We start from the raw sequence: 144179 nt of genomic DNA, 5'->3' as shown, positions 1-144179 counted from the left end.
CTGGCGCCAATCCACTGATCATTTTTTTTTCATCAAAGAGGCTAGGCTCTGGTGGCGTCCCTGGTCAAAGTTTTCGTGCACAGTATGCCGTAAGTATTCCGCCGTGAATATTTCCGAGTGTAATGGTCTCAGGAGCGGCTGGTCAATCGGTGACGAGCCGGAGCCATGTTCGAAGAGTCCTTTCTTCGAAGACCGGCGCTTTAGAATGTCTACCAGCTTCTATTGAATACGCTGAATTATTTATTAACGGTAAATACATTGACATAGACGTGCACTCGGACTATCCACCATGAGCTCGAGTCTATTTAAGTCCATCATCACAGCACCAAGCCGAGCGCGTGTTAAAGCAAGGTGTCACTGGCTACAAATACAAACACACACACGCACGCACGCATACATGCATTCACGCGCGCACGCACGCTCCTCGCGTAACAGACCATAGCGCCAGACCACGCACGCACGCACGCACGCACACACGCACACGTTCGCGCATTCATACACAGCTCGCATCATTCCGTGGTCAGGGCGGACGTCGAAGTAGTATGTGGCGCTTCGGCGCACAGCCAGACCTCGCGCGGGGGAGTCGTGCCACGTCTCGGGAAGGCAGTGATACTGGGTGGCAGTTCGGCAGCACAGCCGTCTACTTCCCATATCAGTGCGACATAGGGACCAACAAATCTTCATTCTGCCGTGCATGACGATCTCGTGTTTGTGTTACTTTCCGGAACTCATGGGCCAGTGCTTCTGGCTGACCAGACCATAGCGCCTTGTTATGAAGGGCCAACGTGCGGTATTTGACGAGGCCGCCCGCACAGAGACAGCCGATTTTCTGCAGTAGATCCGAAGCGTGATCGAACTTTTTGCACGCAAAGATTGCTTTTGCTGCAAAATTGATAGCTTTTTGGATTTATTAGTGTCATTTTGGATTTATAGTTTATTAGTTGGATTTATTAGTGACATATTTTTAGTGTCATTCCCATAAATCAAAAAGCAGTATCGGTCCTCCGAGAGGACTAAGGCACTCACCGGCATAGAGACGGCACTTGGGCGCAAGCAGTTCCTCAGATGTCATAGACCAGAGAGGGTATGAAAGCGGTCGGTGCCGAAAGAAGCGTGGGAATTACAGCTGAGAGACGGATCACACGCTAGTCCTAGATTTTTCACCTCCGGGCAGGGGGCTAGCTTGTGTTCACGAAAGTTTGCAGTGAAGTCCGGAGGTCGTGCAGATTTTGTGGGCTTTCAAACAGCACTAACTGGATCTTCCTAACATTAATTTTACGACCGTTCGCGCGAAGCCAAGCATCGGGAGAGGCCAGGACGTGTTCCTGACGACCTTTTGGAAATTACGTTGTTTTGCCGTTCACTAGAATTTGGATGTTGTCCGCATACAGCGCAACGACTGCACGCTCCTCGAAGAGGCTAGGTCATTTGCAAAGATGCAGTAGAGCAGGGGGTCTAGTGCCCGCCCCTTAAAGACTTCCATGCTGTAAGGCAGCTTAGCAGGGAGTTTGCTGTTCCCGAAATGTTCAGATATTCTCGCGCTCTGAGTGTGGTTTGTGAAGTAAGCTGAAAACCAAGAAGTATCGATGTTGTGCAAGCAAGGTTTTATCAGTAATTTTGAGTGGTCTTTTACATCGAGGCATTTGCTTAAATCAAGCAAGCAGAGCGGTGACACGCCTCCGCGGTCGTTGGCAGTATGTGGTCGGATATACAAGCCAGCGTGGTTTCCGTGGAATGGCGTGGTCTGAAATCGTGGTGGTTTGAAAAATTCGTTTTTGGCCAATTGGTTTTGCACGGGCGGCCCGAAAATGTGCCTGATGACAAAGGCGACGGGTAGGCCCTCGAAACCGTGACCACATCTCGGCAAACAGGGATCGAGGAAATAGGAATTTGACACGCTTAGACAACTGGACGGGACATTGCGTAGTCCGTGTGCGGTCGCGCGTGTCAAGTGCATAGAAGCGGTCCAGATGGATTTGACATGTTTTATGATTTTCACGTTTTATGCTGCATGTCAGTTGCCAAAGCAGGTGGAGGCGCAATTCGAAGTGCAAAGTGTCGACCAATATACCGTCGTCAATTTATGCGTTCAACACGAGTTTATGCGACGCGCGGTTGTGCCAGCATTCGTTGGGGAAGACGGGAATGTCGGCATTTTGAAAAAACGGCACTGAATGCATCACGCTGTCGTGGAAACTGTAGCCAGAGTGGTGGCTTCATCACCGCGAGCACCGAACCATTGCCTGTATTTACCGTCCATTAATTTGTGACCGTGTGCACTGTCCCGTCCATGGATCACACTTACATGACTGGTCACGGCGCCACATTTTCGCGTCCTCAAAATGCCACCGGTTGATCGCCCAGTCGCTGGCGGTCAGTATTTAAGTAAAAAGACGAAACGCACACGCGCCGTATGTGGCCGGCGTCCAGCATCCGTCATTCGTTCTTTCGTTGTGGCGAATAAGACGAGCCATAATGATGATCAAATGCACAACCCAGACTCCTTGCGTTGAGAAATACCAGAGAAACCATTCACATCCATTGCGGAATAATACATAACGGGTACGATAAGAGAACCCGAGAAATGAAGTAAATTTTTAGCGGAGCTGAATGCTACGGCCAAAAGCAGTCCCATCGGTTTCCTGGGGTGTGTTTTGTAGTCACTAGTCTGACAACACAGAAACATTACAGCAGCATTGACGGGTGGCAGTGGCGAAATTGGGGAGATCTGACCCTGCAGTGGTTGCGAGTGTTTGTTTTGCAAGTCTTGGACTGAATAATGCATAATGCCGCTCCAACCACAGTGGACATCTGAAGGGCAAGATTTGAATGTACCTGGTAGTCGGCACACCACGCTCGGTTTCCGTCGGGCACCCCGGCAGCCAGCGTTCGGTTCGGCCAGAGCCATGCATTGTGTTGGATCATTCCGAAATAACGCAAACACAAGTTGTCCATAGACGCTCTGTCGCTTTGCGAAAAGAGCCCGCAAGCACTTGGAATTTTGAAGCAAGCACACGCAAACACCCAGTAAAATTTCACAGCACACATTATTACCACGTCGGCGCCATAGTACATTTGGATGCAGGCTGTTAAGGAATTCAGTGCACATTGCACACGAAGTGTATCTATAATCTTATACTGCAAGGTACCTACTGAACTACGTTACGCTCGTCTTCTTTTACCCTGAATTGGAGTCCCATGTCACGTCCGTTACAGAAAGCCACGACACCGTTTTTCAAAATTTATTTGGATTCCAACCTTGACGAGGACACACGAACAGGACAGCATCGGGGGGGGGGGGGGGGGGGCTCCCGGTCCCGACGAAAACCAGGCCTGCACGGCAGCGGCGGGGTGGGCGCGGGGGTGCTGCTTAGGATCGGGGACCAATCCAGCCAGCAGCTGATGGGGACAAGGGTGGTCATGGTGAGACGCCCCAGAGCGTGCAGCGGCCGACCCACACCGCGTCGCCGCAGGGCCGCACGCACCGGTCGGCTCCCCAGGGGGCCGCCGCAGGGCTCCTGGATCAGCACGCCCGCCCCGGCCCGGCCGCCGGCACATGACCGCGGCACGCCCACAAACGGAGACGGCGAGAGAAACGGCGACACCAGCAGTTACGAGGCAGAGTAAAACGCTGCCGGCCCGCCGACACCAGACGACAGCAGTCGTCAGGGAAATTACGGCACTTCATGATATGTAGTCGTTTCTGTCGGCGCTTGGCCACAGCCCGCAGTCAACAGCCCACAGGTGCCCATGGGTGCCACGGCACGTGCGCGTCACCAGCTGTGCCGGAGGAGGGTATCTGGGAACTTACAGCAAGAGGACCACCGAGGAATGAATGGAATGTTGCCATTGATTGTTGGAAATAGAACACACCAACGGAGCCTTAGTGTGACACGCACTGGCACGGCTTGGCATTGCTCCAGATTTTCTGTCCGTAACGCGACTTCAAAGCAGCAGCGCACATCGACTTATAACTCCCTATATACTTAAGACCAAAGCGAGCACGACTAAAAGCACTTTCCCATCCACAGACCACAGCTCGTCACTAGCTTGTCATGCAGACAAACGCTGCGCTACGGTGTTTCACAAGTGGACATAAAATGGCGACAACGGCCCTCGAACGGTTTTCTTTACAGAAAGGTAACTTAACATGGCCTGACTTAAAATAACCTGACACTTTGTACGCAACAGCTATTGCACGTAGATAAATGCCGTCACCTTCTCGAGTTCCGCGACCCCTCAGCACATCACACAAGTCACACTAAGTATTATGCCAACGGCACGCACCATGCTCCAGCCGCTGGTGACAAAAACACATATACCTGGGGAACCTAGACAAACTTCAGGGTGTTGCCCCTTTCAGGCCGGGTGGAAGTGCATACCTACGCCATCTGACGTCAATAACCTCCGCAGCCATAAAAGGTGGGGAGAGTGCAACGCTATCACATACACCACAACGCATATCAGCTGTTTTACAGCTCTGTTGACGAGGCAGCTACAGTGTCGCCATCAACCACACGTTCCAGCCAGCCAACGCGCTCGCCATTTGCCAAGTGTCTCCCGTCCAAAATCTCCCGCAAGGGATCACCGTAGCGGACACGCTAGCGGCACCACCTATACCAGCCGGCAGCGCCATCTACGCCGCCGCCGGGTGACACTGCGCTGCGCGCCGTTCGGGCCTACTTCAGATGCTGGCAGCGGTGCTGGAAGAGCAGGTCGATGACCGAAGAGTCGGCCATGGTGCTGACATCCCCCAGGTCGCGGTCGTTCTGCGCGATCTTGCGCAGCACGCGGCGCATGATCTTGCCGGAGCGTGTCTTGGGCAGGCCGGGCGCATACTGCAGGTAGTCGGGCGCGGCGAACGGCGCGATACGCTCCCGCACTGCGGGCACCCGGGCGCACGCAACGTCAGCGCAGGCGCCGCCCCGTCCAAGAACGGCACTGGCGGACGGTGGCGACGCACGCGGCGGTCGCGGCGCAGCGTTAGCATCATGCCGACTCCCCGCGATACGCACCTATGATGAGGATGATTTGGGCTTTAACGTTGGTCATATGGCGCCCATAATACGCACCTATATGAGTCCCTGGCATCAGGTCATGATCTGCACCCACGCACACCATCAACCTCCATCACCCAAGGTCATGGATGATGAGCGTTCCCAAGTAGCACTTGTTAGAATAAAGGCCGTCCAAAAACTACGTTACGCACTTTGACCACTCTTTTCCCCCCCATCGTTATGCACTAGTTAGGTTGGCAAAATTCCTCCCTCTGGTGACGTTGCATCGTGTTTAACGCAGCACCCCTAAAAGTAACGTCCGTTTGGCCCCTACTTCGGCTAGAGATGCGAAACAAGTAACGGGCATGTTGTTGGTCATGAGTGGAAGCGAGTAGTACCCGGCTTTACGAATGCAAACTATTTGTAATTTTCAACTTTTTAAGATTTCCGCGTGATTTGCAACGACACCCAAGCACAACGATACGCTGCCCCCACCCCTACGCACGACTTTGTCACGCTTCCGCTACCCTTAATCCCCCACCACGCTACAGGTAATTTACAGACGCTACCATATTTGGTATGCACAAAAGGTACAGGTAAGAAAACTGTCAATGCCACAGTCCGCTTTTGCCAACTAGGTGTAATGACAACACACATATTGAGCAGCCTTCCTCCACAACTGGGGACGCATCACCACCACACGCGCCGGCACGACCGACCTTTCAGTACGAGCTCCTTCTGCAGCTGCTCGGTCCACGGCCGGCCGTCCTTGGTGGTAACGAAGCAATAGACGCCCTCGCCTTTGACGCTGTGCGGCGCCGCCACGACGGCCGTCTCCGCCACGGCCGGGTGCTCGATCAGCGCCGACTCGATCTGGCGGCACGCAAGACACGTCACGTGCGCGAGCTGGCCGGCTGAGACAGACGCGAGCCGCCAACCAAGCGCAGACACGGCGCTGATAAGCCACGCGCCGGGAGATCAGCGCAGCCCGCCACGACCGGCGTTTCAGCTACACAAAGCGCGCTAGCGAGCACCAGCACATCTCCCAGCACCGTCCCCGCGTCGCTCCCAGTCACTCCACCCCGCAACGGCGCACGAGGGCGCGGCGGCGCGGTCACCTCACCTGCGCCGTCGAGATCAGGTGTCCGGACACGTTCAGCATGTCGTCTATCCGGCCCGTCACCCAGAGGTAGCCGTCGGCGTCGCGGCGCGCGCCGTCGCCCGTGCAGTAGAAGCCGTTGAACTTCTTGAAGTAGGTGGTCTCGAAGCGCTGGTGGTTGCCGTAGACGGTGCGCATGATGCCGGGCCAGGGCCGGCGGAACACCAGATAGCCCTCGCCCTCGCCGGCGATTTCGACGCCGTTCTCGTCCAGCAGCGCCGGCTGCACGCCGAAGAACGGCCGACACGCCGAGCCGGGCTTGGTGGGCGTGGCGCCCGGTAGCGGCGTCAGCACGTGACCGCCCGTCTCCGTCTGCCAGAAGGTATCGACGACGGCGCAGCGGCCGCCGCCCACCACGCGGTGGTACCACAGCCACGCCTCCGGGTTGATCGGTTCGCCGACCGAGCCAAGCACCTTCAGACTCTGGCGGCTGTGGCTGCGGGCGGCGGCAGCGCCGTGAGAGGCGGGCCTCGTGCTCAGCCGGGGGGTGGGGCAGGGCGAGGGGCAGACAGCGGATGGCCGGGCTCAGCGACGCTTGGTCCACTGGTTCGGGCTTCGTTACGAGCATGAATCGTGTATTGGGGACTTCAAAGTCCCTCGACCAGCCCTTGTAATGATGCAAAATTAGGTTTTTTTACCTCAATAATCTTGCTCACCAAAACAAAACTAACTGAAACAAAACAAAACAAAATCCCAGCCGCATAACTAGAGCGCAAAAACAAAAATTACTCAACGTCCAATATGCCATCTGAAACCGAGCTCACATAGGAAACCATACCGATAACCACGCTCATATAAACCATTCTGATATGCGACCAAGACAGCATATCAAACCCAACTCATGCTAGCACTCAAGTCTTAACGCTTTGATCTCTGTTCATGTTGTGATAATTGGCCAGGAGTCAAAATATCAGCAGCTCGCGCTAGTGCACAGCGAGTCCTTCACTTCAACTATTACCTGACAGCACAATCGAACACGGAACTGACCAAAGCCATGTCACAGCATATCGACGCGCAGCGGACCCCCGCGCGCAGCACGCGGGGGGAGGGGGAGGGGGAGGGGGAGCGGGTTCTCACCGCAGCACCAGGTCGTCGCCCAGTCGCATCAGGGCCCGGATGGCGGTCGGCGCCGTGTAGAACTTGGTGACGGCGTACTTGTCAATGATCTGCCACATGCGGTCGCCCGTCGGGTAGAAGGGCGTGCCCTCGAACTGGCGGCGCGGGCGGCGGCGGTCAGGGTCCGGTGACGGCGCGGCCCCGCCGCCAAGTCACGGCACGGTACAGCAGCGGCACACGCGGAGAGGGCGCGTCGCCAGGTGAGCAGGGCTGGACATTGTATGGTTGGAAGTCGAAACAGAATCAACGCATCACTCACTAGGTGGGAGGTGACAACAATTATCAGAAGATAACTAAAGATTGCAATATACATGCATCACATCGACTTGGGGTTATATCATTCATTACAGCGCGAAATTAAAGACATGCCAGCTTAACCGAGCGCGGGCCTTAGCCCAGTGGAAGCCACCGACAACATTCCAACAGAGCTTCGCACGGGCATAGCGACCCCGGCGGGAAATGACATCTGACCCACCCGACGCCGCGCACCGGCTTAACTGACCGCGACTGAGGAGCGTCTGGCACCGCAACCGGTGCTCTCACCATCACGGAGGTGGCTCCGTTCAGCATGGGGCCGTAGGTGACGTAGGAGTGTCCCGTGATCCAGCCGATGTCGGCCGTGCACCAGTACACGTCATCTGGGTGGTAGTCGAACGTGTACTTGAAGGTGGTGGCCACGTACAGCATGTAGCCGGCAGTCGTGTGTAGCACGCCCTTCGGCTTGCCCGTGGAGCCGCTGGTGGCCGCCAGGTGTCAAGTCAGGTCAGGTCAGGGCAGGGCAGGGCAGGGCAGGGCAGAGGAGCTGCCATCAGTTGAAGAACACACAGTCGAGATGAGCTCGTGTTAACGACCTCACTGTGCAGGGGGAAAGAAATTAAGTCAAATTCGTTTTGGCCTCGGTGTTGATGCGTAGGAAACAACAAGCCAACATTCTCGCCAGATATCCAAAGACTCGGTCATCTCATATCAACTCAGTGTGGTGTCGGTTGAGTCATCTCAGACACGTACATATAATATTTTAAGCAAATGACGTGCGGTCCGTGACCTACAAATTTTGGCTAGGGAAAAGATTGGTACACAGAAACGTTACACTTGGGTTCATCTACCATTCCTCCCTTACACGCCACCTGGCCGCAACCACCTCCGCTCAGTCTCTCGGAAGCGTGCACCCAGGCGCGCGGCAGCACGCCGCGTGCAGAGCCAGGTCGGTACAGCCGGGCCGTCTACCAGCGATCGCGAGCGGCGGCGCCGACCACCGGCACACGCAGGAGCACGGGTGTCCGGCGCCGTCCGGGTCTGCTCACCTGGTGTAGAGCACGGACAGCGGATGCTCGGTGTCCGGCGCCGTCCGGGTCTGCTCACCTGGTGTAGAGCACGGACAGCGGATGCTCGGTGTCCGTCGCCGTCCGGGTCTGTTCACCTGGTGTAGAGCATGGAGAGCGAGTGCTCGGTGTCCGGCGCCGTCCGGGTCTGCTCACCTGGTGTAGAGCATGAAGAGTGGGTGCTCGGCGTCCACCCACTGGACGTCGCAGCGCTCTGGCGCGTCGCTGACGGCGTCCTCCCACCAGACGTCTCGGTCGGCGTCCCAGCCGGCCTGCCGGACGCCACAAGCAGCGACCGTCGACATCCGGCTACGCAGCGCCGCTCGCGCCGCTCCCACCGCGCGTCACGACCGGACGGCAGGCTGCGCCCGCCGCCAGCGGGCCGACGTACTGACCTCACGTGATCACGTGCAGGCCGCGCACAGGCTCGCAGCGAGCCAGCCCTGGTCTTGTCGTTGCCGCTCTGCATCCCGACCTCCACCCATAGAACAGTGGGGTACACGTCCCGTATCCGACACTCTCAGCAGCGAGAAACTGGTCTATCACATCAAAGGACGGCGCGTAACCGGTGTATGCCACTGCAGTGGACCACTATGTGCATAGAGGCAGATGCAATGCATGTAGGTACAACAGACCACAAAGGCCCACACTCAGCTTGAAATCGAGTGACTAGGCACGACAAGAAGACGCGGCAGGGCCCCGGCACAGCAGGGCCTCAAGACGCGGCGGCGCGTGCGGGCCCACCTGGGGGTCGTACTGGGGCGTGGTCTGGGCGCTGTTCTGATCACCCACGGCAGTGCTGGGCGTCTGGTGATGGAGCCGCGGCAGGTGGCGCACCACCACCACCCGCTCCACGCGGTGTCCTCGCTCGGTACACAGCTCCAGTGCTGCAGAACAGCGGCCGAGGGTCAGGGGGACACGGCTCAAGTGCTGCAGAACAGCGGCCGAGGGTCAGGGGGACACGGCTCCAGCGCTGCAGGACAGCGGCCAAGGGTCAGGGGGACACGGCTCAAGTGCTGCAGAACAGCGGCCGAGGGTTAGGGGGACACGGCTCAAGTGCTGCAGAACAGCGGCCGAGGGTCAGGGGGACACGGCTCCAGCGCTGCAGGACAGCGGCCGAGGGTCAGGGGGACACGGCTCAAGTGCTGCAGAACAGCGGCCGAGGGTTAGGGGGACACGGCTCAAGCGCAGCAGAACAGCGGCCGAGGGTCAGGGGGACACGGCCCCAGCGCTGCAGGACAGCAGCCAAGGGTCAGGGGGACACGGCTCAAGTGCTGCAGAACAGCGGCCAAGGGTCAGGGGGACACGGCTCAAGTGCTGCAGGACAGCGGCCGAGGGTCAGGGGGACACGGCTCAAGCGCTGCAGGACAGCGGCCGAGGGTCAGGACACGGCCTCGGTGCAGTAAGATGAAATCTACAAGGACGGAGAGTCGATGTCATGATGCTCCTGCATTCAATTATTCGACAGCAACTGCATAGCATCAGTGTCGCACATCAACTGGCAGTGGCATTTCATAAACAAACTGCGACTTTACCGCACTATTATATCAAGATGCCCCTCGACATACTCCAAGTCAGTAGTGACAAAACTACCGACACACACCATTGGTCGAACCACAACTCTGCGTCCTTCACACAGGTGCCAGCCCGGCGGCACCCCAGCGCCGCCGGGCCCTGGCGCGTCCGGCCGCGGCGGCGGGCCGTACCGCGGTCGGTGATCTCCTTCAGCCTGATCAGCTTGTTACCACGCCAGACGCCGTCGGCGGTGAGCGCGATCCGACAGCGGGCGTCCAGGATCCGGTCGGCGAGCGCGTCGGCCGAGTAGCCGGCGAACTGGCGACACAGGGGGCCGGCCGACGGCATTAAAGGCTGACCAGACCACGGCCGGTCACCGCGCGCGCACGCACCACGCACACAGACGAGCGCCGCATGGTCGACTATTGCACACAGCGGACCGCTGCACACAGCTGACTGCTGCACACGGCTGACCGCTGCACACGGCCGACCGCTGCACACAGCTGACCGCTGCACACGGCTGACCGCTGCACACGGCTGACCGCTGCACACAGCGGACCGCTGCACACGGCCGACCGCTGCACTCAGCTGACCGCTGCACTCAGCTGACCGCCACACACGGCCGACCGCTGCACACAGCTGACCGCTACACTCAGCTGACCGCTACACACGGCTGACCGCTGCACACAGCTGACCGCCACACACGGCCGACCGCTGCACACAGCTGACCGCTACACTCAGCTGACCGCTACACACGGCTGACCGCTGCACACAGCTGACCGCTACACTCAGCTGACCGCTACACACGGCTGACCGCTGCACACAGCTGACCGCTGCACACGGCCGACCGCTGCACACAGCTGACCGCTGCACACAGCTGACCGCTACACACCGCTGACCGCTGCACTCAGCTGACCGCTACACACGGCTGACCGCTGCACACAGCGGACCGCTGCACACGGCCGACCGCTGCACACAGCTGACCGCTGCACTCAGCTGACCGCTGCACACGGCTGACCGCTGCACACGGCTGACCGCTGCACACAGCTGACCGCTGCACACGGCCGACCGCTGCACACGGCCGACCGCTGCACACAGCTGACCGCTGCACTCAGCTGACCGCTACACACGGCTGACCGCTGCACACAGCTGACTGCTGCACACGGCTGACCGCTACACACGGCTGACCGCTGCACACAGCTGACCGCTGCACACGGCTGACCGCTACACACGGCTGACCGCTGCACACGGCTGACCGCTGCACACAGCTGACCGCTGCACACGGCCGACCGCTGCACACGGCCGACCGCTGCACACAGCTGACCGCTGCACTCAGCTGACCGCTACACACGGCTGACCGCTGCACACAGCTGACTGCTGCACACGGCTGACCGCTACACACGGCTGACCGCTGCACACAGCTGACCGCTGCACACAGCTGACCACTGCACTCAGCTGACCGCTGCACACAAATGGCCAGAGTCGGCGACGCTACATGAGTGGGGAATGCCCCAAAGCTCAAACTATTTCCTTCAAAGATATTTTTGCCGGCGGCCCATTTCCTTTCAAATTAAAAACGTTCTCATGATATTTGCACTATAACATTTCCCTCGAGACGTTTCATTTAAACATGTCCAATAAAACTCACCTTATTAGCATGCCCGACACATCACACCTTCGCTGCTGCATTCTCTACTGCAACATCACTAACAACGCATGCACATCAAACTTCCAACTAAAATTGGACGGCACCACCGTACTTTTACTGGCGAGCAGCCTAGTCGCGGTCGCCGGGACGACCGGATGTTTAGCAACGTGACGGGTGATACGCGGCCACGCTACCGAGGCGCCGTGTGTGCGCCAGCTTTTACGGCGATAGCGGCAGATCCCGTGCCGCAACCACAAACACCGGAGCGTGTTACAGGCTGAGCGACCTGATGGGCGGCGTGGTGTGTCCAAATCAGACGTTCGCGACGGGTCAGTATTACTAACGAGCTGGAGTGGACGGTGAGCTGGACGGAAAAGCGGAGTCAAGTAAATTGCGGTGATCTGCTTTCGGCCGTAGGTCTTTAGGTAGGTCGTTACAAGACAAAACATAAACGTGCCGGCGTTAGTGGCGTGCGTGCACATTTCTGGGCATGACAGGCGGCTGGAGCAACGCCACCCAAGAGGTGGAGGTAGGGAGCGAGTCATCACGCACGAGACCAGGGCATGGCATCGGTCGCCAAGCCACACGCTCCTTTTTTCTGACGCCGAGTCTGAGGGCAGTGTTAACCTCTTCTGTCGTTCGGCGCAAATTCTGCCTGTCAGCGGCCACGCTTTTTACATGTAGAAACATAAACCACTCCCCAGGCAACACGATAAGGCGATTGATTTCCACTCGTCTTTTTCAGCGAAGGAGCACGCAAAGCGCCTGGCATCCAGCCGAGGACCGGGCGTGACCGGGCGGCCCGGTGCGAGGAGGGGAGAGGTCGGTCCCGACCGGACGGCGCCGCACTCCCGCCGGCGCCAAGGTCGGGCCGCTCAAACACGTCTGTTTGAACGGACCCGGCCGGCCGCCGCACAGCGTCGGGCCCGCTCCCGCAGGCCGGCGTCCGGTCTCAGCGGCGGGCATCCAGCGCGGCAGAGCGCGCGCTGGTGCCTGCGCCTGCCCCTCCTCCCGTGGCGACGGGCGACCGCAAACCGACCCCCCTCCTGAAGGAGGGGGGGGGGGGGGGGTTAGGGCGCATCGACTGCTGTAGGTCATCCAGCACCCACCTCCAGGCCGCAGCAGGGCGGACACAGCCGTACGTACGGCGGCCGGTCCGCGCGATACACCGTCGCGCGCTGCACCGCCCGCCCGCGGCCACACTCCCAGCTGAGGGACATGGCGCCACGCCCGACCCCGGCACCCCGGAGCACACGGCGGCTGTGGCGCCGCCCGCGCCACCGGCCGCTGACATGGCGGCCGTGACCGGCGGCCGGGCCACGCAGGCAACGGCGGGGGTGGACCGAGGTCATGACGCGGCCGCGACACCGCCCGCCGAGCCCGACTCGGGGCAAGGTGCACCCCGTGAGGGGACTTTGCTCCGCCGTTCAGCAGACAGCATGCGAGCTAGGCAAACAAGCTTACGTGACTCATCCGCAGTGATGGTATTCGTGAAGGGGGTCAGAGGGCCGTCCACCCGGCCCCTGACCTCGCCGCGGCCCACAGTCGCCCCACAGCCCGCACAGCTTCCCACCAGGGCGGACCTCCAGCCCAGCACGACAGCTGGGCAGCCAGCCACCCCGAGCAGCTAACGGTATCGAATGCAGGGCCGCTCACCACGATCGAGTGCACGGCGCCGATGCGCGCGCAGGCCAGCATCGCCACCAGCAGCTCCGGAATCATGGGCATGTAGATGGCGACACGATCGCCGCTGCGCACGCCGAGCCGATGCAACACGCCGCCGAATCGCTGCACGCGCGTCAGCAGCTGACTGTAGGTGAGGCGCGCCGTGTCGGCCGGCTCGTTGCCTTCCCTGGGGATGACGCGCCGGGTTAGAAACTTCGGCAGCGGGTCACGGCGAAACGGGGGCAACAGACGGGTCAGAGGCGTCGGCAGCGGGTCACGGTGAAACGGGGGCAGCAGACGGGTCAGAGGCGTCGGCAGCGAGTCACGGCGAAACGGGGGACAAGACGGGTCAGAGGCGTCGGCAGCGAGTCACGGCGAAACGGGGGCAACGGGTCATAGGCGTCGACAGCGGGTGACGGCGAAACGTGGGACACAGACGGGTCAGAGGCGTAGACAGCGGGTGACGGCGAAACGGGGGCAACAGACGGGTCAGAGGCGTAGACAGCGGGTGACGGCGAAACGGGGGCAACAGACGGGTCAGAGGCGTCGACAGCGGGTCACGGCGAGACGGGGGCAACAGACGGGCGGAAGGGGCAGACGGGCGGGTGGGGAGCGTCGCCAGTTCACTATCGTGCAGCTGCTGCAGGTTAGCGCTGATGGACATCGGTGCAGTGGCCTTTGATGAGTCACATCAGGTGTACCGGAAATCGATACACCTGTTGATCTTCGGAGCTGTATTTGCTGGGGTGGTGAAGAAGTCGGCACCACGGAGCTCTGGGCACGTTGGATCACATGTGAGGGCGAATATAGATGCATGTGTAGCGACACACCAGCGTGTCTGGTCTGTGCCACGTGAAATCGTCGCCCGGGTCGAGCCCAATGTGACCAGACCACCCATCCCATAATCCCAAAGCTTGGCATGGTATGACAAACAACACTGATAAGCGCCTGTAAAACTGATTAAATATCGAGTAGCATGCTGAACAAGCTGAGCTTTTACGAACCAGAGCGGGCGACAGAGCGGAGAGTTCGCAAGGTGACGTACAGTACAGAGGTACCGCTGACAGCATAAAACATGGGGAAGCACTTCGACGAAAACAATATAAGACAAGGCACACGATAGATTGTGTTAATATGATTTGATAAGACCAATGAACGGTCGTCCAGCATACTGATCGGCAGTGACGGCCGCGTCAACCTTGACCCGAGATTGGTGGGCGAAATAATCGTCACCCGGCCTGCTACTGATCAGTCACCGTCACACGACCTGCTACTGATCAGTCACCATCACACGGTCCGCTACCGATCAGCCACCGTCACACGGCCTGCTACTGATCCGCCACCGTCACACGGCCTGCTACTGATCAGCCACCGGCACACGGTCTGCTACCGATCAGCCACCGTCACCCGGTCCGCTACCGATCAGCCACCGTCACACGGCCCGCTACTGATCAGCCACCGTCACACGGCCTGCTACTGATCAGCCACCGTCACATGGTCCGCTACCGATCAGCCACCCCCACACAGTCCACGACTGATCAGCCACCGTTACACGGCCCGCTACTGATCAGTCATCGCCACACGGTCCATTACCGATCAGCCACCGTCACACGGTCCACTACTGATCAGCCACCGTCACACGGCCTGCTACTGATCAGCCACCGTCACATGGTCCGCTACCGATCAGCCACCCCCACACAGTCCACGACTGATCAGCCACCGTTACACGGCCCGCTACTGATCAGCCACCGTCACACGGCCTGCTACTGATCAGCCACCGTCACACGGCCTGCTACTGACCAGCTACCGCCACCCGGTCCGCTACCGATCAGCCACCGTCACACGGTCCACTACTGATCAGCCGCCGTCACACGGCCTGCTACCGATCAGCCACCGTCACATGGTCCGCTACCGATCAGCCACCCCCACACAGTCCACTACTGATCAGCCACCGTTACATGGCCTGCTACTGATCAGTCATCGTCACACGGTCCACTACTGATCAGCCACCGTCACACGGCCCGCTACTGATCAGCCACCGTCACACGGCCTGCTACTGCTCCGCCACCGTCACACGGCCTGCTACTGACCAGCTACCGCCACCCGGTCCGCTACCGATCAGCCACCGTCACACGACCCGCTACCAATCAGCCACCGCCACACAGCCCACTACTGATCGGCTGCGATCAATGGCACGCCGGCTCCGACGCTCTGTCAGTGCTGCGGATATACAGACAGGCACCGCGAGCCACGGCCGCCACATTACACCGCCGCCTCTCGCATCGCACCCGGTCATCGGCCATCAAACGGCCATCAAAGTAGGCACCGGATACACAGCTGACAGACGGCGCGTCGGCGTGTGGATTGTGCGTATCAGGCACTCAATCGCGGCCGCACCAGTCGATCCAGGACTGATGCCATTAGGTCCGAAACCCAGGTCGGATGCGGTTAGGTGATGGACGGCCTGGATAAGAGGGACAGCAGTGTGATCGGCCCGGTCAAGTGCGAGTAAATCGGGCAATCAGGTAAACAGTTATGTGACAGTTAGATGACCAACAGTTGGGTGACCGGGCGTCAGTTGTGGTTGAATGGGGGGCCCGCATCTGGCGTCAGTTGTGGTTATATGAGGGGCATATCAGGCATCACTTGTGCTTGGGTGAGGGACCGTATCAGGGGTCAGTTGTGATTAGGTGAGGGCCCACATCAGGCGCCAGTTGTGGTTAGATGTGGGACCCATATCTGGCGTCAGCTGTGGTTATAGGGCGGGCCATGGCGTCAGTTATGGTTAGATGTGGGACCCATATCTGGCGTCAGCTGTGGTTATAGGGCGGGCCATGGCGTCAGTTATGGTTAGATGTGGGACCCATATCTGGCGTCAGCTGTGGTTATGGGGCGGGCCATGGCGTCAGTTACGGTTAGGTGTTGGCCCATATAAATGTGGTCAGGTCAGGGGCCATGTCAACCGTCAGTTGTGCTTACATGAGGGGCCATACCAGGTGTCATTTGTGGGTAGGTTAAGGGCCACATCAGACGTCAGTTGTGTTTAGGTGAGGGGCGTCATCAAGCGCCGGCTGCAGTTATGAGAGGCAACATGTGGTGTCAGTTGTGGCCACACGAGAGACCCATATCCGGCGACAGCTGTGGTTATCTGAGAGGTTGAGACCAGGCGCCAGGTGCCGCTGCGTGACAGCCCCAGCCAGGTGTCCGACGTCATCAGATGACAGGCTCCAGTGAGGGATCAGGTGCCGTTAAGCAAGAGCTCCCCATCAGGCAGCAGGCGCGGCTAGATAACAGTTCAGCTGGGCTGCTCGCTTTACGCCCATTCGATTCCATTAACATTCATCGACAGCACCATGACTGCTGTTTTTTTCTGGCTGGGTTATCTTGTGACCTTATATTCCCTTCCTACCAAAACAAGCGAGCGTGTCCATCCATGCTCTAATGACCTGATCAATTTGATAGCACACAACAGACCAAGAGCGTGGTTGTCCGTTGGACCACGGCATTCCACGCCCTTTGGAGGGCGAGAGCAGCATTGCTCGTATCTTTTTTGCGGCCCACTGCGACGAGAGAATGTTACCTCCGTATGTTAGATTAACACAACGGAGTCACACGCGGGTGAAGTATTGCCGGCACGATGTAGAATTACGATCCAAATGTTATATTCACACACAAACATTCCTCAGAGCCCCATAATGGGTTGACATTTAGATGACTCGCATGCGCCAAACATACGCGTTGGCCCTGAATGCATCGGTCCTCTGCTCCCTGTTCTCCACGAGGTCAGACCATGAACGTGGTCTGACCTTCACAATGTGGTATTTTTTCAGCGCACTGTCGTCATGGCCCCGTGTCCATTACTTCACCACACCCCCAAACTATATGCGGTGTCAGCTGCTGTTGACGTCATGATATCGTACGATCGCCGCCGGCCGACGGCGTAACAGACGGCCACGGGACCGGGCCATGTGGCCAGGACGCCCTCTGGCGATATGCACGGGCGACGGAAATAGTCTGACGGCTTGCTTGCCTTTATCTAAGCAATGACTAAGCTCAGAAATGTGAGGGCTGCATTTGGTCTTCGCTCCGCCCACGGAGTGCTTCAATTTGCAGCGACCGCTCATTGTGATGGCATCAGGCGCAACAGACGCAAAGCCGCCTGTCGTACCTGATCGCAATCGGTAACCGCTCCGGAAAGAAAAGGCGTGAACGAGCCAGAAGAGCTCCCTGGTAAGCCCGGGAACACGTGGGTCGACCGCTCGCTGGTCCGAGGCTGCCGGCGCACGTGGGCCGCGCCCATCTGTCGTCCTCGCTGTCCGGCCGGGACCTTCTGCTTCCCATCAGGGCCGGGCGCTGGATGACGCGCCGTCACCATGGCGACGAGACGGCCCGAGACGACTGGCAACAGTTCTAGACCCATAGTGATAGCGTCCGATTGGGCGGCCTGCGATAAACCAGCGGCGCGACGTTCCTCGTCAGCACGCGCCGTATGACGAGGCCCGGTAGCCGACGACTGTTCGCACGCGCGGGGTCGGCGAAAATACAGACGCTTGGACGACGGAGAAACGTCATGCATAGTGATGGACCAAATCTCGAGGCCAGCGTGGCGGTAATGGCTGGCTGCCGGCGCCAGGTCCTCTTTGTACGCATGGAGCTCTGGTGGCAGAGACTAAGGAGTAACAGGGGAAGCTCGTCCCCACCCCCTATGTGAGGGCCTTTTTACGCGGCTAGACGTCGCTTCAAGAAGGTGCGTTTTGAGCCTACATTTACGTTTATGGTGGGTACTAAATCCGTTGAGTACCGTGGCAACTTAGCTGCCGAGGAAGCATATTTTTAGCATTTGTTTCAGTATTCATCCGATGACTTCGGTTACCGGCACCTCCACCCAAAACGCGGCGGAAGTAGAAAACCGAATACCAGAAGTTCCAAAACGCACGAACTTTATGTCACACCAGCGTCCAACCAACCGCGCTGGCCCGCTGCAATGTAGTAAGATGCAGTGCAAACTATTTCAATGGACGGACTTCAGGGATTAGCGTCCACACTAAGCAGTGCGAGTTGTACCAATCCTGACTCCACCATCCGGTCATGGGACTTCGGGTCAACGGCAACACTTTTTGGTGACACTCGACTGTGCCGTAATGTTGGGCACAGTCCCTCCTGCCCTCTAATGTCATCTGACATTTGGCACCGTCACTGCCACCGGCCATCACAATCTGGACAAATAGCGAGCGTTTTTAAGTGAGTTGAACCCACCAGCGCTTCCAACGACTCGAACCCATTCGCAACGGGTGGGCGAATCCGAATACAGGCGTTCTTACCGGCTGAGCCAGGTGTCGGGTCAAAGTAGTCAGACCAGATGACGTCCTACTCAAGGTTGGTCGTTACATGTCGTCCCTACCTCTTCCCTGTTCGGGACTGAGCGTCTGTCGTACAATATTCGAAAAAGTCACGATCTTTTCTAGGTTAGCCGTTTCCCGACATTACGAAATTAAACAGCGAGGCTTCGGCACGTTCTTTGGCGGCGCCTGACGTGCGCATGGCGAGAGCACCTACGATCTCGCCCAACATTAGGGACCACGGGACTGACAGGGGTAATACAGGGGTGGCACCATTTACACTCCCCCTCCAACGATTTTTACATTCTTACACTTGCTGTATGATAAAACAAGTAAGTGTTAAGTGCATGAGTATCGTCATTTGAAGGTCATGAGGGTTTTAATATGATGTGCCTGGCAGGGCTAGTGGTGTGTAAGGATTGATTACATGTTAAGAGATACAAGATTAGGCTATAAAACCAACCACACAGATGCGCTTAAAAACGGTGGATACAGGTCAGCTTTTGCACTTTTTAATTAGGTCCAGAGTGCTGGAAAAAGCATTGTCAAACTGACTGCTCATAAGCAGCCCCCCCCCCCCGCCCCCTTAATTACACTGCAAAACCAAGGGTAACTCTTCTGCACATCTGCACTAGCATGTTGCTCATTAGCAAACATCTCACCAATAGAAGGCGACCTGGTCCCCTCGTCCATTCTCGACGTGGCGGTCCAGACAGTTGTAGCACATGTTGGTCTTGGCACCCTTCATCCACTCGATAAAGATGCGGCCGCGAGACGCGTCAAAATTGAAGTCACAAAATGGGCCTGCTGGCTGCTCCTGCCAATAGAACTGCTCAGCAATCCTGCTCCAGAATGCCTCAGGCTCCTCAATGGACTGCTGGTAGAGCTTGTCATACTGCTGCATGGAGGAGCAGTGGGCCTCCTCTGCCACATGGGGTGGAGGCAGGTACACCTCATCGGTCAGCCCCTCCACATGGGTCGCCATCGCAGCCAACTGTGGGCAAAGCATTGCTAAGACAGTGACTCAGGTTACATACCACAAATATTTGCATGGATCAAATTGGGCTTTCAACATCTGCTAAGGAGGCTTGCCTGTGCTCTGAGGCCACCAATCACATAATGCCACTCCAGTTCAGCTGATAATTTTCATAACTTCTTGATACAAAGAATTGTAATAGGACAAATATAACAAACCTCAACATGCCATGCCTGCCCTGTGCTAGGCAGAGCCTCACTGGCTAATGGCCCATAAACATCTGTGTTTGCTTGGGCCAAACAGGGTGACCTCATGACTTACACCTTATACATACATGCATATGTATATACAATATATATATATATATATATATATATATATATATATATATATATATATATATATGATACATCTAACACATCTTAAAAAGGGCAAAACTTTGCATAAGCTATTAAATGCATTTGCAAGGAGCATTATGTACACACATAAGACAGGACTAATAGCCTTATTCTTCAGAGAAAAAGGAGAATGGAGATATAGAGCCAAACATTAATTAACACAGCACAACTTTTCAGTACAGAAAAATGAGAGTGGAAAGAGGTTGCTGCAATAGGAAAGGCAAGAAAGAGGCTGCCAATGCAATGTAATGAGAAAAGAGGCACCACAATGTGCCTACTTGGTAAACAAAACTAGCGCTTCTATACCTCACATATAGGCCAGGTGGGCAGCACTTGGCATTAAGTGATCCTCTAAAACCAGAAAGACACTAATTCCAACTGTTTTGGTAGCAAAGAAAGCAATACCACATGTGGATAGTGATGCAGTTACCTGCTGAGGCAAACAAGCCAAAATGATCAGATCAGAGAGTCATTCAGATGATTAAAGCACCCAGAATGATCAGTTCAGATGAGTCGTTTGAATGCATACTGGCATGGCTACCATGCCAGGTACCACAACTATACTACAACACAGATATGATGGTTTTTAGAATTATTTCATCATTAGCGCACCCTGTTCAGCCCGAACAAACAGTAATGTATTTCCAACCTCTCAGTCACTGAATAGCAGACCAAGCACAGACCATCCTTATCATAATTAATACAATTTGAGGTAAGATGATGAGATTTCCATGAAATGCTTCTATTTTATGATGATTTATGGTGTCTAATGTAAAAACATTGATTTAATAATTGACTATTACTGTAATGTACCAATGTATGCTATGACCTAAGCCTTATTTTACACCGTATTAAAGCCCTCTCACATATAAAACGGCTATTACCCAACCGTTACAACACCACTGGCACGCGCCCCACCTAAACAACTCACCGACCACTGCCTCCTTCCCGGCACCACTACCCCAGCTCACCGCAGCAGCATCAATGCTCGCGCAACTCGCGCATGACCCGCCCCTTCAGTCGAATGAACTATCCTTGCGCAGAGGTGAACAAGGCCATTCGTACCGATCAATAAGCCGTAGCTCTTTCCATAGTTGACCAATCATGCTGTCGAAAAAAACTTGAAGGAAACTCTTAGCCAATCAAAAATCGTCAATAATTTACGTCATCAACCAACTGACTGCTGTGAACACAGCGCAGGTCCTGATGTAAACAATGGTGCCATATGTGCCCGTTGTTCAAAGTTCCTTAATTATAGAGATTGAAAAAACTTCCAGATATGAATCGATTTGCATAGGAGTGGCATTCTGTGCAAATCCACTTCGTACTGGATTTAAGCAGAGGAGCTGTTCCGAGTAGATGCATTCATGAGTCGATTTACATCCGTCCCGCCATTCTGTTTAATTCCGCTCGCGACTGTATTTAAGTAGAGATGTTCTGTGCAGATGTACTCGTGATAGCAATAGATAGCAGATGATGACGTGATATACACAGGCGTCACTCTCTATAATCCCACTTGCGAGTGGGTCCAAACTGAGGGAATGTTTTGTGTAGATGTGCTCATGGCGTGATATGCACAGAACGCCATTCTGTGTGATTCCATTCGCGAGTCGATTTAACCAGCATGTTCTGTGCAGACGTACTTATGACGTGATATACACAGAACCGTCATTCTGTGTAATTCCACTTGCGTGTGGATTCACGCAGAGGACATGTTCTGTATGGATGCACTGGTGATGGGATACACACACGTGTGAATTACATCGTGATGTGATCCGCACGGGAGGCAGGGCCTGTTCAACGGAGCAAACTGGCAAACTGACCTATGACTTGCCGAAGTAAGGAAAAGATGTGATCTCAGCATCAAGCAAACGCACAAGCGCCTTGCGTTCGAGTGTGTGCATGTGTATGTGCCAGGAAAGGTAGATATTGAACTTGTCACATCGTTTGCAAAGCAAGCCATGCAACATCGCATGCTTATCCCACGGCGGTTTGCGGTGTGCTATTTTCGTCCAGTCTTGATAACGCGTGAAGAGTGCAAGGGGCTGGCAAAGGTCTCCTTGATGCCGAACCCCCCCCCCCCCCCTACACACCAATTCGCCAGCTTTGGCCAAATGGATTTTCACGGGCATTTTAAAGGCTTTTCTGGGCTCTGCAGAAATATTCATTACCCCGTGCACGCTGAGTGTACGTGGAAATAAGGTCAGCAATTTTTTACGTTGGCCAGCCCATGTGCGTCTGGTGATGTTCAGGGGAGCCATCAAAAAGTCCAGGATCGCAGCATCCAGTGTTCGTAACGTCCAGAAAACGTCCAATTCCGTGCCCATGGGGGGCGTTCGTAAGGTCCAGGGACGCAAAGTCCAGAGTCGCAAAGTCCAGAGTCGTTAAGTCCGGTGTTCAAAACGTCCAGTATCTATGGCAATCAGACTAGCTTGGATTCCTGCCGCTAAATGGCACCACAGAAGCATCTTTGAGTCCTGCCGCTAATCCCCTCTTTTGTCAACAGATGGCGCAGTCAACCTGGCATCCAACTGATGATTACGTGGTGCGTACAGTGGTGCTTGGAGGACCCCGTGCTGTTCCTGGGGCCCCATATAAGGTAACGCTCCGAGGCACTCGATGCTCAGGGACCCTCTTCATTCACCTACGGCTCTTTTCCTTTTTGAGCTGATTTTATGAGTACCATTCATTTGTCAGAGCTCTCTCTGTTAACCTGCCCGGGCACCCTTGGTCACACAGGGGCGTTCATTAATGAACACTGATCTTAGGCTAGTGCCCTTTGTTCAGGGTATCCTGTACTCCTGCCGAACCCTGTAAGTTAGCCTGCCGAGGTGCTCCCGATCGTTTAAGGGTCCCACCATATTGGTGTTGGGCTCTTCTCGCTTGCTACGAGGACCCTTCACTATTCATTGGAGCCTCTTTGTTGGCCTGCCACGGCAGTTTCGATTGTTCAGGTGCCGCCCTTATTGGTCTCGGGCTTTTCCATATTATAGGAGGGCCTGCACCATTGACGGGGACCTAAATGTTAGTTATTTTTATTGGGGCTTTACTTCTTATCGACTGGTGACTGAATTTGCGGCTATGGCGATTACGCCGATAAATTCGTTATTGTCACTGTCGAACATACTTTTACACGCTGCCGACGTCCTGCATTTTATTTCCATTGTTTCCTGAATTTGTGACGACTATTATACCTGTACGCTACGTTTTAATATATTTTTTAAGGATAGGACATTCTGTATTCCCTTGCAACAGACAAAGCAAAAACTCTGTATTAGTCCTCAGCCATCAGCCAATCCCATCAACTACGCGGCTAACCGTGTATACGCCAGGAATCAATCTCGTGCTTGATTTTGATGGTATTTAGCAGCCAATTTAAGTGCACGCTGCCATGTTTTCTTCGAAATCCTTAGCATTGAAATGACAGAATCTGCCATGATCCGACGAAGATGAACAAGCTCCATATATTTACACACAAAGCACGCCTAGTTTTCTAGGGCTGTGCGCAGTAAGCTAGGTTCCCGTAGACGAACTGCATACATACGAATATTAAAACTTATTAGCCGGAATACGACTATTTTTTGGTGGATACAGCCCTGAAGTTTAAAGAACTCACAAAGTAAGAGGACTTCTTTGGTTTTCTAGCATATTGAAAGCGTACGTGTGCAGAGATTTAGTTGCCGTGAAGTTTACTGCTTCCGATCACTCCGATATGGTGTCGTGCTAGTTCTGGCCGGTGCTTTTGACCGAATCGCACATAGCGTTTAATAATGATGTATATATATATATATATATATATATATATATATATATATATATATATATATATTTAGCATGTGTGTGTGTGTGTGTGTGTGTGTGTGTGTGTGTGTGTGTGTGTGTGTGTGTGTGTGCGTGTGTGTGTGTGTGTGTGTGTGTGTGTGTGTGTGTGTGTGTGTGTGTGTGTGTGTGTGTGTGTGTGTGTGTGTGTGTGTGTGTGTGTGTGTGCTTTTATGACGACAAAAACACGAAGCTCGCAGAACTTGCACGGTGTATGACTGGTGACCGACTCTTCTATATGTCTGGCTCTTCATTCCACTTCGGCACCCTAAACACTTTAAATCAGTACATAAAACACGAGCATGCAAACCAATAATAAACTTTTCACTGGACAGTACTAACTGCCGTTTTGACTTGGCAACAACAAACAATTCTTTAGCCGTGCAGAAGATATCATTAGCACCACACACTGTGAATAACACAAACAACACGGCAAAGTACAACACTGCATGCCAACCACCCAATTCCGCGCTATTAATCAGTGCCTTGTTCCTTGTCCAAGTGATTTACTTATAATGCTGCTCCAAAGAGATAGTTCAGTAGTTTGATTCATTTCTTTGTTTAGAAGTCGTTTGTGGTCATGACTGAATAATGCACTCAGAATGTTGAATTTTATTGCTGTGTGTAGATGATAAAATTGCAGTGTTTTGTGTAAGCCTTCGGCGCACTAGGAGAGGAGGAGAGTATTGTGGTCGGGCTGTACGTGATTCCTTGGAGCCCCCTCCGTGAGGTGATCTGTGAGACGGAAAAAATGTTGTAGTTACACCATTGTAGCATGCGGAGCCTTGTAGCAACACCTGGCAGCGGTCAACAGAAAGGTAAAAATGATCACATATCGAAATCGGTACGTTCCAACGCTTTATGAAGTCAATGGGTGTGCGTATAAACAGTGTCCCCTTGCCGGATGTTTCACTAGTGCAATTTTTAGATTGGTAGTCGTGACGGATTACGGCGACTCGCGATGGGAAGGCGCAATGACGTAATCTCTCTTGCTCGGAATGCTGCAACTGCTAAACCCGTTCAGAGATTCAACTGGTCAGCCAACTAAATTGCATTGGTAAGACGTTATGGTTAGCAGCTGAAGGCATTTCGCCCCATTCTGGTGTCCCCAGAGGCTTTAAGTCTAGTGATAACCCACAGGACCGGACGGAGACCCTCAGAAGGATGCATCACGACCGGTCCCCTCCTCGATGCGGCTGGCCCTCTAACTGAGACATCCAGCAGCGGATCGGCGCAGGGGCCTTCGCAGATGCAAACAGACTTTTTACTGGCACAGGAAGTCCAATAACTGGCATCGAGATACTAATTCGCCTCATCGGTCCGTGGTTGATATGGTGCAGAGGATCCCTCGTCCGGTTCTGGCGTCCCTGGCTGGCACAGGCCTTCCACTGTCTCATTGTACATGAGAATCCCCTTTTGTCATTTCTCATGAATCCTTTCATTGTCAGCAGGGTCCAGACCAGCACAACAGGTATGTGACATACTGGAGCCAATAATCGTCCCTATGCAGCAGATGTGCTCCCGGTTGGGGCCCATTGGCGACACATGGTCTCTAGGCTAGGAACTGTTGCTGTTAGTGGCTGTTGCTGTTGCTGTTGTTGCTGGTTAGTTGCTGGACACTGACCAGCAATATGGGTCCTTCATTGTTTCAGGTGCCCCGACGAATGTAGGATGCCTTCTAATTGGCATTTAGATATCTTGGCCTTGTCTCTGCTCAGAAAATAACCGCTACGCCCCAGAATAGCACGGAACGGGCTGTTTGATATGGCTGTTCTCAGTCAGTTGCTTCAAATAGAGACACAGTCGCACTGGTCTCCGATCAGTGCTAGAGCCAATCTTACATTTCAAGGTCCGGCCTTCAGGCTGTGGTTCCCCCATACGACCTCTGGCCTACCCTTCGGACCCTTTAATCGGGCTCTTGATTTTTGGCCCCAAGGGACCAAAAAAGGACCTTCGGAACCCATGGGGCCCTTGGAACCTAAGGGGAAGGTGGGGGGGGGGGGGGGGATCGTGCCTAATTCGGTTCCCCGCGAAAATAAAGCTTCGGGGGCCATTTTGAATGCCCCTGGAATCTCGCATCATCTTGAATGAATGTTTGGGCGGCTTGTGGTGTTCCAATTTAAACTGGGGGCTCATGAAAATGAATGTTATGATGCCCCGCAACCAAGGCTCTTGCTGCCTTTTCACCGAATGAGCCGAACCAGGATTTCAACAGTGTAAGGCAGGGCAATTGTAGTGCCGCTGTATTTCGGTGCCCGTTGAAAGGGAAGTTTTGGACTGCCTTTAATTGTTCTTGAGAGGCACGGGCATTGTGATGACGCGTCGTAAAGCCCCAATGACAACGGAGGCTGTTGGTGCCTGTTTCCTTGAACAGGGTGCCCCTTTCCTGAACGGTCCGATTCATAATCTTTCCAAAGTGAAAGACACGCCGATTGTAATGCCGCGGGATTTTGGTGCCCTTTTAAATTATGGTTCTGGCTTTGTAAATGGCCCGCTTTGATTTAGTACCCCTTGGTAATGAAGATGATGTCGCCTCGCAAGGACGGTTTTTGCGCTTCCTTGCCCATGGGTCCGATCCAGGATTTTATCAGGGCGGAAAGCTCAACATAGTTATGCCCCTGGAATTAACGGCTCTTTCAGAATAAAAGGCCCTTTCTGCTACTCTCTGGAACTGGGTGCTTCTTGAAAATAAAGGTTATGTTGCCCCGAAATGAAGGATTTGGTGCTCCCTCACCGTACGGGCCGACGCAGGATTTCGTCGAGACCACGGTACGAACGTCGTGGTGCCCCTGCAATTTGGTGTCTGATAAACATATAGCTTATGTGGCTCCAAAATGAGAGTATTGTTGCCCCTTTGCGATGAGATTTGGTGCCTCTTCGGGGCGCCCAAACCTCCTTGGGCCCAATGGGGAGAGGAATGACTCCATGACCCTTCCCCTCTGGACCCGCCCCTGCTTCATGGTGCCTCAGGAAGGGTGTGTCACTGGAAAATAAAAGCTAAGATACCCGGTAATGAAGTTTTTTGGTGCTCTCCCGTGGAACAGGCAGATCGAGAATTTTGCAAGGGTGAAAGGCATAGATATTTTGATGTCCACGTATTTTTAACGCTGGTTAGAACCAAAGCTTTGGGAAATTCGAATTGCCCATTTAGATAGAGGGCTCTTTAAAATAAAGCTTATGGTGACGCGAGATGAAAGTTATGGTGCTCCAAACTGACCATTTCAGTGCCAGCTAGCCCAGGGGGCGAATCCAGGATTTCGTCAGGGTAGGAGGCGCAACACTGCTGTATCCCTGAAATTTGGTGCCCTCATAAAATAAAGGGGTTTGGGTCGGTTATGGTGTACCCGAATTTCAGTGCCTATCGAACATAAATATTTGTGGTCATTTGTCGTGCCCGTGAAATTTTAGGGCCTTTTGAAAATAAAAGCTATGTGGATACGAAATGAAAATTTTGCTGCCCCTTCACCATGATATTTTGTTGCCCCTCACCCCAAGAGACAGGGGGCATAGCCCCATCCAACCCCCGCCTCCCTCCACTCTGGATCCGCCATTGGTCAAGGTCGGTTGACAAGACACACCTCATCGCCTCATCGCTTCAAAGCGTGGCCCGTTATGTCTTCCTAATTTGTCATTCGGCTCCTCGCGTAGGCCCCATTTATGTCACTTTGGTGTGGATCTGAATGTATACCGTGATGTGTTTATGACTGCAAAACCCGACTCTATGTTCCGGAAAGCGTTGTTCGTACATGCTATGTAGCTGGTTTCTCCTTCGCATGAACCATGTGTACTGGGCCATGCTGCCCCTAAACTCTCCCCACGCAGGCTCTAAGCGCATGTTTCCTTCAAGTCAACAGGTATCCACCAGCGGTTCAGGTACGCACGCAAACAGGCGCGCAGGCATTGTTGCTACATACGGCCCGCTGCTAGACGCCTATTGCATACTGCATCGCTCATCCCTTTCCAAGAGCAATAGGCACCGTCGAAAGTGCTCTCTGTTGCCCTTGCCCCGAGCACACAGCGTTCCTACCTCCATTACCAAGGATGTAGCAAAATAAAGAAACGACCGGTGCATATTGAAAACTATAGTTATCACATCCATAAAATATATAGATGCATATATATATATATATATATATATATATATATATATATATATATATATATATATATATATATATATATATATATATATATCCATATATACCGGTATCGTGGTTGTGTTTCTCTTGGCCCTATGCGAAGTCCGGTTCACTGACTGCCGACTTAAGCGGTTACGGCCATCGGTTGTTTTGGCCGATCAGCTGATCGTTCGCCCCATTTTCATTCGCGCCAGCCTGCCTGTTGTCAACCGCGTGAAGTTCGGCGCGTGGATGAAAGTGTTCTAATGGCATTGGTAATTCGTCGGACGGGGACGTTTCCCGCTTTAAGTTTCTCAAGCGCTGTAGTCGTCTAGCACCGGACCCCAGACAGATCGCGACTCGTCGCATGGGAGTTGGTTTTCGGGGGCGGGCTCAGTGTGAGATGAAACAAGGAGCAAGTGAATATGGAAGTAAGTAAGCGTTCTTGCCTCACATGGTTGCAATTGTCGACAAAATAAGGGTCATCTTTTCATGAAACATCATTGCCGATATCCAATGCAGCAATAATATAATGCGTAAGACAGCGAGAGTAGGTACTTCCACATGCATACGACATAACACATGCATAAGGGATATCACCATCAATGACATATTTCTAAGCATTACATGATAGGAGTTCACACATTCGCACTCTAATTCTGGTGACACATATCTCCCGTTACATAACGCAGTTCGCAACTAGGTAAGATATTACGGAGATTAGAATAATGTGAGAAGAAACACAAATGCACGGTATGCTGTCATCTTAGCCGGGACATGCATCAGAGAAAACCTGCCTCCGCCTGAAATGGCGGAAAAATTAAATTAAATGGCAGAACCTGCCGCTACCCTACCGCCTACTGGCCACGCATCCGCTAAATACCGACAATAACATGATGTTCTGGCATTTGTCTCAGTGTTCCTATATGCGATCGCCTGTTTGTCGCCTAACGCCTGCACTTTTGCATCTCCCGTTTCAAGAGCATTTATACCATGCATCCATACACTGGGATTGCCGTAAGCGCACTGTGTGCTCCTACATCCATTATCAAAGACTTAACAAAACGATGAAAAGAGCTGAACATAATGAAAGCTGTTATGATCATACTCAAATTGCGTACCCGTATCTTTGTCATATTTCCTTCGGTCTTATGCGTTCACTGCAGTTCGTCTTACGCGATAGCAGCGATCGGTTGCCTTGGTCGATCATCTTATCGTTCGCACCATTTTCATTCGTGCCAACTTGCCTGTCGCCAAGCGCGTGCGAACAGTCTGGCGCGTCAATAAAGATGTTCTCGTTATTCGGACGGGGAATGTTCCGCGAGCATCGGAACCTATCGGCGTCAGCCCAAGGACAGAGCACAACTCGTTGCGAGAGACTTGGTCTTTTGGGACGGGTTCAGCGTGAGGTCAAGCTAGGAGCAAGCAATTATGGAAGGAAGCAAACGTTTTTCCTGTTTTGCCTGCTATGGCTTCAGTTATTAGCAAAATGAGGAATATCGTTTCACGAAAAATCGTTGCCGATACCCAAGGCAGCAATAACATGACGTTTAATCATCGCCATGATAGGCGGTGATTGTGGTACGTGTTTTGACACCAAAACGTGCGCCTAGTTTTTCTGGTTTCGGAGCAGCGGCAGTTTGTGATGAGCACTCGACGACGATCTATGGCTGGCTCGGGCGGTGGGCGGCAAAATAATTGCACTACAGAATGTACTCAGAATTGTACAAGACACACGCCAATTTAAGGTTCGTGTCGCTGCAAGGCTTGTTCTCGTAAACATAAAATAAAGTTAAAAAGTGCTGCTTTCTGTAAAATTCGCCCTTTGACCGGTCAACAACATAAAGACCAGCACCAACCGTGAGATAATGTTCAGAACAATAAACTGGTGTTCTCGGCAAGCTCTATCTTTATAAGCTTGGAAACGCCGGATGAGGGTCGCATCAACCCCCTCTCCCCCTATCAGTCCGAGTTATGCAAAACGGCGGATCAGGGCGATGGTTAAGACATACAGCGAACATAGGTACTTAAATATACGCACAAAGCACATGCAGAATGGATATTACTATCAGATACATATTTCCTGACCATGCCATTATATGAATCCACACTTTTGCACTTTGATCTGTGGGTGCCAAAGCTCTCCCGTTACATCATTCTGGTCATAATTCGGCCAGATATCCCGGAGGCTAGACAATCTTCACAAGAAACAGAAAATTGCACGATATGCTGTCATTTTCACCAAAAGAGTCATCTAAATAATTTGTCACCGTCAATCACGAAAATATATATGATGCACGTGAGCATTTGGCGTGGTAGTATTCTTGAGACATAAGTATTTTTGACGGTGTATTCGCATTGCCCTGCCGTGCGACTGTCGTTAGTGAACGGAGACACGCACTGAAGCTAATTTTCGGTAACAAATCCGATCGACTTAACCAACATTGGCCGTTTGTATTGCCCGATTCTGGACCACTACCTGGCGCGAAATCTGATGCATGACTTACCCGCATATCCCGACTGAGCGGCCAGAGGGGGCCCACGAGTTTACCAGAGAGGGCTTCTTGGGCTGCTAGACGCTGCTGCGGTATTGTAAGAATTTTTATTTGGCGATATGTTTGCTCTTCTCATTCAGTATGGTCATTTTTGGGGCTTCGCGGTTCCGAAAAGAGCTCTTCCAAAGGGGTTCCTGGACCCCTCGACCTTCTCTCCCCCCCCCCTTCAAGTGCCAGACCCAACAGAGTTTTCAGCCAAGACTTGAGACCCCATCCAATCCTCGATTGGAGCTGAAGAACCTTTCCGTCCCCTTTCAGATTTCCAATCGGCTACTATTACTACACATTATACGTTGTTCCAAAAGGGTCCCAAGAGTAGCGGGTTTAATCAATAGCACAGGGATCCCAGCTCGACGCATCTGGGCACTAGGGAAAACGGGCAGAGGGGCCCCTGTCCGGTGCTGGTTCCTGACTGACACGAGGCTCTTCCATTAAGGCGCCTGTCAAGGAGGAGTGGGGGGGGGGGGGGGGCGGCTCAGGTCCAGCACGAGCGAGATCCCGAGATGTCCGACACGTCCGAATGTCCGGTCCGCCGGGGTGCGTACCGCGGCGAACCGAGTGAAACCGAGTCAGGGGCCTCGGGCTCTGACGCAAAGATGGCGGCGTGCCCGACTGAGCCGGCAGCGTTTCGACCGCGGACGGGCTGCCCCACGGACAGGCCTCGAGCGCGTGCGGCGGGGTTCGGTTCTTGGGCGAGGGACGGCGCGCGCGTGAATGCGTTCTTTTTTTGGCGGCCGGCCTGCCTCGTCCGCCGGCCCGCCGCGGGCGTGGCTGCCGGCCGGACCGTCGAGGTGGGCAGCCTCTGGGCGTGCCTGTGCGTCCGAGCTCCGCGTCCAACCGATTGCACGTTATTATTCCCAGTGATTATATACATATCATATGCAGTGATTGAGCGGAAGCATTGTCTGCAAATTTGGCGGGCGGCGGTTTGTTTGTCGGGACGGGCTGGTCTTACGTCTCAACGGCTGCTATGGCTATTGCGAGGCGGAACGCCTCTTTTACGCATTTATCAGACATTACGTATGTGAGATGCGATAGTGGTGGGGCCAGGACTCCATCCCAGGATATAAAAGTCCAGAGATGAGCCCCCTTAACCACTAACCACCATGCCACCATCACCCCTCTGCGGCGCGAACTGCACTGGTCTCGATAAACTCCAGACTGGTGTTGCTGTACCCCAAAGTCTATACTTAAGAGGTGCTGAAGCGTGAAAGGAAGAAAGCGTGTCAAGATTGATGAAGTGCATGGCGAATACAGGGTCACGATTCTCCCAATTCATTCAGCTTATCTATCGTAAACCAGCTGAGTGACATGCACTGGGCTCCGCCGTTCAGATGGTGAATCAGCAGCGCCTTTAAGCGCGGCACATGCGTAGTGTTTTGCGTAACGTTTGACAGGCGGCTGAATGCATTCGCAGTCAACGTTGGTTTGTACTTCCTATTTACTTGCAACCAGGAGTGTGTGACAGACTCCTGTGGCAGCGGTGTGGTGCCGTTCTCACTGTCCACCATGTCATTGTATCATGTCCGTGCCTCATCAAAGAACGATGACGTCACTTTGGTCCGCAGGCTCCGCCCCTGACGATTAGCGATGTGCTCGGGGGCAGTTCTTCCTTTCTTGATTCCAAACAACTCTTTTCGTTCTTAAAAATATTGATTTTCAAGTCACTGTCACACCATACCAATTAAGTAAAAGCACCGTTATGGAGGCCAAATGGCCATTGAAGTCGACGCGACCTAAAACACCAATGAATAACAACAAAAGCGACCAGGAGTGCGGTTTCCTATTAAGTTGCATGGGTTTCACCCCCCGCCGTAACTTGGCCTGCAGCCTGCAGATTTGTGAGAAAGTGGGTCAAATTCGGAGAGAAACCAATTCGTTAGCATGTCATTACGGTACTCTTCGTTGTATTTTCATCGCTCATGCAACCAGCTTATCTTGGCAAACCACGCCCGTTTAAAGCGTCCTTGATCGAAGAAACGAGTAGGCTGGGCCATTAAACTGATGAGACAGCCCCCACTCCCTCTATTTGAGAGTAAAGGTGTGTAGAATTCAGAACAAGTCCCGTTTGCAGGAGCATGTGAAAGAATTTGCAATTGGAGGAGGAAGGGGAATCAGTAAAAAAATCCCTAACAATGTAGGTTAGCGTGCCAGGAGCTGGAGATCTATATGCGCGCCTGGAGCAGACATCAAATCAGTCAGCCTTACACATCAGCCATCAATTCCTTCAAAAAATGAGAAACATCACCCACACATGCAGTAAATAAAGAAACCAAAAACCGCGGAGAATCTTATCCATAGCCCACAATACCAAACAGTGAGCAGCCTGACAAGTGCTTTCCACGACTACCGTGCAGCTACTACTGAATAACCAGCTATTTCCGATGCCACGAGCCAGGAATCAAAGTTTTGAATTATTTAATGCGCCTGCTGCCAAGGGCGTGCCGAGGCGGCAAATCTTGTGCGCTCAAACAAAACGTTGTCCATATCCATGCACAGTGGTTTAACTGGGCAGCACTGTACCGCATGACGTCACTCGTCGGCTGATGCGGGCGAAATCGGCTCCGGTAGCCCTCTATCGGGGCAGTATCCCAACCGTCAGGTGAAAGGTTGTGAGAAAGTGGGACAGCATCCCAAACCGTGGCTCTCACGCACGCTGGACTTTATGAACACTGGACTTTATGATTCTCCTCTGTCCAAGGATTTTGGTCGTTTTCTGGACCTTATCAACGCTGGGTGCCGCGATTCTGGAATTTTTGACCACTGGACTTCATGATCTCTGGACGTTTTAATACGCATCCGATGTTCAACGTTCTGTCAAAATATATTGGTCATGCAAGTTATGTAACAGTGTTAAGCATACGCACTGCAAGTCTTAGAAGCCTAATCCAGTGCGGTGATTCTATCCCCTCATGCAGTAATGCCTCCTCGCCCAGAGTTCCAATGCGACAAGTGTATCCCCGATCTTAGAGGTCAAGTTAGGTCACTTCCGACGGACCTAGGGTATTGTTATAAGCATGTGTAACAGTTTCAAACATTCAAAACGCATTAAGGAAGTCCGACCCTAGCCCCAGTATTTTCGAATGTGATTATTTGAAGCCATCTTTGGAAAACAGACTAGATTTAAGTAATTTTCACCCTGGGCTGGGAAAACGCACTGATGGAACGTTGAACAACGCCGTAGGTAAAATGGAGCAATGTCTGAAAGCCTTCGTTAGCTCTTCACAAAAAATTTGCAGCCGGAATCAGCAAACACAAATTTGGGTTGTACCTATGTTCATGCCTATGTAACCTACATTCTGAATACAATTTGGTCCCTTGATTGAAGTTAGTACTGTGACAATACTACCCAACTGATTCGCGCGCGGTACCAGTATGGGCGTGTTAGACATCCAGACCAGTCTTTCGTTGGTTGTGAATTTGAAATCGCTCAACTTGGGGCTAACTTATAACCAATAACTTCATTTTTGCGTAACGTGATGGGAAAACGCTTTTTAGGTTTAAGAAACTTGCAGACGTCTGTGCCGAAAGAACCTCACGGTTAAAGACAAAAATTGACAAGAAAAAACCGTAGTACAAAGCAATTGAAAATTTGCCCATACCTTTTTGAAATAACCTAGTTAAAGTACCCCTAATAATGAAATTCGGTAAATATGCTCTTCACTCTTCTATTTTCTTCCCTCGGCTCTTCACAAATATGTCCTTCGTGAAATCGCTAGCATTTTCGTACCCACATCAACTTTGCCTGTTCTGTCAACGATATGCGAACAAGCTTTGTGCATGCAGGTGTCGTCCAACCCCGGTACTCATGATCTTTTTGCGGCATTACAGTATACGTGCAGATCTTGTCACGCAGCTGAAAACGCCCTGGACGACGCCGGTGAGTGGGCTGTTCGTCCGACTGAGGTTGAGCACATCGTCTCCGTCACATCCATCGATTTCAGCCGTGTCTTTGATTGTGTCGACCATGGCGTCCTTCTGACGGAGCTGCAGTGGCGTTATGCTGATCCGCATAGGTTTGGGAGCTACCTTGCTCGACGCTAGGTGGTGAGAAGCGGAGTCTTTCTCTTCCGCCGATTTACGGTGTCCCTCAGGGATCCCTGGCTGGCCCTAGCCTGTTCAGCATTTTTGCGAATGAACCTCCATCTAGCCTCCTTCACGAATGTCCAGTATCCTGTGCCGACGATACCCAACTGCTAAACTCTGCCCATCAAGACCAACCATCCGTTTGAAATCCCGATGGGAGGAAACCATTCAAGTCATTCTTTCCTACTTGATCCCTTAAAATGAAGTCGACCAAAACAGCTCTTCTTTCTGGCACTCCACAATCCTGAAAGGAAACCTTACCTTTTCACCTGGACAGTGCGGGATGCAAATTAAGCCCTTCGCTGCCCGTGAAGATGCTGGGGGGAGGGGGAGGGGTCCTTTTGCAAGTACTTTTCCTTGAGAGATACTCATATCCTATGTGAAAAAACATCCCCCCCTCCCTCCATCCTTTTGCCGCTTGCATAGCATTCGTCACAATCTAACGCCAGGTTCGTAAATCTCTCATCCAGTCCCATGCTTTCCATCATCTTCTGTACTGCCTCTCGGTCTGGGGTGGGGCTGCGGCGCGTCACCTAAACAGAGTGCAAGGTGTGATAAACCGTGGGGCCAGGATCATCACCGATACTCTTCGGCGAGATCTAGTGGCGGCGACTGTTCAAGCGCTGGGCCAGCGCGGTGTTCGTGACCTAGTCATCCACCGTGGCAGCCTCGCCGTGTTCAGGGCCCTTAATGACTCTCGGGTTCCGTTGGAGATTCGGTCCCTGTTCACCCCACGTACCACTTCACGCCAGCGTGTCACCCGCGCGGCAGCGATGGTCGCCCTGCGTCTGCCAGCCCTTCACTTATCAGTGGCACGCAGGCATTTTTTTTTTGTATTTTGCGCGGCGTGATACTGCTGCTGCCGACCATCACCACCCCTTACACCCCCGCAATGTGCTTGGCACCAGTCTGGGTGACGTAGACTGTCCCGTTGTGTAATCATTGACTGTTTGCCGCTTCGTAGCATGTTTTGACAATTTACATTCTGGTTAATAATTTGTTTTTGGCCAAGTTGTGTGAGCGAAGGGATGGTTGATAACGTGCGAATCTGGTCGCATCGTCGTTAGGTTTTAATATTGCACCCATACTACTATTGTAATTATGCCGAGTCGAACAGCCCACCTGTTGGAATAATTTGTGATTTAAATAAACATGAACGTGACGCAGGCACGAATTTGCATTGAGAGATGTCACTTCAGCTGCCAGTGGTCGTACGCATACCGATGAAACTCGCAAGACATTTGCTGGGCTTCATTAGACCTATTTGTCGATGCGTGGGTTTTTCACGACGCGCAATAGTCATTACAGCAGAGTTGGTCAACTGAAAATGCATTTAAGTTTGGAAGTCAGTGACCTCTCTGGAACAATCACAGCCTTAGAAGGTGCATAACATACATCTCTGGGCAGACAGCCGCACGAGCTTATCACAGATGCATGTCACGAAAAGTAGCAACCATGTCACAATATCGCGGATCTTTTACCGCATTGGAGCGGTGCATTTGGTCAGACATGCCTCGCTATGTCAGGAAGACTTTCTCACACGCAACAAACCCCGCACACTTACAAAGGCACACCCTGAGTGCTGAGATGCCTGGAAATTTATCACTAGGCACAACCATCAATGTTTTTCTCGACTAGATTCAAGTCGTGCGAGCGCAACCGGTGTCAGAAAACAAACATGACAGTAACAACCGTGGCTGAAAAGAATGTTGACCGCGCTAAGCAAGTACACTACGGCGGCACGGCACATTGAACAGGTAGGCAAAGCAATGCTCTTAAGTTGGTATTTTTGAAAGCAAATTCGCCTTAGGGGTCACTGGTTAAACTAGCACCAAACACAATTGTACATACCTTTGTATGCGTCTTCTTCGCATGGGGCAAATATATAATCGCCGGCAGCCGTCTTCGAGGGGGCGCCGAAGGAGGAGGGGGAGGAGGCAAAGAGGGGTTCGAAGGGCTGCTCGGAACCAAAAATCAGGGTCCGATTGGAGGGCTGGAGCGCCCGATGGGCTAGCAGTAAGGCACATAAGACTTCCGCCCGTGGGACCCACGACTTCAAATGTCTGTCAGAGGGCATTGTTTTAATGACACCGATAGGGAACCGCTTGGAAAATGCGGGCCCCTATTTCGTGCAGAGACCACCAACACCGAACAGGCGGCTCCGTGTCGGTTTGATCACTGGGAACCGCACTTCTCAAGCAGGGACAAGGCGGGCCTGCGATTTGCCTTGGCCGGGGCCCCTGCAGCAATGAGGTGTCCCTGGTCGGCCAGAGGTCCATTGTGACCAACGCGGGGCCCTGAGTCAGCAACGGGTCCCGATTCGGCCAGGGGAGCACTTGCTGAACAGAGACAGGAACTGGACCCCGAATGCCAAAGAGCTTTTTGCGTTGGTCAGGGCCCTCTGACAATGAAAGGCAATATGGGGGCTTATTATGAGTGAATGGATGACAATGGAATGGACATAATGAGACAGTGGAAGGTTCCTGTGTCGGTAAGGATCTCCAGTAAGGAACGGGGAGCATGCCCCGTCCTCACGATCCTCACGGTAGATTCGTTCGGAGGTGATGTTCTGCTTTCTGTGTTCCTAGTCACCAGCGAGACGACGCGGATGATTAGCGCCATGCTACGGATCTTCAGGGAACAAAATAATCCCGCAGCTAACAGGACCAAAGTTGGTATTATTGAATTTATGTTTCGCATGCCTTGTGTCATATTAAATGCGATTGATTTATTTGTGCTTGAGCATAGTCTTGCAACGGTAGAGCAGAAAACTGAGCAGTTGTCATTTTGATAATCACTGAATTTTTAGGCAGTTGGCGTGGGCTGTAGCCTTGAGCCTCACCTTGTTCACATTGACCATGCCATAATTATGTTCATCGGCAAACTCTCCAAAGTTGGATGTAGATCCACGTTCAGCCAACAGATTCACGGCAGCTTCCAGGTCAGATTCGGTACTCTAGGCGGCTCTCAAAACGTTATTGAGATGATGGCGCCTAAGGGTTTTTCCGTATGAGTCCAGCAAGTGCTGCTGAATGCACCTCTTGTCGGCGCCACCGGCATGATGCTGGCGGGAAATACTTTTTGCGTCCTCAGTCAGGCGACGATTTTCTGGCCGCGGCGGAAAGCTTGCGTTCAAAACCGGGTGGAAATGCTCCAGTGAGATGTCCCTAATCTCTAAGCGCAATGACGTTTCCAGAACACCGAGATGCTCACGGAACAGCCGACTTTTTTGGTCCTCGTGTTATGGATACGATGATCACCAGCTTTGCTTTCGCACTGGCGCCCACCACGAGTACATGAAAACTTCACGCCACGGTACTTCTTCTGCTGCAGAAGCGCCCCCTTGTCATCACGGTCAGCGACCGACCTGCAGAAATTAAGTCAGCAGGTTTCGTCTGTAGAATTTACTAAGAGTGACAGAACTCGACTTAAAAACTTCACATTCGTCTCGGCCTTCAACTCACTGATACGAGAATTTAGCTCATCAAAGGAATCAAAACAGTCACCTTTCCTCAGCACAGCCATCTTCTATCTTCTCTTGAGATGCTATACGTCTGAAAGATAGTCAAGTATGTTAGTTAAGTGCGCTGCCCGGTGTTGTCCACAGACATTACTCACAAAGCAGAACCAGCTAGTTTACCAGCTGGCGTACCAAGTAGCATAGCAAGAAGGCAGGAATACCAGGTCAGACCACCAGGGATTCCAGGTCAGATTATCAGGGGTACCAGGTCAACCATCAGGGGTACGACATCAGATCTGGTCCGCATCTCCTGGTGGCCTGACATGCCAATTCTGACCCCAGTAGTCTGACCCAATGACCCTGCATACTGATGGTCTGATCATCACGATTACCAGGTCGACCATCATGTAGGGGCTCCTCTGCACCACATTATGATGCCTCCGCGAGTAACGAAAAGCTGTGGTCGTCCTAAAGGCAACGTCACCATAGTCATGGGATCAACAAAGAAGTAAGGTAAGTTTGCTTATTGGGAATCGATACAGCCTGTCAATGACATTGTCAGTGACAATTTTTTAGTGCAACCAGATCTCGAACGGTAGTGAGCTGGCAAATATGACAGGCTCATAGGCGGTACGTTTCCGGTCAGGACCAGCACTAATCGATCAATAACATATGGGACGGCGTAAAACTAATTCATAATGCTTCTGCCCATTTTGTACCATGTCTTGGTGTATGTTTCTATATTCACTCGTTGTTTTGTTTCTCAGAGTACTGAGCAGCAGTGGTGGATGGGTGAGCTCTGGATCACACCATCCACGCACTGGGCTTCAAACCCGCCATCATCATGCGCCGCGTGATCACGGCGTTCCGAGAACTGGACAGAACTTCGCGCACCGGAAATGCCTTGGTTTTTCCCAGGACACCTATGGAGCTCTTGGGCTTGTGCTATTGTAGAGAACATGCTCGATATTTTTATTCGTTTGCACGCCACGATGTGAATACCTAGTTTGCCGAGGCACATCTGCATGTAGGTATATGACTATTGCAAGCCTATCCGGAGACTCGAGGAGACTAAAAGCGTTTCCGACTAACTGTGATGATTGGTTCCAAACTGAATAAGCGTTGCGAAAATAGCACCGCTCACCAAGCAATGGCTGTTTACGTCCAACTTGTTGCGTCTCTAGATGTGCTTGCATTACCTCTGACTAGTCGAGAAAAACATTGAGCTAGCTTAGATCTGTTGTGTACCTGAACTAAGTAGCTAAACTGAACTAAGTACCCTCATCAAATGCCTTTGTGCGTTCATAGTCGATAGTTCTATATATGCGAGAACTGACTGGGTCACTTGCCGGTGCAGACCCCCTGTTGGTCACTATGGGCCCTTAACCGACAAGGGAGCCCTCATTGTTTCAGGGACCCCGGCCAGTGCGAATCGCGGGTCCCGGCCTTGTTCCTACTAGGGAAATGGGCCCCCAATGCTCAGATCGACACGGAGCCAACTGTTTTGTGTTGGTGGTCTCTGACCAAAAGAGAGGCCAGAGAGGCCGGCATTCTCTCAGGGAGGTGTGTTTTATAGGTATAGGAGGCATAGGATTTCAACTCGAAAATGAAATCGAGTTCAGCACGCCGTAGGTACACATAAGTTTTTATGTGTCGTTAAACAACATCGCATGTCCTCGATCGTTTTATATTTGGGTGTTTGCCTGAAATTTCTGCCGGGGCGTAGACGTGTGCAAATTAATACATGCTATAAATTTGGTGAGGGGGCTGGGGACGCTATGTGCGTACGCCCATTTCCAAAAAAAATAGAGAACGTGCCACTCAAGCGACGGGCGTCATTCGGTGTTCCTGGTATTCGCTCCAACGGAAAAGAAGGGAGAGCCCGACTGCCTGCACAGGATTAGAAGATGCACGCACCGCTCCCCGCATGCATTGTAAAACGACAGCATTTTGAGGAGTCGTAGCGGTGTGTCGGATTACAAAACAATATGATGGCACCTACACGTTTAAAGCACAGCTTATTAGTATACCTCCACCTGACAGTGTCACAACAAAGATGTCGAGCAATGAAATCGACACATGTCGTGAAGCATGTTCCAGAGTGAACAATATTGCTTTTTTCGAAGAAATCTGACGATGGGCATAGCCTCGACGCTCAAAAATTCGAACGTCAAACTTTCTCAACGTAAGTATTACTTGCTTGGTAAAATCCTTTACCAGCACCTCTTCGCAAACCGGAGATCGATTAGGCGAATTCCGAACTCATAATGCCGGAACGTCACGAGGGAATGACCTTTGCTTACATCATTTTCAGCCTCACGTCAAAGCGCTGGTCTCCCTATTAATTAAGAAGGGCATTCTGTCAACGTCTGACCCGTCCGGTTACCAACGTCCACATATTCTGTCCTGTCAGTTATCAACGTGTCTTTTTGTTGTCAGTTATCAACGTGTTGAATTTCACTGTTCGGTGTAAAACATATGCTCAGAAAATATATGACGTGCACACTCTTCAGGTCTTCGGGATTTGAGACCTGGCATGAAGGGGACATCGCTGAGTATAAACCCAGCAATCATTCCTGGCACGAAGCCAGCTAGCTTTCGAGGATTCGTGGTCGAACCGCACGGACTTAATGGCCGACCAAACCTGTTGATAGCCTCATGCTGCTACCCTTTAGCACTGATTGACATGAAACCTTCACCACTCGGTGTCGCTTGGTCAACAACCCAGCCTGCCCAGAATGTGGTGACCCTGGGTCACGTCAAAGGTCATCAAAAATACAAAAACCGGAAAATAGGTTTGCAGACATCCCCACGCTTCTAGCCTTATCGCATCCATGGGCATGAAACCTTCAACAATCGATGCGCCATAGTCGATATCCTGCCCTTTCCAGAAGATCAGAGGTCGCCAAAAACGGCCAAAACCACTAGAATTGGCTGCAGAAAACCCCGTGTTCTGAACCTATGGCACAGATCACCATGAAACCTTTACCAATCGATGCGCCATAGCCGACATCCATTTCTTTGAAGATCATAGTGGCCTTCAGTCAAGTCAAAGGTCACTAAAAACGGCCGTTTTTAGATAGAGGCCCTGCTGGTCTCTACCTGTACCGCTAAAAAGTATGTTCGACCGGTCACCCCTCACTACAGCCCCTCAGCTAAAATTGGCATGCATTTCCGTTTCCCTGCGACAACAATGCTGTTGTTTTCGTAACAATGTGGTTGCCGCGATATGCAACACCCGTAGCCAACAGGCCGCCCACCGCTGGTACCCAAAGGCGCACTGATTTGTTAACGTCCGAGCATCCATGGCTTTTGCTCACTGAGTGGTCCGAATTGTCTTGAGCCGCGTAGACAGGCCTCGTCACAGGGTTCGTCGTCCGTCCCGGTGAGTCCTTCAATCCCCACTAATCTTTAGGTGCACCGGCTATCTGTTCTCAGTGGTATCCTATGCAGTATTTCAACCAAAATTGGTATCAACCACAGCACTGATGACATTGCAAGTTCTGAACTTACTGACTGGTATCAGCCAGAATCAAGATAAGCTCACCAACAGATTGATAGCCACGCAAAAAGCAAGCAAGCCCAATCAGAGGGCAGAATCTTGACCACTCTGCCACGGATCTAGACTGGGCTTACTCTAGATGCGGGTTCGACCCAGACCCTCGTGAAATACCGCGTCCCACAGACGTTACATAGTCTGACATGCCGTGCTCAACAGAACACGACCGCACAGAGCCACGGCGCCCGTCCGAATCCAGGCGGATCTGGATATCGCATTTCTAACCTTCCATAACCTTTCGTTACCTTACATCATTCGTTACAATCCACCGAACGCCATATCCGTGCAAGCAGCACGCGCACAAGGCGTTCAGCCGACCGGCCCTGGCTGGTCAGCGCAGGCGGAAGGCTAGGGAGCTGAAGCTGCTGGCGTTCGGCGCCAGTCTGCCACATAGGGGAGAGGCGGGAGAATCGGGACGAAGGAGAATAGGGACACGCAAATATCTTAGAGATGGGCAGCCGGATCACCACTCGTAATTTCATGTTTTTCTTTTTTGTGTCAGGCGACGCAGAAAACTACAAGCCGTCCTTTCTCGGTGCGCAGGAACGCTGCGCGGGGTGATTATCAAAAAACTATACTTTTTGGGCGTTTTTTCAAGTTGTGCGTGCTGTTCATGTCATGCCATCTTTTCTTTTAACTATTTCACATTGTAAGTTCACATAATGTTAATCTCCTTGCTTGCATTTAAAATTATATAAGCCAATTGACAAACGGCGGAGGACTCGTCTAGTAGCTAGAGTGCGCTGCAGGAGAATCGGGACGCCCGTCCCTATTGTCATGCAGATTTCCCAATTCTCCTGTAGGAACCATTAATGTCACTCGTGCATAATACTATACATACCTATAAATTGATGAAAGTGTTTTTATCGAAGCATACTCACTTTTTTCTTCTTTCAGGACCATGCCACGTGTATACGCTAGAAAAGAAAGGGGCACGCGGACGTATCTCATGATTCAATGCTGCTGGCTGTCAAAGATGTTGTAGAAGGGGGGATGAGTCTGAGAAAAGCTGCGGAAGCCCACAGTGTGAGCAAAAGCGTCCCTGGAAGATATGTCGCAAAGCACAGTGTCGATCCTGTAGCTCGTCTTGAGCCCAACTACAGTCATTCGAAGATATTCGCTGCTGACGAGGAGCAAGCTCTCAGTGAATATGTGATGCAGTGCTCGAAGATGTTCCATGATTTAGCACACAAGCAAACACGCGGAATTGCCTACCATATGACAGTTAAAAATGACAAACACTTTCCCGCCTCCTGGGCTGAAAATGAAGAAGCGGGGCGCTTGTGGATGAAGGCCTTCATGAAAAGAAACACCCAGCTGGCGCTGCGGAAACCTGAAGCTACATCCATCGCGCGAGCTGGAGCCTTCGACAGGCACAATGTCGAGGAATTCTGCGGAAACCTGTCTGAGGTCCTGAAACAGACGGGAGTCTCAGGTGCGAGGACTTTAAATCTGGATGAAACTGGATTCACGACTGTACAGAAGCCTGGAAAGATCATTGCTGGAATGGGAGACAAACAGGTTGAGGAGGTCACCTCTGCGGAGAGGGGTGAACTTGTCACGATGTGTGTCGCTGTGACTGCCACTGGGGCATACCTTCCCCCTGCCTACGTCTTCCCCAGGAAGACTCTTCGGGAGAATCTGATGGAAGGTACCCAGAAAGGATCGCAGCAGCTGTGTCACAGCAGCGGGCGGATGACGCCTGAAAACTTTGAGAAGACCATGCAGCACATTGTGAAGCACATGGGGGCAAACAAGGACAATCCAGTCGTCTTGGTGCTCGACAATCACGTCAGCCATGTCAGCCTGAACGTGTTGACATTGGCGAAGGACAGTGGTGTCCATATCGTGACCACCTCCTCGTACGAGTCACAGGCTCCAACCGCTCGATGTCACCGTCTTCGGTCCGATGAAGACAAGCTTCGACAAGCAGGTAGACAGCTGGATGCTCCAAAACGGGGGAAAGCTCACCAAGCTTCCGAACATGGGGAAGCTCATGGGACAGGCGCTGATCCGTTCGGCCACCCCAGCCAACATCCTGTCCGGCTTTCGAACGACAAGAATCTGGCCACTGGACACTGAAGTCTTCACCAATGATGACTTCCATCCCGCAGACGTGACCGACAGACCAGCCCTCTCAGCGACTGCAGGAGAGCCCATATAGTTTTTTAATGTACAATTTTGTATCCTAAAGGATCTTCCAGCGAGCCATGTTGTCCAATGCCTATGCCTATGTTCCATAACCGTATCCTTACACTTCCTGGTCCTCCATCTTTTAAGGCAAGACCCAAAGTGGAGCCGAGTCGTCGAGGGCGGAAAACAGGAAAGACCATGATAGCTACGAGTACACCAGAGCTGCAAAGAAAAAAAAAGGAGGAAGAGGAGAAGAAGACCCAAAAGTCGCAAGCCAAACACGAGCGTGTATCAAAGCGACTGTTCTATGCCAAGAACTTGCTTACACGAAAGGTAAGAAGTGAAAGCTGGGAGGTGCAAAGGACTTGCTAAAGGCTGACGATAAAGCGTCGCGTCTGTACTATAGGATGCAGTTGTTCAGCTGTGAATCGTGGATCCAGTGTACGACATACAAAAAGTGGGCGTGCTTGCCGTGTACCGATGCAACAACCTGGCGGGCACAGTTTGTATGTGACGTCTGCTGAGGCTGATGATCCGTTCATCCGCTGTAATCCGATATGATCCGCTATGTCGCGGGCATCGCATTAGCTGTGCTGATTTAACGTGATTAGTACGATGTGTAGGAAGTTTTGTGACCGTTTACGTTAAATGGGTGTCTAGGATAGGTACCGATATTGTTAGTCATGTGATCCGCTATGTTGCCATCAACGCATTGGCTGTGCAGATTCAACGTGAGTAGTGCGATGTTTAAGAAGTTTTGTGATAGTTGCTTTGCATGTTTGGTGTTTAGACTGCCGAGATTGTGAGTCCTACGATCCGCTGTGCTAGAAGTATCGCGTTGGCTGTGCTGATACGTGATTATGCGAAGTGTAGGAAGTTTTTGACCGTCGTCTTTGCCTAGTATGTGCCTGAACTGCCGAGGTTGATAGTCATATGACCCGCTGTGCCGCAGGCAGCACATTGGCTGTGATGATTTAACGTCATTATTACGACTGCGGGTTGTGTGGCGGTGTCGTCTGGTTGTTGTGTAGACTGCTGACATTACTACCAGCCGGATCTTATGTTAGAAATACCTTCCCGTTGTTTGGGTCCTTCTGCCAAGAACAGAATGGTTATTTGGAGGTGGAAAATATATCCTGAATTCATGTTCTAAAATGCTGTGTCTTAGTTTTAGCACGAGAGAAATGAAACGGATATGCTACCATTTTCAGCGGAAGGAAACGTTGCCACGACCATTGACAAACTCTTGAACGCAAGTAGATGGCAATGCAGTGCACTCACTTTACCATTTGCAACTTAATTATATAACATGTAGCTAAGTAGAAATTTTGTCCCAATACTTCTCAGTATATCCCAATTCATATTCACGTCTGTCCCGATTCTCCTGCGTGCGTCCCGATTCTCCTGTAAATGAAGATCTTTGTTTTTGCTCCACGCGAGTCGTATCCTACCACAAAGTCAAACTTGCTTATTAGTATGAGGTAAATAAATATCCAATTTATTGATTAGTATGGTGCAATGTTACCTGGCTTTCATAATTTTGCTGCAATGACTCATCAAAGTTGAAGTTGCAAAAGTGTCCCAGTTCTCCCAATCTTATGCATTAAGTGAGAGCAAGGACCGGACATGTTTTGACATTTTATAGGCACTTTTCGTTCGTGTACAGGAAACGATATGCGGAGACGGATTCGTTTTTTTTCCGACGCCGGGCAGCATCCATGGTTCCAGGTTCAGAATCTTGTCTTCCTCTCGCACTCAAGTGGTGCGTTAGTTCAAGGACTTGCATTTCAGGCGGCTCTTAAGCTACGTCACGAACCAAATGAGACACACAACAAAACACATCAGATTCTTTATTGACACGTATAAAATTGTCAGACGGGCCATATAAAAGAAATATTAGAAAACCCTACACATTCGGGAATGGTGATACAAACGAACAAGTGGTCATACCAAAACCGGTCACGCCATCCATCGAGTAACGTCGCACCCAAACTTTACACCGACTCCACCAGAGGCGCTGACGCACCAGAACGCAAACGATGCAGCGCTCTGACCGAACGAGCACACCTACTCTTTTGACGGAATCGGGGACGACAACGGATTTGATGCATGGCACGCGAAGCTGCGCAGCCGCCCCGCTGGGCACAGCAGGCGCGCTGCCTCCGTGTGATGAGTTGGCGTCGGGCGTGTGCGCTACAACGGCCGCCAGGAGCTCTCCTTAAGTCTCCGAATATTCTCGGACACCTCATGCACGCCTGCACGCAGGCCAGACTTCACCTATGGCCGTAAAAACACTACCACACGCCGGAACTATGCAGCTGATCTAACAAGGGGACTACCACGTAACACTCAATGCGTACTTTAATAAATAAAGGCCATGATAATACAACGGCGCATTTCAAACACTGAGGTAACCGGAACATACTATAAGAACGGAGACAATGCCTGCAACTCAGGCCGCTGGCAAACAGAACCGACGCGAGCGGCGGGTCGTCCCCAGCTCCGACAGATTGTGCGACTCAGTCCCAAGTCCGCGCGAGCCGATGACCAAGGCAGCATACCGGGCGACGCGGCGCATCGGCCGGGCGCGGCATCGAAATACAGCGATACACCTCAACAGCCAGCTACTGACATAGGAACGCCACGGGGTACAACCACAAACTGACGGCTATCGGACACATGCACGCACATCCAGCTCCACCCGGCGACTATTCACACTGAGCAAAGAAGACATACGGCCCTGGGGATTGTCGGCGGCGTGTGGGAGGAGGGAGGATTGCAACACGCCCACCACGAGCGCGTCCATTTGGCCGGGAACATTACCGGGTCGCTCTGGACCGTCCGGAAGAGGCGCAGCGGTACTTCGGACGCAAGCATCCGCGTCTGACGGTACTCACGAAAGGTTGGCCGCGGCCGCACTCCGCGCAGTACGCGTCGGTTGAGCGGGTACACCTTTGCGGGCCGCTGCGGCGGACTTTGGCGCGCTAGTGGCCCGCTGCCGGGGGCCAGACCGCCGCAGCCGGGGTGGCTCGGTAGGCCACGGCGCTGTCTGAACTTTGGACCATGATTTCGACAGCCGAGGCCGGACGGGACGCCCGTGCCGCCGCGCGGCTGCTGTGCGCGTTCGGGTGCCCGCTCTGTGCGTTCAGCAGGTAGAGCAGCGTACGCCGTCGTCGGCTCCCGTTCCACCTGGCGTCTAGCATCTGACCTCGCATGACGCCGGCCGGGGCCGCGTCGTCGCCACCCTCGTCCCACGAGCCATGCCACTCGCCGACGGTGGAGGTGAGAAGCCGGGGCCGTCGCCGCTGGCCACCCGGCTCGGCCCAGCTCGGGCCAACAGCAGAGCGGTTGAGCGCGGCGCCAGAACGCGCTGTTCCGGCTCCCATCAAATACAAAACCACGGCACGAAAAGGTGAAAAAAATAGTTCATGAATGTTTGTACCGAACGTCTAGCCTAGAACTTGCCATAATCACAAGACTAACCCTAATTTTGCACTAGAGCGCCACGTGCGGCGTGGACATGATATCGCCCCGCTGCTATGACGGCACACTATGTAGAGAAGATGGCTGCCGGCTACCTCGGACTGCAGATACCTGCAACAGGGCACCGGGAGGTGTCGAGCAGTTCGCAGCTGATCCTGCCCTCTGCACGTGCTCTCCCACGATGACAAATGGGAGTTCCAACTTAAAAAAACTAAACACTAGTCAAAAGCGAATACGGGGCTTAATGAGGAGATCTCCTAGTGAGCACAGTGAGTTACCCGTGTGCTCTGTGGATGCAGGCCACAGATGCTCATCCGAACGCTCTGTGAACAGACAGCAGAAGGCCCTGCTCGCCATGAAATATGTGGATTGGACAGACAAAGCAGGTTCCCCTCACCGATAGAGCCTGTGGGTGCAGGCTCCATTACCCCCGCACGAGCCTTAGGGGCAGAGGTAGGAGACCACTCACCCATGAGGTCTGTGGGTGCAGGCTCCATTTCTCCCGCACGAGCCTTAGGGGCAGAGGTAGGAGACCACTCATCCATGAGGTCTGTGGGTGCAGGCTCCATTGCTCCCGCACGAGCCTTAGGGGCAGAGGTAGGAGACCACTCACCAATGAGGCCTGTGGGTGCAGGCTCCATTGCCCCCGCACTGGCCGTAGGGGCAGAGGTAGGGGACCACTCACCCATGAGGTCTGTGGGTGCAGGCTCCACGATGCCTTAGGGGCAGAGGTAGGAGACCACTCACCCATGAGGTCTGTGGGCAGCGAGCCACGTCGCTTGCAGCCAGCCGGCGGCGGCGTCGGCCCGTCGACGGACGAGACGGCGCGCAGCCGCAGCAGCAGCGCCAGCCGGAGCTGGCCGAACGCCTGGTCGGCGTCGGCGTCCGGCTGCGGTGGGCCCGAGCCCCGCCTGGTGGGCAGCCAATCCACCAGCAGTTCACGTCGGTCCCACCAGGCAGCCTCGATCTTCATGCCTGGCGACATGCACACTGATGTCAGGCGCTTGGAGGGGGGGGGGGGGGGGGGGGGGGGGGGGGGAGGCGGGATGGAGGGCGACGCGTCCTCGGGTAGCCACCATGATGGAGTCATGGACGATGAGGTCAGGGTGAGTTTGAGTCACGGCTGGCGGCAGGGTTATTCACAATCAGCAACCCACTTTTACAAATATTGCGCCGCTCCATCGAGAGATCTGCACAGCATGGGCGAATGACTCATAACCAGCGTGATGGTTCTCTCGCAGTGCATGACAGGAGCCTTATCGATTTTCCCCCGGTGAAACACGGGGTGGGTGAACCTACACTGGAACCTTTCACATGGCTCGATGAAAACCTGTGAAGTCTCTGGCCTTCGGCGGCAGACTGACATGGGGCCAACAACACTCGGCAATATGACAGGAACATCGATTGCATGGCATGTTCTTCTTCCAATCCTCCAAAACCATACGCATGAGTCATCCACAAACACCTACATTCAGACAGCGGAGCCATTACAGAGGATAACAAAAGCCAGACGGCCGAAGAGCCTCCGCGCAAGCGATGGTGCAACAAACAGGCTGGCTATCGATTAAAGCCAGGCAGGGCTGGCCGTTAGCTAAAGCCAGACAGGGGTCAGCGCTGGGCAGCTCCAACAGCCCGCATGGTCACTTGCCAGGCCCCCAGCCGATTAGCATTTGGAGATGTGGCCAACGGACGCTGGCATGACCGTCACAGCCACGTGTGATCTGTGAAAAGGCTGCAACACGATGCGCGCCCAAGAGACCAAACATGCAGAGGCGGGAGCTTGGGCGGCAGGCGGTGGGGCGGCGAAGCGGCGGAGACTGACCTTTCAGACGGGCGGCCAGGCAGACGCGGTCACTGGAGGGCGGGAGAGAGCCCCGCCTGGGCGCCCCAGCATGCTTCCAACTCTCTACGGCAACAGACACGGAGGCACGTCAGAGACGCCGAAGGGGCGGCCACGGTCCTCCCACACACACACACACTGCAACCCGATGCAAGGTGGCGCTGCAGAACACTCCACACGCACGCACACACTAATCGAAAACGGTTCTGTACCAAAGGAGGGGCCACGCTGAGTTCGCCCACCTTTTCGAATGGCGGTTCGAGGACAGAACGAAAGGGTGTCACCGTGCGGACGCCAACACGTGCTTGCAAACGTCACTACGCCCCCAGGGTTAGTCATCCGAACAACTGTGCGGTGACGCACCAGGAAACCTATCTCTACGCTAGAGGCCGACGCCGGGCGGGCGCCTCGTAGCAAGCGGGCCATTACACACCACACGCCCCGGGCTGCGGGGTCGCCGCATGCAAGACGCCCCTGCTCCACTCACCCTCGGTGAATGAGCTGTTGCGAGCGAGCGTGCGCGCCTCCTGCGCGCAGCCCAGCTTGACGGGCGCCGACCCGCGCCTGCGCAGCGTGTCGCCCAGGTTTCCGGCGCTGCGGCGCCCGGGCGCGCCGCGCAGCACACCGCCGGCCGGTACGCGATTCTCCTTCTCGAGCAGCGGCCAGGCCGGCTCTGGCCGTCGGCGGCCCAGCTGGCGGCGCCGGTGCGTGTTGACGCGCTCGCCGAGCACCGAGTGGAAGGCGCGCAGCTGCGCGACGGCATCGGTGCGCGCCGACGGCGGCGTGCTGCAGCCCTGGCCCGGCCGGCAGCCGGTCGGCGGACCGCTCACCGGCAGCGAGAGGTAACGCACGCGCGACGCGTCGCCCGGCTGCGTGAGCGGGAAGGTGCGCTGGCGTGCCAGGCGACCCTCGCCGGCCGACAACGCTGGCGGCGGCGGCGGCGAGCCGGGCGGCGAGCCGGGCGGCGATAGCGACGCAAGGCTGCCCGAAGACGCGTCGCGATTGGGCGTCGGCGTCCAGTTGCTGAGCGGCGTGGCGGTGCCACCGGCCGTGATGCTCGTGATGCTGGGGTCCGGCAGCAGGTACTCAGCGCTGATGTCGCTCTCGCCCTCAGCCTCCTCCGGCACGCGGAGGCTGGCCAGTGAGCAGACCGAGAGCAGGCTGGGCCCGCCGGCGCGCTGCAGGTGCAGCAGCGTCTCGGTGCGCAGGCGCCGCGGTGGTTGCGCCGGCAGACTCTCGCGTCGGATGATGGTGCGCGCCACGGGCCGGGGGAAGTTGACGGGTGCGCTGTGGCGCCGGCTGCCGTGCGCCGGCACCGTCAGGAGCTCGCGCAGCTCCGACTCCGACACGCTCTCCGACACCTCGTCGTCGGTCGGGTCGTCGAGCCGCACGACGTCCGTGTCGGACATCTCCGTCTTGGTCTCCTCCTCGGTCTCCTGCTGCAGCCAGCGCTCCCAGCAGGCGTGGTTGTGGTCCAGGTTACGCATCATCTCACACGACAGCGGCGTCGTCAGCCAACGGTGCCACTCGAAGAACAGCGGGCGCACAACATGGCGGAAGAACCCTGCCGGCGGGGAGTGACTGTCGGGCCGGCAGAGAACAGCACACGACGCCTCTGGCCGACGGGGAGTGACTGTCGGGCGGGCAGAGAACAGCACACGACGCCTCTGGCCGGCGGGGAGTGACTGTCGGGCGGGCAGAGAACAGCACACGACGCCTCTGCCGGCGGGGAGTGACTGTCGGGCGGGCAGAGGACAGCACACGACGCCTCTGGCCGGCGGCAGCGTGTGGGGCCCCACGTAGAGAATGTAAACAAGAGCGGGGTTATCCGGAAACGGGACCCGCAGCGGGGAAGCTTCTGACGGCGGAATTTATGCAAGTCTGTTTGTTGGCACTGAGTTAAGAGCTTTGTAGAGTTTCACACATATTTGTTGCTTCTGAGCCCGGTCCAAAAGTGTTTCGCGTGTTAACGTTCTCATCAGGAACACGGCAATGCATCGCAGCTTACTGAAGGAAGCAGATTCACTGACGGACAAAGATAAATAAGCGAGAGACCGCCAAATCCAATGTCAGTTAGAGGTCTAACCATGCTGTTAGTTCAAAGACACCAAATCATTTGTCTTACGAAGGATTGAAACATCGGCTACGCGAAGGGATGTTTCAAGACCAAATGCTTTTCGAGGAAAAATTGCAGGGACCATTACATCTTATAAGGGCAGTACAATCTAAGCATCCTTTCAGAACGAACGTCAGGCTGGTAGCCGAACACCAACTAACTTGAAACCGCTTCAATGCCTAGCGCAAAGCGGGCCATTCAGAACCAAGCAGTGACCCTTGAGCTTCCCCAACTGTTGCGTGATTTGCTATCGGCATTCGGTGAATCGTCCACTCGCGACTTTCAGTTCTAAGAAGTGGTCTGATCGGGGCAAACATAAACATGTATCTCCGGATGTCCTGACGTCCCTGCGGATGGACCAAAGGTATTGATGTCACTAGACCGTTCATTTACGTCAATAGTCGGAATTACCACCAGCGAAGCAAGCAAGCGATCCATGTGCTACCATGGGGCATTTGCAGCACCATGCAACGTTAACCATAACATCATTGAATTTGGTTCGTTTAAAGGCCTTGTTGTGAGGGCCCATCATGGGGCCCCTCAGATATGCGCAGATAAGAGTGAGCGGCGAGGGGGGGGGGGGGGTGGCTACATACCGCAGACTAACCACTGTTTACACTAGCAGGGTACACAAACAGTGTCGGTGTATGGCTGTCTTGTCTCAGCACGAGTCAGACAGGGTGTGCGACCGTGCACTATATCTGGTCACCGGCCGGGCCGTCGACGGCCAGCGCCCGCCAGCCGCCTCTGGAATGCGGCACACTGGGGGGGGGGGGGGGGGGGGGGAGAGTACCACAGACACATGGTCGTCACGTGACTCGTGGGTTCACGCACGGTGATCCTGGTGTAAACACGGCAGCGGGGCTTACAGCAGCTCCGCCAACAAGGTATGCTGGAGAAACTGCTATAGGTTTTTCATTGGTATAAAGTGGCCAAATCATAACCAGAAGCCGTATTGCCGAGAATATTTTTTGGCATATTCACATGAAGACTAAGCGCGCACATAGTGACTGCGCGGCAAGTGAATGTGGTTTTTGTGAATTTGTGAATGTGAAATTTGAATGCTCGCCAAAAACACTGAAGGCTTTTTGCCTTGGTATTTATAGCTGCACAAAATCCATACAGATTTAAATAACACGTATAATTTTTTTCGCAGGCCTGCCAACATACATTCGTTTCGCCTATGAGCCAATGAGATGCCAGGCAGGCCCAGCTGGCTTGAGATCTGCAGTCAGACAATTTGATGGTAAACGAAAGAAAAGGGATGCTCGCGAGTGCTCCTCAGCAGGGTGTTCGTCAGCGGTCTTCAATGAAGTGTTCCCCGGAAGCACCGCTGGCTGGCAGGGCAAGTGATGATCTCATAGAAACTCAGGACGACGGGAGCCCACTCCTCAAAACAGCACACCCCGCTGTAGCGGCTGCGCAGTTGCTGAGATCTTGTGGCAAGTCAGATATCTTCAAAGCAATGGGCCGCAAGGCAAAGGTCTCGCACTGGACCACGCGTCACACAAGCAACAACGCAATCATGGTCGTCCTCGGTTGATATGGAAATACCATTATCAGGTTTAAGGGTGCAATTTCAGAGCGAAAGCTCTCCTACGCAAGCATAGCTCCGCAAACGACTATCATTGCGGTACTATGCGTCAGCAGCATACCTAAACGCAACTCACCAACTTGTATTTTGGCGACGGAGCTTCCGGTGCGGTCACACAAACTGGTAATTGGCAAGTTCAGCTTTCTTTCGTAGTCTCCCTGACGGTAGAACTCATCACAGACCTGCGGGCACAAGACGGAGTTTTCACCATGGAAGTGAACATAGCAGCATCTAATACATCTTACACCTATCCATGGAAACGAACATGTCTGAAAACATGTCACGGAGGAAACGTACGCGGTGTCTACCACATTGAGGAAGACCGAAATGAATCATGGAATGACACGTCACAACAGAGCAGCCACAAAGTCGAAATGGCTGCCATAAGCCGTTCGGAGCCCGCACAGTGAGTCAGTGAGCGGCCATGGCTCTCATAGCGTCACCGGCCGCTGAGGGAGTGAACATTCAGTTTGTTTACCAAAGGTTAAGCACACCAAGTCCGGCACGTCCATAAACGCTGGGTCGTGGGGTATACAGAAAACAAAATGTGCTCCTGGAAACCTGTGAGGTGGGAGAAAAATGTCGGAAAACAACGATGCAGATCTGGGGGCATTCGAGACCCTAGAAGACTCCCTCTCCGGTGCAAGAGCGCCCGCGTGGATGATGACCCGCACCAAGCGTTCATATGGCCGCAGTTTAACGTGCCTGCAATGCGACCATGCAGTGCGTGCATCCCACGCATCGTGCGCTTTCAAACTCACTTAGCAAATATCCAACAGCTCTGCTCACTGTGCACGCCGGCCAGCAGATGTCACGTTTTGACATTGTCACGCTCGCACCGCTATTCACCCGAAGGTAAATCCCCCCACTCTTCCCGCGGCGCACAATGGGTGGAGCTATTCCGACAGTCACCTCCCACCTACAACTGCCTAGCAGTTTACAACGCGGCCGTAGTTCGAGTCGCCTGCCCGGTACCTGTTGCCCGGACTGTACGTTAGCTCAGCTCTACGCGTTATACGCTCCGGTTAGCCCTGTAAATGGTGCTATGCCCGTCTATTGAACTGCATTCAGGGGGGCCAGCTGGTGATCGACGCTTGATCTGTCGGATCGACACACCATCGCACCGTCGCACCGTCGCACATCCCGCTGTCAGCATCAGGTCCCCATCTCAGGTCCCCAATGCCGACGCACTGCCGGCGGAAGCGTCGAGCGGCAGAGAGGGATGCAGGGCGGGACGGTGGAGGGATGCAGGGAGCGGCCTGCGGAGGGATGTCGGGAGGGACGGAGGAATGCAGGGAGGGGCGCCGGGGGATGCAGGGAGGGGCGCCGAAGGGATGCAGGAGGAGGAGGAGCGATGCAGGGGGGGGGGGTGGGGGTGTCGGCGGAACGATGCGGGGAGGGGCGGCGGAGGGATGCTGGAAGGAGCAGCGGAAGGATGCGGGGAGGGGTGGCGGAGGGATGCTGGAAGGGGCAGCGGAGGGATGCGGGGAGGGGAAGGGAGGGCTGCGAGTCACGCGGTGCTCACTGCCGCGCCGATCCTCTCAACCGGAGATGAAAATGGACTAAACAAAAGTCAATACTGTGACGTCGAACGCAAACAGTCCCGATGCTGGGGCAGCCCTGCCTGCCGCGGCCGGAAGCTACAGCATCAGTGGAGGGACCTTCTAACAACAGCAGCGGCACCGTCGTTATCGGAAGAAAATAATATTAAATAGCTGACACATTTTCTGTTATTCACATCCCTTCCATGAGGCCGCGTTCCTCCATCAGTAACACCACCTCTATCCGTTCCGAGCCTGTACCGGTATGTTCGGCGCCGATACGCAATCAGATGGGGAACACGCGTTAACAGAGAACTCTGAGCGTCTGATATTCCCGCCAACGTGGCGAACGCTAACGCGGAGAGAGAGAGAGAGAGAGAGAGAGAGAGAGAGAGAGAGAGAGAGAGAGAGAGAGAGAGAGAGAGAGAGAGAGAGAGAGAGAGAGAGAGAGAGAGAGAGAGAGAGAGAGAGAGAGAGAGAGAGAGAGAGAGAGAGAGAGAGAGAGAGAGAGAGAGAGAGAGAGAGAGAGAGAGAGAGGAGAGAGAGAGAGAGAGAGAGAGAGAGAGAGAGAGAGAGAGAGAGAGAGAGAGAGAGAGAGAGAGAGAGAGAGAGAGAGAGAGAGAGAGAGAGAGAGAGAGAGAGAGAGAGAGAGAGAGACCCTTCACAGTGCCGGCGGGATAAGTGCAGGTCTGCCGACCGCACAAGGCCACGAATGGCTTGCGGACACCTGCAGTGACGGGGCCTCAAGGCCGACGCCCCTCTCCGCCGTCATCGAACTCAATAGCGGCACGGCCGACCAACGGTCCCGACGACGCTCCGGCATACGATAACTATCAGCACCAGCATCAGCTGATCAGATCGACCCACCAGCTCGCAGCAGTCATCGTGGATCTGACACGGCCCTTTGGAGCAGATGGGTAATCTGTGAGCGGTGTGAAGCCTGCCGTTTCCTTGTGGTTTTGCCCATGCTGGATTCTTGACCTTCGTTCAGCCTCTCTCTTTTCCTTTAGGCAGCAAGCCTGCCACCAACAGCGTTTCATACCGCAGGTGTGCACGGCGCGCGCCAGCCGGTGTCGCCAGATTGTGTCAGTCGGTGTCATGAAGTAGTGTCAGTCGGTGTCACCAGATAGAGTCGATCAGTGTCATCGACTGGCGTTATGCATTGTCACCGACTAATGTTCGCCCGTGTCACCAGTATGTGTCAGTCTGTGTCACCAACAAGTGTCAGGTAGTGTCACCAACTAGTGTTAGTCCGTGTCACCAGTCGGTGTCACTTTGTGTCAGCAGTGCATTTCAGTGCGGGAAGGGCCGGCCGCCGACCGAGCACGGCCAACAGGCTTTCCGCGTTACGAGCGACATTTCGGTGGTTTACGAGCGGAGGGCGGGAGGGCGGCGGGCGGCCGCGAGGGGTCGCCAGACACGCCGACCTCCAGCCGCCGCCGACGGCGGCAGCGGTCACGTCTGGGGCGAAGCGCGGCGGGGTGTCAGGCGGGAGCAGCCCGCGGTGGCCCAGGAGCAGCCCGCGGTGGCCCAGGAGAAGCCCGCGGTAGCCCCACAGCTCGGAAGAAGCTGTGGGGCTACTGCGGCCGCACATCTAGGCATCAATTGTTCGTGCGGCGAACGTGCTACCATGCATGCGGCGCTTTCTCAACCTGGCGATGTTACTGTTTCATGGGAGTGACAACAAAAGCTCTACGGATGACAGTGCCGACGCCCCCCCCCCCGCCCCTTCCTTCTGGCTGAGGAGTATCTGCGTCATTGACAATGGGGGGGGGGGGAATAGCTCATAGTCCCGAGTCAATATTTCCGAGTCAATCCAGAAGACCTCTCGTCCAAGATATCGTGCACGTGTCCAGCCGTCCATTTCTTTAGTCCGCCCACCCCGAGAGCCATTAGGGACATCTGACAGCTTAATCGTTCCCTCCGCACCTGGATCTGCTTTCCCCTCGCCCTCCCCTCCAGCAACAGTACCAGTTCCTCCGCACCTGGGCCTACGCTACCCCTCCCGCAACCGCACCGTTCCCTCCGCACCTGGATCTATCCCGCCATCGTGCCGTGCGATGCGCCGGCGAATGCGGAGCCGGTCCCGCGCGCGGCTGGGGGGGGGGGGGGGGGGGCACCAGTCTGCCGGCGTGGCGTACCTTTCTGCTCCATTTCTGGCTGATGTCCCATGAGCGGCACGGGTTGGAGATGTCGGCGCACTTGAGCGCAATCTGCAGGATGAAGTGCCGGTGCGCCGCCCACCGCATGTTCAGCGAGGAGTTGGTCATGTAGCTCTGCGGCGCGGCGGCACGCCGGGTCAGCCGGCGGCCAGCGCGCCACTTTGGTCAGTGCGCACAGCCAACAGGTGTCAGCTGTCCGACCGGCGCAGGGGTCACATCACATGAAGTCACGACGTGGGCTGACCGAGAGACATGACCTCATCAAAAGGCCACAGGTTTGAGTTTTCATCCACACAACTGGCGTCTCATTGATGTGCTCATGGCTTTCCAGTTTGAACAGCTATGCCTTTGCCAATTCAACAGCCCTGGCTTTGCGCCAGGCAGGATCACGAAAGGTCGTCATCAAGGGCCAGGAGAATAGTCCAGCATACGGATTATGGGCTAAGTGGGAGCTGGCAGTCTGCCCGACCCAACGAAAGGTCAGCCTGTCGGCCGCACCAACAACTTGTACCAAATTTTTCACCTGGCATAATGTCGGAGGCCACACGCACGCACGCACGCACGCACGCACGCACGCACGCACACACGCAAACACACGTGCACACACGCGCGCACACACATGTTCAGCGCCGAAAGGCGGAGGACACACTATTAGTCCTAAAGTTCGACAGCGTTTCCGGAGACAAAGCTGCCGACCCGCCGTAGTCGCACCCGCGAGCCCAGCCGTGGCACCGCAGGCGAAACGACGGGCCGTGCTCGCACCAGCGGCTCGTGCCGGGCCAGTCACATCGCGATCACCAGCCGTGGAATAGCCGCGATCAATAGCCGTGGACGCTCTGTCGAACGTCGCCGGACCGACAGTCGCGGCGCTTCAGTCCCGTCACCGCCGCAAGTCACCGGCGCCGACCGTCGACGGGACCGACGGCGGCGGCGCGGCCATGTTGGCAGGCCAGAAGGGATGAACAGGATGCTAGGGAGCAGAAGGGCACGGGGATGCGACACGGCACAGGTGAGCGAGTGCCGGTCAGTCGAAACTGTCAACTTACCTCCCTTCGGCCATATCGTTTGCGCTACCTCCCAGCGTCATCTCTAGCTGTCCTTACCTCCTGCACGGCGGCGCCCGGCGGCCGCGCCCCACCGGCGGCCGCGCATCAGTCAGCGGCCGCGCGCCGCCGCTGCTTATCTGGCATGGCCTCACCTGGAACTGAGCGATGAACTCGCCCTGGCGCGCGATATCTGTGGCCAGGATGAGCGAGCGGATCTGGCCCATCAGCTCTGAGAAGATGATCGGGTCCAGGTGACTGAGCATGCCCGAGTCGGCCACGCAGCCCACCGCCATCCGCCAGTGGTGGTTCTCCAGAACCGAGGCGTTCTGCCGATGGACACACGAGCTGGGGTCAGAGGTCGGCCAGCCGGGCGGCCGACGCTGCCCAACTGGATCGATGGGGGTTTTGGCGGCTATGCTAAGCTGCGGGAGAAAAATAAATATCCGGTCAATGATGCGATTCATGATTCAAATATTTCATAAGACGCCTTGAGTTGTCAATATATATATATATATATATATATATATATATATATATATATATATATATATAATATGCATATGCATTTATATGCATTTGTGTGTATATATAGATAAATATATATGTATTTATATATGCATGCACATGTATTATTCTTCAAATCGTATGCCACCCGAAAACTTAGCGCGACATCAGAGACACAATCAGGCCGAAATCTAGCCGGGTGAGTAGGAGCCTAACGGATAAGCACCTGTCTTGTACCGCAAAAACTTCCCGCGGAGTTGGCGCATCTGTGACGCGACGTCGGCTACGAGGAGCCGTTCATGGTGCAGCCCGTGGGAAAATCTGAACGCACGACCACGCGCTCTGTTCTCAAGTGGGTGGAAGCTTGAGGTGCAAAGTTTTCGTCTACGCATGAGATTGCCAGTCATTCTCCTGGAGTGGGGTATTCGGATGGCAAAACCCGTCTCTGCTGGAGTCTAGCCGCTGCAAAAACCCATCCTAATACCGGCGGTGCCCTATTCTGCGGCCGCGACGGGGACTCGGACGGCTGTTGCGACACCGGTGACATGGTTCACTCTTCTGAGACAATGCGCCCGGCTACAAAAGGCGAACATTTTATCACGTCGAGCTGCACAAGACAGAATGTTTGTCTGAGCTGCTGAAGGCTGCGGCCGACAGGAATGTCCGCAAAAGACCGAGACTTCCCGCCAAAAATGATGACCGAATCTTACGGGTGCGGTCGGGAGGTGGCGGAATAATGCGGTGTGCAGCGGTCGGAATGGCAGCGACCTCTGCGCGACGGAAATACTGCCCTCATCCCCACTAATCGCCGTCTCCACCATGCACGCTCATCGTACGGCATGCCACGACACTTCACACAACTAAGCTGGTATTTCCGCCGCAGGGGTTCGCTCGCAATCACTCAGGTCAACCGCACTGCTCTCCACACTAGCAGACGCACCGCACTGGCCCGTAATTCACAACCTGAACTAGCTCTGTCTGAATCGCGTCCGTTCTGCATGACCAAGGTAACTTCAATTACGTATGATTATTAACTAATCTAGCCCAAACACACATGTCAACTACAAAGACAGGCATTTTTAGGCAATTCGAGCACCGTTCAAACGCCGGCAGAGCTGATCCTGACCGTGACCCCGTGGTGGCCCCAGGGTGTCGAGGCCACCGTACAAATCTCGGCAAGGTTGACCCTAACCGTGACTCCCTGGTGGCACCAGGATGCTAAGGTCACCGTACAGACCACGGCAGGACCGACCCTGACCGTGACCCCGTGGTGGCCCCAGGGTGTCAAAGTCAGGGACGTGGTAGCGGTTCGACCGACCTTGTACAGCGTGGCCAGGTGGTTGGCGGTGGCGATGAGGAAGGGCTGGTTGACACCCGGGTGGTCCAGGTCGTGACACACGGCCCCCAGAACCGCAGCCATCCGCTCCATCGGCGTCAGGTGCTCTGTGACCTGAGATCGGGGGCCACAGCGGTTAGTGACGATCACGAGCGAACTAAGATACAAGCGTGTTGATGAAGAACGGGTCTCAAGATCCAAAGGCAGGATCCCGTCATTACACTTCTGTGTGAGATCCGGGATTCACCATGGGATACCAACTCATGTCTGTACTAGGCTGATGGGATGACCAGGATAAGGCGTGTCACAAGACTTCATCAGGCCGCCGAAGTCATCCGGGTCTGACGGAGCCAAGCAGGCCTGGAGATGCCGACCGGGTCACGGAGGTCACGGAGGTCAACGGAGAGTGAGAGTGTGACCCGCAGAAGTCGCCAGCTCAAAAGCGTCGCGTAGCATTCCAACACAGAACGCAGCTTGCCTGCGCAAATTCGAGTTTCGGGCGTCACGCAGACTCCCCGTGCGAGCAAAAGCCATGGCCAGGGGAGATCACCGCAGTTTCGCTGGAGAACGCGGAATCCAGCGGCCGTCGCGGGGCTCGATGACGGCGAGCGCCAGCAGCCATATGCCAGCACCATTCAGGTCGCGCCCATGATGAGCGGGGCTTCATCGTGTCGCGACGCCAGCACTCAAAGCAGAAGACCGGCAGGCAGCGGGCATTCCCACCAGAGGCCATGAGCTGCCCTGATAGCAGAAGACCCAGGCGTTGGCCCCGTCCGCCGACACCGGCCGCCGCGCGGAGCAGGGTAGGGCGACGGGGGGAGGGCGGCAGGCCAGGGCGCGAGGGCTGACATGCCTGAGCTGGCGGTACTTTCAGCGTTGGTCGGAGCAGGGTAGGGCGACGGGGGGAGGGCGGCAGGCCAGGGCGCGGGGACTGACATGCCTGAGCTGGCGGTACTTCCAGCGCTGGTCGGAGCAGGACAGGGCGACGGGGGGGGGGGGGGGGGGCAGGCCAGGGCGCGGGGGCTGACGTGCCTGAGCTGGCGGTACTTTCAGCGCTGGTCGATGCTCTTAGCCCAGCAGTTAAGCGGCCATCAAAGGTGGGAGGACCGGCCCACCCCACTCAGCGCCACGGTTTGGAAAAGTTTGGGCCGCCACCTGCGCCGTGTAATTAAACGTAAAAGCATAACCGTTTCACTCGCTTGATGAGATAGGTGTCTGCCAGGAATGCACGGCGAATTTACGTGCATCGTGGGCATAACGTGCCAGTAGTGCTGATTACAGCTTAAAAGGCAGTTGCCGCGCTTGTGGCTTCGCTTTTGCGCGCCATGGTATGTCATGGTTTATGTGGACTAAAAATCAAGCCGTGCTGCTAATCTGGACGCTTAGTTATGTCACCGACTCGTTTCGTTTACCGTTATCGCTAAAATGCTTCGAATGTTTAAGCGATGCGATCACATGATCACCTTCATCATGGCCATGATGTGTACATAACGAATATGACTTAAACCAATGCTTTGGTTCGGAGGGTACGTGGTGGATTCGTAGGGAACAGTGAAGACAGAAAAAGCTGCAGCTCCGCAAAGTTAAACGGGGCTCCAAAAACATACCAAGTCCCCAACAATTTGAGTGTGCGCCAAAACGCATACAAATGACGCAATACATGCCTGCCACTTTAGTGTTCGCCATTTCCCACCTGTGACGCAGGGTCAGAAAAGCCAGAGAGCTCGTCAAATTGCGGGATCCCAAGAATTTGAGTGTGCGCCAAAACGCATACAAATGACACAATAAATGCCCCCCACTGAAGCGTTGGCCATCTCCCGCCTGTGACGCGTGGTCACGAGCGTCAGTTTGACGAGCTAGAGAGCCCGTCAAACTGAGGAATAGGTCTCGTCGGGCCATCTGGGGGCCATACCATTGCAGGGTCGCGAAATGTTTAATGTCCCTCATCTTGACGAAAGCCTGAGTCTGCCCCTGTAGTTTACTTACCAATTATTCAGCATCACATCATTAGCTCAACATCATATCATTGGCTCAGTATCATTGGCTTAGCTCAGTATCTATTTTATTACGCCATTTCCGTATCTGGAAACGCTTTAATGTACTAGCGTGCCGTTATATTAAAAGCAGAATATATATTTGAGACTTACGCACCAGGTAAAACTGGCATGACTGCTTTCTGGACTTCACCTCGCGACGATCTCCGTAAACTTGGATGGCGTTAGGAAAAACAGAAGCCTCATGCTAACTAGTTCGTCGCTTCTACATCACGCGAGGCAACCTGTTCAGCCTACAGAACCGATGGCAAGGAACGAACGAGTGGGGTGTCCGTCAGCGCAGTTCATTGCGGCGAATGTACACCACAAACAAACAACTTTGCGTGAAAACACAACCACGTCTCGCGCGTCCACTCGCACATAACGCAGCTTCCGTTCTTTCCCACTAACCCGAACCAAACTTTACAATCTTCTCCGGCTAGGCCCTCTCATTAGGCCCCGCCCACATACCCCTCAATGCCGCGGTTTTCAATCTACTGCTGAGTGTCCCAGCACGAGGAGTCTCAGTCCGGTTACCTTGCGCTCGCGCAGAAAGCAGTACATAGCCTGAGTGACGTCGGCGGCGTGGATGGAGTTGTGATAAGGGTTCGTGTTGTGGTAACCCTCTTCAATTAAAGCTGCGAACAAACGAGTGTGTGTCATTGCACCCCAGGCAGCTATGTCGTTGTTCTCTTAAATGTTACGATCGATCGGCGTTCAGAAACATCAGGTTAGCGAAGGTATGACAGGGAGCCTCAAGGTACACCGTATTCAAGTGTACCTTGTCCACATCACGCACGGGCATCAGTCTGGACCGATAAGCTACCAAGTGCAAAGGAAAAACAGTCGGAAGGCCTCGGTTCTTTCGGCACAGATTCTGCTGGGAATCAAGTAATTTGTAAAGTTAGTTTATTACGTTAATAATTAGTATAAACGACATCGTTACATACTGTGCCGTTGCATTTTTAAAATGTGATTTAAGAGTAGCCGATTTCAGCAGATAATAACCAGCCGATTTATTATTTATCAGGCATATCACTTTCATAACGGGCATGACGCTTTCATACTTACAAAAGCACTTCCACACTTTCACGACGTCCAAATTGAAAGCACTATTGAGGCCGAACTCTTTGAAGAGATGAACGCATAGAACTGGCACGGAACGACCTGAAACCACCAACGGTCGTCAACGTTAGCCAGCATATGTCACGAAAGTCCATCACTGCCTTGTCAACGCCGGGCTCCATCACACATGCGCACCGCGATCCAGCAGACAAACAACCGTGCCCAAAAGTCGGTTGGTGCCTCGCGAGTTGTCTCAAGCATGGTCCATGTCGGCCGTGCCACGCGCGCACACGTCTACACACGTCTGCACGCGTATGCACGCTCCCACTGCGTCGCGCGCGTCCATGTCGTGCGTGCAACATACTACGCCGTTATTTGCATGACAGCGTGTCGTGTTTGCCGCCGTTCCTCGACGTTAAGCACACGGACGATGTCTCACCTCCAGTCACCGTGTCCAGGGTGAAGGCGTTAAAGTTCCACCGTTCTATCCGCTCCAGCACCAACTGCGGGAGACAGAAGCATCAGACTCCATGCCGACGCGAGCAGCCTCAAGGTCGTAGCTAGTCGCGTTCACAACTGTGCATCTGACTCAGAGGACAGCGGTGACACGACTGACACCGATTAGTCATTTCCCAGGCGTTGGACCAAACAACAGGTTCACGAAGATGGGCCTGTAGTTCAGTCCAACGCCTGTTATGACGCCTAGTATGACAGATCCGATTTATAAACTAATTGCAGCCACACAGCTCCGTGACTTTCATTGCGTTGGTTGTTTCAAGACCCCACTTTCTTTGATACATCTGTCACCGTACGGAGCCACGAATAAATGCGCGCCCCTTTCCTGCTGATAACTAGTGAAGCATCGTCTTCCCCAACGCCATCGCCGATCATGAGTCTGCCCTTCCGTGCCAACAACTTGAGTCGTCCTTCCGAGGTAACTAACGACACCATCAGACGTCCGCATACCCGCACAACTACCATGGCTCGACTACGCGAATCCAACTCAGCTCGCGCCTCCCGCACGTCTCGGTAAGCGCACGTGCAGCGCCGCACGTGCGGAGGCCACTCCAACTCGCTATACGGGCTCTCTCTCTCCGATTTTTCGCTGGCGGACAAGGGACATGTGAGCAGCTGGCGCCGGCGCGTCTCCCGGCGTGTTTGGCGCGCCCAGGGCCGGTCCGACGGCCCGTCACCCGACGTGGATCGCGCCTTACGCGAACCCCGTCGCCAGCTCCCACCACCCGGGGCTAATTATTTACGGGGGGGGGGGGGGGGGGGGAGCGGCCAGCTGGCTTCATGCATCACCGCAGATAAGCAGCTGGATCAATGAGGAAGGCGCAGCGGCCGCCGCGCAGTGTTCATCTGCCAAGGTTACACAGCATCACTCAGCGTGTTCAGGAAGGCGATTTGTAGGTCACGGCCTCGATTAGAAATGGGCGCGCCGCGCACCGACATGAGCCCACAGCCACAGCAGTCTGCACCGCAGCCTGCACGTGGCGTGATGGCACCAGCTCTCGAAGCACCTGTGTTCGGCGCCGCACGGCAATAGTGGCTGGCCCCGTAAACAATGCGACCGATCCCTCCCCCTCCTCCCGCGCGTCAGCGATGCCAGCCCCCCCCCCCCCCCCCCCGTGGTCCCCCGGCCGGCCGCCGCACGGTAAGCAATACACTCTGACAGGGCGCAGGGCTCGGACGCCACTGGACTCCGCTATAATCGGCGTGCGCTAAACAGCCGACCTCAAACAGCCGACGACACCTCTTACTAGCCGCGGATGCGGCGCCGTGCTGGACTGAGCTGGACGGTAGTGAATGGTCTGTGTGCCAGAGTTGCGTGGTGGTGGACACATGGCGTCTAACGTTGGGCGTGCACGCGGAGCGAAGGTTCTCCCCTCCCGTATCAGCGCGGATGATGTCACAGCTAGGGGTTCTTCTCCCCTGCCCCTCGTCAGCGCGGATGATGCCAGTCTGGGGTTCTTACCCCGTGTCAACGCGGATGATGCCAGTCAGGGGTTCTTCTCCCGTGTCAGCACGGATGATGTCACAACCAGGGATCCCCCGTGTCAGCGCGGATGACGTCACGGCCAGGGGTCCCTCCCTCCCATGTCAGGTGCCGGTGACGTCACAGTCAGGCGCGACGTTCGCCGGGTGTCGCACCGATGAGCGCGCCGTTAACCGCTGCGTGGCTGGCCCGAATAATACAGTACGCCGCTTCCGTGTCACGAGCCGTTAGGCCGGAGTACGCCGCTTCCGTGTCACGAGCCGTTAGGCCGGAGTACGCCGCTTCCGTGTCACGAGCCGTTAGGCCGGAGTACGCCGCTTCCGTGTCACGAACCGTTAGGCCGGAGTACGCCGCTTCCGTGTCACGAGCCGTTAGGCCGGAGTACGCCGCTTCCGTGTCACGAGCCGTTAGGCCGGAGTACGCCCGCTTCCGTGTCACGAGCCGTTAGGCCGGAGTACGCCGCTTCCGTGTCACGAGCCGTTAGGCCGGAGTACGCCGCTTCCGTGTCCCGAGCCGTTAGGCCGGAGTACGCCGCTTCCGTGTCACGAGCCGTTAGGCCGGAGTACGCCGCTTCCGTGTCACGAACCGTTAGGCCGGAGTACGCCGCTTCCGTGTCACGAGCCGTTAGGCCGGAGTACGCCGTTTCCGTGTCACGAGCCGTTAGGCCGGAGTACGCCGCTTCCGTGTCACGAGCCGTTAGGCCGGAGTACGCCGCTTCCGTGTCACGAGCCGTTAGGCCGGAGTACGCCGCTTCCGTGTCACGAGCCGTTAGGCCGGAGTACGCCGCTTCCGTGTCACGAGCCGTTAGGCCGGAGTAACGATGACATCATGACCACGTCCATCAGCCTCCGCGAACAAGACCGCAGGGATGGCAACGAACGTGAGAACGTGGGCCATGGTACCCGTGACGACCGCTTGTGCAGCTGGTGGCATCGCTCATCCCAGCTCAGTTGGCTGAGGCCAGGAACAAGGCCCAGCTCGGCCATTAGGTGTCAGACAGCCTGCGCCAGCGCGCCGAGACTGACAGGCTCGCTCCAAAGCCAAGTAATCACCGGTAGTTAACACGGGGAGACAGGACACACCAGGTTCGGAGGAGAAATGACACCATGATGCGATAGTGGTGCGACCAGGCTTGAACTGACTCCGTTCAATCTCAATGTCAACTCTTGCAAGTGACCAGATTTCAGTAGAGTCATCGGGAAACTAATTTCGCAGGAAGCTTGATCGGTCGCAGCCGTTGAGAAGACAGGTGCCCCCATTTGTAATTATCAATTAGTCTACCCATATACATGTACTTCGCGAATTTTCTATTCTTAGAAGTCTCAGTGTTGCTCGCTCTTCCAGACTATCTATTAACAGGCTCAACTCCGTTCGGGTGAAATTGAACAAGTCTGCATAAAACCTAGTGGACGCCACCCTCCGGGGGGGGGGGGGGGGGATCTTAACGGCGGACATAAGGCTACATTAGCTCTGTGCGAGAGCTCTCAGTTACGTGCGACAGGGCGACAATTCATCCGTGATGGATGCCCTCAGCCACCCTTTCGGTTTGAGAACTTTGATCAATGAGATGATGATGATGATCAATGAGAACACATCAGTGACTCTCCCCGTGTCAGAGCAAAGGTCTACGTGGTTCCGCACCTGTGGGAGTTCTGACAAATGTGTGGCTCGTAAACGCCTCCCCACGTGTAAGCGCTCAGAGGGCGCATGTCCCTCCCCCTGCGGGAGTACCTCTGCCCAAACACACCGCCCCTACCCCAAGGGGGCACCTCGAGCGCACCGTCCCCCTGCGGGAGCACCTAGGCCCAAGCACACCACCCCTCTCTTGCGGGAGCACCCCGAGCACGTCGTCCCCCTGCAGGAGCACCTCGGCCGGCGAGAGCACCTCGAGCACACCGGAGCCCCTGCGCCAGCCGGCCGCACACCCGTCAGCATCGACCCGGCCGAGTCGGGCTCGCAGTCTTCAGTTGCTGGGAGCGGCCAGACCCATCGCGCCTCAGGCGTGACGTCAGAGCGAGACGTGACGTCACGCCGGGTCTGAGCACCGGCGGCGGCGAGCGCTGCCGACGGCCGAGGTCGGTCGGCTCGCAGGCTCGGAAGTGGGGCGTCGTCGAGCCCGACGCGCGTTGCCATCGTCAGGGCTGGTTCCGTATGCGAACCGTACCGTCTTGGCGATGACGAGCGGCCGCCGCTGCGCGCAACGGATGGCCTGATTGGCACCGGGCGGAGGCAGCTCTATGCCACGGAGGGATTGAGTCCGCTCTCCAATTCGAGATGCTGGAATGTTGCTCTGTCACCCCCTCTAAATGTCATGCCTCCACGCTGTTGCGCACGCTTCTCGCCTATGCTCAACACGCTGACCGGGACTGTCGTGTGGTGAGCACCGCAGCGGGTTAGATCTGCACTGGTCTGCAGCAGCATGGCCGGTGGTAGGCTAACTATGAACTGACCCTGGTCCTGCCTCTCTGACTTGCTCGAGTGTGTGATAAGGCCGATCTGATGGTAACCTAGCTGTCCTAACGTATCCCTTTGATCGGCACCAGTCCGTGTTGAGGTATAACATATTCTTCCTCTCTAGCAAGTGTTCGTTCATAAAGGAATCTAGCCTAGCCCGTTCTTCCCTTGCACCCACATTCCTCCGTCAATAATCAGTGATCCGCTTTGTCACCAGATTCGTTTAATCCACCCCATCCCTGGCCTACCCGACGCTGCCCTTCACTGATTACAGCTAGTCTGCGCCACTGGTATTCGTCATCATAGATAAAACGATGGCATTCGTTCCTTCCGGCGCCTCACCCGCGCAGATCGCTACCTTCTCCGCGTGAGGCGCCACGAAAGCGTGCGGTCGCTGTCGCCGCCACACACGCGCTTACACCTACAGCCGGCTGTAAACCCGACACGCGCAGTCAAACCCGAGCTGGGCGCCGACAGCGGCTGCGGCAGCTCACCTGCGCCGGACCGTGATACACGTCGTCGAGCAGGGCACGGTCTCCGGTGAGCTGGCGGGTGCAGAGCCGCTTCCTGCGCCGCTTGTGCAGCGTCAGGAAGCGGCCGGTGTGCAGGGGCCGGGTGCGGCGCGTGTCCAGGGTCGACAGCAGCACTCGGTCGCCGTCAGAGACCGGAGGCGAGCCGGCGCCGGACGACGTGTCGCTGCCGCTGCTGGCCATGCCTGCGGCGGAGGTCTGGCGTCAGCGCGTGCTGGAGAACGTGGTCCTGGTGGTGCCCTCACGGCGGCAGACCCGAGGTCGGTGTAGTGGGTGGAAAGACGATCTTCTGATCATGGTGAAGCCAGCGTGGCCTGGATGACGCTCACAGCCACGGAGAGCCGGGGTTAAGGCGTGAGGAAGCGCGTAGTCAGAGTAATGCCGGTACTTTACGGGGGATCCGAAGACGGGGCGCAGTGTAGAGCCTGTTCAGAACGATATTCCACGAGTACTGCGAGCGGGGAGGAAGGACCACGTGGTCCCGGTAAGTCTGTATTGAACATCTACGACAGGGGATAAAGAGCACGGGTCTGAACAGCGCTTAACAGCACAATGTAGAACTTTATCTGGGCAATTCGGAGTCAGCATAGCGGTACAGTGGTGAAAGTAAGCAGAGCGAAGAGCAGTGCACAGGACCTGGGCAATACACAGAAGACGCGGTTCTCAGCTTTTCTTCTTATAACTCATTGAAACCTGCATGCTAATTTAATTATATTTCTGAGAATGACCATTAAACCACCAATTAAGCGTACAGCAAATACAAGAGCCGACTAACGAAAGGAAAACACGATTTTAATTCTATGGCGTATTTTGCGTTTCTGCTTCCGAAGCTTGGAAACACCGCGGCACTAGAAAGCGCAGCATGCTTTGGTGATGCAGTGTGACGCACGACGTGTCACACGATAGGCTGATCAAGTAGGCCACTTGGTCGAAACCATAGTCAGAAGCGCAACCCTTTCAACAGAAATGTTCCCAGATGTCCGTAGTGGCAGGAGAAAGCCCGCATATGCAAGTTTGCACACGCGTGTGCATTTTCCAACATCAAACAGTCAACTGGCCACTTGGCATCAACGAAACCCGGCTGCCTCCTTTCTCCACTCTCCGCGTCAACCCTTGCGTCAGGTCATGCTTTCACATCGTGACACAGCTGCTTCGCGTGGTGGTACGTAACGCAGTCTTCCCCACCTGACGCCCACTTACGGACACCTGTGCATGGCAGGTTATTTGCAGCACGTACACGGCAAAAACAAATGCAATTTATTTTCACGTGCTGTCGGGCACGTGCAATGGTTGGCGTCAGCCCCAAATGACCGGCGCACTTTTGGGCTTGCTCGAAAAGAACACGCACCACCCGGCCAGGGATGAGAGGTTAGGCATTTGCCCGGGGCGATGCCGGTCCGAAATATCCCCAGACACTCATTTCGCGCCCCGAACATAGCACTAGCGTCTGTGGAGCGGGCAATAGGACCGGTCGCGACGTCACGCGATTGCCGTCTGCTCAAACACTCCTCGGCGGCGACTGGGCCGCCAGCCCTTACTTCCAGCCACTGCACTCCAAGCCAAGCCAAGCCCACTCAGCGAGCGCAGCCCCGGGCTCACTCGCCGACCGTTGGCCGACGAGGGAGCGCGGGCGGCGGCGCGGTCGGCCAGCCGCGCGCACCGGCGCTGGGTGGGGCGCTGTACCAGCAGCCGAATACGGCACGGATCCAGCGCATACGATCGCCTCAGGCCCAGCTGGGAATTCCGGTAGAGTTCGGCGCCACCCTTGCTGGATGGCATACTTGTGGGCTTATACATGTGCTCATGCCAAAAGCTTTTAGGGAGGAGAATGCTGGGTGGATAGCAACGTGGTAGTGCTGAGCGCGCGAGCATCGCGCAATGGGTTGGGCTCCACGACAAATCGTTTGTATTCCGTTTTTACCCTAGCAAGTAGAACGCTTCAGCATATTATTGTGACACCTAAATTTTTGCCACATGTTTCCTCTGAGCTGTGATGTTCGTGCACGGTTTTGGGCTTCGCCAGGGCCCTTCTGGGAAGCGGGTACAGGCGACAGTCTCACATCATGGTAGCAGTCTGGTCCATAGCGTTACGGCCGAGAACAAAACGCAAAAATAGCAATACCCTGGTTCCTTGGGAATCGTTGTGAATGGAAAAATCGATTTTGAAGATCGACTTTGCTGCAAATTCTAGAAAGAATAGTTTAAGGTGCTTTCTGAAGACCCAATCCTTTAAAGAAGATCCAGATATCAGAGTGAGAAAGTGGTCTCCAGAATCAACCCCATGGGTTGCACCGGCACTTTGTGTGAGTCCTGAAAGGAACGCGACCGGCCGGTCGGAAGGTCTTGAGCCTGTTATCAAGCGAAACATTAGTGGGCTGGGCTCGGTATGTTGCCGGTCGTACACCGAACCCACAACCACGGTCAGCCGTAAACACAGTGTGTCCACTTTACTGGCGTCCACTGTACCGTGACCGAGGATACCCCGTTCAGTGACGGGGGTATGTTCCAAGGGTGTTTCCTACTCAGTTGGGGGTGGGGCTGCAGCCCACTGACTTTGAGAGAAAGGCTGGTCTATTTGAGAGAAAGTGTTTTGACGCATATTTTTGGGGTTGGTTGTTTGGTTTCGGGGTAGGTTTTGGGGTGGGTATTTTATCCTGTTCAGACCCCCCTCCCAACTTAGCTTACGAACCTACACGCCTGATGTGCCCCGCGTGATGACGAGGGTGCAGTCCACCCATGGTCCTACGGAGCGACATGCATCGAGAGGACACCAGAGGCTTGCTCCTTGATCAGTGATGGAGAGCCGGTCAGACAGCAGCGGCACGTCGCTCCGGCCGGGAGTCACCGCCGCGCCGGCCGTCCAGTGACGGACGGTAATGCTGATGGATGCCAGCCTCGGCCCAATGCATTGCGGACGGTCGTAACCGCCTACCCGCCGGACGCCGGGCACTGCACTACCTGCACCGGCAGCCTCGTATATGGCCGGCCAACGTCGTTAGAACGGCTCACTCCACCAACAGCTTAACAAAACGGCGCATAAATAAGGCGAGCGGACCAGGCGGCAACTCAAGACGGGGATTGATCACAGAGCTGGGGTGGATACAGCTCAGCTGTCTCCGTTCTTCGCGATAACACGCCAAGTTCTGTTAGCTGTCGAGGTCGTCACGGTGTCCCACAAAGAAGCCTCGCTCTGATAGAAGAACGGCTCTTGATAAGCTCAATAAAGCTCGTATCTGTCGGACGTGTCACTACAGCATTTATCAACCACAAATCCCGGCTGGTTCCGGATTTTTTGCTGGGCGATCCGTCACTGCCCACTTAAGTTCACCGGGCGCCGTATTTGGCGAAGGATCAGGGAAGACGCTGCACAATCACGGCAAGCCAATCTCGTGTTCCAACTGCAGCGCATCACAAGCCACGGTCGATGCTGCGGCGTGTAAGGTCGCGGCGCCTGCAGCAGTGTCGCAGGACACGACGATAAAGCAGCATCACGCCATCAACGCATCGTCGGTCCGATCCACCGAGACTGCCAGTACCCCGCGAGCCCCGGGTACGAACCCCGGGTACGAACACCGCGAAAGCGCCAGTTCAGGGGCGGCACCACCGACTTTCTCCAAAGGGGCGGATGGGGTGGGGGGGGGGGGGGGATGAGCGGGCGAACAGATCTAGGGGCCTCCCAAGTAGAGATCTGAGATTGCTTATCCCATCTCCGATTTCACGTTTTTCAAGCGTATTTTCTCGGATTTCGGTCACTTATTTTGACAGGAACTTCAAAGTACATTGATAAATAAAGGCAGCCTTCACCTGGTCTTCACGCAATTTTTCTTATCGAGCATGCACTTAACCAGGCGAGGTTTTTCTTCCGTCTTTTATGAAACATCCTTGGCACATGGTGGGCCCCTGTCGACCTAACGTGCATGCTGGTGATCATCTAGGGCCCCATATGGAGCAGACATAGTTTCCTGCGTGCATTCAGGGACCTCCATTTCCTTTGACGAAATGGTGTCTCGGTCGCCTGAGGCCCCTGTCGGAGACCTTTTGAAATTTCAGGGGGGCAAAAGGATTTGTTCCCCCTTTGTCTCGTTAAAGGGTGGTTGCTTATCCCCTTGCCCATTGGTGGCGTTGCCATGCACCGATTCCGATGAAGTGTAAAACGGATGTGTAGTAATGCTCTTCAACCTGGGATCCCTCAAAACCTGTCCCAGACCAGTGTGGGGGCAAAAAACACACGCTTTAAGTTATCTTTTACAAGCATCGTTCTTGGACATCGTGCCTCCCCCAGCCTCCGTTCCTACGTATACAATGCTAAACGGCGTTGTTCCGGCATGTAAGCGGGACGTGGTCGGCAGAGCGGGAGTCCTATAACAGTGCTGATTGTGGATCACCGATGAGTGCCGGTTCAGGTGGGGTCGGTCGGACCGAGCAGGAGGGGGTGGGCTCACCGCCGCTCTCGCAGAGTGCCGCACAAATCAGTCACACTTTAAAGGAAGTATTACGCATTTGTACGGAGGTTTGAACTGAAAAAGCCATCTCGAAGATCATTCGGTGCAGTTTACAACTCTGCCTTTCTTTCAGCTAAACCCCTAGTTTCTGAGCTATACGCCTGCGAATGTACGCGGACTTTTTCGGGGAAAATGTTTCAGGGTCACCCAGGCATCCATGTTGTTATAAAAACATCACTCATATCCTGCCGTTCCATTGGCCATGTGGCGACCCAGGCCCAAAAATTGTCGAGTAGTTCATGTCTGGCGTTCGTGAGCACGATTTCCAGATATAACGGCAATCAATGGTCTCTGAGTCAATGTTGTGCATGGCACAGTGACGTAATAAAACAATGACACATTGAGGGGCATGCTTACTAAACAGAGAGATTGTGCTATCTAGAGCAGTCTTTCCCACTTAAGTTCGGTTTTTCCCACTTAATTTTTTTTCCCACTTAAAATCACCACCCCTCCCCCCAAAAGTCATGAAGTTTTGGTCACCTCACTTTCCTGTCTGTATCGTTCTTCTTCCTCTGCGCATCAGGAAGGGCTGAAAAAAGTACGTCGGTACATGGAAGGCATTCATCCTTGACCACAAATTCATGGATTCTGCCATTCTGAGGCCAAGTATTGCAGAGAACATACCACAAAATGACTCAGGTTGGATATCATAGAAATCAAGCCCAAAGACACAACAACTTGGCACAACAACTCGAGTGGCAACCTGTCGTTAGCTTGAGTGCAACGAAACTAGCAGACCTATGTTTTGTAGGTCGCGGACCTTACAATGAAGGGTTAAAAGTGAGAGCAGTAGCTTGTATAGGAGTTCTTAATGATACTAACTCAAGCAACATCGCATGGCACGAATATCCAAATGCTAGTGGGAGCAGAAAGCGGTGAAGCCAGCAATATTCGTAAGCTTTTTGATGTCATATACTTTCTGGAAGTAAAACATAGCTTTAGCTGTCTGGAGTATTTTTTAAAAAAATTGAGCGACACATTTTGTGTCGTTAGCACGGAAAGGAGAAAATCTTGCACTGGATTTTTGGAGCGCCGCGAAGCAGTCCCAAAATATCAGAATGATGTGTTTTATGTTTTGGCTTTTACAGAGATGTACGATTATTGTTAAAATTCGAACTAAAGAATGTTACTGCTGCGACGCGAGAGTAATATGGGTTCCAACGATTCAGCAAACCAGGGAAAGTAAAATACCGTTCCAACCGCACGTAAAACCACTTTACACTCGGACGTCACAATTCATCGGAATACATGGCTACTGCTATCTGCTGCGAAATCACCGAGAGAAGCTAGTCTTCCCGTCTGTCTTGGACTTGTGGGCTAAAAACCGCTTGGTAATTAGTCAGTCACTTACAGAGGCCCGCCCAGCTCTGGAGGTTGCTGGTGCTGACCCAAGCAGGGCCTCGATCTGCGAGCTACTCACCCGGAAGAGTGCAGTGCGCTACACTCCTCCCAGCAGCTGGGACAACATTTACGCTGGCGCTCAGTCAGCTTCGTCGTAAAACGGTGCGTCGATTGGGGATTACACTTTCAAGTGTGGTGGCGAAAACGTTTGCGAGACGCGCTGCGAACACGTCCAATCAGGCCTTAGCCCATAAGTAGTGTGCTGAAGGGAAAGATATCGTGGATGCTCTCAGCGGGCCAATGCGACATGTGACGCACGAGCCTTGCTCTTACCCGGCACGTGGTCTGATCGGAAGGGCCTGATAACAATGCACGGGCGCTGTGAACCAGCGCGAGTATCAATCGGAGGGGCTTGATAACGAAGCTCGGGCCGTCTATCTCGTAAATAAATCTCGTTGAGGGATGGGAGCTGTTTGCTATGTAACGTTGCGCTCAATATCGAATATGCTCTTAGTTCCCGCAGGTTTCAAGGTCCTGCATCCGCCTTAGCAACTGATTGCGTACCTGCTGCTACGACTGGCTAAAGCTGCGAAATTCAAATATTACATAATTCAGTAGATCAAAATGTTTCATCACATCAAACAAACTGTTCCTATTTGCTTCGCTTATCGCCTGAGCGCAGCAAACATGGTGGTGCTGTTGTAAACATTCGTCGGAAGGAGAAGCCCGTTGGGATAACAAGCTTTGTGTTTGTGACCTCGACGGCCCTAAGCAGCCCAGAATCTGCCGCCCTTCCCCCTTATGGCATTCAAACGGAAATCAACGCATTAACATCGGACCTTATCATTCAAAGCAGGAAATAATGTCCTTTCAAGTCATCTTAGCAATGCCAATCATACCTGCACCAATTCGACCCAAATAAATCTCAAGGTGCGTAATATCTGGATTCTCGGGTATTGCCCCGTTGAATAATGCGCTGTTATACAACGCCCAGCCAGCCACCTCCGCAACATCAAAGTGCACACAACTCATTAGTCGTCCTTTGAGCACGCAGTCATCTACAGATGACTTGAGTGCATAGAGAATACAGCACACATTAATCTAAGACTACGCTCATCTATATCAGTCCCGTGGTTTGTTTCGCGAAGCGACACTTCTTTAGGCCTTTTGCGCCGCCAAGAGTTTCGCCAGCCGTCGACCTGCTCCCTACTGCTGTCACGGGCCGTGCGATTATATGACATGATTTGTAACATATCGTTGCAGCTGGATTGTTGTTGTTCCAAACATTTCAGACCAGAAACCAGGTATCTACAAGACCACGCATCTACCTTATCATCTTTTACAGAAAATAAGTCGTGTTTTAATGGTTTGACTTACGAGCACAAGAGCACAACAGCAACGTCGCCAACTTCAAACAGCGCCTTTAAAACACCTTTAAGCCGCACGATTAAATACTACTTACCTACTACTGCGGCAGAGCACTTAGCGCTCAGGCAGGGCTGAGGATAATCGCCAATTCGACGAGATACAGCACCCATTTTGAAGGCCAACGACTCTCGTCACCAGCAGCTAGCGCTTCGGGGTCGCAGGGACCTCGCATCCTGTTCTCCTGAGCACGAGGCCTGGACAGGACACCACAAGACACCACGCAAAACAAAATACAAAGTACGAGCGGCACTTTTTACAAACTTCACGCTGTCAGCGCTTGCATCGGGTCGAAAACGACACAGCACAATGGCACTGTCTTGTGGCTCCATAACGTCACGATCTATGGTGGCAGCACCGCGGAGAAGCATCAAGCTGACGTCATTCGTGCGTCATGACCATTCTCAACATGACGCTCCAGCGCCTGCAGTCTAATGGATAGCCTAATCTCCCCCCCCCCCCCCCGCTCCTGCCCATCCACCTCCACCTGGCCTCGGCCTGGTGGCATCGTAGCAGCCTGGGCCACCCACTCACACGTGCCGTGCGTCAGTTCAATCTCGGCCCAGACAGCGTCAGCTCGCCCGTGGGCGGAGCTATAAGCGTCAGCGGTCGCCCCTTGGGCCACAGTGCCGCCACAGCAGGTCAGAAGGTCAGCAGACGGACGGGTCACCGACCACAGAAGCACGTATGCTCGACGTCGAAGGTGTGCGGATGCGTGATGTCAAACTGCTATCAGAGTGTCACAAAGGTCGAACCATTGGTAGCACGCTCAAATTATCGCTCCGACTTTGAGATCCTGCGTACACGAGGTTCTTTAGTCCTGTGAACAGAATACAAGAAACGCCTAAATGCCACTGAAGTTGTTTAGTACAATGCTCCCAATGTTAAATATTTGTACGCGGTTTTGAAATGAGATAGCCAGCTTTCATATCATTCCACGCAGTTCACAGTCATGTCTTTTTCAAACTTCAAACCCTCTGAGCTTGTTTCTGAGCTTGATGCACGCGACCTTGAGCAATCTACTTTGCACCGCCTGTTACAAAGCCACCCATCGCGCACAACGTCATAGAAACGTCACGCGGGTACCTCCATCTCATTGGGAGCATTGTACTCTTGGCAAAAAGAATACAACCACTGTAATGTTTGTGCTTGCAATGATTCCGCGCCAAGTGTCCCAACAAAAGACAATTGGCGAACAGTCCGATTGAGCTGCCGATTGCATGCCTGGATCACAAACCGTATTTTGTGATAAATAACATAGACCTTACAGTAATTGCTAGTAATGACGGACATGCGACTGAAAATGGGAGGTGCTTTCTTAGGCACCACAACAGTTGAATGAGCAAATAACGTTGACCTCAGGTCAGGTATGAAGGTCAGACCAAAGTCAGGACCAGCCTGATTTAATACTCTAGGGCTTGCTGTGTGGGATAGTTTTGGAAGCGCATTTCGAATTTAATGACAGTAGGAACCGCATTATATATCCTCCATTGACTTCTTAAAGGTCAGAACAGGCCGCTGACCTACGATGACCCGGGTCGATGTTTAGTTTTAGGAACATACTGCCTAGCGTAATATTAATCGCTTATTCAAATGCAAAACTCAGAGTAGTCTGGTATGATTTTGGCCACCATGACCTTCAAAAGGTCAAACAAGGTCAATGACCTCAAATGGGCTGGTGAACTTTTGCTTAGAAACAATTGCCTATGTTCTGGGGGCACATTAGAGACCAACCTGGAATTTGACCATGTTTGACCTTATTTGCCCTGAAAGTCATAACCTAAGGAGCTCAAACTTTGACCCAAGTGAGGTCACGTAAAGGCCAAGACACCCTGTAAATTTGGTATATCTAGCTTTTTTAGTTCCCGAGATCTCAGACGGGTCAAATTGACCCCCCCCCCCCCACCCGAGTGAAGGGTATCTTACCGGCCACCCGGGAGCTTGTTAATTGATTGTCAACGTGCCTTGCACAACATTAGATGAGAGTGAATTTTGGCCGTTAGATGTGGAAATCATGCTCACGAACAACAAATATGAGCGACTGAACACTACACTTTTTTTGTCTCGAGCACCACATGGACAATGGAATGTCAGGATTTGAATGACGCTATCATGTCGTCATAGATACCTGGGTAACTTAGACATGGTCTACACGAAACAGTCCGCACATGTTCGCGGGCGTGCAGCTCAGAAACTAGAGGGATGCTGCCCTTAACTTCCCGAGGGTGAACATTAACGCTCAATATGTTGATTGGAAATAAATGACGAAAAACGACTATCGGCCTGCCGACTAAGAAGAGCCTCCGGTGTCCCTGCCTTGCACCTCGAAAGTTTTTGAAGATTTCAGCAGGGGTGAAAACAACTGATGATTTACCGGATATGGTCGGTGACAAAAACTGACAGTTTTTTGTCACCCAATTGGGAACCAATGGGTGACAAAATCGCAACGATGAAAACCAATTTCAACAAATCAGACCGTATTACAACACCTCATCCTAGCTAGACGGAACTCAAAGCTTGGAATTGGTCTCCGCTCGCTAACGCTTGCAGCATGAGCATGTATGGAGTAGATGTCGAGACGTTGAAGTTTCGCTTTAAGAGCAAGTTAAGCCATAAAATGCTGCTAGACACAGTAGCTTTAATCAGGATAGTTTTTAGCAAGTGGCAGAAACATACTACAAACTGTGCTGCATCAATGCTGACATCACGAATCAGTGGTGACAGCGTTTTTCCATTGCCCCTCAGATCAGTGTTTTGCACAGATTTTTCAGCCAGGATTCACTCAACATACTAAACAGCATAAAACATCAACTAACTCGACGGATTATTAGTCATAAGAATCGTGGCTAGCTACAGCATCTTGCGATGAACGTGATCAGTTTGCCACGCAGTGTTTTAAAGCGCCGTGCCATTTGAGACAGTCGGGCTCGCTTGCTCGCCATGCATTAAAGCGTAGGGTTCGAGTGCAAGGCTGTTGGCTGCTGTTAGTTATGTTCATGCCGCGGGAAGCTGACTGGCTAGAATAACGTAGCTTATCGTCAGTTTTTTTAGGATAATAGCTTTAAAAAGTCCTGTCAATCTAGCATGGTGGCTGTTTGTGGATACCTGAGCTGTAGCTTCAGAGGTAAACGGAGGTCGTTGTGACAACACACGTCAAGGATTCATCTGGGGCTTCCTGCTGCTGAGAGGAACAGCGGCTTCTTTTTTTTAAAGATTTTATCCGAACCATTTGAATGGATGGATTTCCGGGATCAGAGCTCACGCTAAGCAGTGCTTGTTGTGCGAGCCCTGACCCCTACCATCCGATCGCGCAATTCCATGTCAACGGCAGAATTTGGTGGCGAAAGCTTAACGTGCCGCAATGCTCGGCACGGTCCGTCCTGCCCTCTGACGTCAACTGACCTTTAGCGCGACCGCTGCCACCGGCCGCAGGCCATACCTGTCAAGGGCAAACAGCGAGCGCCCTAAAGCGACTCGAACCCACTCCGCCACGGGTGGGTGTGTCGGAAGGCAGGCGCTCTAACCAACTGAGCCACCTGGACGGACAAAACTGAGCGGACTGGACGGCTTTGACGTAAGAGGCCGAGCATCGATGGTGTAGGCCTCCTACATTAGCGTTTGCACCTCAGAATAAGCGTATTTAGCGGTGGACAGGCGTGAGATAAAACGCTTTTTATGGTCACCATATTGCATATGGAGGTAGTAGCTAGATGTGTTCAAAAATGTCGTTTGAATTTGTTGATACCAATAACAGTTGGGTTTTACCCTAAATAACTTGGCTCGTGTTGAGAAGTGCGAGCCCTGCACCGGCAATAATTTTGCCAAGATAGTGAAGGTCGCCAACGCTTTCAGCTGATTGTACGATGACGTCACACCACAATATTTGATATTGTTTGATATTGATGATATTGTTTCAGGTGCTCGTAGAACCATGCTTTCGGTAAATGTAGGTCTACAGGAATGCAGTTTTACAAAAATATGTAGGGGTAAGGGAGAGAAGGGGAGGAAGGGGGAATGGTTGAGCATGTCTCAGAAAGGCGCTTAGACCAGTTTTCTCCCCAGATTCGACGTCGTTTCTTTTCAAAGTTGGGAGAAGGGGTGTACTTTCTTAAATTAGTATTGGGGTAAACCCCCAAAAGTCCCTAGTTTGGAGGCACAATCCCGCCTCCCCCTCCCCTTAACTGACTAGGGAAATACATGTGTCTAGGCTAGTTATGTTTAGTATACCTTTATCTGATAACTCTATTAGTTTAGTTTCAATCATCATTCAGTGTTCGATGGCCAGCAAATAACCTCCCGAAACGAAAATGTTTGATGGTTATGCCACACTGCATTTAATTTGTCTTCGTTTTTTTAGGTTTATTGCATTTAGAGATAACTTGCACCGGTTTCTGAGGTATTTGACTCCAGGTGACAATTAAGACGGTTCCAGAGTCCGTTGGTGACGGAAAAAGTACTTTTTCACCCCTGCTTGTCAGGTTCGAAGCTAAAGCTCATAGCTTGTAGACGGACGCTCTAAGCACTAACCGAGTGGGATGGTGGATTCATCAGCCAACATGCCGGATAACATAGTGGGCCGTTGGTTAGAGCGTCCGTTTACAAGCTGCAGGACTATGGGCTCAAAGTTCCAAGCTTTCATGAATATATGGCTGTGCGCTACACATCCTCAGGTCGTCGGGCAGGGTTAACCAACACCTGACAACATCCACAACAAATAAAGGGCCAAAGCGTTGTATCACATTAGTGCTAGCACACATCCCCACGACCCGCACGAGTGCCAACGCGGGCCACAAGTGCAACGGGTCTGCTTCAAAAATGACAGAGGTTCAAACGGTTAGTTGGTCAGGACCAAACTAACAATTAAGCGGTCCCAGTCGCCGATAATGAATAAGCACAAGCTGAGCCATTGTCCGCCACCTACCAATCAGAGTCCCACACCCGCGTACTTTCACAACCGCTCTTCGGGGACAACAGCGGATCTGATCGAGCAACACGCCACGAGCACGCACGTCTGTCTGGTGCTCGCTGGACGAGCACGCACGTCTGACCGTCCTTCGCTGGACGAGCACGCACGTCTGTCCGGTGCTCGCTGGACGCGCACGCACGTCTGTCCGCTCTTCACTAGACGAGCACGCACGTCTGTCCGGTGCTCACTGGACGAGCAAGCACGCCCGTTCGCTCTTCACTAGACGAGCACGTACGTCTGTCCGGTGCTCGCTGGACGAGCACGCACGTTTGACCGGTCCTCGCTGGATGAGCACGCATGTCTGACCGTCCTTCGCTGGACGAACACGCACGTCTGTCCGCTCTTCACTAGACGAGCACGCATGTCTTTCCGGCCCTCGCCGGACGAGCACGCACATCAGTCCGCTCTCGCACGTCTGTCTGGTGCTCGCTGGACGAGCGCGCACGTCCGTCCGGTGCTTGCTGGACGAGCACGCACGTCTGTCCGGTCCTCGCTGGACGAGCACGCAGTCTGTCCGGTGCTCGCTGGACGAGCATACAGGTCTGTTCGGTCCTCGCTGGACAGGCGTGCACGTCCAGGGCAAGGTCGTACGCTGCAACTCTCTCCCAGTCAGCACGCGCCGCACATCACGCACGCACCGCACGCACTGCACGCACTGCGCGCGCTGCACAGCACGTGCCATTAGAGCGGGCCACGAGCCGAGTTTAGCGCACGCGGAGCCCAGACAGACCGCTCACCTAATATGGGCTTAAAGAGAGGGCAAGTGCGCAGCGCTAATCTGCTGCTAGAACAACCGGGGTGTAAAGACGCCTGCCAGGGTCAGGGCCTACCGCCTGCCTGTCTGCGAAAACGCCATGGAATGGCGCATATCAGGGATAGCAAATCGGAAGCTTGGGCGTGAAGAACGCTTGAAAGTATTACAAAAAGTAACACGTACGCACTGCCAGAAACCACTGTTGAATCCTAACTCTGGTATCCACCGGATGAGACCCGCCTGGCTGCCAGATTTTCCGGTACTGTGTGCGTGTAGAATGTGATGACGAGATACGGCTCATAATGCCATTGTGGACCGCCATAGTGGCAGTAACAGCTGCACAGAAACGAAATAACCCGGATACAAACCGACAGATCATGAAGTCATTGAGAGTCACACTGGTTGCAGTCACGTGATAGCTAAATAAACCGTACACAAACTGCCACAGGGAGCAAGGCATACAAATCGCGATGATGGGTGGCAGTGGCACGTGCCACCAGTGTCACCATCCACGTGTCTCAGAGGTTTCCGCCGTCGGCCACAAGCATGATGTCCCACTCCATTGGCCCAAACCACGCACTGACAGCCCTGGGCCCGCGCCCATGTCACACAGTGACAGCCCGGGGCTCGCGACCACGTTACCCAATGACTGCCCGGAGCTCGCGCTCACGTCACACCGTGATAGTCCGGAGCTCGCGCTCACGTCACACGGTGATAGTCCGGAGCTCACGCTCACGTCACGCAGTGACTGCGCGGAGCTCCCAACCGCCACGCTGCGGGGCACGCAAGCCCCGAAGCATGATATTTTCCCGCTGTTTTTCCTCCACGTGCCGTAACGGGGTGGCGTGGGTGGACGCGGGAGAATGCCAATGCTGTGTGCAAAACGCGTTAGCAACACTGCAACCGGCGAGAGGCGGCGAGCGATGCCGCCGCGGGTGTCTGCTACGGCTAGATTGCATGCAATATTGCAAGGAAAGATTATGGGTGCGGCGAGCATCCGCCGATGTAGGTCAAGCGTACCAGTCGGGGATGTGCATTGCTTCGTCTCGCGATGAATCCTCCACCCTAAGAGCGTTGCGGTGCTTGCTGTCGCGTGATTCCTCGAGGATGGCAGCGCTGAGTGCACTGAACTCTTTGCATTTACGCCCAACCCATACATGTGGTGCTTAAAAATATGCAAGGCAAAAACATTAAAGCATAAGGAAACCAAACGAAAAAACGCCTCAAAGAAGCCGAAAGACGCGTTAGCAGCTTGCTGTCATGCTGACATGCGCTCTTCAAGTGGGTAAGGCCCACAATGTAAACAAAGGCGCGTCCGATGGGAGGCCTTGGTTGATCATTGATTACCGAGAACTCCACGAGATCGGGCAGGTGCTGCTCCAGGAGTTGAGTCGAGCCCCATTACAATTCACACAGGGACAGCCCGTAGTTTTCAAACAGCTTGAAATATATTCATCGCGTCTATGACGCTTCTTAACCACACGTCGTTTATAACACCGGAACGAACACTCAATCATAGTCCTTCCTTTGAGTAGCTTTAGATCATGCTCACCCGCCACCCTGTGTAAATGTGATGCATTTTGGAGAACTAAAACACAAATTAAACAAAACATCGCAAGTCCTGCGGCAGTAAACTGATACCGCCTTGCAGTGATGTGCCCAAGTTCGTGTGGCAACATGCTTCAATGAGAGAACATTCCTTCATTCACCAGAGGACAACTGCTTGCAGAATGATTGAGTGGCGGGTTGAAAAATGTTACGACGCTGTTGGAATTGCATCGATTTTTCACTCAGACCTTGATCTTTATGGTGCATGACCAATGCCTGCCTTCGCATAACATCGCTCTCTTGCCCACTCCAGCCGACGAAGATGCAGAGACGGTCACCAGCCTTTTTTCGCCGCCACATTAGACCATACAATCCATGCAACTTAACCGGCAGGCTAACAAGGTATAATAATATGGCAAAGATTCATTATAGCTGTATCTCTGCCCTATTGAACTTTTGATAAAAAGGTTAACAATTGGATTTCGATCGTTTCATGAACGGTGTCGCCTACACCCACATTGAAGCATTGCCCGTTCAGTTTTTTTTATCTCGGGACAGCGCTACAAAACCATGGTCCAGGGTTCTTAAACAATTATGGTCTAGGGTTTTCCCCATACGTTCACTGATTTCAAGAACTGAGAGAAAAACCGTAAGGACATTGTCATGGGTCGAATAAAAGATCTACATTTTGCTTCAGCGTCGGCCATTCACCGGCCACTTCGGGAGGGACGGGCCAATTCCATTCGTTTGATCCCAAGAGAGGCTCCAATGGAAGAGCCCACGCTCAAATCCAAGTTCCAGACGACTGCGGATCAAACCTATCCACACGAAGTCCCATAAAGGACACGAACACCGGACTTCGTAACCTTTCACATCAGACACCTTGTTCTTCACAACGCTCATCTGTCAACCGAGAGGCGTCTCAGGTCAAGCCAGTAGCATTCGACTGCCGCTCGTTGGCCCCGACCGAGCGTTCTCCAGCGCTCACCTTTGGGTCGACTGGGCGACTCGATCTCGAACGACTCCGGAATCTTTTCGTCCAGATTGGGCGCCATGGTCAAGCGCGCGGACACCCGGGCGGCGGGCGAGCTCCGGAGAGCGACTGGCAGCAGCACCGGCCGCCCAGCCCATTTGAGGCTGCCGCTCGCCAGCCCGACTGTGTATCTGGCGCCTCGGGGGCAGGGGGGGGGGGGAGGGGGCGGCGGGGCGGAGGGGGGGAGGGGGAGGGGGGGTAGGGCTCCAGTTACCGTGCCGAGACGGCGCCGAGTCAGGCGGCGGGGCCGTGACACGGCCGCGTACCCGCCGACCCGTGACCCGCGTAGCCCAACCAGTCGGCGCGCTGGGTCCGCCGCCGGCGCCCGTCCGGCCCGACCCTGCGAGCTGGGTCTGCCGCCTGCGCCCGTCCGGCCCGACCCGGCCAGCAGTACTTGGATGTCGTACGTCGGCACAACGTAGCTTTTTGACTGGTCTTAAGTCGCAATTTAATTCCCGCCCCGAATGATGTAACTCTAGATCCACCGGCGTAAAAACTGCCTGACCCGGTGGTCGAGCCCACGACCGCTGGCGGGCCCCCGACTCACCTTACACAGGTGGTCGCCGTGTCGGCTAGCGCTGTCGGCGCGGCTGGCTCCCTCGCCGGGCGGCGGCGCGTCCGGCGGCGGCAGCGGCGCTGGACGGTGACGGCGCCAGGCACCGCCGGCGGCTGCGGTCCGCGCGACACTGCCGCCACCGCCGCCGCCGCCCGGCAAAACCAGGTGGTGTCCGCTTTAATCAGTTGTGGACGCAAACACGCATCAAGGTCGGAGCGCGACGCTGTGCGACGCAGGGTGTTCCCGATCGGAGGCGGGTGGGCGCGCGCGCAGCCCAGCGAGGCCACGGCGCCCGAGCGGAGCGTTGTCCTCGCCAGTGAGCGCTTCATCGACAGAGCGCAGCGTTCATTCCACGTGAGGCTGAGCGCGGTGCTCTCCGCAGAGAAGCTGCGCTTAGTCAGAGCTCAGCCAAGGCTCTCAGCATGCAGGGACTCACTTGGTCCTTGAGTTGCCTGGTGGTGGTTACGCAATCTCGTAAGTCACGTCCACCACATTGTGGAGATGACCACCGATGTCTGGCCATCACACCCACCAAAGCATAATGACGCTGCCGACCCAGTGGTAGCCTCCAAGCTGCCAGGAAAAGGTACGGAGGCCGCAAAGATCGGCTGAATGCATATTCAGTGAGTGGTGCGGAGAAGTCTCTGGACAATCCTGGTACTGCTCGGCGCCCCTTCAGCCCTCATCTCTGCAGCCACCCACCGGCGCTGCAGCCCCGGCCCGTGCTCCATATTAGCGTCCCATATCCATGCTCCCGACTAATCGAAGTATTAATTATCAGCGACCCCAAACCTGCGTTTGAGGCTCCGGGCGCCCGCAGGCCTCCCCTCCCCCTCCCCCCCCCCCCTGCCGGGCGCCGGCCTCGGCAGGGGTGGCCAGCGAGGGGAGGCCACAAGGGCAGGATTGGAATCTGTGATGCCGCTTAGAAAGCTACCAGCCGGCTGTGCATAAGAAAAACACGAGCGCCGTGGTGTTGCGCTACCGGATGGCGGAAGGAAACGTCACATCAAGAGATCTCAGATGGTAAGTCTGAGTTGCAACTCGCTGATCTTCCACAGGGAATTCCGAAGCGTGTCCCAGGACCACATCACCCAGAACTTCATCGCAACGTGACGGAAGTGGTCCGTGCCACAAGGGAATGACTACCGCAGCATCCTAGTCGAGCGTGACTGATAGGTCTTACCAAAATATGTCCCACAGACCTCACGGACCGGAGACGACTCTCGCGCTGCAACGGGGTCAGCCATGACAAGAGAGGACGTACCTACGCAACGTAAAGTGAGCCGCAGAAATTAATCACGGGACATTGTAACCACAAAGCGAGATGTCGGAAAAGGCGCGGTCTGGAATGCATCCAAACGGACGTGCCAAGCCATGATGTGGTGCAACTGCACACGTACGCCGCATGAGCAACTACCATGACTCAGACAAAAACATCCGCTGAAGACAAGGGCTTCCCTGTCCTAAAAGACCTGCCGGCACGCCGGCCGCCGATGCAGCCCGATATAACAGCTCGAGCCGGCCCGGCCGCCGACGGCACGGCCGCGGCTGCAGCGGCGCCTGCAGACCACGCGCGCCGCGCCGTTACCTCAGCTCACGGACGCCGCGCGCAAGTGGCGGCCATTTGACGGCGTGCGTGCCCGACCCGACCCGGCTCGGCACGACTGGCAGGCTTGCGATCGCAATCTGCGCATCACCAGTGCCCGGATACGTCAATCAATCAGATCAGCCGCGAGGTCAACACTCCGGGCGGCATCGCCTCACAGGGATCCCGACTTGGAGCCAGCGCCACTCCGGGCGGCATCGCCTCACGGGGATCCCGACTCTGAGCCAGCGCCACTCCAGACGTCGCCGCCTCACAGGGATCCCGACTCTGAGCCAGCGCCACTCCAGACGCCGCCGCCTCACAGGGATCCCGACTCTGAGCCAGCGCCACTCCAGACGTCGCCGCCTCACAGGGATCCCGACTCTGAGCCAGCGCCACTCCAGACGTCGCCGCCTCACAGGGATCCCGACTTGGAGCCAGCGCCACTCCGGGTGGCATCGCCTCACAGGGATCCCGTCTCTGAGCCAGAGTCACTCGGGCGGCATCGCCTCACACGGATCCCGACTCTGAGCCAGCGCCGCTCGGGCGGCATCGCCTCACTAGGATCCCAACTCTAAGCCAGCGCCAGGGTGTCGATCCTGACAAGGATTCCAAGCGGCTAACTACGACTTTGAGTCGTCTGTGGCTCCGGCCTAAAAATTCAAGTGGAGGACTAATTTCTGAAGGTGCTCCCTCCAGTGATCATGCTTTGAAACACCATTCACTTTTGGGGTAGAACGTGTTAATGTGTCACAAACTGTGATGGCAGCGACGTGTGTTACGCTTCATTTTCAATTTATCCAAGCAGCCGTAACATCCCCACAAAAAGTAAACAATTTGGATATTTTGACACAAATTTGCCGCTTTCTAAATTGTCATTTCTTCTTACTTCCAATTCCACTGGACTCGACTCATCGATTATTTTAACTAAATATATTGGTTCAGCTCAGCCATGTCATTCAAGCATCCCGAGCAAGTTATACCTTCACTTAATGGAAATGGTGTTAATTGCCAGGCCTATTCTGAAGCCATCCGAACCCACTATGCTAATCACTATGTTACCTCGCATCACGTGAGAATAGCGCGACACGTCTGCGCATAACCCTGGTGCGCTGTCTCAACAGTCAACTCACGTCGCCTGGGTCACGGCCCCCGCTCGTAATGCGTGCGGTTCTGGTTTGCGTGCATTTCACGTCCCAGAGATGTACTGGCGTGTCGTTGCTTGAGAGTTATATCAGTCTTGTCTTGAGTCATTCATGTCAGTGTTTGGGTAGGGCCAGTCAGCAGAATTTCCCACCAGACTTTGGTACCAAGAACTTTAAAATCATATGCAGGTGCAATAGCTGGAATCGAAACCATCCAGCTCGAACGAGCAAAGCAGATCCAAACAAAGCGGCCATAACTTCCCACCTACAGAGACGATATGGAGATAAAGCCGTCTTTGTTCTCGCCGACATTGCGGTGCAGTGGGTTGGCACAGTTTGCACGTGACCGAAACTATTCAATCTTTGGACGGTTATGGGCAGCACATTTCGCGCTCCAGAAGAGGATTTCGACCACCGTCTGAAACCGCTGACTATCCCAATAACGACGTCTGGATGTGCATAATTCACAATGTCCGCACGGTAGGAGAGTCACACTCCTACCAAGGCAGCCGACCTCGCACGGCTCTGGCGCCACTGGGAGCTGCCGACCTCGTCGGCTCTCTGGTGCCACCACGGACTGCGGTTCTCGCCGAATCTCTGGTGCTACCAGGGGCTGTGGTTCTCGCCGGATCTCAGGTGCTATCAGGGCCTGTGGTTCTCGCCGGATCTCTGGTGCCACCAGGGGCTGTGGTTTTCGCCGGATCTCTGGTGCCACCAGGGGCTGCCGTTCTCGCCGGATCTCTGGTGCCACCAGGGGCTGCCGTTCTCGCCGAATCTCTGGTGCCACCAGGGGCTGCGGTTCTCGCCGAATCTCTGATGTTACCAGGGGCTGTGGTTCTCGCCGGATCTCAGGTGCTACCAGGGCCTGTGGTTCTCGCCGGATCTCTGGTGCCATGAGGGGCTGTGGCTCTCGCCGGATCTCTGGTGCCACCAGAGGCTGCCGTTCTCGCCGGATCTCAGGTGCCACCAGGGGCTGCCGTTCTCGCCGGATCTCTGGTGCCGTCAGGGGCTGCCGTTCTCGCCGGATCTCAGGTGCCACCAGGGGCTGCCGTTCTCGCCGGATCTCAGGTGCCACCACGGGCTGCCGTTCTCGCCGGATCTCAGGTGCCACCACGGGCTACCGTTCTCGCCTGCTGTCTGGCGCGCACTCGGGGTCGGGCCGACAGCCATGTAAACGGCTGATCCCACCGTCGTGGGCTGCCAGCCCGGTCGGTACCAATTGGGCGCGATCTAAATCCAGTGAGAACAAAAACCGCTGACTCAGGCTGGCATTAACATGCTGCCTGACCGCCGCCGTACGTGCTCCTGACCGCCGCCGTACGTGCTCCTGGCCGTCGCGTGGGCAACACTCAGCCCGAATCCATAACGACGCCAGGGGGGATTCAAAACAATCTCCAGCGTTACAAACGGACAACCCTATTTTCAGGGGCACATGCAAGCGATCTTTTATTGTAAAATGACCGGATGTCACGGGTAAAGCCCTCCTCACCTCATTTTGGTGGGCGTGGGAAGGCGAGCGGGCAAGTAAACCTGAACTGTTTCGGAAACAATCAAACTTCACTCAACGTACACCCACCCAGCGATGGTCAAAAGCCGCTTCTGATCAGCGACCAGCCCAGGGGGCTAGGCTGTCACTGATGCCACTGACGAACAGTCTAGGAGGCTTAGCTCTTACTGGTACCACTGACTATCGACCCAGGAGGCTCAGCTCTCACTGATGCCACTGACGAACGGTCCAGGAGGCTCAGCTCTCACTGATACCACTGACGATCGGCCCAGGGGGCTCGGCTCTCACAGATGCCACTGACGAACGGTCCAGGAGGCTCAGCTCTCACTGACACCACTGACGATCGGCCCAGGGGATGAGCTCTCACTTATGCCACTGACGAACGGTCCAGGAGGCTCAGCTCTCACTGATACCACTGACGACCGGCCCAGAAGGTCCAGCTCTCACTGATGCCAATGACGACCTGCCCAGGACTACAGCACAGCATTCAGCGCGACAGCCGCTGGCCCGCTGCATGTGCATCCGCACGTCGCGGCCCTACAGCGAGCCCGGGGTTTACAGAATTCACTATCGCTTCGACAGAGTCACTCGTGAAGTCGCAGGGAACGGGGCCAGCTACTCAGCTTACGAGACATCTGACGGAGCCACTCGTGAAGTCGCAGGGAACGGAGCCAGCTACTCAGCTTACGAGACATCTGACGGAGCCACTCGTGAAGTCGCAGGGAACGGAGCCAGCTACTCAGCTTACGAGACATGTGACGGACGCACTCGTGGAGTCGCAAGTAACGAAACCAGCTACTCAGCTTACGAGACATCTGACGGAGCCACTCGTGAAGTCGCGGGGAACGGAGCCAGCTACTCAGCTTACGAGACATGTGACGGAGTCACTCGTGGAGTCGCAGGGAACGGAGCCGGCTACTCAGCTTACGAGGCATGTGTCTGCGGTAGGCACAGGAGTGACGCTGCGGCCACCATCTATCACCCAACAAGGCCAGACGTGTGCCTAGCTCCCAAGACTTGCTGGGGGAACCGGTTTCTTGCTGCTGGTTGCGGAACCAGGAAGAACACAGGACCTGGTCTGGAATTAGGCAGAGAGAACCAGCAGGAACATCAATTCCGCCTGATTTTAAAGACAGTACCCGAACTTGATTTACTTTTCGCTCAAAGATAAAACGGAAGTGTCTTATTTGGCTGGTACTATTACATGCCTCGAAATTCCTCTGAAAAGCACAGCATTTTGCTTTGAAGCTGCCGTTTAGGCAGCTAAAATATCATTGGATCTCCTGCTAACACTGTGAAAGTAATGTGCTCCGTTTATTTCGCTTTTCCCAACATGTGTGTCAAATCACATCATCAATATCCCATTGGTCACACACAATGTGTGCGCACTTATTGCGCAAAATTTTATAAACTCACTGTCGCGAGAAAACACATTGGTAAGACAAAAGTATTGGCCCTATTCCTGAGAAAAAAACGGGAGAATGGAGATATAGATGGGTTGATATTTCGGCAACATGCCTTTATCAACACAATGGCAGAAGATTTCTGATATTGTTACGACAAAGACGTGTTGCCGAAATATCAGCCCATCTATAGTTACATTTTCCTGGGTATTCTACGGGAAATAAGGCTATTACCTACTGTCTTATCTTTGTCAATAATGTCCCCCGCAAACGCACCTAATAGCTTACGAAAAAATTATATATGACGACACTGTCACGCAAATTCAACGATGCGCCCCACCAAGACTTTGATCTCTCTCCACTGGTGTCATTTGAATTCTGGAGTTCGCAACATGACTGTTTGAAGGATACGTTGGCTTTGGGAAACACTAATTCACTTGGATAATCAGTTCGATGCCAGGCTGTGTTTATAAAGCAGTAGTATGCCAGTGGCATATCACATAGTTAATTGATGCAAACGCTCCAGCTTCCACTATTGCAGCAAAGATATAAAAACTGACACCGCGCCCTCTGGCTATCCCAAATGTTCACTCCTGTTGACAGCATTCACACTCAATCCATAGGCAAATGCAAGATATGCTTACCTCCGCAATTATGGTCATTAAAATATTACGTAAATGAACGAATTTGGCTCCACTTTGCCACAAGCTACCCAGTCTGAGCCTGGCAATGGCAACTGGCAATAACAGCTGGCAATTTTAGAAGGAAAGACGCAAAAACCCTACCTCCTGCAGAAAAGGTGAGGGTGTGAAAAGCCCACCAGGTAAATTGGGGAAATGTTGGTCCTGCCTCTCACTTTTATCGATGGTTAGACCAATGAGACCGTAGTATTAGCATTATTCCACGTAGAAAGCCAGGAGAACGAAAATATATTTGGACTGATATTTTGTCAACATGCCTCTATCGAAACAATAGCAGAAGTGAATTCATTTAGACCAATGGTAGCGCTGGAGAATAACTCAAGCATGAGAAACTAGGTAAATGCAATGTGAGCAACTGCTTTCAATTAACTTCAAGTTCACTTAAAGTTCGCTTAAAACTATTGGTTTGCTTTTAAGCGAAAGACTGCTCTAGACAACACAGTCTCTCTGTTAAGTGAATATGATGCTCAATGTGTAATTGCTTGTTTGCGCCATCGTCTCTCGCACAACATTGATTAAAAGCCAACTGACGGCCGTTATCTCGGCGTTGATATTTTTCTTGGCCTTAATCGCTGCATGGACTTAACGAATGGCAATATTTCAATGACGTTATTATGACGTCATCACAGTCAAGGTGACCTTAAAATACCCTCCCCGATCTTGTCAGTCTCCTCGAAATAGTCTGCACATCTTCGCGGGTGTGTAGCTCAGAAACTAGATAGGGTTTAGGTCTAAGAAGGACAGGGCAGTACATTGCAACGAATGACCTTTAAGATGGCTCTTTCAGTTGAAACCCACACGAACGTGGAAAAATCCTCCTAAACCAAAAAGACGTAACGTTCAATCTTAAACACGAACTGGCATCTGCTTGATGCGGGCTGAGGGGCGGAGAGCCTCTCTGAAAAGCATTAATATTATTCACTTTACTCAAAACTCATCTGCCGCGAGACGCCGGAAGGCAAATGCATACTGACTGCCATAAAAACGCACCCGTCGGCTGTTTGGCGGGTAGCGTGGCTGCCATTGACAAACAGAACAGTCAGTAAGGGACGCCGCGCCTGCGCCGGAATTCTGCCGTCCGTGTCCACACGGCGCCAGCACGCCCCGCAACACATACTGATTTATGCCATCTGAGGCCGCGCCCAGCGGCGCAAACACTGGGGCCCGCGCCGGGCAACCCGACACGCGCGAGGCGACGTACAAACCGTGACCTTGTGGACCCGGCCACCCAACCCGGCCGCGCCGCCGCCGGGGCGCCGGCTCCCCCGCTCGGGGGGAGGGGCGAGGCGTGTGGCTGAACTCAGTACAGGTGCACCGACATGCCTGGGGTCTGACTGCTGGAAAGCAGCGTCGATGAAAGGGATGGAGTCCTTACGAGTTACAAAGTTTATATTTCTTTCTCAAGCATTGAAGATGGTACTAAATGCGCACAGGGATGCATTTCAAAGTACGGATGTCAAGGCACACGTGCCATGAGCAATGACAAGTTGAAGTCCTTTTACGCACGTCGGTTATAGGTGCGTCCATTACATTCCAAACCTTTGGAATGCTGTAATACCCATTACATACCAATGATCATTTTCTTGAAGTTCATTTGATTCTAGTAAGGGGAATCCAGCAACGCGAGTAGTGGTGACGGGTTATTGGGTGCAGGTAGAATTTAATTGATATTCTTAACAACTTCTAAGCAGCGTTTAACATAAAGCCACACGCGTACGTTATGAACTAAGCTTGTCCGCTCGTCAAAAAAACAATTCAAGATCAAAATCGCCTGAAGATCCTCACCTTCTTACTCCATGCGTCACCGGCATTCCGGCCGAGGAGGAGCTGCCAGGCCACGAGGTTTTAGAGTTGGTTTGAGAATGTGACTCTGTAGAGTTTGTTTGTTTGTTTGAGTTTGAGTTTGTTTTAACTCAGTGTAATAAGTAGACCTGACTGAGCGGGTCGACACTGTTTAAGCCCGCCAGAAACTCCTACAAAGCTTGCCACCGCTGGACATGACCTGGTTTGTATTCGAAGTTGGGGCTGGCTCAAAGTTGGAGACTGAGCAACGTTGTAGAAAGGCTGCAGTATTCAGACGCACACGCAAACTACGTCCCCGAGCCCGCCCAAACCGACCACGAGCAGCGGCGATTACTCTACGGCTGGCGCAGCCCGGTCCTGCCCGCCCCCCTGGCAGGTGTCACGTGCAAGCAGGCATCCGCTGAGGGCGCCACCTCGACGCCAATCAGCTGATCCGCCGTCAGCTGTTGTAAATAGGTCGCCACTCGTGACGTCACCGCGGACGGCAGGCGCGCCCCTCTCACGCGACAGCGAGCCCGATTCGCAGAACGGCACGTGAAAATGGGCGCCGAGGACGCCCCAGACCTCATCGCGTGCCGCGATCAACGGTCACCGCACGCGCCTCGGCGACATGCCAAACGTCCTTCGTGACATCGGATCTGCGCGTGCGACGGAGATCTTTCCGCGCGCAGTGTCCGCGGCTCTTGGCAGGGGCGGCGGGGTGAATAGACGGCGGCCCACTTTCGCTGGCGCGCGCCGCACGCACACGCGTTCGGCGGCGATCGATGGCGTGCGGCGCCTCGCCCCCATCCCCGTCGGGTCAACGGCCCCGCGCTGCGGGTCAGGCGGACTGCGCTGGGAGGGGAGGGACAAGGGAAGGCTGCCGGCCCTACCATTGGTACCGCAACAGTTCGCGCTACATGACTCAATGCTATTCGAGGCGCAGACGGGAAAGCGAAATCGAAATCGAGGCGTGTATACGAAAGCACGTGTCGGCTGCTTCAAAAGCGACACATCGAGTTTCTTCATTTGCACATGTCTATGTACATATCGATGTCTATGTCTGATATACCTATGCATAGGTATACACAACAAGTAACCGAACATGACCCCAGGATGTCCGCACAATCCACAATCCAATTACAAATGTTTCCGCACATTTAGTCCCACGTACGTATTTGGAGCCGGACGTGCGGAGGACAGCACAGTCGCAACCTCCCGCGAAGATGCTACATCACGTGCGATTGCCTACGTCCGACCCACGTACCGCTGCAACCACCGGACGCCACCGCCGGTCGTCACAGCTGCGGTGATGGACGATATGAGGCCGCTGCAGCCTTTACTGCCAGCGACCTCTTGCGCAGCAAGAGGCGGGCAGCCGCTGGCACTTCCTCCTGACTTAAAACCACGGCGCAATTTCACATACGCACTACAATTGTACTCGTGTGCCATCCTTCATGTACACAACAAGCTCAGAAACTTATCAGCACTATCGCGAACTATTTCGAGCGCATAAGCCATCTTCGGAGAAAATTCAGATCACGTAAATCAGATCATTCAGATCACGTAAAAGAAAATGACAGCACGTGCGCCAAGCCCGCCGGCTTGACCTGCGTATCACAAAAAGACACAGCCACCTTCGATAGCGGGATCTGAACCCCGGATCCTTTAATCCGCTTTAGTGATGCGGGCCCATGTAAGTTTTCAAGCCCTTACGCTGTCCATGAGGTCATATAGGCTAAACGTAGCTTTCAGCGAATGCAAACGCCCTTGCAAGGCGGAGACGACATTAGGTTGATACATCTCACGCATGAGCCCTTCCCAAACGCATCCAGAAGCCGGAAGAAAAATGCACACGCCTCAAGGTCGACATTACGCCATATGACGTCACTGGTTCGCAGTGCCTTGCTTCGGTGTCCCAGATCCGGGCATACATACTTATTTCGTCCGGAGGCTGAACAAGTTCTTCACGGGCACAGCGAGCGGGGACGTGACTACCAGTACGGCATACCACCTACCGCAGGTGAATTACAAAAACTTCCATTGGTTTATAAAACGTTTAAGTCTTTTTATTGCACCAGACATGAACCTGCCAAAACATGGCTTCAACAATAAAAACACGCACGGGTTATTCCATTGCTGGGCAGCTGCTCGCTAATATTACGCGGTCCAGATAAGACGGAGGTAACAATAAAAATAAATAACCTTGATCTGGTGAATAGCATCTTTCGCGGCTCAAGACAGAAGTATTAGCCTTATTCCTCGAAGAAACCAGGTTGTTTGTTGTACAAGGTTGTACAAGGTTGTAGTTGACATTTCGGCTACATGACCTTATCGAAACAATAGCAGAAGACGCTGAGGATGAATTAAGTTCGGCAACATGCTTTTATTTTCGATAAGGGAATGTTGCCGCACTATCAACCTAACTACATCTCCATTCTCCTGGTTTTTTCAGAGGAATAAGGCTAATACTACTGTCTTATCTGCGTGATCGATGTTCCTCGCTAGTGCACTGAACATCTCACGCGGTTTCCTGAAGTCCGCCATGCGCTGGGACATCTTCCCTTACGAGCTCCTGGTGAAGACAAATATTGAAAAACACAAAGATTCCTACTTTCTTCGCGGCGCGAAGAGGCGACGCTGTTGGTGGCGGAAGCTCTGTCCGCCAGCGACGCAACGTTGACCTGTGTCTCAACTGCGCTCGACCCTGTGATTCAGAATTATTGTGCTACTGCGTTACACTTCGAACAACTGTGTTTGTTTATAATAAGCAAATGCAGCATCTGATTCCCGACGCCCCGATAAAGGTTTTGCTCCATGCAAAGTACTTCTCTGTAACTGAACGAGGAGCATCAATCAGTCTTGACAAGATCAAACGACATGTGACTTTGGTTGAAAGATGTAACTGCCTGACATCTTTGTGGCGGCTAACACCACTTACCTGGACAATGGTCCAGAACATTAAAACCCCTTGGGTCGCTAGCCATGCAGACGCTACGCAGAACGCTAAAGCTCATGAAACGAACGGCCGAGAACAACTTCCACGCTTGCTAATGCTTACCTCGTAACAAAATACGTCAGCAACGAGGCTCGAAAGCTGTAATAAACGCGTCAACGGCGCGGCCCGACAGCCGTTCCATTATCCTGTGCCGCCATTTATTGCCATCAAATAAACTTTCAAAAGCAAGGACGAAGCACGGGAAGGGCAGCCCCAGCGTAGCCTCCGGGGCCAAAGCTTCACGTCAGATTAGCTCTGTCAGCCTGTCAGCTGGTGCTACCCTCAGCGTCGACGGCATTTCGTTGGCCCGTGGGCAAAATGCTGTTCTAAATAGCACATTCGGGCCATAATTTCGTCGCTATTTCGGATTTTGGCCGGTTGTCAGACATGCTCCGTCCGCCTTGGCAACTCACCTCTATATGCTTGTCACTGGCGAGGGACATCAAATGAAATAGCATTTACAGGACGCTCCTAAATGGCATAGCAAGGCCGAGGTAAAATCTAACTTAGTCAAATTGTTAAATAGCGCCGTGTCAGTGGGTGACGTTTCAGATTTTCCACATAAGTGCCGCTAACTTTCCATCAGTCTTTGGCGGTGCTCATCGCATCTGGTGCTGCATCGCGTCTTAATGAGTTCCAGGTCAAGGTGTGTTCTGACAACGACCTTTTTAATTTGACTGACAATTTGCGCCCCACCGATCCATTGGAGTCTCGAGGTAAACGGCCATTGTTGACGGAGCGGGGGGGGGGACATCACTGCACCATCTGCATGACCATGATGACCTCAGGTGACCGCTCGGTCCGGGCGGAGGGGGTTGGGAGGGGGGGGGGGGCTGAGTCAGTCGGCAAGGATCGCGCGACCCCGGGTTCAGCGCGCGCCAGATCAGCACCCTGTCAGCAGCCCAGACGCTTGTCTTGGATTAGGGTGCACAGGCTGCTGGGCTCAGGCGTCGGCCCAGACGCGTTGCACCACCGATGAGCCGCGCTAGCCGCCGGGTCGCCGGGTCGCCGGGGCGGCGGGTCGCCGGGGCGGCGGGGCTGCGGGCGCATCCCTGTCCGTCGCCGGGGCGGCGGGCGCATCCCTGCCAGTCACCGGGCCGGCGCGCCGTGGCGTCTCCGAACACGCGGCCGTCGAATGCCCCCGGGCGACACGAGCGTGACCGCTGATTGGACAGCGCACATCGGCGGCCAATAGACAGGTGCGAACACTGAATGACCGTGATTGGTGGGTTCCTCTGCTCGTCGCGCCGTCGCCGCTCGGCGGACGACAAGTGACGTCGGTGATTACCCGGCGGCACGGCCGGTGCTGCATCTATCGCGACACCTGGGAGACGCGAGTCCCAGAGGTGAAGGGCGCGCGTGTCGGCGACGCACGCTCATGAACAATGACACTGTGATAGCAGGCTCGCGCCTTGCCCTCACAGCTACGAGGCTGTGTTTACTGCAGGGGCGCCGCGTGTCCTGAGCGCTGTTCCTGCATGCTAAATCGGTAAAAAACAGGTCTGCTCTGCAATTGCGTTCCTCGGTGCATCGATACTTGAATACAGTTATTGAGAATGAGACACGCTCCTCAGAAATATACCATGTTTGGCGCCCTATAGGAGTGTCAAACGAAAGCGCAGAGTCAAGCCAAATACATGCACAAAGTTGGCTGCGACCTCCGTTCGTGCCTGGGACGTCCGTTTAACGAGTGCATCGCATCAATATGAATGGAGTTGAATATGTTTCATCCCCATCACCCGTCGACCCTCAATCTGCCGGCAAATTTGATTCAACGGAACAGAGCCGAGCACTCACTTCAGCATCCAGCTGGGTGCAGCCACTTTATCGGAGGTCAACCGTTAAGCCTTGGTTTAGGCTCAGGAAAGCGCATGCTGCCACATTGCGTATCATAGCGTACTACCACGTGCCGTGATGAGACCCGCAGCAGGAGCGGAAGATCATCTGCCAAGGTTTTCACCTGCTTTGTTATGGAAGGGAGGCAGACGGGATTGTTGCGGGAGGGAGGCAAACGGAAAGATCAGCACGACTGCCTTAAGTGGGCAGAATGATTCTGGCCTCCTGTTGGACTATTCACAACCTGTGGCCACAGCACGCAAAATGCATTAGAAAAGAGTTCGCTAAACGCAAACGGTTCAAGTGTGACAGCTGCACGTGGCCATCACAAATGGCGCAACTACTCCAGCGACGCTTCAGAACAAAAACCTACGGCCGCACGCGCCGGTAAATAACGAGCCCATCACGCAGCTGGTGCAGCTTACTCGGCACTGACAGCGATCTTATCACGTGGCACCAATTGTGCAGGTCCCAGGGAGACCAACTCGGCCCAGGTGGAAACACCGAGCGAGCGCCTAGTATTTCAGTAAACCAAGGAACCATCTGGTTCCAATGCCTGCGTTGCTCACCTAAACAAGGCGCCAGGAAGACACAAGTCCCCACTCCAGAGCCTCCATATCATGCCTGCCACGTTTCGCCTTGACTCAACGGTCAGTCCTCAGTCTCTCCAAAGTCTCGCTGCCACCATATGACGTAGGTGTCCGAATCTGCCCTCTCCCCCCTCCCCCACGAGTTCCTACACGGAGTCGGCGTCTCGGCCGCCTGCTGGGCACCGGGTGTAGCAGCGCAATCCAGCACGTGAGGATCAGAAGAATCGGGTGGCGCCCCCCAGCCTTGGGAGCGCCGAGCCAGCCAGTACTGGTGTGAGCCGGGCGTACCGCCTGGTCAGGGTCAGACGAGGAGGGTCGGCAATGACGCTATTAATAAACCGAAGGACCTTTGTTGAAAGATGCACATGATCTCGTACACACATCGCCCATAGCAGCTTCGTGTGTAACCGGCATGATCTTCAGGGAAGCTGGAGGCGAGTCCCTGGATACCATTCACGTCTGCACCGGCTGAGAGGGGATGAGACTAAACCATCGATCACGCGACAGGGATAAGACATTGATTGCCTGGTAGGGATGAGACTGAAGCGTCAATGCCTGGCCGGGGATAATGAAAAATCGATTGCCTGGCGGGAGATGAGACTGAAGCATCGATCGCCTGACAGGGGATGGGACTGACGAATCAATCGCCTGACAGGAGATCAGACTGAAGGAATCAATCTTTGAACAGGAGGTGAGACTGAAAAATTGATCGCCTGACAGAGGATGAGACTGAAGAATCAATCGCCTGACAGGAGACGGAACTGAAAAATTAATCGTCGAACAGGAGATAAGACTGAAAAGGCGATCGCCCGACAGAGGATGAGCCTGGAGAATCAATCGTCTCACAGGAGATGAAACTGAAGAATCTATCGCCGAACAGGAGATGAGGCTAAAAAATTGATTGCCTTGCAGAGGATAATACTGAATAATCGATCGCATTTTGCTTTGCGCATTTCGGACAGATACTAGGCAGGGATCCATTGTTGGGAAAAAAGCAGCAGTCAGTGCATTAATTGCCCAGCTTTCACACTGTGCTTCTGCCGACATAAACCGATCCAGCAAAATATATCAGCATGGGCAGCCCATAAGTATAAGGGTAAGTAAAGCAGATGAGCCCGGCGAAAATTTAAGTCTTAATTTGTGTCCGGCGTAGTTCTTATCTCGCATCAGCGTTTGATGGCATCACATTCGGATGCATTGATCGTGCATTACTGCATTGGGTGTGCATCGAAGTGCTTTCCTTCGCAAATGCGTCAATTGAAAAGACCATGCACACTAGGTGTCTCCGCGGTATCGATCAAACCTGGCGGGTCGTTCAATGTTCTGGCCATTGTGTGATGCACACAGAGTGACAGGAGACAGACACATGTCAATCGGCATCAGCGCCCAATAGAGGCAGATTGCAAAGCCAGGTAGTTAGAGAAACCAGCCCAAGTCAAGGCGACAGACCAGTCTGCTGTGTCCGTATATTACGTCATGCAGAGAGTGGGAAGGGTTTTTGACGGAGGGTTTGGAAAGTGGCCACTAGAGTTCAAGGGTAACAGCTTCTCCGCTGTTGTTGACGGGCCCTCAAGCCAAGAGAGAAAATATTTGGACAGGATAGCGGCACGACAAAAATACGGAAGCTGCGGATTACGTTTTGCGCTTGCCGTCTGAAATCGCACCCCACCACCGGACGTTTCTCAGTGCGCCCCTACCCTGGCCGACTCCAGCAGTTCTAAGCGATGAAACGCGAGCAGTTCTCTCCAAATGAGCTCGGCAACGTCGCGACGGAGAAACCGAGCGGCCGGCGTCTCCGAGGGTCAGGTGGGCTCCTCCCAATCTACAGGCAGGTCACTTCTATGATCCTAACTGCTATTGAGGGTGGTCCTGTGAACCGATGTGTCCGAAGACTGCTCTCATGACTGGGGCCTAGGGGCGGACACCGGGCCCAGCACAGGAAGGTGATAATCGCTTTCTAGGAATCACACCCATTCAGGAATGCCAGCCCAAAAGAAAGCCGGAATACTAAGACCGCGCGCTAAAGAAAGTTAATGCTGTAATGCTCATAAAAGTCACACAGATTTTATGCTTTTGTCACACACATTAATCTGTCCATGTCATGGTAATACGCCAGTGGGAAGTTTGGGGAAACATATGCTTCCGCCCTTTCTCCGTGGGCGTGTGTTCTTCCGATCGGTGGTGGTTGCGGAGGTAAAACCTGTCGTGGGACGCACACCCTCTTTCGAAATGTACCGAGATACGGTGGGAGCAAGGGTCCGGATTTGAGCAACGATAAGATTGAATCGGAAAGCTTTCTGTCGTGTTTGCATCGTCACGAAGGCCTTTAGCGGTCCACGGCTGCAATCGCAGGCAACGCATGCGGCCGTGAAGAACGATGCTCCCGATAGTGCTTTCTGAGTTGTTTGGCTGTTTCAACGCACTAAGTCAAGCATTCTCAGTGACCTGAGAACCAGAAGCTGATTGAAGGTGAGACCTCCTCACTTTATCGCTGTCCTAATTCAGAACTGTTCCAGGAAAATGCGTACGTTATGCACTAAAGCGTTTGACTCAACCTCGTTGCATAGGTTTGCAATAAGTCACATCTTTATGACATGACCTGGGAACGTCAACGCAAATGCGCTAGGCCAATGCGCCCTTAGTTTGCACAAGCTTCAGGATGTTGGTTCAGTTGGTTTTCAATCCAATCAGGTATGAATGAAAAGTTATGAAAAATGTCGCGCTAGTGAAGTGCCAGGGTACAATGGGTGCCACGTATGGCGCAGCTATGCCCGGGAGTGCAACACCGCGTGCTATGCCACACAATGTGTTACACTGTCACATGCCAGCGTGCTATTGCACATGGGAGAGGATCCAAGGGGGAACAGCGTGGCACACACCGGGCTATTGAAAGCATCCAATTTTGCAATATTTGTGCTGCATACTGGGACAATTTGCGTCAAATTGGGAGCTTGTGACCCGATGACAGACATCGCCCCCCCCCCCAAAAAAAATATCCGACGCTGGACCTGCCCCTGATTGCGCGACACATTACATAGCGCAGCACACTCCAACTGGAATCGCCTGGGGCCTTCATATGCATGGCTTACGTAGTCGTAAAACGACTTCCAATCTGTCCCGGGCGGCAGAGCGCGTTATACAATTCTGACTGAACGGGCCTCGCATAACAAGCAAACTTTCGCTGCCAGCCGACGCTTACATACAAATGCTCACCATTCGCAAACTTACCTGCCAAGGATATGTGGACGCCATCTTCCTTCCTTTCTATGACGACTTCTGGGCTCCTCTGAAACCACACAAAGGGGGGACCTGAATATACATACAATGGAAATGTTGTTAAGTGTGCAACACAATTGACTGAACAATGTATGGTGTGCTCAGGAAAAAACAGGGGAATATCGACTATTCCATGTTCCGTAATATGCACAATAGGGTTAACTATTAAAATGTATGATTACCTAGCTGAATACAACATGACACCTCGCCATTAAGGGATAAATGTCAAAGGTTTATCTTCCTAGAACCAGTGAAAAGAAATCCTTCACTCCGAGAAAAGAAACTCTAGCTCACTCCGATAGCAACTAAAAGCCATGTCTTTGTGGCGTGGCATGCCCCTCACCCTGGCTGAAATTGCGCGCATCGCGGGAATCGAGTCCCGCACCTCCAGTTTACCAGACGAGCGGCTCAAGCATTTTAACTATCGGTACTCCACAAACTGCAAAGGAAGTGACCACATCTGACCATGACGCATGCGCCGAGATGGTCAGCAAACACCGCCAGCTGGCTGCACGGTGATCAGATGATCGTGAGGCCTGCCGCAGTGACGCCACGCGGCGCCATCAGCCGACCCGCCACCGCGTGACGGGACCGACCTGGCTGGCCGGCAGCCGCTGACTTGTTGAGGAAGCCCAGGACGATGACCTCAGCAGGGTCAGGTCAACGCAACAACCCGTGACACGCCCATGTCGAACCTACTTTCACCCCACCTCAACGCCTGATCGACTCCGACCTGACCTCGTCGATCTGCAGCCAAATAGAGCCCATGTGCCGGTTGCCCCTGGCAGCATGCGGCTTGATCTCCTCCGGCCCGAGCTGACCAGACCTGACCTTACTGGGCCGAGCTGACCAGATCTGACCTTACTGGGCCGTGCTGGGCCTGCGCCCGAGCTTGCCAAGGGCGCAAAAGGGAGCACGCGCAGCCCGAATCCCCACTCGCTGGCATGAGGAGCAACTGCGCCAGCCCGAGCCCAATTTCGGCACTCTGATTGGGACTGGCCCCGCCTTGCCTGACCTGACCCGACCTCCGACCTGACGTCGCCTGACCTGACCCGGCCTCCGATCTGACGTCGCCTGACCTGGCCCGATCCCCGACCTGACGTCGCCTGACCTGGCCCAATCCCCGACCTGACGTCGCCTGACCTGACCCGACCTCCGACCTGACGTCGCCTGACCTGACCCGACCTCCCACCCGACGTTGTCTGACCTGGCCCGATCCCCGACCTGACGTCGCCTGACCTGGCCCGATCCCCGACCTGACGTCGCCTGACCTGACCCGACCTCCGTCCTGACGTCGCCTGACCTGGCCCGATCCCCGACCTGACGTCGCCTGACCTGGCCCGATCCCCGACCTGACGTCGCCTGACCTGGCCCGATCCCCGACCTGACGTCGCCTGACCTGACCCGACCTCCGTCCTGACGTCGCCTGACCTGGCCCGATCCCCGACCTGACGTCGCCTGACCTGACCCGACCTCCGACCTGACGTCGCCTGACCTGACCCGATCCCCGACCTGACGTCGCCTGAGTACGGACGAGCCGCCCATGGGCTCCCAGCCGCCCGGGGCAGAGATGCAGCTGGCGAGTTTCAAATGCAGCTGGCGAGTTATTGGAAAGCCGACGAAGAACGACGTCGGCGAACGATCGGCGGAAACTTTGCAAATAAAGCGGGCCCGTTCGCCCGACATGGAGCCCGATAGCCGGAACCACAGCCGGAGCCGGAGGCGTAGTTGGGCCTAGGTGGACGCTGGATTCGGACACATGGCCGGGAAGCCAGATCACGCCTGAACGGGGCTGCCCAAGGGGGGAGGGGATAGCGGTCGAGTCCGGAACAGCTCAACCCTAATGCCGGATCCATGCTTTGCAAAAGGTTGCGCGACTAACGCCGCTACGCAGCACTTCGTGGAGCGGAAGTGACCACCACTTCAGGCTGGATCTAGAGCAGCCTAGGGGCAGAACCGGAGCCGGAGCTAAAGCCATAGATCAAAACCTATTCGCAGGGCCATGGCGACAACACGAGGACGAGTTGGGCAGGCAGCGAGCCTGGAGCCGGAAACAAAGCTGGAATTGTGGTCGTTGTCACAAGCGTCTGAGCTGGATCCAGATTCTGAGCCAGAGCGAGAGCCTGAGCCGAACAGGAGGGGAGATAACGTGTGCACGGGATGGGCAACACGTGGGCGTTGACGAACCGCGCAGCACTGCACCGTATGCAGAGCACACAGACTGAATACTAACGGCGGGTCAAGGTGGCACAACATAGTCGGCAGCACAACCAGGGGCAGGCAGGTCATCTTTTCACGCCATTTAAGGCCAGAGGCGTGAGACGCATCAGCATCGTTGGGTTGGGGAGGGTTCTTACATCTACCTGACTTGTTCTCGAACCGAACGCACCGTTGTGAACCTGCTCTATCTGAAGAGCTATGTTGAAAGGCTGGCATGCGCTGGGCCGGTGCTGGTGCCTCGTTGGATCCCTGCTGTTGTGGTGGTGGGCACAACAACAAAGCGCCTCCACGACGCGTAACGAGCCGAGAACCGGGAAAGCTTTGGGCTGCATCCCTGTGCAAGCATTTAGAAGATCGTAGAGGGCCCAAAGCGTCAGAGCGATGCCGTGCCAAACTGCATCGGGTGTACTCAAGACAATCAGGCGAAATTGGAACAAAAGACACGCAGAACACGGGGAACGCAAGATTGCCTTCGATTTTGTCTAGTATTCCTCGCCAACGAAACTGTACAACCCTCGAAAATTTGATGAAACTCGTGGGAGGCGAAAGGACCCTTCAGAGACCAGAAACTCCACTCGTATGCTCATACCCGCATCCGCTTTAACCACAAACTGAGAACGTTTCGCTCCTTCTGAGTCTCGCATTCCATTCCGAGCCTTCGGTAGACCTGGGCACGCTTTGCAGCCCGGTGGTACCGCCGGAGCTGGGACCACGACCGGGTCACGGGGCGTGCGCCACACGGCGTAAACACGACCCGCGCTTGCACGCGGCGAGTGGTACACGCTGGCTACACCGCTGCCGGTAAAGGCATTCCTCATGTTGCGGTGCGATCAATGTGCCAGCAGTCGTGATGCAAGATGGAAAATGACAGCTTTGACGACTGATTTTGGGGTTCGAGTTGTGTACATTTGTTGTGCTTTCATTTCCCATTCATGGATAGACTGAATTATCCGCTGATACCATTCACTTCGGTGTTGAGAGTTTTGGCGAACACATTTCGGCCCCAATGACATTTTGTTGAGGGGGGGGGGGGGTTCGTTGCCGGTAAGGCAGTACAGAAGCGGGCTACCAGAGAGTCCCGGCGGCGGCCACAGCTCCAGAACAGGTTGCGGGTCGGGAGAGAGTCCCGGCGGCGGCCACAGCTGCAGAATAGGACGCGGGCCGGGAGAGAGTCCTGGTGGTGGCCACAGCTCCCAGTTCCAGAACAGGACGCGGGTCAGGAGAGAGTCCCGGTGGTGGCCACAGCTCCCAGCTCCAGAACAGGACGCGGGTCGGGAGAGAGTCCCGGCGGCGGCCACAGCTTCAGAATAGGACGCGGGTCGGGAGAGAGTCCCGGCGGTGGCCACGGCTCCCAGCTCCAGAACAGGACGCGGGTCGGGAGAGAGTCCCGGCGGCGGCCACAGCTCCAGAACAGGACGCGGGTCGGGAGAGAGTCCCGGCGGCGACCACAGCTTCAGAATAGACCAGGAGAGAGTCCCGGCGGTGGCCATAGCTCCACTATAGGACGCAGGCCAGGAGAGAGTCCTGGCTGCGTCCACAGCTCCGAGACAGGCGGGGCGACGTGGCACGTCTGAGGGTGCCCGACGAGCGACGAACTTTGTGCGTGAACTACATTTTGCTTTAGACAGAAATCACCGGCAGGGCAGGCAATTACGGCGATGTTTAGCACTAGTTGTACTTCTGAGGGAAAGTGAGAATCATGTTGCTCCATAAATGTGCTATGGAAATTGGTCCTAAAGGGAGCACGCCACCTTGTTTGTACTTTTCACGTATTGTTAGATCAGACGCCTTCGATTCGATCAGTAGTACTAATTTTTTCCAAATCCTTCTGGATGGTTTATACTTTTTATTTCAAGTAGCCGCTCCTGTGGGATGAATTTCTCACTCTCACTCCATGCTCACCACTAATAGTACTTTACCTGTCTTGCTGTTTCCCGCGTGTGAGGTCTACAATGCTGGCAACACGCTAGTTTTTCAAAATGTCTGTGACAAGGTTCTATGGAAGCTTGAAACACCCTGTTTAGACAAAACGATACGCGAACATGAAGTTATCCCACTCATTCAACAAAACGTTATGCCATGGCTTTGACTTTTCCCTAATGGTGTTAACCACAGAGGTTCTTTTCGAGGTGCACTTTTGCTTGGGGAATGAGAATATCACATGTGTGTACTGGTTCAAACATCACGAATAGTGATGTACTAGTTCAAACTTCAACCGATGCACTTCTCGGCCACAGGCCCTTGCCGCTCAATGAGCCAGCCACGAATGTTTTTTTATTCGCACCAGCATTGGTGCTATGGTGGTTGTCATGGTGACGATGGTCGCGACAACTGCAGGGAAGAAGCGTAGCGCTGTTACAAAGTGTTGACAGCGTAATTTGGACTCGAAAATAACCAAGATTCGTATCCTTAAATGCCTTGCCGGCGCTGCAACGGTACTACCCAGTGTTATTATTAGATGTAACTGGTCCTAAGGTTTCATCACTAGATTTTGTTTTTGAAATATGTCCCAAATGTGGGACACCCCCTTTAAGAAAAACACCTTGATGATATTCATTGTGGTTTAATAATTATTGATTGCAGCCGTGATTTGTTCGTACTTCAAGCCACTAGCATGGGGAGCGTTCACCCGCCTGTGGTAAGGTATCGTCAGTCGGCCAACCTCCATACCACTCAGCGGCCGACGAAGGGACCAGGCCGTGGTGAGGGGGAGCTGGAGCGGATCAGTGGAGGTGAGACGGAGCTGGAGCGGGTCAGTGGAAGTGAGGCCGAGCTGGAGCTGATCAGTGGAGGTGAGGCCGAGCTGGGGGTGTCGCCGGTCGGCCGGTCTCCACATCGCTCAGCGGCCGACGAAGGGACCAGGCCGTGGTGAGGGGGAGCTGGAGCGGGTAAGTGGAGGTGAGGCGGAGCTGGAGCGGATCAGTGAAGATCAGCGGGAACTGGAGCAGATCAGCGGAGGAGAGGCGGAGCTGGAGCGGATCAGTGGAGGTGAGACGGAGCTGGAGCGGATCAGTGGAAGTGAGACGGAGCTGGAGGGGGTCAGTGGAGGTGAGGCGGAGCTGTAGCGGATCTGTGGAGATGAGGCCGAGCTGGAGCGGATCACTGGAGGTGAGGCCGAGCTGGGGGTGTCGCCGGTCGGCCGGCCTCCACATCACTCAGCGGCTGATGAAGGGACCAGACCGTGGTGAGGGGGAGCTGGAGCGGGTAAGTGGAGGTGAGGCGGAGCTGGGGGTGTCGCCGGTCGGCCGGCCTCCACATCACTCAGCGGCTGATGAAGGGACGGGGCCCTGGTGAGACGGAGCTGGAGCGGATCAGTAGACTCAGCTGCCATGTTGATGTCACTTGCATCGCACCACGTGCACCGCGTACGTCATGACTTCGCTTCATCTTATTTATAAACGCGTGTCATGCGCTTAGCACGGATGGCTCGGAGTTTGCAGGGGCGCGAGGGGGCGGAGTGGGGGGGGGGGGGGGGCAGGATGCGAGCGCCCTGAACCTGACGCACAATGGCCTGTTATTGGCCGAATGATGCCGTTGTGGTGATGTATATGGACCGCCAGACAACCCGAAACCAGACCGATGACGTGCTGACCGTCACTGGCACCCCCAAGGAGAGGAAATCCTACGTCACAGTGGGCTTGCTGCGACAGTGAAACTGATATTAAGGTTGATGCAAGAAGGACGAGGTGCCATGTCAGACCACAATGAGTGAAGTTTATTCAAGGTCACCGATGCCAGTCACTGACTGGCATCGGTGTCTGGTCATTGTATTTCTGACTGCCAGTCAGAAATACAATGACCAGACGTACACAGAGGTGGATTTATAATTGTGAACAATGCCCCTCAGTGAAAAATATTCTACTGAGAACTGTTCATAATGTTACCTTGTAAGAGCCGCGTGAATCATCGCACGGCCCGCTCCATCATCATTCAGTGGGCAGATCGCAATACACGCCCGCCCAGCCGCGCAATGTGATTGTCTCAAAGAGGCATTCATAGGTGACAGTTATGGGGATTTGAATATATCCTTTCATCCACGTACCTGAAATAACAGAACGCACAAAAATATGCATTCATCAACACCCTTATGACATGGGAAAGCCTTTTTATCCACAGAGGCCAACCAAACAAGGAAGCGAAGTAACAGGAAATTCCCAAATATTTTCAACAAAACTCCGACGGCAAAGTAGGCAACATGTGAGCCAATGGAAGTTTGAACAAACACAGCCCTCACACACATTAAGTCGAGCTTCCCCTGCTCTGACTTCACTCAAATCAAACAGTAAACCGCTGGACCGCTGCACTGTCATGCCTGCGCGGCACGGCACGCCACGCCATGCCCCCACACCCACTGCTTCTCGACTGTTGATCCCATTTCCGACAACACAATAAGTCTCTGTCACTGACTGGATTGATTGCACAGAACACCCTTAAAATGACCTTGCTTTTACGAAGTTTCTCGCAGCGATGTATCGATGTTCTGTTTATAAACAGACCCCCCACCCGCTGTTTATTGACATTTCCCAGCACAGCCGGTTAAGTCCAATTATCAGTGCGTGCAAGGCAGCTGCGTTCGGGCCCCACAGCCACTAAACACAGATAGCTTCACGATTCAGTCGCTGTCATATCGGCGCAAGGCCATCAATGCAGCGCCAAAGTCAGCCAAATATTGCGTGGTAGCCGAGGTCAAATGAGTGTAGAAGAGTGTCGGAAAAGCAAGCCACAAGCCAACCGACGTTGACCGCTAGCTAAAAGACTCAGCCAGCAAATGGAAGCAGACCTTTCTATTACTCCAGCCATTCCCCCAGGAATCCCCGAGCGGTGGGGCAAAGCGGAATGCGCGCTGTCGCAACCGCTATCCCGCAAATACGAGGCTGCGAAATGAGGCCGATGGGCATAGCACGTGTGCCGATGCGTGGTGTGTTAAAAGAAGCGGCAGGCAGAAAGTTCGAGCAGAAAATTATTCTGCTTGTTGAAAAAATACTGGATTAACCTAGTCTCCTGAACAGACGACAGGAGGAAATGAAGCGCGCATTTTTATGGAGGAAAAGCACTTGGTGATTTTTGTCTAAATATTATGATAACCATGATCGCTAACTTGGGCAACAGATTGATCTGCCACAGCAACACAAAAACAAACTATGCACGTGACGAGAGCTCGCCCAGATTAAGTTACGCATCTACGGATTAGCCAGGCACCAATCATTCGAACCCAGGCATTCGGCAAGCACTCCGAGTGAAGGTGGCTGACGGTTTAAAAGATCGGGCAGTTAGTCACAGAAATCAACAACCACCAGCCCGAACAAACATGTTAATCGCATCCGCGTCCTCAGCACCGGGCGCGGCCCACAGATCGTAGATTTTATCCATAAATAATCGGCTCTCTATTGCGAATCAAAATTGGCCACAATAAACGCAACATGAAGCCAAAAACATTGACGAACTATGCGTGTCTGAGTTTAATTGAATAGCAAGCGGCTCATGATTCCCAACATCTATACAACACGTTACGAAATTGCAATAGAACAGTAGTGAAAGCGCCGCGCCGGCAGACTGTGCGTTGGCCGCATGCAAAGGCGCAGTGTGTTGCCAGCCCTGTTCACCGCTTGACATGCACGCTTAAGAGGCGGGGGGAGAGGGATCCGCCCGACCTGTCGTCTACCTGGGGATATCTCGGGAACAAAAAAAGAAGAAGAAAACGACCTTATTGACACTGTGTGTACGTCCGAATGCACACAAAAGCGCATCCATGGCAAATATGACTCCAAGACACCTGAGAATTTCGCAAGTTCTTGGCCGACGAAGTCTTAGATAGTTTAACGTACGCACGCACGCACGCACGCACGCACGCGCGCCCAATATGCGTACATATATATATATATATATATATATATATATATATATACATATATGATAGTAGCCCCCCCCACACACATCACAGAACTTTCAGATTTTAACATGCGCCCGGGTGGCCGGCTAGATATCCTTCGCTTAGGTGGGGGAGTCGATTTTGACCCCCCGAGATCTCAGGAACTTAAAAAGCTAGAGACACCAAATTTACAGGGTGTATTCATCTGTCATGAACTAACTTAGGTCAAATTTTCAGGTTCCTATGCCACGATCTTCGAACAAAAAAGGTCAAACAAGGTCAAGTTCCGGGTTGGTCTCCAAAGTGCCCCCAGAATCTAGACAGCCCTTTCTGAGCAGAAGATCACATTCCATTCAAGATCAGTGACCTTGTTTGACCTTTTGAAGGTAAAGGTGACCAAAATCATACAAGATTGCTTTGAATTTTGCATGTGGCTAAGCAACAAAGATTACGCTAGGCATTATGTTCCTAAAACAAAATGTTGACCTGGGTCATTTTAGGTCAATGACCTATTCTGACCGCTAAAAATCCATGGAAGATGTATAATGCGGTTCCTGTTATCAATAAACTCGAAATGAGCACCACAAACTCCCATACACCGAGGCCTAGAGTAATAAAACAGGCTGGTTTCGACCTTGGTGTGACCTTCATACCTGACCTTACGTCAATGTATTTTGCTCGCTCAACTGTTGTGTTGCCTAAGAAAGCATCTCAGAGATGTATGGCTTCGTGTAACATTCTGTTGTTGGATCGGTTTAAAGGATTTCCTAGAAATTGCCTTCGCTGAAACCATGGCCTGACTTTGACCTGCCATAGATCAGCGACCTTACAAGGTACATCTAAATGTTTGATGTCAAACGATCCGCTATTTAATTGTCTATAGTTATGCAAAATTTGACGCGGCTACGCCTCGTCGTTCGGAAACCATTTTGGGAAAAACCTTCGAGGGGGAGGCAATTTGACCCCCCACCCGAGCGTGTGTTAACCTGCATAGTTTCCGAGCATTAGGACGAAAATTACCCGCCCCCGTGCCCTCTACGGCAACGGGTTCTTAGGGCACTCCGCCGGGCGTAGAGGCCCGCTGGAGGCCGGTGCATTCGTGTGGGCCGCATACCAGCGTTCCTATGTTGGGGCAGGTCACGCAGGCTGGGGCGACAAATGACAGCGCGGCGCGGGCTGGTCGTGAGATCGATGCCAAGCGCCCCCCTCGTGGTCGCGACGTACGCAGTTCACTTGACAAAGTTCAGCAAAGCGGCCAAGGTGCAATGTCCAGAGCTGCGGCTTTGGTCACGCTACGCAGACGTTAGCTGCGGTTCAGGCGCGAGCACGCGGCACTGGACGTCGCAGCCCACACGCCGTCGTCACGGCCAAACAATTTACGACGGAAACAAAGAGGCCGTGGCCCGAGCTTGCCAGCTACGTGTGCGTGTTGTATTCCACACAGATTCTGAAACGCAAGCGTGACAACCGAGCCGGAGTTCTGCTGAGAAAAAATGAGATGGTTATATGGTACGGGTGGGCCCTACCGAATAGAAGGCATGCATGCATGGTATGTGTGAAGCGTATTGCATGGTAGAGCTATGCATGTACGGGGAGGGTGAGCCCTATTGTATGGTGGGCATGCCTTTATGGTACCTGTGAGCCTGACTTTTTGGTAGGTATGCACAGTGCGTAGTTTCTGGACATTGCTGCATGTCAAGGATTGTTGAATGCTGTGACTTTGTGACATATATCAGAAGGTTGTGTTTACATCCACCATCAGGGCTGCACCGCCAGGGTTGGGCCTACATCGGTGCTTGTGGGGTAAGTCAAGAATACTTAGTAAGTTCAGTATTACACAGGCTGCAACGGCAGGCCCAGAAATGGTCCATGCGAATTTCCTCCAAATCTGAGGAGAGGAAAGGACAGATGAATCCGAACACAAAATATCGCCCGCAAAAAGCTTAAAATTAGGTCATTTTAGATCAGTGAGAATCCTGTTAAAAATTGACAGGCGAAGAACATGAGGTTTCGAATTCGTTTGATGAAAACGACAATAACAACGCTAAGAATTCAAAAGTGAAAAATTGCTGATAACTGTATTTGCTTCAACCCCCGTAATAATTTTTGTTAAGGAATGCAGAAAATAAGTTATCTGGTTCTTGCTTTCCAGGACTTTTTCACTCTATATATATATATATATATATATATATATATATATATATATATATAATGTCCAGCGTAAGTGTTTCAAGTTCTTAAATGATATAAGAGCACTGTTGGCTGTTAACCACTCATTGGCGCGCACCACTGATGCGCAAAGGGAATGTTCCACATTTTAAGATATTGAATCCGACATGATGAAAATAAGCTCACTTAAAGCTACAAGTATACCTTTAGTAGAAAAGGCTGCAGTAGACAACACGATTGCTCTGCTTAGTAAATGTGCTCCTCAATATGTCATTGCTTGATTACATCATCGTACATTGCACAACATTGATTGAGAGCCAACTGACAGCCGTTTTATCTAGAAGTCATGTTCACGAAGCTCAACATGAATGACTTGACACTTACATTTGTCTTGGCTTTGATCGGTGCATGGCCAATGGGATGACAGGATTTTAATAACGTAATTATGGCGTCACGGATGCCTGGGTGGCCTTGAAATAGTCTCCGCGAAATAGTCTGCACATCTTCGCGGTCGTGTAGCTCACAAACTAGAAGGGTCTGATTTAGATCTTAAGAAGGGCTGAGTTGTAAACTGCACCGAATGATCTTCAAGAATATTATTTCAGTTACGAACTCATATAAATGCGGAGCACTCCCTTTAACACACGCCCGGGTGGTCCCTTGAATCCGCTTTTCTCAGGTGGGAAAGGGCTGAGTTGACAACCCCTGAAACCCAAAGAACTAAGAGAGTTTGAGACACCAAATTGATTCACAAGGTGACTTGGTATGCACGTTATCTCACCGGTCCATGGGTCATGAGGTGATGAACTTCGGGCCAAATAAGGTCAAACAAGGTGAAACTGAACATTGGTATCCAACGTGTTTCATACCTCCCACAGCCGCCTTGAACCTAGATAACTGTTCAAAGGAAAAAGTAAATGGTGCTCATTTTAGACCCGTGACCTCACCTGATCTTTAGAAGGTGATCAAAAACCAAAGAAACCGTTTTGATTTTTGAAGTTGAATAAGACTTAAGGGGCACACACAGCGGTACATTTCTAAACAAACATTTCATTGCAAGTATAGAGCATGGCCTTTGTTACAAATCACCTCCGTTTCTTGCAATTGATCACATACGACATGCAATTACATTTCACACCATACAACTGATAATTGTGATTTCCCTATTTCCACATTCAGGTGTTGATGCCTGTAAGCGCAGAGCCATGCTCATACCGGCCTGACTGAAATGGCTGACGATGTTTCAATGAGCTTGGTCAGCTTTGTCGTGCTAATTACCACACATTGTTTGCCTTCGCCACGCCTGTTCACAAAAGCGCAGAGTAGAGCAGCGTATTCAAGGGCAACGAAAGTAATGAACTTTTGTCAGATCAATTTCACTCAAACTTGTTGTATAAAATATATGCTATTGGAAAGAGAAGTAAAATAAAACGCTTTGCATTTACATAAATTCAGAGCTTCAAAAAACAGCAAAATTATGTAGCCTTTCTTTTCAGTAAAAATCGGCAGAGATATGCAGGATTCTTTAACTTCAAAAGTGGAAAAGTATTGCAGAAGCATCTCAGTTTCGTTCTCAGTTCCACCAACATAATTTGGCACAGGCTCGGTTTGGGGCGAGGCCACGTCCATCCCCCAAATATTTTTCCCCAAAATTATTTCTGAACGATGCGGCATAGTCGCGCCATGCTTTGAATAACTGTAGGGAAATAAAAAGCGAATATTTTTGCACACAACATTATATATACGTTGCAAGGTCACTGACCTGTGACAGGACAACTTCCGGCCGTGGATGTAGGCGAAGGCCATTTTATAGAATCGCTCACTGTGATGCGACAACGGAATGTTAGACGAAGAATTGCATCTCTCTAAGTTTTTTAGGCAATGATTTCAGTTAAGTTAAAATCATAACACACGCCATTTACATAGCGTCAGGTCTTGACGTCAGACCAGGGTCAAAACTAGCCTGCTGCTTTTTTACCCAAGGGCTTGCTTTGAGGGGCAGTTTCTGGTGTTCATTTCTAATTTATAAAATAAGGGAACCGCAACAGACATGTGCCATTAACTTTTTTAAGGTTAGCGTAGATCACTAACCTAAAATGACAAGGTAAACATCCCGTTTTGAAGTGACATACCGCCTGGCGTGATCCCTGACACTTATTTGAATGACAAAATAGCAGCAATCTTAATTATTGGGTTTTAAGGGCGCATTAACAGCATTGGTTGTTTGCGCCTAGCAGCAATCTTATTAGGAGCGGTCTCGTAATTTTTTGGTCATCTTGGCCTTCCAAAGATAAAAAGGTTGCTGACCTTAAATGAGCATCATTGACCTCTTCCTTAGAATAGGCATCTAGATTCGCGGCGGTTGCATGGGGAGGTCTGAGGGCACTTTAGACACCAGCCTACAGTCTGACCTTGTTTGACACTACCTAACCCCAAGGTCATGACCTAAGAACTCAAATTTTGACACAAGTGAGTTCACTGTTAGGCCAACCCACATTTTTAATGTGGTGTGTTCAGCTATCCTAGTTTCGAGCTCTCAGGTGCGAGTCACATTTACCCCCATCCCATCCGAGCGAAAGGTATTCAAAAGGCTACCTGGGCGCGTGTGAAACCATGAGTCTTGATAAGAGAGGCGGTGATCGATAAAGGTTACCTGCAATTTTTTTTCCCCCGTGAATATTTACCACGGCTGCTCTATGTCGGTACGATCCCAGCCCTCGTGGCTCGGAACGGACCGACCAGGCTTATCGCCGCCTATCCGTGCACCGTTTCCTAAGAACAAAAAGGCGAGCCCTGCAAGTGGTGGTGCAGGGACGCCTCCAGCATGGGGCGCGCAAAACAGACGAGCCACTCCCATTTTGAGGTAGTATTTCATGCCGTTTAAGCGTACGGTACTTTAAGTATTGGTGAGATCACGCCACTGGGTTATTTTTCTAGGGCAGCAATTTACAGTAGTAATTATTTTGCATCTTAGGGAGACTAGCACGACAGAACCGCACAAGCTAACCAGTCTTAACACCGAGTACGGCCCCAGACTACAACTTGCGCCCGGATTCTCCGCGTTAGGTATCATGCCGCTGAGAAGGCGATGGGCCCTGCCCACACGTCTGTCTGGGATCACGAGGGTTACCATGAAGCTACGAAGTTTCATTAGCCATCAACGCTAAGGAAGAATAACTTTCCTGTCGCCGATGCGAGGGCCTTATTCGAATGCCTGTACTTGAGCTACGTAATAAAATACTGCGGTCGTGTTAAAATAAAATGGAAGTGACACACTGCATGTAGTAAGAATAGGAGGGAAAACAGATTGGGGTTTGTTGTGCCCCAAGGGACGACAACTTTTTTTTTGCATAGTATCTGTCCGCACTATACAAATATTGTATGTCTCCTTCTACCCTTGGGGCCAGCCCAAACTTCGCATAACTGTTGCTGCATATGCTCAGCCATTGATATGTAGCACATGTTTAGTGACTCGTGATTTCCTATCAGTACTAACATCCTGGTTTTAAAAACTCAACTACATTAAAAACCTCATCATAAATTCATATTCACTCAAATTCATATAATGCAGTCCATTCATTCAGTTCGTTGGTCAGGTCTCTCATACGTGAAAAAACAGGTCCCTGTCAGGACGTTGTTCATACAATCACTTCAGGTATCGCCTAGGCCAATGACAACAACTCTGAGCCAAACAAATGCTTCGGAAACTAACGAGACCACTGATATGTCGATCAACATTCCAGCCATACCCTCGACTGAAGTGCGGCGAGTGCGGTTGATTGTGCGATCAAAAGCAAGACAATGACGATCAAAGGCAACAAACATCTCCATCTCTATTTCCGCTTATGTCAATGAAATGCCGAGCCATGCTAACAAACTGCGAACATCTGGCACAATGCGGCATTCCACTCACGTCTGGGAGAGCTGTTATCACACAGATCCGTTTTCCGGTTGCTCTCCTGTCTGCTACGTGTGTATACCTATCGTTCAGGCTGGACTCGCTCTGGTATGCCCTAATAGGACGGTCATAACCCACAAAAATATATCCAGACCAGATCCGCTCTGTCAAACCTAGTCTGTGTACCAATTGCATGTGCAACCTAGCGCAGGGGCTGGTTTCAACAGGGGTCCCAACGGCACGTGCCAACCCCCTCCCCCTCCTTTCCTGGCTTTGTGAATGTTTACATACATCACTGTGCGTTTGAATGAGCGTTGGTGAGTAGAAACCATGCTAAACGTGTAAAATAGGGAGGTTAAAAGCATGCGATGCTGTGATAAGCCAGGGAAAACAACGCACCAATCGTGAGCTAAATTGGGTTTTCTGCGATAGCTTTTGAGTTGTGCCTTCCTACCCTCATTGCAGTCTTGCACACGCTTCTGCGCCCATGAGGTCGCCAGATTTTGTGTCATGATCTAACAGAGATGGACTTAGCTCCTATACTCGGAGCGGTTCATGCAGGAACGATTTAAATATTACAACTTCAGCGGTATGAAGACCATTAATACCCCCCCCCCCCCAACCACCTATGCTATGATCTTCTTTGCCAGGACCCCGTGCAGCACCCGATCCAGGCTCTCCTCCACCTCACCATCGGAGCGGCCATGCGTGGCACGCTGACGCAAGATTGGCGCTGGAGCCAACTGGCGCTGACGCAAGACCGGTGCCGACGCCAACTGGCGCTGCCACGCGCGGCGACGTCACCACCCGCTGCCGGCAGAACCTGACTCCACCGCTGCAGGGAGAGCCAGCGTCTACCACTGCTGGCAGAGCCAGCCTCCACCGTTGCCGGCAGAGCCAGCCTCTACCGCTGCCGGCAGAGCCAGCCTTCACGGCTGCCGGCAGAGCCAGCCTCCACCGCTGCCGGGAGGAGCCAGCCTCCACCGCTGCCGGCAGAGCCAGCCTCCACCGCTGCCGGCAGAGCCAGCCTCCACCGCTGCCGGAGGAGCTGGCGCCGTTCCACCGTCCCCTCCAAATTAACATCATATCGGAGGACGCGCCACGGCCACAGCGGAATAATCGTGCAGCGTGCCGTGCCGGTGGCGGAGCTGGCGTGAGGAGCGCCGGTGGCAGCGCGTGATGAGGTCAGACGAGCCTTGGAGAAGACCTTCCGACCTCTTCGCTAGCCGGGTGGTAACAATAGTTCAGAAAGCTGGAAAGGTCCCAGGCCTGAAGCAGTCGCCCGGCGGCTGGCTTAAAGCCCATGACAAGTGGGCGCGCCAGGACCTGTGGCAGCCGCCGCAGTCGCAGACGCACGGCGTTTAGTCACATGTCAGCAGAAATGGCCGCTCGTCTGGGTTCTCGCTAACCCCTGGCAGGAAACGAAGTCAGTCAGGCATTTCCAGGCACGTGGAAACCTCTGCTGCGTCAGTCTCGACCTCCGGCGCCGCTCTTCCGAGCTGGGGTTATCCGGGTCACTGTCCCGGTTGACCTCGCGCGCCGGCCGGCACCAGTGCCGGGTCAGTTGGATCGGACAGCTGATGGCTGACGTCAGGCTGGGTCGGGGATGGGCAATAGCTGGGTTGCTTGGCAAGAGGTGGGTTAAAGATGCGCTGGAGATAGCCTGGAGTTGGGCGGAGGCTGGGCTGGGCTGGGCTGGGCTGGACTGGAGTTGGGCTGTAGCTGGGTTGGAACAAGGTTGGTGCCGGGTTCCCACTGGCATGACATGGCTGGGCTGAACCTGGGCTAATGTTTGGATGGCGCTAGTCTGAACCCGGGCTGGTACCGGGAAGCCGGGCATGAAACTGGGCACTGGCTAGCATCTGGCAGCTGCTGCATTGTACAGGGCGGGTGCTGGCCGGTGCTGGGCTGGAGGTGAGCTGGCGCCTGCTGGATTCCCGGCCGAACGGAGCAGCTGGGTGCTGCCGGCGTTGAGCAGTTGATCGTGCGGAGCCGCGGGGTCGGGAGGAGTCGTAATCGCGGAGCCCAGACGGCCGACGCTTCCATCACCGCTCGCCGGCTCGCGCGTTCCCCCAGCCATGCTGGCGTTGACAGCTTGGTCGATATGACTAGGTGCACACCCAGTGACCGGCCTCCCAGGCCCGGCTGAGTGCCATCGCGCCAACATACAAGCCACGCCCCGGCTGCACGGCACCGCGTACGCTGATGAACCGGAAACGGGGGAAATCTGCTCGACATTTTGAAGCTCAGGTTACTAATGCGTAGGACGGGTAGGGAAGGCGAAAGCATCCGGCCAGGATACCTGCAAGGTGCTATCAAACAACAGCTCAGATCGTAGCGAGTTCCTTTCGTGCCGCCGTTTCACCTTTCCCAAAAGCAGCAGGAGTAAGGTGTTACACAGGACCAGATTTGTTTACATAATCTAAAACACTTTTTCGTTCTTGTCAGCATAAATACTTTGGTCTTGGGGAAGAAAACAACGGCATGCATTGAAAACAAAGCCCTCCTACTACACCTTCATTCGGTTTTCAGTGAACTTGAACTCCAGGCAAATATTATTTCAATGTAAGCCAACCACACAAAACGCCAACAGGTCATCTCATTGCGACAGAACATCAGTCCCCACTCCAGCAACCTCAATACGAGTACAGTCCATTTCTAAAAAGAAATTCTCGCACATAATGCCAGATGTACAAACGTCTAAATCTTTACCAGACTGAGCCCTCACTTTGCAAACATCGCATTTATGTCCAGTAAAACTTTGCGGATGGGTTCAGCCGTTGCTGGCTCACTAGAAAAGACCCCAACGAACATTAAAGGATCGTGAATTGCGAAGTAATCTGGGTGCGTTACATGCGTGGCGGAAGATCTTTCCCGTCGGTTCCAGGATCAACCCTGAGAAACAAAAACAAAAAATATCCAGTTCTTCACATGAAAAATTAGTTTCTCCGAGGTCTCAAAATATTGAAAAGTATCCAGAATTGTTATCCTGAGCTTGAGCGCAATTGTGTTTTGGAACCTCCATCGAGCATTTTTTCTCTTATTTTCCAATTGGCGGCAGGCTTTAAAGGGACTGAACGAAGCTCTCCGATTATCCTCGGGCGAAGGCGCCGGGTTGTTTTGACCGGACGCAAAGACATCCTCAAAACACGAAGATGATGAAGCGTGCGGAGTGGCTACAGAGTTATCTACTGCTGGCGCACAGCTCGGAGTCACAGCTCCAGCGGGCTGGTCAGCAACACCGGCGGCCGAATCGACTCCCTGGGCATTCACATCTATCCTACCACGCGGAGCACCGTGACCACGAGGTCGTGAGACGCCGCCAGTGCGCGACAGGGGGATGGTCCAAACTGTGTGCCCGCTGGATAGCGGACTGTGCGGACACGATCGGCGCCCAGCCAGCCAGAGCCGCCTGGCCGGGACGTGCAGACATGACAGTGAGATAGCCGCCCAATGTCGGTCCACCGAGCGTACAGAGCGACCCAACCTGTTGACAACTACCTGATCTGTCGATGCCCACCAAATTTGTCCCGTGCTGCCGTACAAACGACCTCATCCGTCCCTTCGGAACAGCAGGAAGTCACGCGTTTGTCGGTCAAGCCATTGTCAAGTGACAATGTGAGTGTCAGTTGTCACTCACCCCTACCATCGGTGGACAGTGATGCAGGACAATTAGAGGCAAAAGGAGGGGTTAAAGTGACGACACCTTTAGGCTTCTTCTCACGTCACGCCACGCGGCGTGCGGCAATGTTTGAGTACTAAAAGCGACTTCCCTTACCAAACCCCATCGTCCCCCTCCCCCCCCCCTGACCACCGAATCCGCCACCACTGTGAGCCGAGATCACAAGGCAGGGCTCCTGGACCCCGACTCTCTCGCTCCCTTCCTCCGGTGAGGAGCCAGTGGCTCTCCCGCCGGCCGCGCCCGCGCCTTTCAGCTCTCTGATTGGTTCAAATCACCGCTAATCCGCCCGAGCGGCGCGACACAAGAATGCCATTGTGTGGGAGGCATGCCGGCGGCGGCGGCGGCGGCGAGCCGGCAAAGGCGGAGGTGGCCGCTTTTTACAGCTGGGCAACGGTCGACCGGTGACGGGACGAAGGAGGGGAGGGCCGTCAACCAGCCCCGAAGGTTGTGCCCGGGAGAGTGGACGGGCCACAGAGGGCACCAGCAGAGACGGGGCCCGCGTCAGCAGTGACTGGTGTCAAGACTGAATTGAGCCTGACCGACCGAAACGCCCCGATAGTGAAGTCCCGAGACCACTGCGCACTGGATTCAGACTGGTGGCGGGCTGATCCACCGACAGCCGGCAGTGCGCAGCAGACTGGACTGAGTCAGACTGACACGCTGGGAGACTGGTTCGGTGACAGTCCGTGGCCACAGCAGACTAGACTGAGTCAGACTGACACGCTGGGAGGCTAGCTCGGCGACAGTTCGTGGCCGCAGCAGACTAGACTGAGTCAGACTGACACGCTGGGAGCCTGGCTCGGTGACAGTCCGTGGCCGCAGCAGGCTAGACTGAGTCAGACTGACACGCTGGGAGACTGGCTCGGTGACAGTCCGTGGCCGCAGCAGACTAGACTGAGTCAGACTGACACGCTGGGAGACTGGCTCGGTGACAGTCCGTGGCCGCAGCAGTCTTGAGTCGGTCGCTCTCCGGCGAACTGACCGGCCGCACGGCGCGGGGGCTCTCGGCCGATCGGCTCACGAGGCTCGCTCCCGGCCCAGCCGAGGCTCCCCCCCGGCCACACCAGCCCACAGCTGCCGTCTGGGGTCTCGGCACGTGGCAGAGACGGTACCGGCTCCTCAGCGGACATGGCCGGGTGCGATCGCGGTCTCCTGGAGATGGCGGAGCGTCTCCTGCGGCCAGTGTGCGGCCCACCCGCCCACAGGCATGACGCAAAGGCGGCCGCCATAACAAAGGCATGATAAGCACTTTGATCGTGAAGAAGGAGGCGCAATTGCGTCTGTGGAGAATAACGCAGATGGAGCCTCCTTAGTCGCATGCTCTGGACGAGGTAGAGCATTCGTCTGGCACATTGCATGCTTTATCTGTACCTCCGGCACATACCATGTGTGTGCGCCAAGAGCGCCCATGCACTATCTCTACCTTGCGTGCCTATAATTGCAATCTGCCCGCCATGGAAATATAATAAAATATTAGATATAATGTACACAGTACATTTGGGAACAACGAAGACGACAGAGCTAGATCAGGCAACGGGCAAAGATCCGTGTCTCCTTGGGGCTACCAGCGAGGTTGTGATGTTTGTTTGAAACCGCGGCGATCTTAAGCACACATAGGTAAGCCTCTAGATTACATCCAACTGCATGCGCAGACACCAAAGCCAGGAGCTGTGTCATGGATCCAGCCGGCACCAAACTCTCCTTTAACGAGACACATACCATTTGTGGCTGTTTTGTTAAATTAATTTTCATTTCAAACAAGGATTTGAAAAAAATGGCGAATCAGCGTGAAATAAATTGAAAAATTATTGAGTATATAGTTTATTTGAGACGATTCTCCAAGACCACATAAGTGTTAGCAGAGGCACAACTTCCAGAAACCGCTGAAGGATCTGGCGTTGGACAGTGATGCAGTGGTGTAGACGCAATTTTGCTTATACTTGCACACATTTTCGGTCGGCATTATTTCAAGATTTACAGTCAGTTCTGATCATATGGCACCTATCACCGATCGCCGAATTGTACAAACGAAAGGCTTGATCTGTGACAAGAGCACTTTTTAAGTGTCATTCCGTGTCCTTAAAGCCCCCACTCCATGTCCAATCCAGAGCCGTGGCGGCGTACCCAGCGAGGCTTTCCAAGGGTAAGCCATTCAAGTCGACTTTTGGCCCCAGTTACTTTATCCAGTGTGCAGTGTGCGTACTCCGTCCATTCCAAACGTTCGGTGCCGCCCATTGTCCCAGTATATATATACACCGCTGGAAGTGACAAGGATGTGACAGCTCACGACATACAGATATTGCGCTTCGTGCATTTGTAATGCGGAGGTCGAAGTTCGAATTCTCCATAATTTAGGACATGGCGAGGCAACGTGAATTTCTACTTTGTGGAACAAACTCACCACGGGACACTTAGCAGCAACAAGAAAGTAGGTGGGTGGCACTCAAGTCTCAAGAATGGTAGCAACAATTCTGAAGTCGATGAAATAATAATGTCGCTTTTCGGAATGAATTGCTAACGTCCCTGAACTAACAGTACGTCTGCGTCAAAAACATCCCTAGAGACCCAGCCACTGCCAAAGCTCACGCAGTAACACAAACAACGAAACGTCCGAAGTGAGGGAGTGACCTCGGCCAGAGGTCATGTCATTCAGCGACGCTGATATTACAAAAAGCTGCCAGCTCATCGAAGTCAAATTTTGACCGCAGGAGAGCGCATGTGCAGCAGTGTCTTGAGGTGGGGAAATGGACTATTTCGGGCTCGACGTATTACGACATTTAACTAATCCGTGAGCGGCATGGATGGAATCAATAAACACGATGCCGGACTGACTTGGCAACAGTCGAGGATCCGCGTGCTCACGCTTGGCAATCGCCCACCGGCATCGGCATGCTTCATCCGATTATTTGAAAAGCAGAACTTGGCTTCCCGAATGAGACTCAGTGCGATCGCGTCAGATCACACCGGAAAAACACAACTCACGACCTGCTAAGCCGCAAGCAAAGCAAAAATTGCAACAACTCGCAAGTAGCGAGACAGGAGGAATTTCTCCATCGCTGGCGCCACGCTCACCTCGCCACTGTCAGTGTCGCACTCCTCGCGCGTCACCATGTCGGCGGCCGCTGGTGCCGACTCAACGGCCCCTCAGCCCACCATCAGTCGCCGATCGGGCGAGGTCCGGCGCGTACCGCTCTCCACTCACCGCCTTCCACCATGCGCCCGCCGACCCTACTGTGCGGAGCATGGCACAGGGGCCGGCGGCCGGACGGCCGGCGGTTTAAACGGGTCACTTCGGCTCCAACGTCCCGCGCAGCGGACGGCCCCCGCTCGCCAGCCGCAGTTCAGTCGCGCAGACGCCGGAGCGAAAGTGTGTCGATCGCGCCGCCGTGAAACCGTCGTATTGCACGATTGCACAGGTTTCTGCGTCACTGCGCGGGGCGGCTGGACGTGCCGTGCACGAGGTGCCGCCGGTAAAGTGCGGGTCAGCCTCGAGGCGCGATGTGCGAAGCACTCCTGTCCGTGCCCAAACGTTGTTGAGAGGAAGCCCAAGCAAAGAGGCTGCAAACACTTTCACCTGTGACCCCACGCTCAGGGTCACATGGATCGTAATGCAAAACATAATCCATAAAAACTCTTAAGGTTAATGCGATATTGACGCGGCGGTGTCAAAATAAAACTTCCAGGCATGTTGACCGCAAACAGTTAAATCGAAATGTAAGCAAGTAAAATACAGATGGGATGATGCTAAGTAGCGAAGCCAGCATTCCGCCCGAGGGTAACATGCCCTCCAAGTTTCCCCAATACTTTAAGCTAGATGTAACGCATGCTGGTATATGTCCTGTTGTATATTGCGTTAGCGATGACAGCTATGCATTTATGACTCCAGAAATATAAAGCCCAGAATTTATCCCAAACATGTTAAGGAGTGGCGGAGACGGTTAAATTACTCACTAAACCGTAAGTGGGGTAAAAATTTCTGACGTCACCAGCGGCAAGGAAGTGTCTCGTAAATGGTTGTAACAGGAGCTCCCGGTCCCGCGCCGTGCGCCAAGGTTTCCCGCGCCGCCATGGCCGCCTGACGCAACTCCGCCCAGCCCACTTTTGCGTTGGGGGGAGGGGGGCGAAGGGCTTGGCACCACCACTGACGGAGCCACCACGGCCCTCGTCCGCAGCCCTGCCGTTCCTGCACATGCCACCACTGACGGAGACACCACAGCACCCCGTCCGCCAGCCCTGCCGTTCCTGTACGTGCCACCACTGACGGGGGCCACTACAGCACCTCGTCCGCCAGCCCTGCCATCCCTGCACGTGCCACCACTGACGGGGGGCTACCACAGCACCTCGTCCGCCAGCCCTTACACTGCGGCCGACGTTCGGCCTCCATCTCTCGGCGCCGCCAGAGGCCGTGCGTGCAGCTGGAGCTGCTGTCAGAGGCCGTGCGTGCAGCTGGAGCTGCTATCAGAGGTCGTGCGTGCAGCTGGAGCTGGCAGCAGCAGCAGTGGTGCTGGCGACAGCGCTATCTAGGTGTTGGCCACTGGGACCTCATGACACACTCAGCCAGGCGCACAGCCAGAGCTTTGGCAAGGGGAGAGGGTTAAGATTGATGAACGGCCCCCTGATAGGAAAAGGCCCCCAAAATCGCCCTATATGACCGATTTGCTACTGGTGGCACGGTTTTCATTGATAATTTTCATTTTTACCTTCTATGACTGGAAAAGGAGCCACAAACCACCGCGAGGTCAATTCTGCCTGAAGTTTGCAGTCAGTACACTGAAAAAGCACATGCTAAACGAATGCATGACATAAATCGCCGGCAGTCTTCATTTTACAATGGCCCAGTGGTCTCTTTTTAAACCGACAGAATCCAGAAACTTTGTAAGAATTTTGTCCGGACTGAAACGATCCACCCAGTCTAGGGTATGACCTGTACGCACTAATTTTGAAACAAATTCAGAAATAATATTTTACGACGGTCGTTATTGCGCGCAAGGCGGCCCTCGCCTAGCGTTACTTGCAGTGGCCAGTGGGCCATTTTATCCCGTCTCGGTGTGTCTTCCAGCTGTTATTATGGCACGGGGTGTTATTATAATTATTATATATGGTGGCACGGGGTGGGATCTCCCGACCGACCTGGAGGCCCTTAGAGGAAAATGGCATGTCACATTGGTCCACTCCCTGACGTAGGAGACCTTCTGACCAGTGCAGTTGACCCTGGATCAATACAGGAGCCCCGATTGACGCGAAAACATCCCTGATCGCCGCAGGTGGTCAAATAATTGGCACATCGACTTCAGTTCGGCTTGACGGGCCCATGCTGGAATTGGGTTGGAGGGTCCATCGTTCGTTTCAAGGGCCTTCACTGGCACAGAGCCCTTCCATTGCCTCATTGTAAGCACTAATCACAAGTTCTCATGTGTCTTTTCATTGGCAGAGGGCCCATACCGACGCAAGGGGCCCTTTGCCTTTCGGGGTCCCGCCGCGTCCCTGTTCAGCAGGCCTTCCCCTGACCGACTCGAGGTCCCTTCTTGGCACAGATACCTTGTTAGGCACTGTGGGCCCCTGAATGATGCAAGAGCCCCGACCGGTGTAAATCGCGGGCCCGGCATTGTTCGAGCTTAGGAAGTGGGTCCCCAGAGCTCAAACTGACATTTGAGACTACGGCACTATGGGCGGGGGTCCTAATGTGACCTACAGCCAGCACTACGGATCCTTCAGCCTTCCAATCGGGTCTTTGATCTTTGGTCTCGAGAGAGCCTTTGGCCCATCTTCGGACCCCCTCAAACACCGCCCCAGCTCGGGCCACTTGCCTCCACAGGACTCCTGTCGGGCATTATGACCCCTAACCGACACAGGAGCACCTCACTGTGTCAGGGACCCCGAGCATTGCAAATCGCAGGCCCCGGTCTCGTTCCTGCTTGGGATATATGTATCAAGGGCACGGACCGACATGGAAGCAGACTGTTCGGTGTTCGTGGTCTTTGACCAACTTAGACACTCGCATTGTCCCAGGGTTCCTCAAAAAGTGCAAGAAGGCCTCTGACTGACTCCGCAGGCCGGGGCAGTTGAAGAAGGCTCCGACCAGCCCTTCGTGCCCTTAGACCCTCCATGCGGGCCTTTGATCGTCGGACCCGGTGGACCCTGTAAGCTCTTCGGACCTCACCGAGCACTGCCTCTGGCCGACTCGTGGCCCTTGCCAACACAGAGCAAGATGCTACGGGGCGCTGGCAGACGCTGCGGTCCCGACCATTGTCAACCGCTGCCTCCGGCTTTGTTCCCGCCTGGGGAGCGGGCTCTCACGCCGACGCCGTCACGGAGCTGACCGTGCGTCGCTGGTGGTGTCTGACCAAGACATACGCCATTAGCGACTCAGGGGCACCTGATCAGCGTGCAGGGCCCTTTGGCTGGCATTGGAGCGCCCGGCCTCCCGGCCGGGGCCCCTGAATGTGACCTCCGACCGGCTTTTAGGGCCCTTCATCGTAGGTTGCAGAGGGCCGGAAGGACCCTTCAGAACCTCAGGGGGGGGGAGGGCACGTGCACCCTGTGCCCCCCCCCCCCCCGGCCTGCGTCACTGCTCTCAGCTGTTGGGTCTACGTGACGTAGCTTGCCTCCCGGCCTGGCAGGGATGGCAGAGACCACCGGGAGCCGACACCCGCACCCCGTACCTATGCTTTCCCAGACGCAGAGCTCATTTTTTTTTATTGTTTTTGTGTTTGTTTGGGGGGTAAACTTTTTCGGCCATTGTTGACCATTGAAGAGCTATGAGATTAACGAAAAAAACAAAAAGGCTGAGCGTTCGTGCTTGCGCACTGGGTTTCATTCGACATAAAGAATAACTCCGCACGGAACACCCAAACTAGGCTTGTAGGCGTTCTCAGGAGAGGGGCTTCCAACCAGCGCGGCCTAACGGCTGACCAATGACTGAGGAGGTTAAGGCGAATAAGATAGCGAAGAAAAAGGGCTGAAAAAAGCGTCCAATGTCATTCTTGATTCGGCCGCAATTACTGCACTCGCAATGTACGCTAATTTGAGAGGTTTGACTATGAGAATGGAAGGTAAGGATCTTTGTTAACCAAAGAATATCGAATATGAGCATCCTTCGAGTCTGATTTCGCACGGCTGTCTGAAAAACCAGGACCACTAATCAGCGCTTAACAGCACAGCATAGACCAAAGGAAGCCGTGACCAAGTAAACACGGCCTGTAAAGGGCTATAAGGGCAGGGAATGGGGAAACCTACTGTGGAGAGGTTCCTGTCAATAAAAACAGCCGCAACTGTCATGCCATGGCACCGAAATCGCGTACCGGAGCCCTTCCGATCACATATTTAGCGCGAAACAATGGCCTCTAGTGTGTTTTCCCGCCAAATACTCGCAATACATAAAAACTTGACTTTTCTATTCAGTTTATCATTCCAGCTATGAAATGCAGGCCGATTTCTGCCTTACTACTGCACTTCGTGGATGTGACAAAACACCAACAAAGTCGCTGATCGAGAAGAGATGCACACCGTCAAGTCTCTCACTGCTGCCATTGGGACCTCCGGCACACTCCGCTGCTAAGTATATGTGACGCGGCTCGCACCTCGCCCCGGGAGGAAGGACGGGGACGGCGGAGAGCCGAACGCTGAACCTCTGGTTTGTTAGGCGTACGGTGCGTCATTCCGTGGCGCGCGTGCAGTGCACTACAAGCAGTGCAGTCAAAGGGAAACGACAACGGGTCCCACTGTCTGTTTCGGCCAAGGTGGCAGGGTGGCGTCCCTTTTGAGGCTGCCTTAACACCTCGCACGATTTCGTCACGGAAATGGGTCCAATGGCCAACCACTTCTACAGACTTAAGCGGGCGAGCACACTGCTGCATACTGTGGCAGGTAATTGGTAAAGTCCATCGTTTGGTGACCAAGGGCTTCACAGGCACTTTTGTTTTCAGTTCATGTGTCTTCATTTCATCCTGTTTCTTTGCATCTTCTCCTTCGTTTCAGCTTTTAAATTTAAGATGACACCCCGTGAGAACCCCCGCCATGCTGAGCGACCTTTATTATACAGCGCGTCTCATTTTCACAGGAACGCATTTTCAGCACAATAATTTTCATTGTCTATTTAATTATGTAACATCGCGAACATTTATACACTCAGGTGGTAATAGCATCCAGCAAAAACCTTCCACAATGAAAACGTAATATATATATATATATATATATATATATATATATATATATATATATATATAGATAGATGTGTGTGTGTGTGTGTGTGTGTGTGTGTGTGTGTGTGTGTGTGTGTGTGTGTGTGTGTGTGTGCGTGTATACATAGGTATGTATGAATAAGTCATAAGGCAACGAGCCGGAATTGAATGAGATCTTTGATTTTGCAAGTAGCGTGAGTCATGAGCCAAATTACTCATTGCAAGGGATGAGCCTGAACTGAGCTGAATAAAAAAGAATGGAACGGACTAAATCAGACCCAAAGATCTATGAGTCAGTCCTGAGTCGACTTAAAAATGGAATCAAACACATGTCTCTTGGCCAAAAATCGTTGGCAAATGACACGTGAATGACACACCTTATACAGCATTCATTTCATCAGAATGAAAGAATGGCTGATGTATTCAAACTGCAGTTTATATTCCACCGATCAGCCTCCGTTTCGCCAAAACAGAACGGCTTTTGCACAGCAATTCTCACCTGCATCCAAAAACCCAGCGTCCAGTCGGTAACACTAGATGCCAACCGCGTCGGCATGCTCCTCACCATCACGGACCCTGTGGTCGTTATCCATTTACGCGCTAGTGTTCGCGGGTAATGGCAAATGCTTCCCAGCGAAACCATACATGCGCTATTAATCGATATCAACATGTCAGCAGCCACCGCCGCCACTCTCGTCTACGGATACCGATCACAGTGACACATACCGTGTAAATTCGGTAGGTCTGCGCTTTGTTATCGTCCATACCCATCGCCTGCGTAAGTGGAGCTCCGCACGCGAGCAGGCGCGCGGCACGCACGAACGCGGCGCATCTGCAGCCCGAACTAGGCTCTTAGTCTGGATATAGCCACTTAAAAAACGGCCCCGACAGTTGGATTGGATGGGTTTCTGGGATAAGAGCACAAGCGTGGGATGGATTGTTACGGAATCCCTAACCCAACGCCCGATCGTGAAATGCTTGGTCAACGGCACACCTTGGCGGCGAAAGTTGGGGTGCTACAAGGCTCCGCGCATTCCGCCCCGCCCCGCTTCTAAGCTCATCTGATCTTGACCGGCCGCTGCCGCCGGGCGCCAGTCATCCCAGCCAGCGGCAAACAGCAAGCAACGAAGCTACTCGAACCCATCCACCCCAACGCGACAGGTTTGGAGTTAGGCGCTTTAACCAATCGAGCTACGGGGATGGACATTGAGCAAGGGAAACGACACTTGCCAGACAAGTTAAACAACCCGAGTGAGCTTCACAGTTTTCACTAGTAGCTCCCCCCTAATTTGTTCTTTATTCATCTTACACTTTTTACATGGGGCCCATTTGAGGCGGGCAAGGGCCCCGTAGCTGTTCACGGGCCATACACAATGCCGGAAATGCAAAACGCTGATTTCCCATCGCCGCGTCTCAAGCTATTATAAAATACCAATAAATACAAATGCATGTGGATGGTGCACTCTCAGCCCTACACGTTTCAGGATACACCCGAGGGACGCAGTGACTGGCGCGCGGCAGGATTACCCTGCGAAGGTGGACTGAGCCGTCCGGTCCAGGGCACGTTTTTGGTGATACTGAACCAGGGGTCAGAGTGTTCGGCAGGCTCATGCGCCAGTCTCTCTCTCTCTCTCTCTCTCTCTCTCTCTCTCTCTCTCTCTCTCTCTCTCTCTCTCTCTCTCTCTCTCTCTCTCTCTCTCTCTCTCTCTCTCTCTCTCTCTCTCTCTCTCTCTCTCTCTCTCTCTCTCTCTCTCTCTCTCTCTCTCTCTCTCTCTCTCTCTCTCTCTCTCTCTCTCTCTCTCTCTCTCTCTCTCTCTCTCTCTCTCTCTCTCTCTCTCTCTCTCTCTCTCTCTCTCTCTCTCTCTCTCTCTCTCTCTCTCTCTCTCTCTCTCTCTCTCTCTCTCTCTTCTCTCTCTCTCTCTCTCTCTCTCTCTCTCTCTCTCTCTCTCTCTCTCTCTCTCTCTCTCTCTCTCTCTCTCTCTCTCTCTCTCTCTCTCTCTCTCTCTCTCTCTCTCTCTCTCTCTCTCTCTCTCTCTCTCTCTCTCTCTCTCTCTCTCTCTCTCTGCATTCAGCAGTCTGATTTTGATCCGGGTCATATTTTGTCAAGCACAACTACACCCGGGTGTGGGTTATCAAAACGTTGAATTAATGACCGAAAGGAAAACCATTTATACACAAACTTGCATGTACCTCTATCATCTAACTAATGAACGCATTAAGCAATTACTTTAACTATTTATTTCATGGCATTCGAATCAGTCACAGCAAGGATGGCCACTTATGCACGCACACACGCACGCATATATGGATACATGCGTAGAGCAAAAAGGACACTCCAGGTCCTGCGCTGCAAACGTATGTGCATGCAGTTCGAAAACTTATATGATTGCCCATCAATATGTATCAGCGCCGCGTTTAGTGGAAAATCAGGCAAGTGAAGAAATAATATATTTGTATTAGGAATGCATGAATACATACGTCGATGTCACACACATGGCAAGTGCAAGCACAACTACGTAAGTCGGTTTCATGCGTTGTCGAAAGTGATCAGACAAAGCGCGCTGACAAGAACTAGTCCATTACCGAATACAAACCGGTGAGTAACAATCGACTCGACCTACAGTCAAGCTACTGGCACCAATGCATTGCGCATTGCGATTTCAAGCTCGAGTCGGCTATACTTCAGTACATTCCAGACACCGGGCCTGGAAGCTGACTGACATGGGAAATAGACAGCACATCAACATGGAGCTGTGACGGTTGTTTTACTCACTACATGACAGGAAGTGGCAAAATCCCCGACCACAGAGGTCAGTGTGCGTCACATGACCGAGTTCTGACAGTCATCAGTGAGCGTCACGTGACGGAGTTCTGCCAGTCAGCTGCAGCTTCCGCGTGAAACGGTATCTCTGTCACGTGCCACACGCTCTGTCACGTGCCAGCACGCGTCAGGATTACACCCGCTCCGGCTGCAGCGGATGTAACCCTAGAAGAAGTGCCGAATGCAAGAAAAAGGCTGAAGGCTGGAAACAGCAAACGGACGCCACTGCCATGGTGGGTGCACAGTGGGTGCACCCTTGTTCTGACGGAACAACGGTGGTTAAGGAAACGATGCATGTGACACGCACTTTTAATGGATCTGGGAGTCATCGGTTGAATAAATACTCCTAAAGGTTTATGATGTTTGTATCGTAGTCATCAGCGAACCTTGCTCATTTTCTGCATTTTTCCAGCGTTGCATTGTTGGAGCAAAGTCCAGCTGCAAAAGATCTCAAGCATAGCCAACACTAGCAGCCAGCATCATATGTCAATGGTGCAGTTTCGCATATCTCGATAACACGCCCATCGTTAGCCGAAGTCGTGACCAAGCTGACTGACTTAGTTAGAGTGAGTCGCGCCAGCTTCGTTCGCCGTCAGTTGTGGTGAGTCACGCGGACTTACTCTGATCCAAAAATAAAGATTTTTCCAAATATTTACCTTGGCGTCCCACCAAGCGAGCGCCCGCTGGGCTAATTCTACTATCACGGGCCACCTGGGCCGTTTTCAAGCAGTTATTCAGAGCATGAATTACACAGGCACCTGAGATTAGCAGGATCGAATCGCATTCTTGCCGACGACAGTCCAGTGCAGTGAGATGAGCACAGTCCCGTGCAGTGGGGTGAGGACAGTCCCGTGCAGTGGGGTGAGAACAGTCCCGTGCAGTGGGGTGAGGACAGTTCAGCACAGTGGGGTGAGAACAGTCCCGTGCAGTGGGGTGAGAACAGTCCCGTGCAGTGGGGTGAGAACAGTCCCGTGCAGTGGGGTGAGAACAGTCCCGTGCTGTGGAGTGAAGCACTCGCACGCACACGAACGTGTGCAGAGTAGGTACAGTGGGTCCAACTGTAGTTGTTCAAACAAACATCGTAATTAATGCCATGCTTCACAAGGTCGTGTAGCCTCGGGCGACAAATAGTTTCGGCACCAAGTGTGTACATAGTTATCCACGCGTGCCACAGGGTCTCTGCGCTAGTTATGACTAGTGCAGAGGCCGTGGTACCGGACCCATGCATTGCAAATACATGTATTACTAACTTCCGGCACTTGGAAAAGTGACAGGGATACATCCGGAAGCTCAACAATTATTAGTGATGGTGCTGATGCCAGTCATCCATCACAAAACTTAAAGTTATCACGACTAGAGACACCTATCCAACACACCCAACTACCGTCCGATGTAAGCGCCTTGCAAGGAGTTGATATGGAAAGCCATCAGCCTTACCGGCGCCACCGCAATAACAGTCAGGGCATCGCACGCAGGCTGCATTTGTACCTTACGTCGCTTGACCGATAACAGAACGGTGCAAGACACGGAAGACACGGGCTACCATTCCGATAGACGGGAAGCGTTTCTTAATATACAGGTGGCCGGCGCACGACAAACCAACCGTTTCACCATATAAGCCACTGGGAGCGATTTAAATGAGAGCCTGTTTGCCATTTACTCATGGCACAGAGATGGCAGCTGGGAAACCCCATTACTGAGCGCGATGACTGCCTATTTTGCATGTACATTAGGCTATCTGATTGGTGGCATGCCAATGCAAGAAATTCTAGAATTGAACTGTTGCCCAGATTACCGGGAAGCCTTTAAAACGGGCAGCTTGCCGTGAGCTGTGAGCGCCTAGCGAGAAGCCTAATATGCTCATAGCATCGCCCAGGAGGAAAGTCTCAAAGCATTTGCTCATCTATACGAGCGCAGGCGACCTGGCTCTGTACAGATCCAGCACCCAGATGGAATCGATATGGACACTGATAAAACCCGAGAGTTATGGGCAGTTTATTCTGGGCGCCATTTACTAACCACATAGATGTGTGACGGCAGATCCAAGTTCAAACTTCTCCCACTTGGAGACCCAATTCCAACGCCTCCTGATAGATTACACTTTGCTACGGGTGCTTAACTGCGCTGGCTTCAAAGTGCAGCTTTCCACGACCTGGTGCTGACTCCGCCAAAGATGCCTGTTTGATTCTCAGTCAGATCCCCACCTGTGTGGGAGCTGAGCTCGTCTACCAACGCCGCCGAGTCGACTCTGGCTGTGGTGACTCTTCAACAGATTGGGTTTACAGGTGCGTGGAATGCTACGGCATGCTGTGCTGATTCATTTGGCGTCTCTGGTCTCTCTTCCCGCCAGTTCTTTTTTAGCCCTGGCACGTAACCTATGTTAGGCAAACATGCCATAGTCGTACTCCATTAGGACAGTGTTTTAGCCCGAAGCGTTGCAGTGGGAGATGAAGCGCTATCGTGGCAATGTTGCCACTGTTCTGGATTATCTAGGGTATCTAGGGTTAAGGCTGCCTTTCAGGGGTGTGGATATTTGCTGTTTGTTCCAAATTTGTATCTGTTGATGGGGTGCGGGGGGAAGGCAGACAATGCCTTTCACCGTCGCGCTTTCTTCAAACATTGCGGAACCAGATTTTGTGACCTGACTACACGCCGCTTCGTGCAAGCCTGTATATTACTCTACACCGGCCTTGACATTAGAAGCCGACTTTTGTACTGGGACTTTACATCTCACTAACTGCCCGGGCCATTTAGGGGCGGATGCTTTCACTAGGTGTGATGTGGGATGCAGTAGTGGTGTGGCAGGCATCGGGACCCGAAATTAACGCGTCCAGAGCCGAGCGCCATGGTTTATTAGCGCCCTAACCACCATACGACCAACGCCCTAAGTAGCCGATCAGTCGCGCGCAAGTTCCCGCAACATTCACCAGAACACTCTACACCAGAACGCCCTCCGCCAGAGCGCTCTCCACCAGAACACCCTCCGCCAGAGCGCCCTCCACCAGAACACCCTCCACCAGAGTACTCTCCTACCAGAACACCCCCCGCTAGTACACTCTCCACCAGAACATTCTCCACTGAGACAAATTATGTTTTGGCCGCAATGACGCTTCCCAGACAACGAATAGATGCAGTTGTCATGATAAGTCGTAAAAATTCTCGAATCTTGACTTATACATCCAGGGCAGACCAAGGCGTGTAGGAGAACAGATCGCTCGTTGGTAGCCGGCAGAACCAAATATTTCACTTCACGGCACGCCGCTGCGAAGTCACGGCACGGTTTTCGACCACACAGGCGTCTGCAGAGCGCAATGATTTCAACGAACCAGCACGCCCCACCGTTCGATGGGATTCGGGCGAGGGCATTGACATAGACCCATTAGCGCGTGTGGGCTCCGAGAGCCATGTGGAGAACCATGGCGTCTAGCGTGGGGAGTGGAAGTCCAGACGGAGCATGGCGCCGCAGTTGACCACGGGTCAGGGCAGCACCCTGGTCGTTGGTGCGGGGTTATCATATTTTAAGGAGCTCTTTCACGGCGCGTCCCACGTCTTCCATCACGTAGTGTGCAGACCACTAGCGTCGTCTGCTGCGGGAAGGTAGCGCTGATGATGAAGGTGATGTGTTGACGTGGGTAAGCAGATGACCGCCGACTTGAGGATGCAGGGTACAACACCTGGTCGTCTCCGCCGCTCACCGCGCTTAGAGCTATTCAAACTGCTATCATTCGGGTTACTCACATTCACTGAATTGAGCATGATAAATAGCATCCATGAGCATTTTGTGAGGGTGTTGTTAGCGTGCCAATGATTCGACTGAATTTTGAGTCATCAGAAACAGATGCGGCCATCTGGTTGTTCGTCATTATCCCAATGCGCGGTTTCCAACCAATGCGAGTTCCCGACTGTGGTGTGCTTCAGTTGCGTCCCGAACACTTTGCCTATCATTCACAGTAATACAACGCGGACTGTAATATTCACAATTCTATCGGTGAACGTGGTAGTCTACGTTTATGTCGATGCATAAGTTATAAATGCATTCGTGCTCTGAATGCCTTTAAGAGGGATATTTTTGGCTTGAGGATTGAGGTGCAGTTTGGTTCTCCAGTTTAGCCTCCACGTATAAGCGCTTAATCATTCGATAATTCCTGGAGCTACAGATTTGTTTACCGAAACTGGAAGCCGATGTTTGGTCTAACTTTGTTTTAATCGCCAGTTTGAGACTACTGCGTTAGTGGGCAGGACGCCGCAACTAATGAGCTTCCAAAAGTTTGCAGACACAAAGACCCTCTCTAACTCGCTGTCGCTCATAGTTTGCCAACGATATGGTACTTCATTCGGCAGCAAAATAGCATCAGCCTATAGATACAGCTGCCTGCAACACACGTCTGCGCCACACCACCGCGAGCTGAAGGGGAGCTCTGCACACCGCCCAGCGACGCGTCAGGACCCGTTGACGGCAGGGAGACGGATTCCACCAGACACCCACACGTCCCCAGCGAGCGAGCGCGGGCGAGCGCGGCCGGCGCCACCTGCGGACGGCGAGAGCTCTCACGTGCGGGTCAGGTCGCTCCTGTGGCGGGTCGGCTGCGTCTCGCCGCCGCTTGCGGTCGCGAGGCGAGTCTAGCACGAACGCCAGCAGCCGACAGGCGGCCGACACCAGCGAGCAGCACCAGCCGTCCATGCCGGAGTCGCCACTGGAGCCGGAGCCGGAGCCGGAGCCGGCCGGCGAGTGAGCCGGGCCCGCCGTGGCTCGGACGTGCGGGACTGTCTGCGGCTCGGCGGCCGGGCTCCCGTCGAGGTGGCGCTCCACGCTCTGCCTGGCCGGCTAAAGACGCAACAGGCCCAGATTGGCCGCGGGACAAGGTCGGAGCTCCATCCTCTTTGCGAAAGCTCCGCCCAGCGCGACTTCCGCCGCACCTGTTGATTGTCCCGCGGGTGCTCGCGCAAGGCGCCGTGATTTCCCACCTCGCCGGCAAATGTTCGACGCTGGAATTTACACGACGAGAAGGCGCTCAGCCTTCAAGCCGATTCGAGGTGGCGTCTCGCCTGACGCAGTCGTCGCCGCCGCCCGCCTCTCACCGGCTGTGCCGCGGAAGACACTGCACACGCTGGCCGAGGCGGAGGCGGCACCGCCAGAGAGGTCGCGCCGGGCGACGTCTGACCGCGGCCGGCCGGCTCCCGTCTCCACTAACCCGCGCCACCGACTGGCGGCGTGCGCTCCCCGCCCGCCAGACCAAGCTGCTCTGAGGCCAGGCCGGGCCGACGCCGGCGCCCCCCCCCCCCCCCCCCACCCTCAGTCCTGAGCAGCTGGCGACGCCTCGACCGGCGCGCCCCCGGCGCAGATGGCAGTCAAGGTGAGCGGGGACGGAGGCGAGGACGGGCCGCGTCTTCGACTGTCGGCGTATGCGCAGGACGCGCGAAGCTCAGGACTTGGCGCGATCACCGTCACGCTGACAGTGACTTCCATCGACAGGAACTGTCATGGGCTGATACAGGGCGGAGAGCAGAGGACGGAACGGGAGGCCGAGGAGCGGGGTGACAGGCTGTTTGTGGGGTGGGTCCTCGTGTGACGTTCCCTGCGCGGCAAATGTGCACCTGATGTTAACGAAGATAGCACCTCATCCCCTGTTTCATTGAGCAGTGCCGGACAACTTAACGCTGCTGAACAAAGGCGTCCGAATTGCTTAAGAGGACCTTACCGACGATTCAGGGCTGGCCAGCACCATATCACTGAGGCAAGAAGGCACCGAACGGGGCTCACGTCGAGAGACGGCAAACCCGCTATCTAAACACGATCACCGGCTTAAAAGTTCATCAAGGCAGTTCAGTATAAAGCCGTCGTCCGGGTTTCCGAATGCATCCTTACGAGCCATGTCAAGCTGAGTTTTGTTTAGCTGCATGTTCGGGTAACTGCATCAGACTTAAAGATGATGGAATGTAACACATCTGGCACGGTACCAGAAGTGTATTAAAATTATGCAACAATCTGGCCCTTTAACTGTGGAAAAATCGTGGTGCTGGCCATGTCCAAAGACTATTTTAGGTGGAAGGAATGAAGTCTGCTTCAGCTTATTTTGTCTGGAAAAGACTGTTCCAGACAACATAATTCCTCTATTTAATAGATATGTTCCTGAATACCTCATTGTTTGAGAACGTCATCATACCTTGCACAACATTGTTTGAGAGCTAATTAAAAATCGTTATAATTGGAAATCGTGCTCACGAACGCCAAATATGGACGACTCGACAAATTTGTTTGTATTGGACCTTGATCGTCGCATGGCTAATAGGAAGACAGGCTTCGAATGACGTTATTATGGTGTTATGGATGCTTAGATGGCCTTGAAATAGTCTCCCCGAAATAGTCCGCAGATCTTCGTGGGCATGTAGCTTCGAAACAAGAGTGGTTTGTATCCTAAAAAGGACAAGTCTGTGAAGTGCACCGAATGATCTATAAGATGGTCATTTCAGTTCAAATTCACATACAACTGTGGAGCATTCCCTTTAAAAAGAGAGGCGAGCTTGAAATGGGCAGTGTGCGCTAACTCTGTCCTGAAGTAATGAAAAGCCACTTCGACGGAGCATTAACAAATGTCGGTCCATACTGCAACCAGCACCACGACCTGACGATAAGCTTTCCGATCTCTATCTCACAATTTGCACTGTTAGTGTTGGACGTTAGGTGGTGCCCACGATGAGTGGGCAGGCAGCAATTTCGGCTCCCATCTCTGGAAGCCCCTGCCAACTGGTCCATGCAACGCATGACCCATACTTGACCAGAACGAGCAATTCATTTTGGCATTAACGCTTTGGCCACATAAAACTGACTTCTTAACACGTGTCACACGAAGGGCATTCCATTATCGTCCCTTTTGCACGCTTTCCGCCGACAAAATAAGTCAAAACACTCCTACAGCAGAAATGATGCAAGACAGCCTGGCGTCTGTCACAACAGCAGCTCTTCCGGGGACGAGCAAGTATCTCCCGTGGGAGACGACAAAGACTCGCTCAGCGCCGCTGCTAGCTGCCGGTGCCGGCGGCCTGCGCACCCATCGGCCGGATTGGACACCGCCTGTCACCGTCGCTCATCCATTGAACTAAGAGCAGGCCACAGCCCACCAGAGGCCGCCCTCACCGCACCGGCTGGAGACGAGCCGGCGCCGCCGCCGCTCGACGGCATTTGAGACAATTTCAGTTACGATTTCCGACAGGTGGCGTATGATACAAACATGTTTACCAGCGGCCGGGCGCGGACCCAGCCCGTTAGTGGCACAGAGCGTAGACCCGTCAACCGGAAGCCTTTGAAATGGGGCGCCGACGTGCGTGGCGCGGCGGAGACGACGCCGCATCCAGAGAGCGCTCTGCCGGACTGCAGGAACGTGCGCAGAATGCGCTGTCGGAGGTGGTTTTGTGAGCGGAAGGCTGCGTGTTTTTTCAGCTTAGGTATTTTGGAGAGTGAGTTGAGGTGACACGATAAGAGAAGTTTGTTCGTTTGCTCGTCTTTTTAGTTGTTTTTGAGTGGAGGACGATGTACAGCAGACAGCCCGCACAGAAGCTCAAAAGTGCGATTGATTTACCAGCCAAACAAAATGTTGGACACCAGGAACCGAACGACTTAATCTGTCAGGAAATAGAACGGACACATAAGCAGGATTTAAGTGGCTGTGATACAGTTAGAGTGCAGTGGTTGCAGCAGCGCTGACTGATGAAATGTTTTGTGCATCATCACATGACTGTAGCCCGATTTCTTTTGAGCCTACACCCGCACGCCGAGACGATCTGATTCGAGCTTGACGAACTGCACTGATGCCACATAGGGACCATCTCGGTCCATCTGCTGACGGAGCTAGCAGTGTTCGCCAAACTTAGCCGCAGCCGCAACATCGGGGTGTCAGACGTGAAAACGACCAACCGTTCATAAGACTTCGGTCCTTTGTTACTCACTGGGTCTGTATGCACCAAAGACAGGCAGCCTGCAAAAGCTTATTTTTAAAAGGCTGATATCGCAGACTGTCAACAGCCCGCAGACATCTGGAATAGCTCTGAAATATTGCTGTCTGTTTGTCAGTCACATGCTTGCAATTTTATATCGTGTGTGTAGGGATAAACGCTGGGCTATATATCCGTTTTATTGACATGTAGGAGCTGACAAGGAAAGAGAGAGAGAGAGAGGGAGAGAGAGAGAGAGAGAGAGAGAGAGAGAGAGAGAGAGAGAGAGAGAGAGGAGAGAGAGAGAGAGAGAGAGAGAGAGAGAGGAGAGAGAGAGTAAGAGAGAGAGAGAGAGGAGGGAGAGTGAGAGAGTAAGGAAGACAGAGATAAGGGAGGGGAAGGAAAGAAGGATGAGAGAAAAGGTGAGAGGAAAAGCGACTTTTGCGTCGCATTTTTCGGATAAAGTCACTGTCTTTCACCTGTAGACGGCTGGACTTTGTGTACATGCAGCTGGGTTCACAAAGCCATTTGCGTATTAATTTAGCGGTGCAAATCATGCAGACACTTAGACATAACACATATTTGAAAAGATCGTCGTAATGCACTTTCTTGCTTGGCCTGCCATGCTTCCACCAGTATGACAGTACGTATCTATCCAAAGCAATGGGTGGTTACAGCAAGTTTTAATTCGACGTTTCTACGTTGCCAATAAATAGCATTGTCACGATAACATTTAAGGGAGTATATAAGTTGCTGAGCGGATCACTAAGAGTTTTAGCTAATTAGGCATCAAGTTATTGAAATATGTGTCCAGAGCTTCAATTTTTCCACGAAAGGTGACCAGGTTTCCAAAGATATGCGCAACGAAGATGCGGATGGGCGGCGCTCTGTAACGCGTCCTTGGCACGGCATGCACCATATCGTCTTGTTACGAGCGAGACCGCAGGCCTAACGAGTCTTAACGTAAACTAACCGGACAGTTTTAGACTCCGTGATCCGCCCCGGCCACGCTGGCCCGCCATGCCTTTGACAGGTCCAGTGGCGCAGCTTCCTTCTCAGTTTGGGCTATGACCCCAGGCCCGCCAGCTGGGGCTCCGGCCCACACGGCTTTGAAAAGAATGCGGGCCAAATCCGGGAAGAAACGCGTTTCTTGGTGTATTTTGAGGGTACGTTGCATCACTTTGCAGTGCTCAGCCCACCAACTCATGTTGCGATACTGCGCACCTGCTTATACCGTTCCAACCACAGATCGTACAGCGGGAGTGACACTTCCAGCCACGCTGAAACAAGGCTTTCGGCATTTGAATGGTACTCTTTACAGCTCTAGCCGGACCCCGTCGATAAGCCTCGCATACCCCTTTCCCTGCCGGCTCATGTTATCCCGCCGGCGAGGGTGACGTGCTGGCCGCCAGGAGCCCATATTTACAAAAATTATCTTTGCTTGACCCACGACGGGTTTTGACGGGTCCGTGACATGCTCAGCCGTCAGCCACCAGACAATTCAGTGACATAAAATTAAATAATACAAGGATAAGCTGAGAAATAAATTTACAACACTTCACGGCACCGTGCTGACATTACTTTAATACGCCGAGCATTACTACACGGCACCGTGCTATCGTAACACAAAAAGACTGGCATCTTTAAATGGTGACGTACCGATCGATTATGCCAAGACCACGTCATGCCAACTTTTCCACATCACCTAAGACATTTTCAAAGGTATTACGCACTAAGTGAAAGGCGCAAATGATTGCTGTATATAGCATTCTGAGCGCAACGTCATTAAGAATGTCCACACTTAGAGGTTCCGCCAAAGGTGCAAAGTCGTTTCCGGCTGGATTGCTCGACCGAGGCTTATATAATTAGGATTGAACAAACTATAGTGCTTCCATTCCTGTCAGTGTATAGATCGGATGGAAAACGCGGTCGAGGCTCTAACGGGGATGTATCTTTACATTCTAAGATATTGAGGCAAGCATCAGATATGATAAAACTAGTCTGCTTATAACTTTTGCTATACTTTTAAGTTGAAAAGAGTTCTCTGGACAACCCAATTTCCTTGTTTAGTAAATATTTTCCTCGATACGGCATTGTTTGATTACGTTTTCGTGCCTTACACAACATTGATTGAGAGCCAATGGACGGTCGTTTTATCTGAAAATCGCACTCATGAACGCCAGATATAAACGACTCGACCATTATATATCTCTCGGCCCTGATCGCCGCATGGCTCATGAAATGGCAGGATTTAAATTATGTTATTATGACGTCATGAATGCCAAGGCGAGCTTGAAACACTTTCCCTGAAATACTCTGCTCATTTTCGTGGGCGTGTAGCTCAGAAACTAGAGGGGTTTAAGCCTTAAGAAGGGCAGAGCTGAGAACTGCACCGAAAGATCTTCAAGACGGTTTTTCAGTTCAAAACGTCGTATGAATGTGGAACACTCTCTTTGAATAATCCATGCAAGATTGCAAGCATAAGATTGCAAGTTTTCTTTTATGTGCATATTCCGGCCTGGTTTGTAGGGCAATGAGTCCACCCTGCACGCAAGCATTGCAGTTAGTTGCATATGAACTGTCCAGAAATGTAAACTTGTTTTGCTATGTGTCACTGTGAGCGGTTTGTGGCTGATATGACCAGAGCTGAAAAAAGTGTCTTTACTGTCACCGACGAAATTTGGAATAGGCTAGATTGTCGCCTAGAGCCAAATGTATCAGAAATCATCGCAATATACCTGGAAGAGCGATGAACCACGCAAAGCAAATATAACTCACGTATAATAAGTCATAAAATCACAATTCTTTAGTTTTAGAAGGGTTTTTGCGCTAAATTATAATTTCCTGGCCATGCCAGAAGCCCTGATGGTTACGGCGTAGGTCTTCGTGAATGAGTGGCCGGCGCTGTGGGTTTAAGAATGGTAAGCACGTCAGTTTGGTTCAAACCTAAGGCGTCGCAAGCATGGAGGAAGGCGAGACATGTTTGGTCAGCGACCGCATCACAGCCATAAATGACACGTAACAAACCCCATGCACTATCTCATGACATACTCGGACAATACCAGCATTGGAGAAAGAACTCTTACAGGGTTTAACCCATTCATAAAACAATCTCCAGCATTTTGCCATCAGTTGTACACCCTGATGTGAGACACTGCATTACCTTAAGTTGAGAATTGTTACCTTGTTTCATACCACGCCCATGGCCTATTTCTATTACTGTTGCGTCTGAAATGAAATTTAAAAGCTCTTAATGAGGTTCAAAATAATATTTCTAGCGTTTACAATCCACGCCTTGAAAATTCATACTCCTCGATTCAGCAAAACCAACTGAAAATCCAACACTGGAAAACCCTTTTCATGGTCTGGGCTACATGGATGGCGGATTAGTGTCCGCGTAACGAACCGTGGTTAACGAGATTTGTGGATTATTTTAGATTTTGGGCGCTGCGACCATTTTGTTACATGGGGGATCTTGTTAAGTGTTTAGTAACGGTTCTGATTACAGCGTCACTCAGGGACCAAAATCGACACGTTATGAAGTGACGGACAGCGTGCATGTCACAACCACCGATAGCACTTCTGTTATAATCTGTAATGGGCATATTCACGTACAGCACAACATGTTGCAGTTTTGGACATAGGTTCCAATGCCTACGTATCACGACCGCATAAAAAAATGAAGCATGGTGTGGAATACTTGTTGCATTTAACTGCACTGTGCCATTATAATGATCTGCAACCTAACAGAGCGTGCGACGCCAGCGCCTTATTGCAACAGTGATCCGCTCACCGGACCGTCATAATTTCGATCACTGAGACTGTCGATTATCTGACACAGGGAGGGCCGAGTGTCCGAGACAGGAGTGGCCGTCGGGCGCAGGAAAGACCGAGTGTCCGAGACAGGAGTGGCCGTCGGGCGCAGGAAAGGCCGCGTGTCCGGGACAGGAGTGGCCGTCGGGCGCAGGAAAGGCCGCGTATCCGGGACAGGAGTGGCCGTCGGGCGCAGGAAAGGCCGCGTATCCGAGACAGGAGTGGCCGTCGGGCGCAGGAAAGGCCGCGTGTCCGAGACAGGAGTGGCCGTCGGGCGCGGGAAAGGCCGCGTGTCCGAGACAGGAGTGGCCGTCGGGCGCAGGAAAGGCCGCGTGTCCGCACTGGACTGTCCGCGTCCCAGCAAATGAGACGCCGCATGTCCGACACAGCAGCAGCCGTTCAATGCTAGGGCGGGCGTGTTTCCGTCCGCGGAGAGGCCGCGTGTTCTGCACAGGAAAGACCGCGTGTCCGTACTGGACTGGCCGCGTCCCGGCAAACGAGAGACCGCATATCTGACACAGAAGCAGCCGTCCAGCCTTAGGGCGGCCGTGTTTTTGTCGAAGGATAGACCGTGTGTCCGGCACAGGAGAGGCCGCGTGTCCGGCACAGGATAGGTCACCTTATAAAATCTACCCTGATTTAAGCTACTATGTTTGGTGACATTTTGTGGCTTAACTTGTTCAAACAGCAAAGCGTCATTGTATAGGTATGCGCTCTAAACAAGCCCACGCTGCAAGCATTAGTGAGTATAGACCTATACTAAGCTTTGAGTTTTGTCTAACTGGGATGTTCTGATGTAATTTGTTTCTATTTTCGCGATTTTGTCACTAAATTGCTCGGAAGTGTCTGCTAGTGGCACCGATCGTGTGTTGTAATTCGGTCGCTTTTTTACCCTTGGATGTATAACCAACAAAATAACTTATTTTGGCAGCGGTTTTGTTGTTATCTAGTTTTATGGGCGTGTCGACCGTATTGGTTATTCGTACCATGGCAGCAGCTAAATGTACCAAACCGATTACTTACATTTGGATGCATTTGTTGTATTCAGTACCTTAGAGGAGTGGGTGCATTACACATTGTCATCAAAGAGCGTGATAGATTACATAAAACTATCAATGTGCTCCTGACGCATGCTTCTAGATAATAAGTTATAATGAATTAATTGGAAAGGCCGATTGGACCCAAACGTTGATATATATATATATATATATATATATATATATATATATATATACATATATATATACATATATACATATGTACATATATACATATATATGCACATATGTATATATATGCATATATGTATATATATATATATATATATATAACTCAAGAAATCATCGATAATTTTATGGCAGTATCATCCTGATACTGCGGCGCGTATTTGGCGCCACATTTAAGTTACAGCTCCATCAAGTCGTTACGAGCCTTCCTGGCAATGAGACGTTATTTTATGTTTCCATACATGTCTGACACTAGCAATGTTTTATAAGTAAAAGTGTCCAAGTGACGAGGGCAGTGACGTCATAACTGTACGCAAACATGCTAGATCAAATGCATCACGTATCATGGACCTTTTTAAATTGAAAGCATTTCGGACTTGCTCGGAACTGAACCGATAAAATTGGTGAAAGTTTGAGGCAAGCATGAAATTAAGGCAGTTTGAGCACAATATCATCAAAAACTTGCTTTTTACTTTAATAAAAGATTGCCAAACATACAACTTTTGTCACTCAAAATGCGACCAGCGTGAGCCTCGGCTTGAGCGACATCCATGGAAGTATTGGCTGGTGCCAACTGCATAGAAAAAGATTTAGCAAATTTCAATAATTTTAAAGGAAAAACTTGCACCGCTCTCTACAAAAGTTCTCAGGCCAATATCACGCCTGTCAAAGGGTATTTTCACTGATCATGTAAATAAATATTTAGATTGCCCACCGTCTTTCATTACACCTGCAACAAGCACCTTTGCCAAGATCACACCTGCAGGGTGCGACAATGAATTATTTTTCCACCTGGCGTCACAACTCTGAATCGGAGCTTCCGCCAGGACATCACATCTGCATTTCTGCTGAATTGGGGAAGACGTAACGAAAATGCTGCGGGAGAGTGAAAAAATAACGTTTTTATATTTTTTAATCAGCGCAGTATGTTCTGTAGATTTTGACCCCATTTCCAGATCAAGTCAAATATTAATTGCGGGGACGTGCTAGGTTTTTTATTGTTAGTTTGATGGGCCTATAAATGACCATGAGGCCACCACATATAGTCTAAAAAATAGCCCATTGCGCGACGGAAGCCAGCCAAGAAAACCAGACCTGGCGGAGGAGTAGAATACTCATCGCTGCACGAGAGCCATCCACACACAAGTCAATCGCAGCAGCCCCTCCCGACTCCGCCCGGCTCAGCCCATCACGCCAAGTGGTGCTCACAAGGCTTGCCTCGTTGCGGCCGCGCCGATGGCCCATTCAGAGAACCAGCTGTATGAGGCAGCACACTGACCATCGGGTCAGCACTGTTCAAGCCGCTGAAGTGATCAGTTCTGGGAACGCGTGACTTCCGCTTGGCGATCGCGTAGATGCCTGGAGGCGGAGTGAATGCGTCCCTTTTGTCGATGCCAGGAGCCGTTCTGATAGTGAGAGATTTGAGTGAGTTTCGCGCTAGCTTATGCATGCGCGTCAGAGGAAGAAAAGCAAGGGTAAGAAAGAGAGAATAAGAAGAAGAAGAAGAGGGAAAGAGGGAGAGAGAGAGAGATTTCGGTTTCTGTTAATGTTGTTGGCCGTTTGTTATAATGAACCTAGGATTTTTTAACACAGCCTAAGTACGGGTACCCGTTGACCATCACTTGATCTTCATTTTGTCCATCTTACTTTTGCATATTCCATATCAGGTGTAGGAACCCATTCCGGTCTTCCTTGTTATATTTTGAATGAATGCATGCATGCTTCATAGGAAGAAGCAATATAAGCCCGCTATAGATCAGGAAACAAAGCTAACTACATGCAGTGCTACACACAAAGCAACTGCATGCATGCAGTGACATACGCATCATATGCACGCACGCATAGTTAATTTTTAC

At 53.2% G+C, this 144179-nt stretch overlaps 2 protein-coding genes across 2 annotated transcripts; both read right to left on the bottom strand.

Annotated features, from left to right (window-relative positions):
* Positions 1-3305: 3305 nt before the first annotated feature.
* On the bottom strand, positions 3306-21192 carry LOC119105811 (acetyl coenzyme A synthase). The gene is made up of 11 exons (XM_037229331.1): positions 21067-21192; positions 19424-19755; positions 13414-13609; positions 10301-10427; positions 9339-9481; positions 8751-8866; positions 7816-8008; positions 7234-7367; positions 6121-6592; positions 5717-5870; positions 3306-4882 (listed from the first exon to the last, which is right to left on the bottom strand). Exons 2-11 carry the CDS (start codon positions 19744-19746, stop codon positions 4680-4682), a joined length of 2061 nt encoding a protein of 686 aa, XP_037085226.1. The 5' UTR covers positions 19747-19755; positions 21067-21192; the 3' UTR covers positions 3306-4679.
* Positions 21193-46849: 25657 nt separating this feature from the next.
* On the bottom strand, positions 46850-134562 carry LOC119105420 (cGMP-specific 3',5'-cyclic phosphodiesterase). The gene is made up of 16 exons (XM_037228885.1): positions 133908-134562; positions 100469-100526; positions 67533-67753; positions 63025-63088; positions 62592-62687; positions 62058-62158; positions 59470-59601; positions 57800-57973; positions 56581-56715; positions 52975-53080; positions 49993-50752; positions 49676-49782; positions 48034-48042; positions 47444-47459; positions 47074-47192; positions 46850-46860 (listed from the first exon to the last, which is right to left on the bottom strand). The coding sequence occupies exons 1-16, from the start codon at positions 134034-134036 to the stop codon at positions 46850-46852; spliced, it is 2238 nt and encodes a 745-aa protein (XP_037084780.1). The 5' UTR covers positions 134037-134562.
* Between the last annotated feature and the right edge of the window lie 9617 nt (positions 134563-144179).

The sequence above is a fragment of the Pollicipes pollicipes genome, unplaced genomic scaffold, assembly GCF_011947565.3.
Source record: "Pollicipes pollicipes isolate AB1234 unplaced genomic scaffold, Ppol_2.1 Scaffold_6138;HRSCAF=7277_pilon_pilon_pilon, whole genome shotgun sequence".
NCBI classification, from domain to species: domain Eukaryota; kingdom Metazoa; phylum Arthropoda; class Thecostraca; order Pollicipedomorpha; family Pollicipedidae; genus Pollicipes; species Pollicipes pollicipes.
Note: the sequence above shows the minus strand (reverse complement) of the source record. Positions and strands in the feature narration are given on the sequence as shown.

Bases quoted from the DNA above. Each gene is read 5' to 3' on its own strand.
- LOC119105811 (XM_037229331.1), bottom strand. From the start codon at position 19,746: ATGGCGACCCATGTGGAGGGGCTGACCGATGAGGTGTACCTGCCTCCA. The intron at 13,610-19,423 runs GTGAGATGTTTG...CGTCATCCCCAG, and splicing joins GACCAGGTCGCCTTCTATTG to GGAAGGCAACGAGCCGGCCG. The intron at 4,883-5,716 runs GTCGGTCGTGCC...GGGTGCCCGCAG, and splicing joins GAAGGAGCTCGTACTGAAAG to TGCGGGAGCGTATCGCGCCG.
- LOC119105420 (XM_037228885.1), bottom strand. From the start codon at position 134,036: ATGGACGGCTGGTGCTGCTCGCTGGTGTCGGCCGCCTGTCGGCTGCTG. The intron at 59,602-62,057 runs GTAACCGGACTG...CCCCGATCTCAG, and splicing joins GCTTTCTGCGCGAGCGCAAG to GTCACAGAGCACCTGACGCC. The intron at 56,716-57,799 runs GTGAGGCCATGC...GCCGCGCCGCAG, and splicing joins AGTTCATCGCTCAGTTCCAG to AGCTACATGACCAACTCCTC.